This window comes from Arachis stenosperma, chromosome 1 (assembly GCF_014773155.1).
Source record: "Arachis stenosperma cultivar V10309 chromosome 1, arast.V10309.gnm1.PFL2, whole genome shotgun sequence".
Lineage (NCBI taxonomy): Eukaryota > Viridiplantae > Streptophyta > Magnoliopsida > Fabales > Fabaceae > Arachis > Arachis stenosperma.
In genome coordinates this window covers 128,310,956-128,438,676 of record NC_080377.1, presented here as the reverse complement: position 1 = coordinate 128,438,676, position 127,721 = coordinate 128,310,956, and the positions used below count along the sequence as shown (strand labels likewise).

At 33.0% G+C, this 127,721-nt stretch overlaps 13 protein-coding genes and 1 non-coding gene across 22 annotated transcripts; 6 read left to right on the top strand and 8 right to left on the bottom strand.

The window, feature by feature from the left end:
- Positions 1–15,524: 15,524 nt before the first annotated feature.
- LOC130972990 (DEAD-box ATP-dependent RNA helicase 46) lies at positions 15,525–21,943 on the bottom strand. Its single transcript, XM_057897355.1, has 8 exons — positions 21,706–21,943; positions 20,184–21,446; positions 19,229–19,444; positions 18,816–18,884; positions 18,036–18,305; positions 17,588–17,938; positions 17,188–17,465; positions 15,525–16,993 (listed from the first exon to the last, which is right to left on the bottom strand). Exons 2-8 carry the CDS (start codon positions 21,429–21,431, stop codon positions 15,856–15,858), a joined length of 3,570 nt encoding a protein of 1,189 aa, XP_057753338.1. The 5' UTR covers positions 21,432–21,446; positions 21,706–21,943; the 3' UTR covers positions 15,525–15,855.
- A 3,457-nt stretch (positions 21,944–25,400) lies between these two features.
- Positions 25,401–27,728, top strand: LOC130934587 (glutamyl-tRNA reductase-binding protein, chloroplastic-like). The gene is made up of 6 exons (XM_057864148.1): positions 25,401–25,522; positions 26,043–26,397; positions 26,749–26,827; positions 27,037–27,140; positions 27,241–27,390; positions 27,498–27,728. Exons 1-6 carry the CDS (start codon positions 25,401–25,403, stop codon positions 27,726–27,728), a joined length of 1,041 nt encoding a protein of 346 aa, XP_057720131.1.
- A 5,179-nt stretch (positions 27,729–32,907) lies between these two features.
- On the bottom strand, positions 32,908–34,896 carry LOC130934579 (exocyst complex component EXO70A1-like). Its single transcript, XM_057864139.1, has one exon. The coding sequence runs from the start codon at positions 34,894–34,896 to the stop codon at positions 32,908–32,910; it is 1,989 nt and encodes a 662-aa protein (XP_057720122.1).
- Positions 34,897–38,111: 3,215 nt separating this feature from the next.
- On the bottom strand, positions 38,112–55,214 carry LOC130972930 (dolichyl-diphosphooligosaccharide--protein glycosyltransferase subunit 4A-like). Of its 7 annotated transcripts, none has more exons than XM_057897293.1 (6): positions 55,055–55,208; positions 54,560–54,687; positions 53,825–53,929; positions 53,527–53,649; positions 44,086–44,135; positions 38,112–38,475 (listed from the first exon to the last, which is right to left on the bottom strand). In XM_057897293.1, the coding sequence occupies exon 6, from the start codon at positions 38,473–38,475 to the stop codon at positions 38,362–38,364; it is 114 nt and encodes a 37-aa protein (XP_057753276.1). In that variant the 5' UTR covers positions 44,086–44,135; positions 53,527–53,649; positions 53,825–53,929; positions 54,560–54,687; positions 55,055–55,208; the 3' UTR covers positions 38,112–38,361. The 7 variants fall into 7 exon arrangements, 4 of the variants coding, with proteins under 4 accessions (XP_057753276.1, XP_057753284.1, XP_057753268.1 ...); XM_057897301.1 differs by having other exon boundaries at positions 53,540–53,649; XM_057897285.1 differs by lacking the exon at positions 44,086–44,135.
- Positions 55,215–56,608: 1,394 nt separating this feature from the next.
- Positions 56,609–64,475, bottom strand: LOC130972921 (importin beta-like SAD2 homolog). The gene is made up of 21 exons (XM_057897265.1): positions 64,162–64,475; positions 63,877–64,055; positions 63,625–63,792; positions 62,998–63,108; positions 62,827–62,904; positions 62,198–62,394; positions 62,053–62,113; positions 61,757–61,831; positions 61,557–61,634; positions 61,369–61,431; positions 61,213–61,296; positions 60,965–61,143; positions 60,521–60,560; positions 60,284–60,427; positions 60,032–60,151; positions 59,718–59,933; positions 59,251–59,427; positions 58,240–58,912; positions 57,574–57,794; positions 57,311–57,446; positions 56,609–57,031 (listed from the first exon to the last, which is right to left on the bottom strand). Exons 1-21 carry the CDS (start codon positions 64,301–64,303, stop codon positions 56,874–56,876), a joined length of 3,300 nt encoding a protein of 1,099 aa, XP_057753248.1. The 5' UTR covers positions 64,304–64,475; the 3' UTR covers positions 56,609–56,873.
- Positions 64,476–64,540: 65 nt separating this feature from the next.
- Positions 64,541–64,613, bottom strand: TRNAA-UGC (transfer RNA alanine (anticodon UGC)). Its single transcript has one exon. It is a non-coding gene; the product is annotated as a tRNA-Ala (tRNA).
- A 251-nt stretch (positions 64,614–64,864) lies between these two features.
- On the top strand, positions 64,865–66,592 carry LOC130941712 (uncharacterized). Its single transcript, XM_057870291.1, has 3 exons — positions 64,865–65,183; positions 65,289–65,811; positions 65,957–66,592. Exons 1-3 carry the CDS (start codon positions 64,935–64,937, stop codon positions 66,061–66,063), a joined length of 879 nt encoding a protein of 292 aa, XP_057726274.1. The 5' UTR covers positions 64,865–64,934; the 3' UTR covers positions 66,064–66,592.
- Positions 66,593–83,315: 16,723 nt separating this feature from the next.
- Positions 83,316–83,937, bottom strand: LOC130934571 (protein FAR1-RELATED SEQUENCE 5-like). The gene is made up of 2 exons (XM_057864133.1): positions 83,510–83,937; positions 83,316–83,421 (listed from the first exon to the last, which is right to left on the bottom strand). The coding sequence occupies exons 1-2, from the start codon at positions 83,935–83,937 to the stop codon at positions 83,316–83,318; spliced, it is 534 nt and encodes a 177-aa protein (XP_057720116.1).
- A 2,667-nt stretch (positions 83,938–86,604) lies between these two features.
- LOC130972884 (kinesin-like protein KIN-12C) lies at positions 86,605–99,012 on the top strand. The gene is made up of 33 exons (XM_057897217.1): positions 86,605–87,249; positions 87,334–87,489; positions 87,733–87,816; positions 87,916–88,035; positions 88,156–88,269; positions 88,357–88,449; positions 88,552–88,712; positions 88,784–88,858; positions 89,090–89,177; positions 89,282–89,340; positions 89,434–89,497; positions 89,968–90,033; positions 90,114–90,275; positions 90,395–90,499; positions 90,686–90,921; positions 91,017–91,086; positions 91,193–91,246; positions 91,334–91,392; positions 91,734–91,800; positions 92,296–94,075; positions 94,194–94,267; positions 94,399–95,640; positions 95,735–95,842; positions 95,986–96,146; positions 96,489–96,576; positions 96,688–96,762; positions 96,907–97,146; positions 97,362–97,460; positions 97,547–97,621; positions 97,704–97,762; positions 98,216–98,327; positions 98,417–98,524; positions 98,604–99,012. The coding sequence occupies exons 1-33, from the start codon at positions 86,725–86,727 to the stop codon at positions 98,736–98,738; spliced, it is 6,714 nt and encodes a 2,237-aa protein (XP_057753200.1). The 5' UTR covers positions 86,605–86,724; the 3' UTR covers positions 98,739–99,012.
- Positions 99,013–99,437: 425 nt separating this feature from the next.
- Positions 99,438–102,138, bottom strand: LOC130972907 (signal recognition particle 19 kDa protein). Of its 2 annotated transcripts, XM_057897255.1 has the most exons (4): positions 101,916–102,138; positions 101,295–101,444; positions 101,109–101,208; positions 99,438–100,180 (listed from the first exon to the last, which is right to left on the bottom strand). In XM_057897255.1, exons 2-4 carry the CDS (start codon positions 101,397–101,399, stop codon positions 100,044–100,046), a joined length of 342 nt encoding a protein of 113 aa, XP_057753238.1. In that variant the 5' UTR covers positions 101,400–101,444; positions 101,916–102,138; the 3' UTR covers positions 99,438–100,043. The 2 variants fall into 2 exon arrangements, with proteins under 2 accessions (XP_057753238.1, XP_057753230.1); XM_057897247.1 differs by lacking the exon at positions 101,916–102,138 and having other exon boundaries at positions 99,442–100,180; positions 101,295–101,704.
- A 300-nt stretch (positions 102,139–102,438) lies between these two features.
- LOC130972893 (uncharacterized) lies at positions 102,439–105,040 on the top strand. 2 transcript variants are annotated; one of them, XM_057897237.1, is made up of 6 exons: positions 102,439–102,723; positions 103,542–103,776; positions 103,884–103,952; positions 104,054–104,129; positions 104,503–104,567; positions 104,681–105,040. In XM_057897237.1, the coding sequence occupies exons 2-6, from the start codon at positions 103,609–103,611 to the stop codon at positions 104,738–104,740; spliced, it is 438 nt and encodes a 145-aa protein (XP_057753220.1). In that variant the 5' UTR covers positions 102,439–102,723; positions 103,542–103,608; the 3' UTR covers positions 104,741–105,040. The 2 variants fall into 2 exon arrangements, with proteins under 2 accessions (XP_057753220.1, XP_057753212.1); XM_057897229.1 differs by having other exon boundaries at positions 102,449–102,723; positions 103,538–103,776.
- A 923-nt stretch (positions 105,041–105,963) lies between these two features.
- Positions 105,964–108,289, top strand: LOC130949224 (uncharacterized). Its single transcript, XM_057878027.1, has 6 exons — positions 105,964–105,992; positions 106,514–106,643; positions 106,756–106,925; positions 107,332–107,623; positions 107,727–107,893; positions 108,037–108,289. The coding sequence occupies exons 1-6, from the start codon at positions 105,974–105,976 to the stop codon at positions 108,192–108,194; spliced, it is 936 nt and encodes a 311-aa protein (XP_057734010.1). The 5' UTR covers positions 105,964–105,973; the 3' UTR covers positions 108,195–108,289.
- Positions 108,290–108,348: 59 nt separating this feature from the next.
- LOC130949314 (autophagy-related protein 8i-like) lies at positions 108,349–110,053 on the bottom strand. The gene is made up of 5 exons (XM_057878091.1): positions 109,849–110,053; positions 109,648–109,703; positions 109,357–109,409; positions 108,851–108,969; positions 108,349–108,744 (listed from the first exon to the last, which is right to left on the bottom strand). The coding sequence occupies exons 1-5, from the start codon at positions 109,901–109,903 to the stop codon at positions 108,656–108,658; spliced, it is 372 nt and encodes a 123-aa protein (XP_057734074.1). The 5' UTR covers positions 109,904–110,053; the 3' UTR covers positions 108,349–108,655.
- Positions 110,054–125,206: 15,153 nt separating this feature from the next.
- Positions 125,207–127,437, top strand: LOC130972877 (S-adenosylmethionine synthase). The gene is made up of 2 exons (XM_057897211.1): positions 125,207–125,447; positions 125,979–127,437. Exon 2 carries the CDS (start codon positions 125,989–125,991, stop codon positions 127,168–127,170), a length of 1,182 nt encoding a protein of 393 aa, XP_057753194.1. The 5' UTR covers positions 125,207–125,447; positions 125,979–125,988; the 3' UTR covers positions 127,171–127,437.
- The last annotated feature ends 284 nt before the right edge of the window (positions 127,438–127,721 follow it).

Genomic DNA, 127,721 nt, shown 5'->3' with positions numbered 1-127,721 from the left:
AACGCTACAACAATCGCAGTTACTCAATCAATTTGCGGCGGTTCAAGAAAACGCCGGCAATTTTCTGCTGCAATTTTCCGCTTCTCTTGTAGTGAGAAGGAAAGATAGAAGAACACGTGAAAATAGAGAAATTTTATTAATAAAAATTGGAAAAAAATAAATTACAAGTGTTTGAGTTTAGAGAAATTACTTAAGATTTCTAATTTTTACTCTGTGATGCCAAAGTGCTAAGAGCTTTTTGGATTTTTAAGTGTTTTTCAAAAGAAATTGAACTCCCTACAGGATTAGCCTAAGACCATATTTATAAATTTTTCTATGTCAATTGACGGTTACATTTCGATACACCACCTTCAACAATTTCAAATTGCATTTGTAACTGTTCTCGCACTCCTTACCCACTGTCAACTAGAGACTTCAAAAATAATAGGACTGCCAAATACTTAATTAAAAATAAATATCATTGTATAAATTTATAGGAACACAAATCTACAATTATTTCTTTATATAATTTTTTAAATAATAATATTTTTTCCTAACATAAAACCCCCAAAATTTCTCACTTGAATGCCATAATTAAAAGTGAAAAAATATTGTTGTTTATAGTACCAAAAATACTACATATGCATTATTATCACTACTTCTTTATTATTTTATTATTTATTTATTGACTAAACAAAGAAAAACCCAACATGGATTACAGCATAAAGGATATTGAAAAAAGTTATAGACAAAAACATTTAAGAAAAAGAAAATGACATTTTACTAATTGAAAGAGTTGACACTAAGGATTCCTTCTCCTTTAACCTAGCGTCCTTCCAACAGCCATTCACAATGGTGATTTTTTCGCACTCAAAGACCTGACTATTCCTAGTTCTTTAGAGACTTTAGGTAAACTTCAATTGTTAACTCCATTTTTTATTTTTTTTTTCTCTTTTTTTCCTTTTTCATTCCAGAAGAACACTACCTATACCAGGGTAGTACGAAAAATGTCTTTTGAGTCAGAGTACTAGAACATTATTTTGCAAACCGCAAGGTATTTCGAGGGACTAACAGTTTCAATTTTTAGGTTCAAACGAGAGTTTGATTTTTGAACCACTATCCTTGCTGTCTTCAGAGATTTCTTCAACTTGGTATGAACTCAATGGTTTGCTAATCATCTCAATGTTTGTTTAAAACCCCTTGATTAAAATCTTCTTCTCTATTATTCTCTTTATTTGTTATTAGTTTTGAAGAATTGGGGCTGATTTAAATTTAGCTGGTTCAATGTCTTTTCAATATTTTTTTTATATACTGATAAGTAAGAACATTTGGCATCATATTTCAATGATTGCAAATGAAGACATTGTTATCAAATTTTTACATTGGATCCTGTCTCTCTAATTGAATGCTCATTCAAATTGTTGTCCATATCCTTTTAAACTTTGAACTATTGAAACAACATATTAGTTGATTGGAGATAAGATGATGAGAATCTTTATAACACTCATAAATTATGTCCTTAGTAATCAAAATATATATCCACTTGTATTGGTTAAAATTACTAAAATTCTATTTGCACATTCACACTTGTTATTCTGCACTCTCATCATGTACTCTTCATTATACACTCTTATATTAGAAAGAATAAAAGAAAAAGTGAAACTAATAATTCTCTCGATGGTAGAACCAACATAAAGACTATATTTATCTTATCATTCAATGCTAAATAGTCAAGTTTTTTTTTTTGTTGATACCTTCTTTTGCATTCTTATTTTAGATTTAAAAATCTGAAATTCCTCTAAGTAAACTGCCAAAAAAACAAATGCCAGTCATTTCTATCCATGCTCATACCTCCAATATTGTGGTGAAGGATTTGTTGTCTGACTTAGAAAGTTTGAATGAAGCATATGTATGTAGTATGGATGCGAAGAAAGGCATAATTGAATCTTGATTTACTATCCAAAGTCACCTTTCAACAGAATAACTCTATGTTATACCTCCCACAATCAAGGCTGTTGACAAATCCATTCTACTTCCTTTGGACAAACAACTTGGTGCCATCCTATCCAAGCCGCTCTTGATGCTTGCCACTAATCCGAACCTTAAGGCTCAGCTTTCTAACATTCTTCAGACCTTTTCAATTATTCCGCATCCAGATACTATTGACCCTTTATCGGCCCGCTTGCAAAAAGTTTATGAGGACCTTTAGGTTAAATATTCAGACTCTCAAACAGCTATCTCATCACACCAACAATCAACTGTAACTTATTTTAAGTTGAAATAAGACACCTTGTCTTTTGAAATTTCTAAAACTATCCTAGCTAACCATATTGCAAAAGCTAAAGATCGAGCTCATGAATTATCTAAGGAGATTCAAGACTTGGAACAACAAATGGCTATCAAGAAAGAGATACAAAACAAGCTGGAGGCTGATTTGATGAAGAATGAAGGCGAATTTGTTAAAACATGCAACATGCTTGATAGTAGGAATGCATTACTATAATCCCTTAAAAAGAAAAATGCTTTCCTCACGTCAAATCACAAAGGAAACCACGAATTTCCAAACTGCTCTCCATACTGAAGTTCCCGTTTGAAAGAGATCTTTGAGGCTTAGTCTTACATTTCTCATATGAACCATTTCTTTTAATATGTCCATGCGATCCTCATTATCTTTTTATTAGGTTTTACATACTAAGCGAGTTAGAAGTTTGTTTGCTTTTTATTTGCTTTTGTATGCACCTTATCTTTACTTTGTAAACTATTTGACATTTGCTATATTTAGAAAGTTATTACATTACTTCATGTTAAGCCAATTATTGATATCACAATGACCTCTTTTATATTTCATTTGAGATGATCTCTATATTTTCCTATATCAGGTTGCACTGGTGCATGCCACCTCATGTGTATTTGTCTCGAGTACTGTCAAAGTAAATCAAGTGTGACTTTGTTGACATACTTCTAGCTTTACACAGGGTTATCCACTAACCCTTTCATTTTTATATATATTGCCATGTGCTGGATTGTACTTAGAAAGTGAAAAGTTATTTCTTTACATTGACTCTTATTTTAAATTAATACCTTGTACACATATACGCTTTATAGACTTAATGCTTTATACTGTCAATGAAACTTGTAGTTTATAGGAAGCACATAGATATGACAGCTCGTACTCATCCTAAATTTGACAAAACTAACTGAAAACATTAGTTAGCCTTTCATTTTAGGCTTTGACATTTCAATCAGACATTTTTTTATACCTAAGCATGTGGGATTTTTACCTTATGTATGCCTGAGCTATACACTTTTAAATACTTGCCATTTATCGAAGGAATTTTTTTACCTAATCTAACTTCAGTAATCTTATAGACATTTTTAGAATAAGCTTTGTTAATTACATAAGGTCTTTTCCAAGTTGGAGACCACTTACCATAAGTTTTTTACTTTTTTTTTCATAGGCAAAATTGTCTTCCACACTAAATCTCTAACTGCATATGTCTTTACTTTAACTCAGTGGTTGTATGATTTTGACATAACCTCTTTTTGTTAAATTACCCGGTCTAAAGCTCTCAACCTTTTATCATCTAGTTCATTGAGCTTGTCATATAAAGAATTATAATAATCTACGACTTGTATCTCATCTTGTCTAGTCATCCTTATACTTTACAAATTGATATCAATCGGCAACACTGCATCATGACCGTAGACTAGCTTATACGGAGTAGTTCTTGTAGAACCTCTTCGAGAATTTCTGTAAGTCCAAAGAATTTGATTGAGAGTTTGGTGTAATTTCTCGGTTGCTTTCTAATGTATTTTTTAATTAATGCAATCAAAAATTTTATTCGCTGCCTCCACCTGTCCATTAGCTTGGGTGTAATAAGGTGTAGAAGATAGTATTTTTATATCCTTAGACTTGCATATTCTATGACCTTTTTTCTTCAATAAACATGGTTCCTTGATCAATGGTAATAGATTAAGAAATCCCAAATTTATGCACAATATCCTCGTCAATTAAATCAATTATTTTATTATGAGTTACCTCTCTCATAAGAATAGACTCTATTTATTTAGAAAAATAATCAATTCCAACTAAAATAAACTTATGATCTTTAGAAGAGGGTGGGTGAATTTGGCCAATCAAATCTAAAGTCCAATCTCTAAACGGCCATGGTTTAATTATAACATGCAATTCTAACGTTGAAATATGTTAAAGATTTTCATGTTTTTGACACTCCTCACAAGATCTAGAATAATTTATAGAAAAAATAGAGAAAATACACACGAATTTTTATATGGTGGACAGATATACACTCCAATTTTTTAATGAGTCATTTGTACACACCAATATGAAATTCCCTTGTCATTTCTAACTTCCGTCGCTTAAGTAATTTTTTCGACGATGGAGGAGGCCAAGTGATACATTATTGTGTGATGTGATCATTTTGGATGACACAATAGAAAATAAAATTATTAAATTTATTAAAATAAAATTATTTTCACTACCACTCCTCCATTTTCAGTCTCATCCTCACCTTTTCGCCGCTGCTACCGCTGCCACAATCACAGCATCATTCTCGAACAAACACCCAACGCGATGGCATCAACACCACTTTTCACGGCTACCACCTCAAAACTCAACCCCAACTCTTTCACTGTCACCCCAGCCATGTCACCCTCCCAAACTTTCAACCTCTCACTGTTGTCACCTACCGTCTCGAATCCCCAATTTATCAACTCCATCCAGAGACAGGAAAAGGGAGAAAGGTGGTATGAAATCAAGGTCGTGGAGTTGGAGTTGGAGATGGAGGTGTGAGGGTGGTGGTTGCGGTGATGGAGGTAAGGAATGAAAATGGAGGTGTGGCAGTGAGAATAATTTTTGTTCTTGCTGAGTTTGGCCGGTGTATAGCTCGTCCGTCGATGAATGTCTTCAAGCTTCTCGTCGGGATGAGTTATACGTCGGCAAGGAGAGAACAAGAGGGTGGGTACCTGCAAAAAACACTCCGACGCTTAAGTCAGTAAGTGTTTAAGAGGTATATAATAATTTTATGAATATAGAATGTATTGTTTATAATAATTCTATGAATATAGAATGTATTACATGATATAGAACTTATCATGTTACTCTCTGAGATTAGATATAGAAGATTTCTTTTATAGGCATAGAATTGATGAATAGAATTGATGTTATGACCGTTTGGTCATTAAGATAGAAATGATGGTCATTAAGTCGGTAATGAAGGTGTCAGTTACAAGCAAAAGAATGAATGATAGTTAATGCCGAGTTATAACTCATAATGCATAATAAAGACTGAGTTATAAGGTGACGGATCACAGCCCCCAAGCTTTGTCCGCCGATCATATGATCCTGGCTAAGCTTAGAAAATAAAATGAGTTATAACTCGGTTAAAAGATGAGTGAATAATGACATGGTGAGCCCCCAAGCTTAGTCGGGTTATTATGTCGGCACTTATTCAAAAAATAATTGAGTGATAAGAGTCATTCAATCAAGATAGTTGTGTGGGGGATACTTTTCCGCTTAAGAACAATTTTAGCATTTGATTGTATATGAACTGAAAAGTTCAGAGATAGATATCCATTGACGGAATCGATTGTATGATCCGAGGATATAATGGTTAATTGTCTTGGGAATTTTTCCAGCCCACAACAACTTATTGATAAATTTCTCGCTCAAAGCAATTAGTTATTGAATATTTACAATTTACAGTGAATGTCTGACATGAATAACATAAATTGAGAAAATGAATAGGTATAAAGTCGTAACATATATTGAGTAATATATATTGTAAAAGTAAAATAGTTCAAAGTAAAAAAAAATATACCTTAAAGTTGATAATTATAGAAAAGAAGACGACATATATGAATGTCATACATGCCATATGTGAATATCTGAATTTTGTTTTGTAGGACATGCTTTAATTTGATAATAAAGCAGTAAGATAACATTTATTGATGAATTATACATTTAGTATAATGTTTCTAGCAGTTACAGTATGACGAGGGATATTCCTCGTGTAATAATAATAAATTGCCTATTTAATTTTCTACATTAAACAAATAGTAACATAAAATTTAATAGCATAAAGTGAATAGTGTAACAATTATATACAATTGATATATAATTAATTTTTGATAGAATCCAATTTTAATATTTAAACCCATAATTACTGTCATTTAATTGTATAAATGAAATCATTAAGCAGTAAGAATATAATACATAAGAAATAAAAATGGAATTGACATGGTTGTTATATGTCATTATTGTATAGAACATATATTGAGGTTTGAATATAACTAATAAATCAGTAAGTATTAGTTACTCAAAATATAAATGTAAAAGTATGTTGAATAAAATATATAATTTTACTTGTGTAAATAGAGAACTTTGAAAAAAAAAAGCAAATTTGATAAGTGAATTTGTGCTCAGATTGATTGAAAACCGAGTTCGTTTCGGGTTGATTGAAAGCCGAGTTTATTCTCGGATTGGTTCATTAATCGATTATGAGATGTGAAATATTATGATACGTAAAAATGAAGCAATTTGAATGTATAAAGTATATACTTTATAAAAAGTTACGATAGATTAAAATTTGATAAGAGGTATTAAAAATCTTAAACAAGATTGTTGAGATTGGTTCAAAAATTTGAATGTAAATCAAGTTTTATGAACCTAAGGGGAGTGGGAATTATTTTACTCGGCCCCACGGTGGGCGCCAATTGTTCTTGCTGAGTTTGGCCGGTGTATAGCTCGTCCGTCGATGAATGTCTTCAAGCTTCTCGTCGGGATGAGTTATACGTCGGCAAGGAGAGAACAAGGGGGTGGGTACCTGCAAAAAACACTCCGACGCTTAAGTCAGTAAGTGTTTAAGAGGTATATAATAATTTTATGAATATAGAATGTATTGTTTATAATAATTCTATGAATATAGAATGTATTACATGATATAGAACTTATCATGTTACTCTCTGAGATTAGATATAGAAGATTTCTTTTATAGGCATAGAATTGATGAATAGAATTGATGTTATGACCGTTTGGTCATTAAGATAGAAATGATGGTCATTAAGTCGGTAATGAAGGTGTCAGTTACAAGCAAAAGAATGAATGATAGTTAATGCCGAGTTATAACTCATAATGCATAATAAAGACTGAGTTATAAGGTGACGGATCAATTTTATTTTAACAATAACATGCCATCTGGCCTCTATCACCGTCGGAAAAATTACTCAGGCGACGGAAGGTTAGAAATGACAACGGAGTTTTATATTGGTATGTACAAATGACTCATTAAAAAATTGGAGTGTACATCTGTTCACTGTATAAAAATTCGTGTGTATTTTTGTCTATTTTTTCTAATTTATACAATCTCTCTGAAAAGTTGGCCAATACAATCTTTCCTGTTTATAACCCATTTTCTTTTTTTTCCTGATTGATGTGCACCACAAATTCCTTTGTGCACTTCGGCAAGTGCCAAATATGCCTCTTTTTCTCCCAAACATGTCAAGAGATTTCTATCAATAGATTTTTTAAACAACACATTATTTATTATAACATAACTTTGAGCTCTATATTTAAGCTTGTTATCGATGCTGGGGTTTGGACTTTTCAAATATTCTACAATTGAAACTCTCCAATCTTCTGGGTCTAACTTTTGTAACAAAAACACTTCTCTTTCTCTTAAAGGGATAAATATTCCCTTTATCTTTACCAATTTTTCTAGTGTTGTAGATTTTATCTTATATCTTGAAGCAATTTGAGCCAATTCATTTGCTTCTTGATTTAGTTCCCTTGGAACATGCCTCACAGGACATTTTCAAACTCACTCAACAAATTTGTAGCTAGGTTGAAATATTTTATCAAAATTTCACTAACACACCTATACTCAAGTGATACTTGACCAACTACAAGCTATGTATCTCCAAAAATTTCTACATTTTTTACTCCTCTTTCTAATAATAATTTCAATCCCATTATTAACGCTTCATATTCTATCTCATTATTGAAACATGAATAATTCAATTTAAAGAAGAATTTTCTCGGCTCACAATTTGAGAAAATAATTAAAATTCCTATACCGACACTATCATTATGGCATGAACTATCAATACAACCAAAAATGGGAAAAAAACAAATTACAAGTGTTTGAGTTCAGAGGAATTACTTAAGATTTTCAATTTTTATTCTGTGATATCAAGGGGCTAAGAGCGTTTTGAGTTTCTAAGTGTTTTTTAAAAGAAACTGAACTCCCTACCATGTTAGCTTAAGATCCTATTTATAAATTTTTTTTATGTCAACTAACAGTTATATTTCGATGCACCACCTTAGATAATTTCAAATTGTATTTGTAACCGTTTTCGCACTCTTTATCTATTATCAACTTGAAATTTCAAAAATAATAGAACTGCCAAATATCTAATTAAAAGTAAATATTATAGTATCTTTATAGTAATACAAATGGAGAGCTCTTATCTTGACCTGGCACTCATACGTTGAATCTAGGAATTTATTTGCTTAGGTGTCGTCATTAGAAAATTTTAAAATTTTATTTATAAATTATAACTTATTATTTGCTTAGGTTACTATTTTTTAAATTTTAAATACATTTTTTTAGATTGTTAGGTATTTAATTTTTAATATTACTAAACTAATTTAAAAAATCTCCTTTTATAAATTATAAGTTATTTGCTTAAGTTGTTATAATTTAAAATTTTTAAATACTTTTTAAATAAAATCATTCATAATCTAACAAATTTCTTGCGTTAGTTTTATATCTTTATCTTTATCTAATGAATAGAGAGCTCATATGCTGACGTAGCGCTCATACGTTGAGTTTAGGAGTTTATTTATTTAGGTGTCATCACTAGAAATTTTTAAAATTATATTTATAAATTATAAATTATTAATTTGCTTAGGTTATCATTTTTAAATTTTAAGTTAAAATTGTGTAAATTCTTTTACTTAGGTTGTTATTTTTTAAAATTTAAATTATTTTATTTAGGTTGTTATTTTTTAAATTTTAAGTTGTTTTACTTAAATTGTTATTTTTTAAATTTTAGCACATTTTTTAAAAATTTGTTGATTCTTTTTAGCACTATTTTTAAAAATTTGTTGATTCTTTTTAAAAGTTGCAGCTACATTATTATTGTAGCTACACTAATTTAGAATTTTACTCTTTATAGCTACATTAATTGATAATTAATAATATGTGTACTTGATTAGTTAATAATTAATAATCCGTGTACTTGTAACCTTTTAAATATATTTATATATTTATTTATTTTATTTGTAAATTTATTTTTAATTTAAATTAAAGTCTATCAAATTTAAAAAAAATAATTATGAGTCAACTATAGAAATATAAGTTATGAGACATGTATAGCATCACGATTCAAAGTACATTAATGCCTTCTTTTACATATATCCAAAATCTAAAATTTTTCTACTTATTCCAATGACTGTATTCACAAAGTTGCATAAATCAATCATACAATTGGCAATTTGTGTGTACGTATACGAGTGATACGGTTATGGACACTACTAAGTTATAAAAATTCTCCGTTGCTATACTCAATTGAGATGGTTTGCTTCGATGAAGACGTGAGTTTCCTACCAATCTTTTTATATTATTTCAAATTTATATTATTTATATTTTAAATTTATTTGTTTATCCCTATTTAATTGTTCTTTGATTTTTGTTTATCAATTCTAGGAAAAAAAAATACACGCCTCAGTTAAAAGGGCTCTTGTGTCTCGATTCATGAATTTGTTAAGAGAAGGAATATCTTACCAAATAAAATATTTTAGTGTTGGACTCAATGTGGATAACTTCAAGACTACACATCATGAATATGTGGTTAATTTAAACCAACGTACCAATGTGTACATACTTACAGAATCGTCAAATATCCTATGATATGGATTTAATTTTGTGAGTTTTGACACTCTCAATACTCCTGTGTACAATTACACCTATTTGGTTGGTAAATTTATTGTTTTAGAAAAGGTATAATTTATTTATAAATTTATTTATTTTATTGATAATTTTGGTTGTATTTTTTTTTAACAAACTTATTTACAACAAATTTTTTTATTTTAATTCATTCTACATGTTATTGGATATCTTACTGAAATTGAGAGTAAGATAAATTTTGAGAAAGATGGCAAATCTACCAAATATAATATTATTGAATAGAGATTGATAATGGGTAATCATATATTTGTTTTTATAAATCTAAAAATTTTGATATTGACTTTATTGTAAATTTATGTATTTAAATTTATTTCAAAAATTTATTCTCATCTTTTTAAATTGTTATTTCAACTTATTTTGTTATGAATATTTTTATACTATTAAACTTTTTTTCACTGGAAGGATTTTAATTTATTAAAAAAATTGTTATCGGTGAACAAATCTTTTTTCCTATTTTTTATGTAAAATGTTATCATTAGCATATTAATATTAAAATATAAATAATAAGATAATTTACAGAAAATAAAAAAAAAGTGTAGACTGGATAATTTTAGATAAAATAAATCAGTTTGGATTGATTTTGAAAAAAGTATTTAAATTTTTTATTTTTTAAAATTTTTTTTAATAAAAAGCATTCTTTACATTGTTTATTTTTTATGAATTTAAAATAATTAATTAACTAATTATTAATTTTTTAAATTGTGTTTAAAATTTTAACTTAATTGTTAATTTTTAAACTTTAAAAATATAAAAAATATATATAATTTGATATTATTTTATTGGTGGTTAGTTTGTTGTAATTAGTTTTTGTTTATTTTGTTATAAAATTAACATTAAACATTCTATTTGACATAGAAAATAATGGAGTGTGTACTTTTTGGCAACTATGCACACGAGTTAAATATCTTTTTGGGTTTTGACAATAAGAATGGAGCTGTTGTCGTCTTACAATTTGTTAGAGTGAAGTTATATAACGGTAATATTTATTCTTAACGAACTTGGCAACAACGTAATTGGAGTGACGATAGTGACTGGTAAAAAATATTGGAGACAAAGTGTACATTTCAAAAATGAACTTGATCCCTTCAGTTTTAGGATTGCTATTTAAGTTCCAACGGAAACAATTTTTATTAACAGTATACTTTGCAATGACCATTAACAAGAGTCCGGATCAATCAATTATCACATGCAGGATTTTACTTGCTAAAATCAGTGTTCACCCATGACAACTTTATGTTGCTTTGTCAAGAGTTAAGAGTCGCAGTGGTCTCAGGTTTCTAACTCTGGACGAAGACGGCAATGCAAAGTCATCAACAACAAATGTCGTGTTCAAAAAAGTTTTTAATAATATTTAGGTAAAAAAATATTATTTTCATTTTAATAGCATGTTATAATTTCCATTTTTGTACAAATATTTATTGTAAATATAATTAATTTATCTATAACTTTGCTTTTAGACTTGAGATGAAATATGTAATAGGGAGCACAACATCATATGTCAATTGCTTTTCTAATAAAGTTAGTAAGATATTAGATTGTCGATAAATTTTTATTAGCCTTTTAATATAAAATTTAGTGTAAAATTGACATGTTATTATTCCAGTTATATATGTTCTTATTTTTTTATGTCTTCTTTTTTACGGTTCAAAAATATTATAGACTCCAAACTATTCAATTTACACTGTACTTTAAATAAAAATAAAATAACATATTCAGTATATTTATTATATATTAACAATAATAATGTTATACTAAATTTAAAAATTTTATGATTATAAAATATTATTTTTAATTTAACATGTCAAATTTAAATTTAAATGTAAATTCTATTTGCCTAACACATACATAATGGTCGTTATTAAGTTATTGGAATAAAAGTGTCTTCAATTCAGTATAGGAGGTAATGTTTCAGTACCGGAATAATCAAATTGTTTAACCTCAACCTGACTAAGATTAACCAAAAGCAGCCAACTATAAACCAGGAATATTTTTTTAAATAACAATAAAAAAAAGATGGGATGACCAACACGCTTCTAATTTCCCGTGGGCAGTTTCAGTTACTTTTTTTTAACCTGGATTCCTTTTGTCACTAGATATATAAATTATAAAATTTCTAATTGCCCATATAGTAAAAGTAAGGTGGGTAAAATCGCATACAAAAAAAATAAAAAGGTGAGAAAAAATGTAAATTCAAAATCATCTTTTGGTTCCTGGTCTTATTGGATGAAGGGTCTTTTTTATCACATCACAAATATTCTAATGGAGAGAGCTAGCTAGTTAGACACAAGTTCTTTTTTCACTTTCACACAAACAAAAAATATCATAATAATGTTAATAGAGTTATCAATCCAACAGTTAAATTTTAATTATTTTCATTAAATTAATTATTATCAAATCAAAATTTATTAGAATAATTAGGTATCAATAAAAAATTAATTAAATAATTATTTTCATATTTAAAAAATATCAACTATATTACATATATATTAAAATTCAACTACTAAATTAGTCATGAGTATAAAAATACATCATGTTTATAAAAATGAAAAAGGTCACCGTGCTTATGCATGGCATTAGCCTAGAAGCAGGACCACCTTAAATGCATAGGTAATTGAGGTGTTCCAAAATCATAGGCAAGCATTAAGCATGCTGAATTTATTTTGCTCCCAAACATGGTCCACAGAAGGAAATGCAAAACCCCACCATCAACTTTATTGTACCAATAGTTTCGTCACACCTATTTGCATATTTTGTATTCTAATTCCAAAATTTTCAAAACTAAAAACAGACCGTAAAAGCAAAGCATACTTTTGCAACTGGTAGGTGAAGTTGCTTCTTCCAGCAAGTGAGTCATGACTCATGACTAATGAGTTTATGTGAAAAATAATTATCCTACATTCCTACTTATTATACTTATTGTCTCCCATTTCGTAATGGTTCTTTTGTCTTGGTTGCTGATTAATGAGGGAAAAAAAGACAACAATATTACAATAATAAGCGTTCATAATTATTTATCTTTTTATATAAAAAAAATCATATTGATATCATACATTATATTTGAAAAAAAAAAACATGGTGTGGGACATTTTTTGTCAATCAGCAAGGATTTTAGTACTCTGATCCTTTTTGCGTGGGTCAGTTGTGGCAGATAAAGGCCCAGTTCTAATAAAACCAAAATGGCCCAATATAGCCCAATAAAGGCCCAGTTTGCATTGTTCCTGAACACCTTGCTTCTTCTTCTCAATCTGCTTCTTCTAGCGCTTGTTAGTTGTTACCTCAAACGGCGACGCCGCTAGTTTGGTTTCAGTGAACCTCTAGAGCACACTATTCATCTCTCTGTCGAATTCAGGTATGTATCTTTCATTTCTTCTTCATTTATGATCCATTTTCTCAGTTTTTTTGGGCGCGATTTGAAGATTAGTGGTTAGTACTAGCTGAATCTATTTATGTCTCGATATATCTATTTTGATTTCCAATGTTGCATTCTGTTTGCTGCAATTTGGGGTTTTCGTTTGAATTACACATGGTTTCTGCTTGCTTCCACTCTGTTTTCCTCTTTACATAAAAATTGAATGTTTACAAAGATAATTCATCATTTTAGCTATTGATTTGTGTGTGGAACAACATAGCTAAGATTTATTCCTACCTGAATTGCTATGTAATTCAGTTGCTACGCGTTCTTTGCTGGAGTGCTATGTTTCTTTAACCTTGCAAGGTCTATTGTAGTGTGAAGCAAACTTGTGAGTTTCAAGTGATTGTTTGTTATTTTTGTTTATTGTTTATTCTCTTAGAGGAGGGATTATGTATGATGGTTTTTTGTTGGGTTTCTTCCTCAGAAATCATGAAGGTGAGATCATCTGTGAAGAAGATGTGTGAGTTTTGTCGGACGGTTAAACGCCGGGGACGGGTCTATGTGCTCTGCACAGCTAACCCTAAGCACAAGCAAAGACAAGGCATGTCAACATTCGCAAATGAAGCACCATCTCATCCAGTGTATGTGTTCTTTTCTTTTTTTATGTTTTACCCTTCCATGTTTTAAACTGTAGTATCTGCCTGTGGCATGGATAAATTGTATTTTGATGGTCATGCTTTTCAATTCAAAACAAGGGTAATGCTATATACTCGATGAGCATGATTTTTTTAATTTTTCTGCTTCGTCTATTTCCATTTCACGGTGTGCTACAACATTTACTTTCAAGTATCCAATTGATTTTGCTGCTGTCTTCATTTCTGATTCATGTACTTCCATAATTCCTATTGGATTTTGGGTAACTAGATTGCTAAAATAAATGCAGTTCATCAGAGATAAGCAGCCACAAGCAAGAGATTGTTAGGTCTACTCACAGTTTGCGAACAGGACTGGCCTCTCTGATTCCACAAAGGCACAGCTTGGCTATGTTGTATGGATGGAGGCTAGGCCTGGCCTCTATTATGTCTAAGAAGTAGGTAAAGATAACTAGTAATTTTGAATCCAAGTATTAGGAGGAATAAACATGAACTGATTGATGATCAACAATACTGGATTAAGGCCTCTGGCTTGCGCGCTCACTCCTTTGTATTTGATGAACTTGTCTCCTTAATTTCATTTTTGTTCCAAGTCATATCTGATGTACTACACTCAAACAAAAGGAAACCCTTTATAGTATGTTTTTCCTTTCACAGAATGTTTTGGTGTTCAAGTATGTAATGGTGCATGAAGCTCACCGTCAATCCTATGTTTTCGGTCATAATGGTCTAAATTGCAAATTTCCATTGCATTGATAAATATAGGTTGGAGCTGCAGAATGAAAACCAAACCCCTTTAGCTGCGTAAAATAGGAATTATCAAGCTACCATAGATTGATCAGGTGATCTTGAGCAGAAGGTTTAAACGAGATCTGTAGTTTGCAATTCTAGTCAATTTTTTCACCTCCTTAGTCATCTTTAGTATCGAGTTATTTAGAAGGAAAATATTAATAAGTGCTCTGAATCCTGTACGTACCGCTTTTCAAATCTGTTCTTCACCTGAGTACCATCTTTTACTACATAGTTAAGACTAAAGACTTAAAAATAATTACCATCTTCAAATAAGTACTATAATACGTGATATTTGTGGAACATCTACAATATTCTAAGTTTTTAGAAAAATAAGTCAACCAAAAAAATTCATAAACGCAAGGACACTTAAACTAGTTGGAGAATAGATGGAGAAGATTAATCACAAATTCCTTTTTCTTAAGACTAGCATTAGTTGACAATAATCTGTTGATGAGCAGATAACTCATCAAAAAGGCACAAAAATAGTTTTATTACTCAATTGAATATCTTGGCTGAGAACCATTTTTTTTTTTCTAAAGTACTCCAACTCAACCGGCCAAGGATTAATATATTGCAAATCAAAGCTCTAAGGATTAATATATTGCAAATCAAAGCTCTATTGAAAATTTGCTGTTAGCTAATAGATTACTACATGCATAAGACTAAACTTGAACCCCGTACTTGCTTAAACAAACTAGTGAACTAACCACTATATTATCCAAACTAGTGAAGATTATTTTCCAAAATGAACCGAAAAAATAAAGACCAAAGAGAACTATAATACCAACGAATTAATGAGTAGTTACAATAATTTTGACTACACCAAAATAAATTATGCATATCATATTTCACCAAACCGAATATTTGTGACTCAACAATGCAGCATTGCATGAAACTGCATTTAAAATTAGTTACAAAACTACCATCACATGATTCAACCTCAGCTTGCCATCAGGTGGTAATCACCATGCAAATCCAATCATAAACAAAAAAAAGTGGGAGGTTAAACATAGCCGCCAATCAATAAGATTACAAGTTTCGAGAGCCCTCTAAAAATAATAAGATCATAACAACAGCTTAAAATGAAAGGCTATGCCAGAGCATTGGGATCTTCTGGGTCACCGCTCCCAGCAACCAGTGGCGCCTGATCCACTTGATCAGTTCCCAAAATTGAATTCTGCTGCCCTTGGGAGCTTGGAGACACTCCCGGATTGGGAGCTTGGACCTCTGGTTCTCTATAATCCTTTTGATCAGAATGGTGTTGATCTGTCCTATCACGCCTATCATAGCTGGGACTTCTACGGGGACTTCGGCTGCGGCTGCGGCTGTAACTGCGACCGCTACGACTGCGGCTTCGACTCCGACGAGGGCTAGGGCTATAGCTGCGACTCCGACTGCGACCACGCGACCAACTGCGGCTTCTGCTTCGGCTTCGGCTCCGGCTCCGGCTCCGGCTCCGGCTCCGGCTCCGGCTCCGGCTCCGGCTCCAGCTCCTACTGCTGCGACTCCTACTACGACTTCTGCTACTATAGTCCCATGTTCGTACTCTCTCTGGGCTACGGCTACGGCTTCTGCCTCTACTCCTGTATCCAACATCTCTTCTGTTGTCTAATCGCCCACGTCCTCGCCCTCTTCCTCTTCCATCCATGTTGAATCGGTCATTTGGACCACGATCCCCTCTACCCCACCCAGCATGACCACCACGAGGGCCACCAAATCCTCGACCTCTATTTCCCCTACCACCAAACATATCACCTCTCCCACCTTGACCGCTAGCACCATGAGCACCAAAGCCACCATCTCTCATGCCACCATCATTGCTGAATCCACTCTCCCTCATGCCACCTCGGCCACCAAAGTTACCATCCCTCATGCCGCCCCGACCACTAAAGCCACCATCTCTCATGCCACCACGACCACCAAAGCCCCCATCCCTCATGCCACCACGACCACCATTATCCCAACGCCCACCACCACCAGAGTCGAAACGACTCATCCCACCCCGCTCTTTTCCAAAGTTTGGTGGTCCGCGCAAGGTCATCTGTCTTAGCTCTGGAGGCACATGCTGGTTTGCACCCTCCAAGACTTTGATTAAATCAGATGCATGTTTCCAGTCCTGCTCCGAGAAAAAGGTGTACGATACTCCAGTAGCACCTGCCCGTCCAGTTCTTCCAATTCGGTGTACATAATCCTCAACTCCAGTAGGGAAATCATAGTTTATAACCACCCTGTCACGTGGAATATTCACGAATATTCAATAAAGATCTATACAACCTATTAAAATTCAGATAAGTTCTTGAAAGCCACAACGTACTAACTGACAAGATCACCTTTTTTCTAGCACATCACATAATATGCGAAATAAGTTTACGACTCTATATCTCAGCTTGAAGAAAAGTAACACGGATACAAAGAGGCTAACCTTATATCCTTGATGTCAAGCCCACGAGCAGCAACATCAGTGGCAACTAAAACTGGTGACTTCCCACTCCGGAACTGATTTAAAACCCAATCCCTCTCACTTTGAGACTTGTCACCATGAATTGCAGCAGCCCCATAATTGCGACCAATACTACGGGCAAGCTGATCACATAACCTCTTTGTGGAACAAAATATAATAACCTTAGAGCCCCGCTCTTGGGATCTGAGGATCTGCTCTAATCGCCTCTGCTTCTCCATTTGAGGGACAAATTCAACATACTGCCAATTACAATATATAAGATATGCAATATTTTGCATGGTGTACATGAGAGACAACATCAAAAGTGCAACAAAAACATATATGCGATGTCATTAATTGAAGTACAATGCTAATTTATTACCTGTGTGATAGCTTTATTTGCGGCAAGCTCGTCAACACTTCCAATGTTAACCTGAACAGGATTAACGAGCAGGTCACTGGCAATTTTTCTTACTTCTTTTGGCCATGTTGCCGTATACATGAGAGTTTGCCTACGTGGTGGAATCTCATTAACAATTTTCCGGATTTGAGGTTCAAAACCCATGTCAAGCATACGGTCAGCCTCATCAAGCACAAGCAGTGAAACTTGCCCAAAGTCAATTTTCTTCATTTCAAGGATGTCATTGAGTCGGCCAGGTGTGGCAACAACAATGTCTGCTCCCCGATCTAACTCTTTTAGCTGTTGGGCTTTGGGTGCTCCACCATACAAACACTATAATGGAGGCAAAATCAGAATGTATCAACAGATTACAGCACATGAATAGGGGGAAAAACTGTAATTTGGATTAAATAGAAAACCCAAGACATACCGTGCAAGAGAAACGTGAAGATCTTCCAAATTTGACAGCCTCATCTTGGATCTGTGTAGCAAGTTCACGTGTTGGAGCTAAAACCAAGACAGTGGGGCCATTCAAAGGATTATTCCTTCTCTGCCTAAGAAGGATGAATGCAGGCATTAAGTAGCCCAATGTTTTGCCAGAGCCTGTTTTTGCAATTGCCACTATGTCCCTACCTTGCAGTGCTACTGGCCAAGTTTGAGCCTGAATTGGTGTTGGGTTTGAGAAGCCAGCAGAATATATCTGAAATGAAACAAATGCAGGAAAATCATCTCCATGAGCAGTGCAAAACAGATGTCTTTTGGTTTTTAGAATATGTTGTTGCATTTTAAAAATGTACATAATTAGCAAACAATGAAACAAAAGGACCCATAGGTTATGGTTGCTTACTGAAGCAACTTGAGGCAATTAAAAAGGAGCAATAAAGACATGAGTGACGGAGCCAATATGCAACAAATCCCATATCACATAAGGTGAAATTTGAATGAAGGGCCAACCACCCTTTTAGAAGATGCCCATGAAAGGCTCCAACCATCCATTTTGCAGGCTCCAAAAATCAGAATAGTAGTTGCAAGTATAAGTGTGCCAATAGCAGATTAGCAGTGCAGCGTACGACATATGCTCCTGCTCTGGAGCAGATATCGCACCTGCGACAAGCAAGAATGAGTTCAAAAGTAAAATTTATGTAAAACCATCCCTTTATTAAGAAGTACCAAAGCATGCAATTTAATAGAACATGAATAATACACTTACCTCTCTCAAAATCTCTGGAGGAAATCCAGTAGCATCAAATGTCATAAAAGGAGGTGGAATGTTGTCACCCTGTCCATTAAGATCCAATATATATGATGTAAGAAACAGTCCATCAAACTTAAAACATGGGTAGCAATTTGACTATGTAATAAAACCATCTATATAAACTGTAGCCAACACCACTTTTATGTGGAAAAAAAAAAAATTTTTTTTTCCAGTCCAAATGGCGCAGGCCATACCCTATATATGATGTAATATATATGAACAACAATGGGATTGTGTTCACAAGATCAAAATTATCAATCATGACATGGACTTTTAAAATCTAGGTCATTTCAACAACTCCATAAGCTATTGATCAGGATATTAAAACAAATACCATACATAACAGGCAGCCTAAAGAAAATACAGACCGTTGCTGTAACTTCATGTTGCTGACAATAAATTTCAGCAGGTGTCATATCAGTAACATCTGAAGATCCCATATAAGGAGGTCCTTTCAAGGAGTTACTTGAGAGAGGCGGATGCCCTCCTACTGGTGGAAACATGTGCATTGGATGACCTGGGATACCACTTCCATTTCCACTAGGCATTACATTTTGAAAAGGGCCGCTGCCCATTCTCATATCCTGCAAATATGTGGAACAAATATATCAAGGGCAACAACATTTAATCAGACATTGACATGAATTACAGGGAAAGAAAGACAATGAAGGAGCAACTTAAAATTCAATAATTGATTACATACAAATGATACGAATGATGAAGCATTTTCACGAAACAAAAGCATTTAATCAGATATATTAAAACAAAAGCAAACTTTTGCTCAGACATGCAAGATTATCAAGAGATTGTTGATGATTTAAAGGGGAGCATATAAACAGAAAAGAGCAATCATGACACAGATTCTAGAGCCATGACTGACAAAACTATATTAACTAAATCACCAACATATAATAATATATGACTAAAGGACAGAACAAAAACACCACAAAACACGGCTAAAGCCTTAGGGTTTTAGGGTGCTTGGATTCTTGGACCAATATGTGATCAATACAGATAGATGCAAGGCAGCACCTTGATGATGTCCCATGCAACTGCAACAGTTAGAGCAACACAATCTCAAACAAGGGAGAATAGGATGTGAAACAGCTGAAAAGTCGTTTGGGGTTTGGGATTTTCAATTTTCAGGGACGAGCTTGGTTCTATTCTTGAGAATTGGATTCCTATGTCATGTATATTCAATTGTTATAAATATTCAATGTCTTAGTGTGTAAAACTTAGATAACATGAATCCACCAGTGATTGGTCCAATCATATTGAGAAAAAGACATTTCTGATTTAAAATTCACACTAAAAAGAAAATACCTGCTGCTTTGTTGAAATGGGTATTGGTGCAATATTTGGCTGCTGAGGACCCATAGCTGGCATCTCTTTGCTAGAGTTATAGTAATATTCATTCCCAGCTCTACCATGAAAATTATCTGCATGTCCCATCTTTTGGCTTCCAGGATGGACATTGGGTGGATGACCATGCATCATACCAGGCCCCATCTGGTTTTGAAAGCTAGGACCATGTTGGTAAACTGGATAAGAACTACCCTGTTGTAATGGCACTGCAGAGGGAGACTGTTGTATGCTTCCTGGTGCGCCACCAAACTGTTTTGAGTGACCAGCATTTGCACCTCCATCTGGCACTTGCCCAGATGGTCCGGATCTAACTCCAGCAGGAATGTTCTGATTGGTTTGTTGATAGTTAGATGGCGAAACTCCAACCTGGTTTTCATTTTTAAACTCTGGTTCCTCTATCTTTGGGAATGCTGATTTGAAGTCTTGTTGGTTTTCATAAGAATGACCATGCATGTTATGCTGGGAACTTGGCTGCACAGGTTGAGGCATGTTTGGCTGATATGGCATATAATGCATGTTCTGGGGGGCGAATTGATGTGCTTGTGGTTGCACAGAATGTGAGCCCTGAGCCTGAGATGCTCCTTGACCAAAATGTTGGGCATTGATACCTTGGGGCTGCATCTGATAATGCATCTGATGTGGTTGTTGTGTCATCTGCTGCCCTTTAGGCTGGACCATTTGTTGCCCTTGGGGTTGCATGGGATACTGTCCCTGAGGCTGCATTGAATGCTGTCCCTGATGCTGCAATGAATGCTGTCCAGCCTGATTAAACCCTGGTTGTGGCATGGACTGTGCCAACTGCAAATTCTGCTGTTGCACCCCTTGTGCAACCGGAGATGGCTTCTGCTGAGATGCCACATGCGAACTCTGCTGTTGTGGCATCATTTGCCCATGTTGCTGAGCAAGGTTACTCCCTTGCTGTTGAGAGGACTGAAGCATTTGCTGCCCATGCTGCCCCATCATCCCACCAGATTGCATCGCATGAGCCACGGGTATGGGCGCCATGTTGGGTGTAGAAGCAGCCGGAGCAGGGCCCGACGGCAAAGGGGGAGGTTTCTCATACTGGGTGACATTAGTTTCAGGGTTCCAGTAGTACAAAAGACCAGTGCTTCCATCAATTAGCCCCTTCCATGGCGTAGGAAGGGTGGGATCATCAGGTGCATACCGTGGACCAGCGGCAGCTTGAGCTGCCTCTGCTGCAGCCATGTCTTATATGTATCTCTACAGCCCCCAAAAAAAAAGCTACTTTAAATACCATCATAGACCAAAAATCCATTCAGAATCTACCAATTATCCAGTACAACTCAAAGCAAAAGAAAAACAAAACAAAAAAAGAACATCCATAATTTTACCATAAGTAAGTGAACAAATAAAATAAATAAGAGAAATATCATAATTCTTGCTTATTAAGAAAATTATTAGGAAAGAAAGAACAATCATCTGAACAATCGAAGAAGAAAGAAAGCAAGAGAGAGCGAACCTGGGTGACAATGTAAGCTTTTGATTTGTGATTTTAATATTTATCCTCTTTGAAATCTAGAATAATTAATCAGGGTGCATGTCGGTGCAGATTTGCGGTGTGTCAGTGATTACAATATAGAGAAGAAATTGAAGGGAAGGGAAGGTTAGTTGGAGGGAGGAGGAATGGAAGTGAGAATGGTACGGTATTAGGGTTCAAACAACGAAACCTCCGAAAAGAGGAGGAAGGTAACTCTATAATATATGGTTCGGAGGCCATAGACGCCACTAGCAAGGTGACTAGGTACTTTCTATCATAGGAACGGGCCAAGTGGGCCTCATATTATGGCTACATGCTTATTGGGCCTTACGCATTCCTTTGACTGGCTGATCCAATCAAAATTATAAATATGTTTTTCTCTTCTGGTAACATTTTGATATGATTTATCAAAAAAAAAAATCTGCCAAAAAAAAAAAGAAAAATGAATTATTTTTTATCTACAAATTTTCTGACAATTTTAAAAACTTATACTAATAATGATTTAATACAAACTTTTAAGACATATATTAATTAAATTTTATTTTTATCAGAGCAAAAAATATTAAAATAACACAATTAACCTTTTAATTTTATATTATGTCATAATATTTTTTTCATAGTTTTCTATCTTTTATATTATGTCAATATTCTCCTTTTATTTTAAATTTTTCTTGATGTTATTTTTCTTTGATAGAAATGATAATGATTTATGAGATAGGGTAAAAGATAAAATAGATATTTTAATACTCATATTTTATCCCAAATATTAATTACTTGTCTCGTTATCTACAAGTATTTTATTTGTTGTCTGAAATCATATCGACAGTACAAGTTATAACCTATGACTTATCAAAATAAAATACAAAATACTAAAAAGATCATATAAGTTTAGTCATCAAATTATAAATTGATTAAATTCTAAGTGATGTCAAAGAAGTTTAAATTTCTCCAACTAAATTAATTAAATCTAATAATCTATCTCAAGCATTGATTTATGGGCTCATTTTTTTTATTATAAAAAAGATGTTGGTGTAGTATAATAAAATGGACATATCCAAAAATTTGTGTCAGCCCAAAACGCAACCTGCATTTTACTCTTTTCCTTTTTCTTGTATTTTTTTTTTGTTCATCAAATTAAACAAATGTAGACTGTGTTTTAGATTTTGAAAAATTTTTAACTTTTTTCTTTTATTTTGTTTGAGGCCAAATGCATTCTGCATTTAGTGAGGGCCAATTTTTTTTTTAAATAACAAAACGCAACTTGTATTTTTAATTTTGTGTCAGTCTTTTTTTTTAATACACAAAAAGCAAGTTACGTTTTTAGGGTGTTAGATTTTTTTTGGAAGTCTAAAATGTAGATTGCGTTTTGTTTAAAAAAATATTTTAATAAAGAGTCGTGCCTATAAATACGAAGCAGGATTCATTCAAAATGCTTCACTCCACTTCTACTCCTCCTATTTTTTTGGTAGTTAGTTATGTCAAAAAAGTCGAGTTAGGTGAGGTTGAAGTTATGGAAAGTACTGCAAATTTGCGAGTGTATTATAACGGTGAGATTATACCAAATACACATGAAGGAGTGACTTTTGTTTTTGAATCTCCATTGTCATTTGCTATTCCATGCACCATGAATTTTGTAGAGTTGCAAAATCTTTGTGATAACATATAAAATCACATTTCAAAAAGGGTGAGCAACATTTTATACAGGAATCCTGTACAAATATTTGGTGGGCTGATACAGTTTCAAATAATGCCCATCACTGACGACGCCAGTATGCAACAGATGTTCTGTATTTATCAACAAACCCGATTTTTCACGTACCGATGATAGAGATGTACATTGAGTTCGAACAACATTTGGGGCTGGATGCGGTTGACGAGGAGGCCAATGTTGATGAGTGTGGGGATATAGATTGGGAAGAAGATGACAACGACAGTGAAGAGGAGTTCGAAGCCAATTATGAAGTCGATGATGAAAACAATGACGGAGACTTGGCAAGCAATCCGGGGGTGTAAAATGAAGCATAGGCGATTGTAAGCCGACACCCCTTTGGTGTTTCGTCTTTTATGCGGACTCTGGATCTCGAAGTCATGCATGCCCCGGAATTTTCTAAGTATGCGAGTATGGGTATTTATGATTATTAATTCAAGTTACAACTAGTGTGTATTTTATTTGCCTTGTCTAAATGATGGTGGTGCGCATATCGTAGGTGAAAGCAACGTTGCATTGGAAGATAGTGAGTTTAGTGTCGGAATAGAATTTGGCTCTAGAGATTCGGTGATATCTGTAATCAAAAGCTGCACTATCTCTAGAAAAGTTGATTACACTGTGTATGAGTCTGAACCGCAGACATTCTATACGAAATGCAAGGGTTATGGTGCCGGGTGCGATTCGCTTATCCGAACTAGCTTGATTTGAAAGAAAGCTTATTGGGGGATTAGAAGATACAATGGCAAACACACGTGCACCATGGGCACAATTTCACAAGATCATACCAAGTTGGACTCAGACACAATTGCAGATGCCATTAGGCCGTTGGTCAAAGCAGACCCGTCGATAAAGGTGAAGTATCCAGGTTCAACTACACTGTTAGTTACCAAAAGGCTTAGTTGGCAAAGAAGAAATTTGTTGCAAAAGTTTTTGGTGATTGAAAAGTTTCTTACCAGACTCTGCCAGTATGGTTGAAAGCAATGACTGCGAAGATGTCAAGGTCTCGTGTTCAAATAAAGACGCTCCCCATTTACCGTGAGAGTGAGGAGGTTCAAGGTGTAAGAGTTCTCCATCGCGTTTTTGGAGCTTCTATCCGTGTATAGTAGCATTCAGAGTTTCAGACACTGCAAGCCACTGGTGCTGGTTGATGGCACACACCTGTATGAAAAATATAAAGGTGCACTTCTAGTTGTCGTTGCACAAGATAGGAACCAAAACATTGTGCCTATTGCATTTGCGGTAGTCGAGGGTGAGACGGCAGATGCGTGGAAGTTTTTCCTAACCAACTTGCGGAGATATGTTGTTACCATTGATGGCGTTGGCATTATTTCTGACCGCCATAACTCTATTGACGCAGCAATAGCTCGCAGTAACAGTGCATCGTCACCATCAATAGCGTGGCACATGTTCTGCATCAGGCACATCGAGTCCAACTTCTTAAGGAGGTTCAAGGCTCCGTATTTGCATAAACTCGTGGTTAACACATGTATTTGATTTCGCTCTTATGGTCCTATTCATAGTAATTTTGTGGCATTTGCTTATGATTAAATGGTTTGTCCAACAGGATATTCTAGGACGGAATAGGAGTACAACAAAAACTACCAACGGCTTAAAGAACAGGGTGAGACATATACTCAATGGTGCGATAAGATCGATGTTTAGAGATGGGTGTTGGCATTCAACGGGGGTCATTGTTGGGGACATATAACGACAAACTTAGTAGAGTGCATAAATTCTGTCCTGAAGGGTGCACGCAATCTTCCTGTGACTGCCATTGTTAGGTCTACTTTCTATGGGCTAAACGAATTGTTTACCCGGAATAGGCCGAGGCTCATGACGTGTCCGCAACAGATTCACGTATTCAGAATTTGCTACCAAAAGCGTTGAAGAAAGCTTTCGACGTGCAGGAAACATTGTCGTCAATCGGTTTGATAGGTGCAAGAGATGTTTGAGGTTCGCGAAATGTAAGATGGTTCTATTTACACTGTCAACCTTGCGCAACGACACTGCGATTGTGGCCATTTCCAGGTCAAGCGACTCCCATGTCTCCACTTTCTTGTTTGTTGCGCTAACCAACGTCTTGATTGGCAAGTATATATGCATGATGTGTACAAAATATCTGAAATTTGCAAGATGTATAGAGACGAGTTTGTTCCAATGGATGACCCATCTACGTGGGATAGATATGAAGGAGCTAAAGTGATCCTCAATTGAACATTGAGGCGCGCGACCAAAGGAAGAACAAAGTCAACCCGCTACTTGAATGAGATGGATTCGCAGGACATGCGTGGTCCTCGCTAGTGTACTATATGATAAAAAAAACTATTATTTTTAGGTGTTTGCTACGGTACAATGATAAATTCATATATACCGATACATTTAAAATATAGACAAGTAATAACAAGTCATATGAAATTTATTTTTCACATCAACATTTAATTTTTTCTTTTTTAAATATATATTATATCACCACTTTTACTAAAACACCTCAAATAAACGCATCAACTTTATCATCCTCCTCCTCCTCCTCCTCCTTCTCTCTCGTTCATCTTCTTCCTTTGCATCTGCACTGTGATCTCATTCAAACCTCAAATCCAATGCTTCTTCATAGCTCCGTTCCCTTCACACCAAATTCGAAGACCAACAGAACCCACTTCCATTTCAGCAACTTCTCTTCCTTTAAGCCTCCAAAATGCTCCCTTTTCGCGGTTTCAGAAGCACCCCATTTCGAATTAAGCACTCACAGCAACAAGAAGCCCTTCCCCGCAAAGGTTTCTAGAACCATCATGGAGCTTGCCTCTGTGGGAACCCTCTCTGCTTTGACCAATGAGGGTCATGAGGGTTCTTCTTCCCCTTTGGCCATTGGCGTCAGGTTCGCCGTTGACCCTCATGAAGGCACCCCTTTCTTCTTCTTGAATCCCACTTTTCCCTTCTCTCCTCAAACCCCTTATTCCCTCCATGTTCAGGTGCCATTGCTAATGCTAAAGCTTCTCTGCCTCCTTCTCATCTTCTTATAACCAATTAAGTTGTAATTACTATGAATGATTCCAAAAAATAAAAGACATATAGATAGATAGACAGTTAGTTAGTTAAGGTAGTTGTAAGTTAGTTATACTTTCAGTTACTAGTTCTATTCTGTTATAACATATTATACTCTAGATGAGATCAAAGTATATGTAGTATGTACTGAAAATTAAGTTGATGAATATAAATTTCTCATTTTTTTCATTTCATATGTTTTAGTTAGCATAGTTAGAGGACATGTTAGTTGGAGGAATTTGTATTGAAGAGATTGATTTGAACTCTGTATTCATCAGTTGAACCAATCTGGGTTGCACACTCCTCAATGTACACTTCAAGGCACCCTCACCAAACCACAAGATATGAGTGCAACCAAGGTCTGTTTCTTTCTTCTCACTTATTAACTCATATTTAGATTCAGTTCACCATCTATAACCAATTTCGCCTATGACTCTACTACAAGGAAGCTTTTGTATTTCGGTATGGTTATGGTGGCATGGTTACAGGAATATGTAGTGTTTCTACTGTGCTTGTGTTTTGAGAAGATCTTAGTCCTCATTGTTTGGCATCCCCTGCCATTGTACAACGCCTTGTTTCATTGTGGGGGAAGAGGTTCGGAGAAGTTGATCAAGATCTTATGTACATTGTTGCTGTAGATAGGGTTCTTCAGTTGGAAGACTTTCAAGAGGCGTGATGTTTTCTTGTTAATGCTGCTGGCTTAGTTTCCATTTTCCAACAGTTAACATTTGAAATCAATCTTGGAAGTAATATGTTCCCATGTGTTCTAGGATGGGGAATGGATCAGCTCTTTAGATTACAAAAACGCTCAACCTGATCCTCTACGAGAGTTTGCAGAAAAGTTAGTCAGTGAGATTAACACCAACAATATGGAAGACATTATTCGCTTTTGCACTGTGTATGTTGATTTGGATTTCCAGGTTTGCACCTAAATTACATTTGTTTTACTTTCGTGCTGCAATTTGCTCCTATAGAATTAACTAAATTAGTTCAAACCTTATGCAATGACTTGGATTTCTCATTGAAGGTCTTAGAAGCAAAGATGATATGGGTTGATCGCTTGGGGTTTGATATGCGCTTGTCATCGACTCAAAAAGGCATATTCGAGGTCCGCATTCCTTTCCCTCGAGAAGTCACAGATGAAAAGGGTGCCAAGTCAACATTTAATTGTATGTCACAACTAGCTTGGGAGGTTGAAAGAAATCTCCAGCCTCTAGACTTTGAGAAGGTTAAACAATTGAAGCACATAAAGTCTTGAGTTGTAGTTGGTGTAACCACTTACTGCTTTGTCAACAAATACGAATCATCGGTGAAGCTATGTAATTCTTTTTATTTAATTCATGATTGAGGATTCTTGTTGGGATCCTAATGGATTGATTCTAAGTTTGACCTAGTTTTGAGTTTAATGAAGCCTATTGGAGCTAGGGGTGGCAATGGGTAGGGTAGGGTAGGGTTTGAACCCAACCCTAACCCTACCCGCGAGTTGAGTTTTTGACTAACACTCAACCCTACCCTACCCGCGGGTTGAGAAATACCCAACCCTAACCCTACCCGCGCTTAACCCGCGGGTATCCAACCCTACCCGCGGGTTGACAAAAAAAATATTATAATGACACAAATATCTTATAAATAATACAAGTATCTTTAGTTCAGTGGTTAGGAACCTTTTGCACATGCTTAAGGTCTTTGGTTCAACTCCCATATATAACATTTTTAAACATATATAACACATATTATAGGGGGTGCGGGTAGGGTTGAGACTCAACCCGCACCCTACCCGCTCCGTGCCCCCGCTCCGTGCCCAACCCTACCCGCAGCGGATCGGGTTGGCAACCCTACCCGACCGGGTTGGATCGGGTTGGGTACCCGCGGATAGGGTCCATGCTGCCAGGCCTAATTGGAGCAGTATTTGAAGGTTTGGTTTGTGGAATGATCAGAAATAATCCAATGCGTGTAGCATATATTATGTATAAGGAGCATAAGAGAATAGTGTAACATAAGAGGATTAATAATACGATTTTTCTTAAAAGGAAAATTATATACATGATACTAATTTTTAATTTTTGTTTCCATATTTCACTTGGTTATAAGTAAAATAGTCGTTATAACACTACAATCAGTTAATGTACTAGAACACAAGTTATTAAGAGTGTACATTTATAAGACCTAACATGCAAAAAAGAACCAAAACTATATTTTAAACTTCATATATATATATATATATATATATATATATATATATATATATATTAAAACAATGAAATTATTATATTTTTAGTATAGATTTACTACTTGGCAATAAATTATAGACAAATTTAAATAAAACTTGACTATTGCAACCAGGGACGGACCCATGTATTGGGAAGAGGGGGCATTTGCCCCCACAAAGGTTTTTCAAAAAAACTAATACTTACACTTATATATATATATAATTTATTATATTATATTTGCTCTAAAATAAAATATAAATAATTTTTTTGTATTTTATATTTAAAAAATATTTTATTCAATTTAATTTAGTATAAAAAATAAATAATAAATAAATTCAAAAAATATTGATAATTAATTTTATTATATTAATTAATTAATTGATAATTAAATTAAAATTTATTTTTTTAATTAAATACAACTTAAATTATTAATAATTTTTTAAAAATTATTTAAGATAAAAAAATATATTATTTATATGTTAATATACTATAATTATTTTGGTTAAAAAATTTATTTATACTATGCATAAAGATTATAATAAGTAGATTTGACAATTAAATATGAGATAATAAAAAGTAAAATAATTGTTTAAAAAATATATAAAAAATAATATTTAGTCACGTTAAAAATAAAAATAAAAAGTCATTATAAATTATTTTTTTTGTTATTTTGAATATTCTACTGTGTGTATAAAATTATATTTTGATTATTTTAAATATTATAATAAGTGATTGTATATATATTTTTAGTTCCTATTAATATGTATAGATAATTTTTAGAGTAAAGGACATTTTCGTCCCTAACCTTTTTTTTCACAGACATTTTCGTCCTCAACGAATGAAAAATACATTCAAGTCCCTGACCCCTGAAAAATGTGGACATTTATGTCCTTTCGTAGAATTCAACCGTTTGCACTGAACGGAAAAGAATGAGCTGGCAGAGGTGGCGCTGAGGTGGCCGTAACAGAGGACAGGTGGCATGGAGCATTTCGTAACATGAAATATAAATCTCTGGAGACAAAAACGATGCCGTTTTTGTAACCTCCCCCAATTTCTTTGCCTTTTCTTCTTCCTTCGTCCTTTTTCCCTTCCATTCTTCTTCCTCGTCCCCTGCCTCCATCACCGCCGTACAGCGGCACCTCCGTCAGCCACCATCAACGCTGGCGAAGCTACTAGAAGCTTAAGCAACTAGAAGCTTCCACCACCATAGCCACTTTCACCTTCTCATGTCCCTATCGTCTTTTCGTTCCTTTGTACCCATTTGGCACCACCGTGCTCCCAACCACCGGAGCTTGGGCCTCTTTGACGTCACGCAGCGTATGAGGTTGCCGCCGCCTCTCAAATGCTCGGCCGCAGAACCCGACCAGGAAACCAAGATTCCCGCCACTTGCCTTCTCTTGAATGTGTTGCAACTATTCGATGGTGCTTGCAATTGAACTGTTCTATGATTTGATTCTGTTAGGGTTTTGGCTTGATGTGTGTGTTTGCCATATTGTTGTTTTATGTGTGATTCTTTTTGGTCTCTGGATTTTGTGGTGTGAAGGGTATTATTTGCAGGTAATGTGTTTGAAAGAATGTGTGAGTGACATTTTTATGTTTTGTGTTTGATAGGTGTTCCTCTTCCTTTGGTTGGGATGGTGGCGTATGGCTTGGTTGCGGCGCTTGGTCTGCAATTGGCCACAAATAAGATGTTGCCTTTTGGGATTGGCAGGTCCAGCTCCCAGCTCATGATGTTCCATTCTTTTTGAGTGCTTTCTCAGGTTTGCAGCAGCATTGATTAGTCAAAAATTTGACTGCTGGTGGCCTAACAAACATGTGAATTTCTATGAAACGATACTGAACTCTCTCTTGTTGAGTAGCTCATGTCCTTTATCTTTGTACAAGGGTTGAAGAAGTTCGTATAATTTTAGGCTTTTAGTTGTTGTGCGTTGGAATAACGCTATTCTTTTAACTGTTTTTACATTTTCAACTATTTTGTTCCTCTTAATCTAAACGTTGTCTAATCCATTTATGATGATGTACAGGAATACATACATTTATTCTAAACCATTATGGGCAATGGTCCAGCACCATTTTCTGATATTGGCAAAAGGGCAAAAGGTAAACCTGAACTTAACTTCATTCCACGATATATACACATTCTTCAAGATTATTGTCCGAAGTTATTCTTTATATATAGTTGAATATATTCATGATTATCTGCTAGTTCATGATATGTTATCCCATCTTATTTCTTGTGTTGTAATTATAGTGCTTGACCATAGCGCATGAAGATTTATAGTGATATGGGATTATATTAAAATCAAATGTTTCTTGTACTCTTTTTTGAGTACGAAAATGCTTTTGTACTCTTTCTGAGTACTTTAAATATTGAAACCCATCATGATATCTTAACTCAAATATCATAATAAGTCTAGTATACATAAAGCCTACAATGCTACATGTTTGGAGACTTTATAAGTATTTGTAGCTTGAAATCCTTTAGATGGTTGGCTTCTTATCAAGCGATGTCTAAATTTGTTATAATATACTTGGCATTAAGTTGTGAACGTTGCAATTCTTATGTAGATCTTTTGTACAAGGATTACAACTTTGATCAGAAGTTTAGCTTGTCAATTGCTAGCACCACTGGATTGGTAATGTTTATCCTTATTTCTGCTATTACTTTTTTTTTGTTTAATTAGGTTAATTTTTAGTTTTTCTTTTTAATTGATGCTTACTAGATACAAAATCTCGTAGCTTCAATATGACATAGTTTTAATATCACAACCACAATTGTGTGAACACTACATAATTTCAAATAATATATAAATTCATGACTGTTTATTTGATTTTTTATTTTAATTTTATTGGATTATGAAACATTTATTATTGTTATTAATTCGTTAAAGATACTCATGATATTCCATTCTTTTTGAGTGCTTTCTCAGGTTTGCAGCAGCATTAATTAGTCAGAAATTTGACTGCTGGGTTATGAATGTTGTTCCTGTTAGTAGCACAAATTCCATGTACTGAAAGAGCCTCTATATCAATTCCCCCAAATTACTTTTACGATCTTGTTAGTATTTTGTAATATTCTGCAATTTTTATAATTTAGGTGTGAAGCATTTGACACCTACCCAAGAACCTATGATAATGTCTATGTGTTGGATTTCAAGACATTGCCAAGGCAATGGGGTGGCAAGTCACATTGAAAGATACATCTGAGGGGCCTCATGCTAGTTATAGAGTATTGGTGTGTGACAAGCACCTGCTACATGCTTGAAACAAAATGGGAGGGTCAGCTTAGCAGATAGAGATGAGAGAAAGTGAGAAGAGAGAGAGACTAATGGGAGTAAGGGAGTGAGAAAGGAAAGAAGACGCGAAAAGAGAGGAAGGATGAGGTTGCCGGCATTGATGGTGGCTGACGGAGGCGCGGCTGTGCGGCGGTGATGGAGGCAGGGGGCTGAGGAAGAAGAATGGAAGGGAAAAGGGACGAAGGAAGAAGAAAAGGGCAGATGGGGGAGGAGACGAAACGGCGTCGTTTTCGTCTCCAGAGACTTATACGTCCTGTTACGAAATGCTCCGTCTCCAGGGACTTATACGTCCTGTTACGAAATGCTCCATGCCACCTGTCCTCCGTTATGACCACCTCAGCGCCACCTCTGCCAGCTCATCCTTTTCCGTACAGTGCAAACGGCTGAATTCAACGGAAGGACATAAATGTCCACGTTTTTCAGGGGTCAGGGACTTGAATGTATTTTCCATTCCTTGAGGACGAAAATGTCTGTGAAAAAAAATGTCAGGGACGAAAATATCCTTTACTCTAATTTTTATTTAAAATTTTAAATATATCTAAACCAATTTGGATTAGTTAAGTGATAGTTTAGTCGTTCGCTTAAGTAAATATTGGGGGTTTGAATTTCATTTCGTATGTGTAGTAATTCATTACCAGCCAATTGCAGACTGTTAAATGGAACTCAAATTCATGATGAATTAATCCTTAATTTATTGGGTATTGTAAAAAGTAAAAAAAATCTATACCAAAATTTTATTATATTTTTGCTCCCACTACTAAATTTTTCTCGTCCGTCACTGATTGCAACTATGATATACATACTATACAATTATACTTCATTCTGTTTTCAAATGCTTCTACCTGTTTATTTTCAAACATAATATGTAGATTTAGAGTACATTCATTTACCTTGATTTTTGCCAAAATAACAAGGAAATGACATACATGAACTACTTAGCAGCTAGAGTGAAGCGAAAATTTTTGCTAACTTGTTTTATTTTGCTAGTCCAATCTGCATGCTTGACACTCCCATTCTTCTTTAGTTTTGGCTGAAACAGAGACCAAATCTTATTCTCCAAACTCTCTGCTGTATATTTGATATGCTTCACAACCATACCTTCATTCTCGATTGACAAGTTGTAATTCTTCACATAGGCCTTATAGATTGGTACAATACATTCCACCAAATGCTTGCATATGTTTTTCCTCAAGGCCTCATCACAAATTGTCCAACTAGATTCCTTCTTGTACCTCTCATCAAAAGCTACATTGAAAGCATGCAATCTCTTTCCCAAATCTTGGCTACTCAATGAGGATGAAAGTAAGTCTTTTTGAACAATAATTGATAGAAGCTTCCCCCAGCTATTCCTCAAATAAAGTGCTGCATAATAGTCCTTGTATTGTTCATGTGCTCCTAACCAAGTATCTCCCATCATATCCCCAAGAATGGTACCCCTCAAATTGTAGAAATGGCAATGATTATCTATCATGAAAATGTAGGACAATGTGATATCCTCATAGGCCTTTGACCAAGAATCAAGATTAACTGCAACTTCCTTGATTGTGTCATATATTTGTGTGAAAACAATACTCTCTTCATATGTTTCATTTCTCCAACTAAGATGAGTTTCTAAGACCTTTTTCAAATGTGGTAGATATGTATCATTAAGCAGCTGATTGCAGTAATCAGTTAAAAAGCTTACCAGCCTAGGGACACCGCCATCTCGGGGAGGAGAACTTGGCCTTTGCAGCTTCACTTGTGCCGAAAGTTGCCAGAATATCTCATCACAGGCACCATTAACAACTTTGGTGACAAGATCCTTTGTCGTGATTCTAATTTCTTCACAGGCTTTCCCCCCAAAAAGTTGGTTGAATTTTAGTCTAAGATCATCTAACACACTGAATATGTCTAGCATGTTCAACAACTTGTAGGGATCGTTTCTACTCTCCAAAACATTTCTTCCAAATAGAATAAAAGAAAGAATTCCTGATCTGATGGCGATCCTGGCAAAACATTCGGTCGATGCTTCTCGGCCAATCTTCTCAAAGACACGGCAAGATAGCATGTACTCAGTATCAAGAACGTTCTTGACAACCAACTCCAAATCAATGCCCCATTGGTCTATGTAACTCGCTATTTCCCTGACATCCTCAAATTTAGCTGTTGGAATCTCAAGGTAGCTCAAGTCTAAAGTGTTCAAAGTTCTTTGAGCATTCGTCCCTCGAACTTCAACATATATAGACTTACACTTGGCTAGCCTGCTGTTTGCATTTAACCGCTCAATGATGGCCTGCAACTTCCCCATAACAGAGCCTGGCAAAGCTTGTGTTGCGACGTGTGATCCTACCGAAACCAAAGGAATGGGCATTGAGTTTGCCATCAGAAGTCTTTGGAACTCAGTCTCTAGATTGTCTAAGGCTGCACTGAGAAAACCTCCATTGATGCGAACTCCCTCTTCCACGGCTTGCAATTCTCGCAGTATCCTCAAAGATTTCTTCACCTGAAAGAGGTAAAACTCATTGGTGATCGCTTTGTCTTGTAAGAAGTCAAGAACACCCTGCAACCAGCCAATTGCTAACGTGCAATTATCAGTGAAAAGCTTCAAGGCTTCTTCAAGCTTCTTGGCATCTGAGACGTAAGAGCATAGATCGGAACCAGGGTCAGTCAATGGAGAATTCTCCAAATGCTGCACAAATTCAAACACCTTGAGGACAGCAGCAGCAGAACATAGAACACTATCTATACCATTGCCAACGTCCATGAACGAGCATTTCTGCATGGAGATTGGTCTGAATGAAGTTTGCAGGGATTGACATCGCTGGCGAAGAAGCTCCAATCTTGATTCAGATTCATCTAATGCAAAACCAATAGCACTTGATGTTTCCAAGCTAGCTAGCAAGCACTTTCTTGCAGCATCAAGGTTCTGCTTTCCTTCCATCCCAAAAAGATATTGGCAATCAAGTGTTTTAATTTCAAAATGATTACTAACTTTGGCTATTTAGATTGCATTAATGATTTAACATTTTGCAAATGAAATATGGTCTGTGGAAAAAGATGATCTTTATTGGTTTCTTCTAGAACCCTCATGACCCTCATTGGTCAAAGCAGAGAGGGTTCCCACAGTGGCAAGCTCCATGATGGTTCTAGAAACCTCTGCGGGAAAAGGCTTCTTGTTGCTGTGAGTGCTCAATTCGAAATGGGGTGCTTCTGAAACCGCGGAAAAGGAGCATTTTGGAGGCTTAAAGGAAGAGAAGTTGCTGAAATGGAAGTGGGTTTTGTTGGTCTTCGAATTTGGTGTGAAGGGAACGGAGCTATGAAGAAGCATTGGATTTTAGGTTTGAATGAGATCACAGTGCAGATGCAAAGGAAGAAGATGAACGAGAGAGAAGGAGGAGAAGGAGGAGGATAACGTTGATGCGTTTATTTGTGGTATTTTAGTAAAAGTAATGATATAATATATATTTAAAAAAGAAAAAATTAAATGTTGATGTGAAAAATAAATTTCACATACCTTGTTACTACTTGTTTATATTTTAAATATATCAATACGTTATTATCGTACCTTAACAAACACTTTATTTTTATCACAGACATTATTATAAACATGGAACAATATAATAATCATAACTAATTTAATACTTGTTTCCCTAAAACCAAAAACACTAATAATAATAATAATAATAATAATACAGTTACGGTTATTAATAATAATAATAATAATCTACTACTAATAATAATAATTAAAATTTTCATGAACCCTGTCATTTTTTTTAAATAATACTATGTTAATAAAATGTTAATAATAACAGTTACTTATATATTTATAATTATTAATAAAAACAAGATAACGGTCATGCATTTTTTAAACAGTATTATTATTATCATAAAAAATAATAATAAATCACTAAAAAATAATAATAAATTATTAAAAAATATTATTAATTATTAAAAAAATAATAATAAATTATTCACATTATCATAACCACTATCGTAAACAAATAATAATATACTCATTATAATAATAACTATTCAAATATAACAACAACAATAATAAACCGTAATAATAATATTAATAATAAGATAATAATAATAAAATTACCAATTATAACACAAATAAATAAAATTTAAATATATATATATATCATTAAATATTAAAAAAATTATTTATTCATTGAAAATGATCCAAATATTCAATAATATATTCTTCAAATTTAGTAAAATTATGCCCTAACCATTTTTTGTTTTATAATATCTATCTTAAACTTTCTACTCTTCTTCTTCCTCCCACAAACTCTCGGCACAACCTTACAAGAACCCCTCACTAAGCTCTCTCTCAGCAAGCCTTTTCACTCTTCTTTCCTTTCTTTCTGTGTTTTGCGTTCGGTTTGTATTTTAAAGACTCCATCACCGCTCTCCTCTAACACGTGGTGTTTATGCAGCCAGGGAACTTGCCAAATACAATCTACATTTTGGCCGCGACAATTGCCAAACACAATTTTCGTATACAATCTACATTTTGGCCCCGACAATTGCCAAACACAACTTTCGTTTTGGAAATTCTCAGGCGGTCAACACAGTAGTCCTTGTCTGTATGCAGAGAGCAGGAAAATATTTCCAGACTTAAAGCACCTTCCTTGCCTAACGCAAACTGTATTTTGTAGCGTGCATGCAGCTTTTTCTTTTTTCGTTGCAGTCAAAACATAACATGCATTTTACAAGTTACTGAATCTTACAAATCCACATTTGTGGATTACACGTCATGCAACAATATATTTGAATAACACCATTTTTACTTCTATTCTTTAATTAATTTCTGTCATTTATATATATTCAAAGTAGATACTCTTCAGCGCAACAACTCCTTATACCTATCTCATATCCACCATCCAAAATCTAGTCAATGATTAAAAAACTCATCCCTTTTAGAAGCATGGTAGGTTGATTTGACTCAAATTAATATATCTACTCTTTAAATTACTCGATATGTTATTTTTTTAATAGATATAATTAAATTATAAAACTTATTTTATTTTCTCATATAAAATATATTTCTATTTATTTTCAATATATAAAATCACATTTGTCATACAATATTATCTTCTTCGCCTAAAATTTCATGCCTCTTTCGTTTCGCTAACTCTCTTCTTTCCTTCTCATATCCTATCATTTTTTTTCATTCTTTTTTATTTTTCAATTTCGATCTAATCATTCTAATTAGTTTCACAAGTACACATGTATAAATATTATTATTTGTAAACTATATATCTCATTTTTTCTCTTTTTCTTTCAAGAGATAAAAATTATATTATTTTTTATATATACCAAATAATTTTACGTATTATATTGTGCAACGTACTTGTCTTATTCGAGTTTATATAACTAACCAAATAATATTTTTTTTATCTGGACAAAGCCTTCAGAGACAACCCATGGTTCTTTACTTCTTTAGAAACTCATAGGTCATAGTGAAAATTCGAGAGAGGAATGAAAATTCATTTGAGAAGGAATTGGACATTATAGAAGTCAAACTTCAGATTTGGAGACTTCCAAAATACTGCAAAATTGTCAAATTAGGGCAAATAAATTGCAACAAGCATGGAAAAAGTAAAGGAGCGAGTGCTCCATCTTTGAGACTGTTGAGAAGCAATGCAAGTTTATTAAGGCTACGATTAAGATGAATGTGGAAACACTTTTTAAAAAAGGGATACACGTAGGGACAGGATACAATTGACAGGAGGGACGGATCCAAGCGGTAGGGTCCATGGCTAAAAGCTGAACATTTTGGGGAAAAAAACTTGAGCATAAGAAAACAAAACCAAAACAAGATTTTGAAAACCGGATCGATCATCGAACCGTTTTAATTACTGGTTCATTAGTCTAACCAGTTTAATTGTAGTCTAACCGAAAAATCGTTTTATAATAATATAATAAATAAATTATAAATAAATACTCTAAAGCATAGTTATAGTTTAATATAAATTTTAAAATATCTTCTAAATTTAAAATATTTTATCAACCAAAATCTAATATAACATTTGATCTTCAATTATTAACAATTTATCATTCATTAGTCATTATATCATAATTGAACTCATTAAGATAGTCACAAAAAAATTTCATTGAATTAACTAATAACTTTTTTGAATAACATAAACAACCACCAATCAATTAAAAATACACTACACCTCCAAAGTATCCACCTAAATCTTAATATTAGAATAATCATCCGTATACCTAGTGAAATGAACGTTCGATACATTCATTGTTCACATTGTTTAATATTTTCATTATCTACCTATATTTTTCCTAAAAACAATGAGCACAAAAAGCACAACAATGTAGTAAAATTCAGAGTACTAGCAGTGAGCAGAATGAGCACAACAGCAGTGAAATTCAGAGTACCCTAGTTCCCTTTATACTTTGGATCATCCATAACAAATTGGTAAGCTATCACCAGTACAAAAATGAAGATGCCAAGGAAATTGGCAAAGAAACTCAAATCTTGATCATCAATCATCTGTAGCAGGAAGAAAAAATAAATTCATGTCATTACGATGATTTTGGGAATCAAAATAGATTTCTCGTTCTTTTCCAATTGAAAGCACGTACAATTTGAACTGTGAGGAAAGGGGGTACGGGAGGAAGGAGAACCACAGATTAAGAAGATAACAATCACTTTAATGATTGGAAAGGCAGAGACAGCTCTGCCGAGAGCCAGGAAAATCATAAATTGAAAATGTTATGGGTTTGAGAACCTATGGGCAATGAGAGTTTGCATAAACTTATTAAACAAAAAAGATCCCAACTTTGTTTTCCTTATAGAAACAAGGAAGAAATTAGAGGAGATAACAATACTAAATATAGTGTAGGACTCGAAAATATTGTTAGTGTAGATTGCCAAGGAGAAGAAAGACAAAGGGATGGAGGTTTGACATGTTTGTGGGATAGCTTGTTGGAGGTTCACATTACCTCAATGTCGATTAACCATATAGAGGTGGTTCAGAAAGATGATAACTAAAAGTGGAGAGCAACGGAGTTTTATAGCTATCTGAAAAATCAGAATAAACATGTGAGCTGGGATTTAATTAAAGCTCTTTGTAGTGTATCTAATATGCTATGGATGATGTTTGGAAATTTTAACCAGGTCCTAAGCCAACATGAGAAATTAGGAAGAAATAGAGTCATCCATTCACAGATAAAGGGATTTTAAGATGTTCTAGACATTGGTCTTTAGGACCGGACTATGTTGGTCATTCTTTCACTTGGATAAATGGTCAACCCGCAGAAAATAATACATAAGAATGTCTAGACAGAGACTTTGCAAATCTTGAATGGAGAAAGGCCAGCTCAAAGACAAATGTGCAACATCTTTACAGATATAAATCATACTATTGCCCCATCCTCAATAACTTATCAGGTGACCCGAACAAAGCTAAGCAAAAAATTAGAAGATTCTAACTTGAGGAGATTTGGAGGAAGGCTTGACAAGTAGGGTGAAGAAAACGATTGAGTTCGAAGAACTAATAACATTTTAGAGATGATGACTAAACATATTATTAGATTAAAAGTTAATTATATGTGTGATTAGTTCGTTTAGTGTGTAGAAAATTAATTTAGTCACACTGGCCCAAGAAGCAAGAAAACAGGCCCACACACACATACATTCAAGCTCAAAGAATTGTTGATTACAACAACAAATCCCTATCTAAAACAAAGAAATACTTCAGGCCTCAAATTGATTAAGTGAGCCCATATCTATAAATAAGTCTAAATCGGTGGTCCACATTCAAGTCCAATTATTCAGTTGGTTGCTAACTAAGTAATTTAATTTCATTCCCATTTGAACTAAATATCACACTACCGAAACCAATCTTTCTCTTCTCTTTGTTCAACTCCATGTGATTTCTCTTAAGCAAAGCAAGAAAAAGAAAAACTCTGAGTTAAGCAAAATCAAGAAAACAAAAGGTAGGTTACCAATTCAATCAAAGAAGAAGGAAGTCAAAGAGGTTAAGGCTAAAAGTAAAAATCACTTCCAAAGCATCATTAGAGACATATTTTTAGATTTGTGCTTCATTGTAAGTCGTTGAAGAAATCATCTCTTTGTATGCACAGAAGTAGAAAGTTGAAAATGTTGAAGATGATGAAGCTCGACTGTGAATCAACATTCAAAAATATGACTTAGAACCAAAGCAAGAATGAAAGGTTTAAATTCAATAAGCAAGATGAAAAGGGTTGAAAGAGGAGATAGAAGATATGGATGGATGTATGATTCAGTCACTGCCTCCACTCTATCTCTCCTTTGTGACACCGTTGCTACTTTTGATTTTTGGGAGAAGAAGTCAAACAAGTGTTGAAGCAAGTTTCAAATTTTGGAAGTTTCACTCCTCTATTAAAGAGGTGAACGGCCAAGGATTAAAGCAATGAATGAGAGTACAAGTTTGGGTTCCTATAGCTTGTAGAGCTATTAGCTTCTTCTCATTCATGGTTCTCATTGAATATCTTATTTTCTCAGTCTAATATTTCTTTGTTTTCAATGGTAAAAGGCAATACTACGCAGATTGTGTGAAAAAAGTCATTGAGTGAAAAAAGGCAAGAGAGTTAGACTCGGAAAAAAGCCTATATTTATTTCAGAAATCTTTTGTAAGTTTTTCTGTTTTGTTGTCATGATCTTGAGGGAATTCTCTTATAAGTTGGACGAGCACTTTGCTGTTAAAAGTTAGGGTGAATTCCTAGTCAAATCTGGTTTGGGTTAGAAACTGGATTTGTCCCAAATAGAATTGGGTAAAATCATAGAAAAAATTGGTGGTTGTAATCTTGTTCAAAGATAATGAATTGTTGTGATGGAGACTGGATGTAGTTTACATTGCACTAAGTAGCTGAACCATGATATATGGCTGTTCTGTCTTTCTCTTCTCTATTTTTGGTTCTGCACTTTAGGAGACAAAACAAAATTATCTCCTAAATATTCTATTCAGCTATACTTCACTGAAATACACCATGCTCGTTATTATGTTTTGACTCCTCCCTCGACGAAAGACAAAACCAAAGTGTCTCCCAAATTTCTACTCAAAGTGACTCAACAAATTCTCAGTTTGAAAGCAAAGTAAAAAGATGCCAAGATTCAACCCCTTCTCTTACCCACTGATATCCATCAATTGATATCAGAGCTTGGTCTCAAAAAGACCAAGCTTCACAACTTGGAGGAAAGATCCAAATGGCAAACAACATGGGATCCAACTTAGTGGCTTACACACTAATTGAAGGGCAATCAAATAATAGACCTCTATTTTTTAATGGAAAAACCACAACTACTAGAAAGAAAGAATGAAGATCTTTGTTCAATCAATAGACTACAACTTATGGAAGATAATCATTAATGGTCCTCAGATTACAACCAAAACAAGTGTTGAAGGTGTTGTTACTCCTAAAGCTGAAGCAGAGTAGAATGATTATGACAAAAAAAAGGTAAAAGTCAATGTCAAGGCTGTCAACATCTTGAACTGTGCCATCAAATTCGAAAAATACCGAAAAGTTTCAAGATGCAAAACAGCAAAAGAAATGTAGGATAAGCTCCAAGTTACACATGAGGGCACTACACAAGTTAAAGAAACAATGATTGACATGCTGAGCAAAGAGTATGAAATATTTTCTATGAAGGAAGGAGAATCAATAGATGAAATGTTTGAGAGGTACTCTATCATCATTAATAGCTTGGATACCATGAAGATTACTCATTCTAAACAAGTGCTGATGAGAAAAGTCTTGAAAAGCCTAACAAAAGAGTGAAAAACCAAGGCTACTATTATCTCTGAAAGCAATAACCTAAGCCAAATGACCTATGATAAACTCAGAGAAAAGTTATTAGCATATGGAATCACTCACATAAAAAATAACACAAAAAAGAAAGGAGTGGCTCTTAAATCTTTTGTTAAATCATTGGATGATGAATCCAGTGATTGTTTATCAGATGACGAGATTGCGCCTTTTTCTAGAAACTTTAGAAGACTTATGAGATAAAAAGAAAGCAACAGAGGAGGCAGCTCAAAAGAACCAAAACAGGACATAAGCAAGGTCATTTGTCACAACTGCAAAGAAGTTGGACATTATAAATATGATTATCCCAAGTTGAAAAGAGAAGACAAGTCTCGGAAGGATAAAAAGAAGAGACTTATGATTTCTTGAAAATATTTGAAAAATGACACTGAAGAGGATGATGAATCAGACCACAACTTTCAAGCATGCTTAATAGCCGATCATAGTCACCATAATAAGGTAATCTTTCTTGAACCCTCTAATGAAGAACTCCATCTTATGATTGATGATCTCACTGAGAAAATTAAAAATTTTTTGAACCAATGCCATGAACTTTAATCTGAAAATGACATTTTAAAGGCTGAAAATGCTTACCTCAAAGAAAAATTAAAAGAGGCCGAAAATAATATTGATCATGTCGAAGAAAACAAACGGCTTATATATGAAATTAAAAGTCTTGATGGAAAGCATTATATTGTTGCCTACTTGAATTGCATTGAAGAAAATGAAAGATTGTATAAAGTGATTAAGGGTTTAAATCAAGACATAGCTAAACTCACCCAAAAGTCTTAAAAATTTGAACAAATTTTTAACTAGTCAAAGACCTCTGATTGTGAAGGCTGGGTTGCGGTATTAAGAAAAATCTGAATCTATTTTTAAAAAACCATGCATTGAAAATGAAGCCTCAACGTCCAAAAACTTAAGCTTTCAAAATCTAATCACATTGAAAAATCAGCAATAAAAAACTTTTGTCATACATGCAATCGGGTTGGTTTATCTATTCAGTATTTCATTTTTAAAAGAAAAATTGGTGATAAAGTTTATAAAGTGATTGTCAAATACAATGTTCTTGAGCAACCAAGAAGATTTAATATTAAAGGATCCAAAATAATTTGGATACCTAAAGTCACTTAAAAGTATTGTGCAATTTTTCCTAACATCCAAGAAGAAGAATGACATGTGGAGCTTGGATAGTGAATGCTCTAAGCACATGACCAAAAAATTTACATTTTTCATCAAACTTGACAAATACAATAAAGGTTTTGTGACTTTCGATAATGATGGAAAAGAAAAAATTGTGACCATAGGTAAAGTTGGAGAACACATTAATTTATAGTAAAAAGAAAACTTAGCACAATAAAAAATTATAAATAAATATTAGTTTGATCGTATTTATATTGTAAAATAATAAAAAATAAACACACAAAAAATTATTAGTTTAATTGTTTTTTAATTTATTAATTTATCATTTTTATTTAAAAACAAATGTATTCTATATATTTTAGACTTTAGGGCTGCGTTTATTTTCGAGAACAGACAAGACACTGAGAACAGAACAGGACAAGACACTGCTGGACAGAGATATAAAATTTTGTGTTCTTGTATTCTGTTTGGCAATAAACTAGAACAAATTATAAAAATTCAATTTATTCTCATTTTTTTCATTAAAAAAATTTGAGATGAAAAATATAATAATAAAAAATATAATTATGAAAAATTAACAAGAATAATGAAAGAAAAAATAAAAAATAAGTTGTATTCCTTGTAAGTGTCTCTGTGTCCTTCCTGTCAGGATGGATACAAAATACACTAATTCAATGTCTCTGGACACATTGTCTCTGTCTATGTCTCCTCTGTCAAACACGATTTTATGTCTATGTGTCCATGTCTCAGTGTCCTGTCTTTGTAAAAACAAACTCAGCCTAGAGGACATGATAGTGTGTAGGATATTGTGTTTGAGTAGTTTAGTTTGTGTCTTTATTTATATTTGTGCTTGTTTCTTTTTATTTCTCTAATCTTTTATTGTGCCAAATTTTCTTTTAAAAAAAATATATTTTGTATATTTTAATTTTTAATATATATTTAATTAAAAATAAATATATTATATCATTATATTAGATATGGGTATAATTTATTATATAAACAAAAAATTAATACAACAACAATACTAAAGTCTTATCCCATTAGGTGGAGTCGGCTACATGGATCAAACGATATCATTGAGTTCTATCATGTATTATGACTACAGAAAAATCGTTTATATGTAGAACTCATTTGATCACTTTATGAATGGTTTTCCTAAATCTTCTTTTACCTTTCACCCCTTGTCCATCTTCCATCTCATCACCATGTTCTGTTAGTCTTCTTCTCACATGTTCAAAAATAAAAATGATTAGGGCCTAGAATCTAAATTTCATAATGTTATCCTTAGTATATAAATTGGTCTACAAATAATAGACTTTGACAAAAGTTGCAATAAATAATTAAGAGTCATAATCTTATTTTAACGAGTATTTAGTTACTCATTAGATAATATTAAGGTTCTGAAAATCAATCGGTCATTGAATCGCTCTAATTACTATTTTATCAGTTTAAAAGTTTAACTGGAATAATCGAATTATATTAAAATGATATATAAAATTATAAATAAATACACAAAAATTTTAAAAACACATAAATTAAAATAAAAAACCAAATAAAATTTTATAATCCTATGTAAATATAATATAATAGTAAAGCGAAAAAGAAAGAAAGAAGAATCGATACTGATTAACTGATTATTTTGACAGCAAAAATTTTTGCTCCTCAGTTTATTTTGTGGTCGGAGCAAACAATAGGAAAAGCATGTCAGAAGATACACTTAACAAATATCGTACAGAAAGTCAGAAACACAAGAATAAGATTTTATTGATCAAATGATTTATAAAACAATTTTACCTCCTTAAGAAGTTGAGGTGTCCAATGCAGTATGCAAATAGAATAGCAAATAAAACAGGGAATACAATGAGAAGTACACCAGTTACACCTAACAAATCATGGTGAAAACCATAGTAGTCTCCTAATAATTCAGCAGTTGTTTTCGTTTTTGCATCTTTAAATATTGTTAGTCTGTTACTGATATCACTTTGTTTATATCTCCATATTGAGAAGTAAGCAACCCATTCAATGCTAAGACACACGATTAACAGAATAATCCAAGTCAGGTCTGGTTATAGCTAAATATTATAAAATTCTTACCATGAACCTATATAGTTTTGGATTATCAAAGGCATCAGAATCATTGGCAAATGATTTGAGGTTGGAAAGCATTAGGGTTTGCATTGGATTGGCATTTATCATGCCAATTTTTATTACTAACTCTAGCATATTTTTTTTGAGATTACATGATGTTGCCGTCATTCTGATAAGTGACTTCAGGATAAAGGAAGAAGTTGAAACTTCTCAGGTCTTTCAATGGAAAAATAGTATTTAATTTGGCTATTAAAACTTCAATTTCTTGAGCATTATTACTTGTGACAACAATATCATCTACATAAATGAGCATATAAGTAATATAGGTTGAGGTTTGTCTAATAAAAAGAGAAGTATCAAAAACAATGCTATTGAATCCAAAGTGTTGCAAAGTAGATTTTGAAGTCGAGAACCATGCTCTTGGTTCATTTTAAAGGCCATAAAGAATATTTAGTTTGTATTCTAGATTTCTAGTTGAGAGTTCAAAGCCCTAAGGCTGTGTCATATAGAATTGTTTAGTGAGAATGCCATTTAAGAAGGCATTATTGAAGTCAAATTGCCTCACAACCCATCCTTGAGATAGAGCAATGCTTAGGGCGATAGATGATTTGGTTAATCCAAAAAATTAGACTTATTTTTGGGTTAGCCAAAAATATAATTTGGTTAATTAATCAAATTTGTTTTATATGATAAAATTGGTTATTAACCAGTTACAAAATTCAAAAACCGATTTTTAATTGGTTATAAAAATAAAAATCAATTTTAAAATATAACCGATTTTTACATAAAAAATTGGATTTTTCAAAAACCAAAATTAAAAACTGGTTTTTAATCAATTAAAAACCAATTTTAACCGGTTAAAAACCGATTTTTATAAAAAAAAATCGGTTAACCAATTTGATCACAAGAATTGTATAAAATTTGATTTTAATTTTGGTTAACCGGTTAAAAATCAGTTTTTAAAATTTGATTTTGGTTAACCACTTTTTAATAATATGGATATAATTTTTAAAATTGTTTTATTAAATTGGTTAACCGAAATGTGGTATAATTTTTTAATTGGTTAACACAATTTAATTATTTTATGTACACCCCTAGCAATGCTGAGGACAATTCGATGTGGATGGTCTGATCACAGGGGAAAATTTTGTTCATAATCGGTCCCTTCAACTTGGAGAAAGTCTTTGGCAACAAGCTTGGCTTTATATCTCATAGTATCACCTTGTTGTTTCTTTTAATAGAAAAGACCCATTTATTGCCAATGATAGGGGCACTAAGGGTGGTTCAACTAATGTCCATGTTCCACATTGTCTCAGTGCTTCGTACTTAGCATTCGTAGCAGCCTTTCAATGATCACACTACAAAATTTGAGTCACATTATTTGGCAAATTTTGTGTTAAATCATGAGGAGTAGTAACACTGTATAAAGTCATTTTCCTTACACCAGATTGACTTTGTTACCATTGGATGTTGGTTGCTAGTATTATCAATAATAGGTGGAAAACAAACCTCAATTCAATTGATTGGGATGATGTTGGTGTTGTGCAAAGATATTTTTGATGATAAATCAATTTGAGTGCGTGGTGTTGTGTTAACATTGTCCTCTGCAATGTGTAGTTGTTCTTTGCTATGAGCCAAGGATAGAGATTATGTGTAAATGTAAGAATAAGAGTGTACATCATTGCAGTATTAGGAATGGAACTAATAGACATCAGAGGAAAAGAAAGGTAAGTAGTCACAGAATTTTGATTGCCAATAGTAGATGTAAGAGAAGTAGTATTATGTGAGAATAATTCAGCATATAAAAAACTGTTCAAAAATATTATTTGTACACCAAAATCAACCACTAATATATTTATGTATAAATATATATGTGGTTTAATTTATTTTCAATGTATATTTATATTCTAACATGTATTTTATGCTAATGGCTGACTTTAGTAGCTAATTTTGGTATATATATAGCATAACCCAAAACTGTTTTTATCAAATTGCACATTTTTTTATAGGTATATTTTGCCTGATTTAGTCATGCATTTAAAACCATCATGATTATTGTCGTATCCTAGGAAAATGCAATTTTCATATCTAAATTGTAATTTATGTTTATTATATGGTCTTAGAAAAGGGAAGTAAGCAGAACCAAAAATTCTAGGCAATGTATATTTGGTTTTCTATTGTACAATTTTTAACAGGGTGATAAATGATTAAGAATGCAAGTAGATAACCTACTTAATAAGTAGACAACAGTTGAGAATGAATCCTCCCAAAATGTCATAGGTAAAGTAGCAGTAAATAATAGATGTTCCAAATAAAATTTTAGAAGGGTTAACTACCAAAAATACACTCGAATTTTGTTATCGACAAAATACTCTCAAATAATTTAAAAATGCCTAACATTAAATATGTATTCTAAAAAAAATGTTTTAGAGATTCAATTTTGATGTGATTTTTTATAAGCATAATTAGATAAATGAAATATTTTTATCCTTAAAATTTAGTAATTTTTTGCTTAGTATATATATTTTTTCAATAGGCAATAATACTTTTAAAAAATAAAATAAAAACATAGAGATTAAATTTTTATCCTCTTTTTTTGTGTATTTTTAAAATAATTATCTAAATATTCCTATAAAATTTTGGATTAAATACATAAACAATTTGTCAAATACAAAAGTCGTTTGCCACTTACAAAAAGATAATATTTTTTTGGACATTTTTGTCGTATTTAAATTATTTGAGAGCATTTTTTTCGATAATAAAATTTGGGTGTATTTTTGTTAGGGACAAAATTATTTAGATGTATTTTTATTAGTTTACTCTTTTTAGAAATAGGTGCATATATGATGTGAATTAGTTAAAGATGCATAGATGTGTGTAAAAAGTGAAATATGGATAAAACACTGGGTAATTAGATTTATACATTAGGATTTAAAAAGTTGTTGTAGGTTAGATAGAGATTTAGGTTAATCAAAGTTTAAATTCTTAGTCCACCTAACCAAATACATCCTCGCCTTTTGCTTAGATTCTCTTGTTATTTTTCTTTATCTTGTCATTTAGTTTATAACCTCTTGTTGGATTTATGTTTTTTTATTAATGAATTTGATATTTTATGTTATTCTTACTTATTTGAGATGTTATTGTCGTGTTCTTGAATTAGATAGTTGTAGTTTTTACCAATTGTTGTGATTTATAATGTTTTATCCTTATGCACTCTAAATATTTGACAAAATGCTTGAACTAGTTATAAAATATATTTTTTTATTCTTGGATTGAATTGAAAACTATGGTGATCTTGAGTTACTAATGTCTAAATTGATTAATAATTTAGAACTATTAATTAACCTTGTTTTTGTTAACACTAACTTTTTACTAAATTCAATAAGTTAGTTAACATTTATGAATTAGGTTAATTAAGCTTAATCGACATTCCTTAATTTGTAGAGATTAACGAATTAGGTTTACTCTTTATAATTATCATGTTGTAATTAGTGATAATAATAGTGAATTTTTAACCTGTAACCATTGTCAAGATCTTAGAACTTGAGAAAGCGAGTTGACTCAAAAGTAGAGCAAAACATAGAGAAAAAGAACCACACAAACATGTATCCTGGTTTGGTTTCTAAGTGCAATGAAACCTACGTCCAGTCTCCACCACAACCATGGTAAAATTTCAACTATAATCAAACTAATTACATGCACCAATACCAATGAATTACAACCTAATTCATCTAGTATCCCCCACTAAATTTCTAACCTAAACCTAATATCCACCAAGTGCTATACCAAGTGCTATCCCAACTTGACTAAGGAAGACTCTAATATGGTTCAACAACTACCAAGTGTTATCCCAACTTGGCTAAGAAGAACTAATCCTAATTCAACAAAAACTAAATACACAATTATTTTGACTTTTTCATTCTCTCACTTTAGCCTTTTTCTCAATTACAAAAAGATAGATATAAAAAATCATAACAAAGAAATCTCAAACGAAGCTCAAAGAATAAGGAAACAACACTGCACGGAAATTCTCATTCTCTCTTTCTAGTATGCATAGTTGCAGTCAACTCTAAGCAAGAGAAAACCTGAATTCAAGTTATGCTGCAGTTATTCAAGTTGTGCTGCAATCAACCCTAAGTAAGAGAAACCTGAATTCAAGGTGTGTTATAGTTGTTCAAGTAGTAGTAATAATAGTACATTAGTTTCAAATGAAGGAACCAACACTAAAAATTGAATTCAAGTTGTGTTGCAATCAACTCTAAACAAGAGGAAACCTAAATTCAAGTGGTGCTGGAGTTATTCAAGGAGTGGTAGTAATAGTACCTTGTTTCAAAAGAAGGAACCAACACTGAAACCTGAACTCAAGTTGTGTTGCAATCAACTCTAAGCAAGAGGAAACCTAAATTCAAGTATGCTATAGTTGTTCAAGTTGTGTTGTGCTGCATTTAACTCTAAGCAAGAGAATCTAGTAGTAGTAGCACCTTGTTTCAAAAGATGGAACCAATACAGAAACCAAAATTCAAGTTGCCCTGCAATCAACTCTATGCAAGAGAAAATCTAAATTCAAATTGTGCTACAGTTGTTCAGGTTGTGCTGCATTCAAATCTAAGAGAAAACCTGAATTCAAATTGTTCTGCTGCAATCAACTCTAAGCAAGAGAAAACCTAAATTCAAGTTGTGCTACAATTGTTCAGGTTGTGTTGTTGTCAACTCTAAACAAGAGGATCTAGTAGTAGTAGAGTAGCAGTTGTGCTATTGTCAACTCTAAGAAAGAGGAATAGTTGTGTAACTGTCAACTCTAAGCAAGAGAAAACTTAAATTCAAGCTGTGCTACAAGTAGTAGGTTCAAGTTTGCTACAAGTAGTAGACTCAAGTTGTGTACTAGTAATAGTTGTGTTGTTGTCAACTCTAAGCAAAAGAAAATTTAAATTCAAGTGCTACAAGTAGTAGTAGTAGTAGTAGTTGAATTGTCAGCGACAAGTAGTAGTAGTGGTTGTGTCGTTGTCAACTATAAGCAACTATAAGCAAGACGAAGTAGTAGTTGTAGTAGTAGTTGTGTTATTGTCAACTCTAAGCAAGAGGAAACCTAAATTCATGTTGTGCTACAAGTAGTAGTTTCAAGTTGGGCTACAAGTAGTAGTCTCAAGTTAAGTATTAGTAGTAGTTGTGTTGTTGTCAACTCTAAGCAAGAGAAAACAAGTTGTGCTACATGTAATAGTAGTTGTTGTATTGTTGTCAACTCTAAGCAAGACAAAGTAGTAATAGTAGTTGTTGTGTTGTTGTCAACTCTAAGCAAGAGGAAACCGAAATTCTATTGAGCTACAAGTAGTAGTAGTAGTTGAATTGTTGTCAACTCTAAGCAAGAGGAAACCTAAATTCAAGTTGTGCTACAAGTACTAGTTTCAAGTTGTGCATAGTAGTGTTGCAACTCTAAGCAAGAGAAAACCTAAATTCAAGTTGTGCTATAAGTAGTAGTAGTTGTTGTCAACTATAAGCAAGACGACGTAGTAGTTCTAATAATAGTTGTGTTATTGTCAACTCTAAGCAAAAGGAAACCTAAATTCAAGTTGTGCTACAAGTAGTAGTCTCAAGTTGAGTATTAGTAGTAGTTGTGTTGTTGTCAACTCTAAGCAAGAGAAAACCTAAATTCAAATTGTGCTACAAGTAGTAGTAGTTGTGTTGTTGTCAACTCTAAGCAAGACAAAGTAGCAATAGTAGTAGTAGTTATGTTGTTGTCAACTCTAAGTAAGAGGAAACATAAACTAGTTGTGCTACAAGTAGTAGTCTCAAGTTTTGTAGTAGTGAAAACCTAAATTCAAGTTGTGCTACAAGTAGAAGTAGTAATAGTTGTGTTGTCAACTCTAAACAAGAGTAAACCTAAATTCAAATTGTGCTACAAGTAGTAGTTTCAAGTTGTGCTACAAGTAGTAGTAGTATTAATAGTAGTGTTGTTGTCAACTCTAAACAAGAGGAAACCTAAATTCAAGTTGTGCTACAAGTAGTAGTAGTATTAATAGCAGTGTTGTTGTCAACTCTAAACAAGAGGAAACCTAAATTCAAGTTGAGTTGTGCTACAAGTAGTAGTAGCAGTAATAGTTTTGTTGATGTCAACTCTAAACAAGAAAAAACCTATATTCAAGTTGTGCTACAAGTAGTAGTAGTAGTTGTGTTGTTGTCAACTTTAAACAAGAGAAAACCTAAATTCAAGTTGTGCTACAAGTAGTAGTTTCAAGTTGTGCTACAAGTAGTAATAGTAGTATTAATAGCAGTGTTGTTGTCAACTCTAAACAAGAAGAAACCTAAATTCAAGTTGAGTTGTGCAAGTAGTAGTTTCAAGTTGTGCTACAAGTAGTAGTAGTATTAATCGTAGTGTTGACAACACTAAACAAGAGGAAACCTAAATTCAAGTTGAGTTGTGCTACAAGTAGTAGTAGTAGTAATAGTTTTGTTGTTGTCAACTCCACACAAGAGGAAACCTATATTCAAATTGTGCTACAAGTAGCAGTTTCAAGTTGTGCTACAAGTAATAGTAGTAGTAGTAGTTGTTGTTGTGTTGTTGTCAACTTTAAACAAGAGGAAACCTAAATTCAAATTGTGCTACAAGTAGTAATAGTAGTAGTAGTAGTAGCAGCAGCAGTAGTGTTAGTAGTAGTGTTGCAACTCTAAGCAAGAGAAAACCTAAATTCTAAGTTGTGCTACAAGTAGTAATAGTAGTAGTAGTAGTAGTAGTAGTAGTAGTTGTGTTGTTGTCAACTATAAGAAATACGAAGTAGTAGCTGTGTTATTGTCAACTCGAAGGAAGAGGAAACCTAAATTCCAGTTGTGCTCCAAGTTGTAGTTTCAAGTGGTACTACAAGTAGTAGTCTCAAGTTGTGTAGTACTAGTAGTAGTAGTAGTAGTGTTTTTGTCAACTCTAAGCAAGAAGAAACCTAAATTCAACTCTAAGGAAGAGAAAACCTAAATTCAAGTTGTAGTAGTGGTTGTGGTGTTGTCAACTCTAAGTAAGAGGAAATCTAAATTCAAGTAGTGTTACAAGTAGTAGTTTCATTGTCAACTTGTCAACTCTAAGCAAGAGGAAACCTAAATTCAAATTGTGCTACAAGTAGTAGTTTCAAGTTGTGCTACAAGTAGTACTAGTAGTAGTGTTGCAACTCTAAGTAATAGAAAACCTAAATTCAAGTTGTGCTACAAATAGTAGTAGTTGTTGTCAGCTATAAGCAAGACGAAGTAGTAGTTCTAATAATAGTTGTGTTATTGTCAACTCTAAGCAAGAGAAAACATAAATTCAAGTTGTGCTACAAGTAGTAGTTTCAAGTTGTGCTACAAGTAGTAGTCTCAAGTTGAGTATTAGTAGTAGTTGTGTTGTTGTCAACTCTAAGCATGAGAAAACCTCAAGTTGAGTATTAGTAGTAGTTGTGTTGTTGTCAACTCTAAGCATGAGAAAACCTAAATTCAAATTGTGCTACAAGTAGTAGTAGTAGTTGTGTACTTGTGTTGTTGTCAACTCTAAGCAAGACAAAGTAGTAATAGTAGTGGTAGTTATGTTGTTGTCAACTCTAAGCAAGAGGAAACCTAAATTCAAGTTGTGCTACAAGTAGTAGTTTCAAGTTGTGCTACAAGTAGTAGTCCCAAGTTGTGTGGTAGAGAAAACCTAAATTCAAGTTGTGCTACAAGTAGTAGTAGTTGTGTTGTTGTCAACTCTAAACAAAACAAGAGGAAACATAAACTAGTTGTGCTACAAGTAGTAGTCTCAAGTTTTGTAGTAGTGAAAACCTAAATTCAAGTTGTGCTACAAGTAGTAGTTGTGTTGTCAACTCTAAACAAGAGGAAACCTAAATTCAAGTTGTGCTACAAGTAGTAGTTTCAAGTTGTGCTACAAGTAGTAGTAGTAGTAGTAGTTGTGTTGCAACTCTAAGTAAGAGAAAACCTAAATTCAAGTTGTGCTACAAGTAGTAGTAGTAGTAGTTGTGTTGTTGTCAACTATAAGAAAGACGAAGTAGTAGTTGTGTTATTGTCAACTCTAAGAAAGAGGAAACCTAAATTCAAATTGTGCTCCAAGTTGTAGTTTCAAGTGGTACTACAAGTAGTAGTCTCAAGTTGTGTAGTAGTAGTAGTAGTAGTAGTAAACTCTAAGCAAGAAGAAACCTAAGAGGAAACCTAAATTCAAGTTGTAGTAGTGGTTGTGGTGTTGTCAACTCTAAGCAAGAGAAAATCTAAATTCAAGTAGTGTTACAAGTAGTAGTTTCATTGTCAACTTGTCAACTCTAAGTAAGAGAAAACCTAAATTCAAATTGTGCTACAAGTAGTAGTTTTAAGTTGTGCTACAAGTAATAGTAGTAGTAGTAGTGTTGCAACTCTCAGCAAGAGGAAACCTAAATTCATGTTGTGCTGCAGTCAATTCTAAACAAGAGTGATACGTGCTCAAGAGTATCATAGAGAAACTAGTAGTAGTAGTAGACAACATAAATGAAATCAGAACTGATCAAAGTGAAGGTATCGCAATGGAGATCGAATTCAAACTAACCTTGAATGCATACCTCAAGGACTTGATTGCTTCACTGGTAAGAAGCTTGGCCGATGATTGCTTCAACAAGAGACACTCAACTTGGTTACTACTTAGACAATTTTTACGTTGAGCCTTCTAGATCTTTTCACCACCACAATGATTTGATAACCAATGTGTCATTTATGGAGCAGCAAAAACACAGCATTCATGATAAGAAAATAAAGATTCAAATATTAAACAAATGCGAGTCCCTCTTCAATTTTGTAAAGAAAAGGATTCAGGATTAAGACAAGAACAATTAAAAAATGGTAACTACCTTCCGTAGTTCAGCCAATTTTTCTGTATTTAGGACCCAATCCTCCGTGCATATCCACTTGGTAACACACCATTTTGTTTTGTTTTGGATTTTCTCATGCCACAACTGCAAGAAATATGGCATCAAGGTCAACAATCTAAACAACTTTCCATTATTGTGTAGTAGATAGATCTAACAAAAAAGAGGAAGAATTTTTACCAAAACTTAAAGTACATCAAGTCAATAGATATGCATACAAATTGAATATATTGAATCAAACAAGTTTGGTGTTTAAACTGACATATGTTTTGGATAACAGGATTAATTGAAACTGTTCAAAGCCTTCCTAAGGCTAATCTATTGGATTTGTTCCAAAGAAAATATACGCTCTTTAGTTGTAAGTAACATACTACTCACCGCAGAAACTTAGCCACAAACATAATAAAATTGGTCAAATCAAAGGTTTATAATAGTTCGTTACAAAATTTCAGATTGGAGTTGGTTTAAAGTATGTGAACAAGCTAGTGGAATCAATGGAATAGGGTTCTATGCATCTGAGACTTTTGTAGCTTCTGGTAAGTGAGAACAAATAATTCAAGAATAATTGTGTTTCTTCCTATCATATTTATTCATTTATGACTTGACTTATTGCAGGGCTTTCTTTTATATTGAAAACAATAATGAATAAGCCAATCAATCGGAATATGTTATGGACAGATTGATGCAAAAATGTAGTGAAAAAGAGTGAACAGAAACCTTTGGCAATTTACCGAACATTTGGTGATTGCAAATGTTTTGAAGCGCTGCCCTAAAAACCAGCATCTTCAACAGATTTACTTCTGAATGCAAACTCAGTTTCTCAGCCACTTTCTTTCTGTACACATCTTGCAAAGGAGAAAAAAAAAACCACAGAAGTTAAAGCTCTTAAACCCGAAACAAATGTAACTTCCCTAGTTTGAACAATTTCATCAGATCCTCAGAAAAATGAGGGGGAAAAGAATACAAAATTAAACAAGAACCAGTGACTCTGAGGCATCCAATATTTTAGAAGGAGAAAAAGATTTCAGTTATTATGGAATTTGAAAGAAGACCACCAAAAACCTTCAAGAACATCGACAACAATGGCGTTTCTTGAATGTTAGATGACTTATCATTGAAAAGACTGACAACATGAAAATCAGCAGTGCATAATTCTTGGCCATGAAAATTGAAATAAAAGTAAAAAAGAAAAGAAAAGAAGAAGCCAAGTACATTGAAATCGCTGGTTGTGAATCTTTTTGGTGCTGTTTATGAACGAACGCTGATTAGATCAATTGCCAGTGATGCTCATAAATGTCTCAATTGCCTCCTGATTAGGCCTCGCCATTGACATCGTAATTCAAAGAAAACCCAATACAGCAGAAGAATGAATTCGCTTTCGTCTGCTTTATGGAGAAAAATTGGAGCTTCAAAAAGAGAAGTAAGAAATGTTTGTATTTATATTTTTTTCGACTGAAATATCAAAAAAGAATTATATAAAGCGGTGGGTAGGAAGGGCAACATGAGCGAGTGGGTAGGAAGGGCAACATGAGCGAGAGAACGAGGAGAGAAGGATGGGTTCTTAGGGGTGTTTTGGTCTTTAGGTCTTTATAATGTTATTTTCAGTATATAAATGGATCTATATTTTCTATTATAATATTATTTTAATTTAATTATTCATTGAATAATATCAAAATTTTGAAAGTTAAATAAGTCATTGAACTAATTTAATTATTGATTTATTAATTTAGAGGTTCAATTGAAATAATTGAATTATATTATAATAATATATAAAAATAATAAATAAATATACAAAAAATTTAAAAACACATAAATTAAAATAAAAAAAAACAAATAAAGTTTTATAAGGCTATGTAAATAAAATATAACAGTTACGAAAAAAAATTATTAGTTTAATTGTATTTAGATTGTAAAATAATAAAAAATAAACACACGAAAAATTATTAGTATAATTTTATTTTAATTTGTTAATTTATCGTTTTCATTTTAAATGTATTTTAGACTTTAGAATACATGATAGTATGTAGGATATTGTGTTTGAGTAATTTAGTTTGTGTCTTTATTCATGTTTTTGCTTGTTTCTTTTTATTTCTTTAATTTGTAATAAGTTCCATTCTTAATTTTTTATTGTGCTAAGTTCTTTTTAAATATATTTTATATATTTTAATTTTTAATATATATTTAATTCAAAATAAACATATTATATCATTATATTAAATATGGGTATAATTTGTTATATAAATAAAAATAGATAGTGGCTAGAATCTAAATTTTATAGTGTTATGCTTAGAATATAAATGGGTCTATAAATAACAGATTTTGAGAAAAATTACAATAAATAATAAAAATCATAATGTTATCTTAATTTAGTTACTCATTAGATACTGAAAATAAGTTTTTATAATAAAAAAGACTTTTAACTTGCAACTAAAATAAGGGTAAAAGAAACAAATAATTTGAAAATGAGAGTAGTATCTTCTGGCCTATCCTTTTTTCTGTTTGTTAACGCATATACAATTTATACATACGTTAGGTGATTTATCAGTTAGGTGATTTATCAGGCATCCTCACATCCAAAGAAAAAATGCAATTTCCTTATCTTTTCCTCCATAGTAGATTTTGGGTTACTGACTTGTCTAGTTAGAATTAAAGGGATAAACTTGTAACAAATGTAAAATTTTACGTGCAGAAGCTGGGGATAACCCTTAAGAGTTTAAGTCGCTAAAGCGATGATAAGCAATTAAGCATTAACAAAGAACAGATCAATTATAACACAATAGGGGCTACACAAAAGAGGAAATTTTCTTCAATAATATACGTTTTCCAATTGCTGGATGCTTCGACTCTCAAATCTGGACATGGTAAATAGCCCGCTGCCCTTTTCCCCAGTTAAAGGAATAATTATACGAATAATAATATAAATAAAATTGTAACGTATTTTATACAACACAGTTCAAAACCCTGACTTTTCTTAAGAAGAAATTCATTTACACACAACAGCAACACATGATACAAACCATACTTATCTCAGTTATCTATATTGCTGGAAATACAAACTAAATTCGGGGAAGGCATTCAGAAAATTCACGATCACATTCGAGGGCAAACTTTGTCCATCTATGAGTATATGCCGATATTTGTCTATCAAGGATAACACAATGTCGTGCTCATCAACATCACCTAATGGACCTGTATTCCCACCATGACAGCAGATGGATTAAAAGAGGTGCAAATTTTTCATCTATGATGAACTTGTGGATAAGCAACCATAAAATTAAAAAAGTAATAACTGGAACTAAGAAATCCAAATTTTCTTTCATTTTAATTTAATTTTGCTGGGGGTGTGACCACTTGCAGATTAACTGCAGTGCTGCATATACTGATATCTTTGCATAAATGATTCAAGTACAAAAGATCAAACAGTATATATGCAAATATTCATATCATGCATACACATAAATGGCTTACCTAATTCCATCTCCACTTCTTGATCTTCATCATCCCCCTCTTCAATAGTTGAACCATTTTCTAATGCCTCAGCAGCTTTAGCATACCTATCAAGAAATTCTTCTTCTGTTTCTTCGTATTCCTCAACATCAGAGTCCTAATGTGAACCAAGAAAGTAAAAGACAAATTGAGTAATGAAAACCAATCACTGCTACAACAAAGATGGAAGTTGATTTAGAACAATGCTGAAAAACAATATAAGTCAAGAAATTGCAAAAATATACCTCATCATAATCTTCAGAGTCATCATCATCACTGGCCTCATCCTCATTGTTTTCCTCATCATTTTCAGCCACTTCTTCCTCTGGGTCGTCTTCTTTCCCGTCACGCACCTCTTTCAGTCGTATAAATACTTCCAACAGAAAAGTAAAGCAGCTTTGAATTGAATCAACACCTGACTTCCCTTTTCTCAGTAGTTGCTCAATCAATTGGGCCAGCGTCATCACTAAAATGCATGTAAAAACAAACAAATAAATAAAATAAAAGAAATTGTTAGCAACTGTGGAAAAATAGATTCCAGTTTCAACTATTCCAATGTTCTATTTATAAAGACATAATGATGTTGTGAGAAACAGCAACCTTCAAACAATTTATACTTAAAATTATTAGCAAGATTCTGTACAGAATGAGTATTAATAAGTATGGCCTTCAATGTCTGCCTTCAGCACGAACAACAACCCCAAACCAAAAAACAAAAACAGAAAACAAAAGAAAAGACGGCTAAATTGATTCAAAGAGATAGTTTTAGAGGAGGGTAAAGTTGGTATGATCAAGGAGAAAACTTTGTAAGTGTATAACGAAGACAATCAATAGTTGTGAAGCCCATTCTTCAAGGAAAAGAAAAATACAATATTCTGAAGTTTCGTTATAGCTGAAGGCAAGCTACTTACCAATCAACTTCATCTCGGACTCGGCTGTCAGACCTGCCTCAAAGGAGCTATTGGATAGATGACACAAAGAAGATGCCCAAATTTTGAGGCCTCCCTCTTCACTCTTCTCCAGAACACCTTCAACAATATCGGGATAACACAAATAGCATGAAGATATAGCAAGCAATAGAGGCTTCCAAAGTGAACCAGGGTTGCCCTTAACTTCTCTAAAGCGAGAGAAGGCTGCTCGACTAAAAGAAATAGCCAATGACTGCTTTACACCTTCAGTTTCAAGTGAGTAGGTTGGACAATGTAGTAATATATGCACACATGAACAAGCTCTCAATGTTGCAGATGGATATTGCTTAATGGCCTCGCTGATGAAAGTGCCAATGCCTTCTATGATTGAACGTTCAGGCACAGGGGGTGCTGGAGGAGATGGCATATCTTTCACAATGAAGTTTTTCAGCCTATACTTACGAGCTAAATACACAGCTTCCTTAATCACATCAAAAATGGACAAATCCTCTGATTCTTCCCATGCATGCCACTCTGCAATCATTTCAGCCCAAACCAACAGCAGCTCTGACACTTTAAGCTCTTCAATCATGTCATTTCCATTAATAGACAGCATGACAGACTTTAGCATAGTTGAGGAATCTTCTATGCATGATGAAGGGGGAGAATGCTGATCCTGTTGATCCTCAGTTCAAGATAATTATTTTAAAATAATTCTCGCATAAAAAGTATAATGTGGGAATATTTTTAATTTTGCAAGATTGAATTATTGAAGACAATCGTTATCTGATAGCCAAACCACCGAAAGGACAATAAGAAGCACAATAGTTTATATGCACATAAAGATAATCAAAGAAGTATAATGGTATAAACAAAATTAGAAAAAATGGAGTAAACACAGATTATATCTGCATATCTATCAAATCATTGATGAATTAAAACAAAAAAAAAAAATAAAAGAAGGAAGCCTGCCTGTGGAACATAAGCACAATTAAAAAAGGCACTCAAACTAACCAGTGTGGACAGCGGAGTAAGCCAAGCCTGCTGCAACAGTGCAGCAAAACTTCTACCAATAGAGGCTTGTCCAGCATCCCACATCTCAAGAGAATCAATTGACTCAGATTCTTCACGTCTGCAGTCCTCCCAAGTCTGACCAATAACTGCTAGAGCAGCAATTGCACGCTCAACCACCTATTGCAGATACATAGTCAGATCAAAATTAGTATTGCGTTGGTGCAATACTATGGGCCAATGAAAAATCCAGCATGGTCCAAAATAACTAACTAGACATGCATGTTATTTGCTCCATCAAACAAAGCAACTGAATGCAAAGTTATATTTATTTATCACACATTACTGACGGCAAAGTTATATTTATTCATCAAACCAAATTCAATGGTATTATCTATTAGAGTTGTTAGCAAAACAACTGGTAGCAATCATTGCTAAACAGCAAATAAACAAGAGAGATCAGCGCATACTTGAGGCCAAGGCTCCGGATTAGGTGTTAACCACTTTGAGATGGGACCAACTAATGATGAGACAATATGTGGGATATGGATAGCTAATTCCTCATCTCCAGCTTCCATGACAGAACTGAGAAGTTGTAATAAGATGGAGCTCTCACTCTCATCATTTCCAATGTTGCCAATGATTACTTGAACTATGGGTAGAAAATCAGGGGGCATGTATTCATTCTGGAAAAAGGAAAAACAGAAGCTGAGTGGTAAATCAGAAAAAAAAAAAAAAAAAAAAGATTGGACATCCCTGGTAGATGTAGAAATTAAGAGCTCACATCAAGTAGTGTCGTAATTGCCCCAGCAGAAGAAATCCGGACAGGGTAGCAAGACATATCCTGCTTATCTGGCATGACCAATGCCATAAGCAATTGAAAATATACATCAGCGCTCATCTCCTAAGATGAAACAGAAAGTTAGAAACAAGATAGGCTAAATGTGTCCTCAACATTCACCAAAATGCATTTTGGAGCAGTATTTGAAAACGAATTTGCTCAGGTTTAGATAGCATAATTGATATGCTGTCTTACTTCAGGTAGACAGGAGCCTAGTTCTCCTAGTACCCAGTTTGCACTTGCAACCAGGTATGGCACCAAGGCAGCTATTGCATACAGTGGCAAAATCCTTGTGCGAAGCAGAGCTGTTACATATCCAGGTTCTTGCTCCCTCAGAAACTGCATAAGAAATAAAATGATTTGGGGGAAAAAAATGTAAATCAAACTTCAAATGCAGATGGCTGGTTGAAACAATAGGTGAAATGTGCTCACATCTTGTAGGCCACCATATGCCATCAGAACACCAAAGTAACTGCCAAAGTTGATGATGTAACAATAAGTACAATAGTAATAGGAGAGTATAGAAGTATAGAACTATTAATAGAACAAAATACTGATTAAAGTTAAATACGTACATGAACAAAGCATTTTAATAACATGACATCAAGTACGGAAAGGGGTGTTACGGGAGGAAAAATAAAGGATTTAAGCAAAAAAGAAAAAGAAAAAAAAGGCAGTATTTCAGCAATCAGCATATGTTTCAGTATTTCACTTATAACACTGCTCAGCCAATAGGCTTTCAAATAAATAGCAACAAATCAACAGAGTAACTGATGCAACAGATTGTGCAATTGATCTTTATAGAGAGAGAGAGAGAGAGAATGTTTCCATTGTCTGATCAAAGCATAAATATGTAAAGCATATGTAGAAACTCACTTGTTCAGAATTTGCTTTTGAGACACATCAGAATCAGAAGGAATTGGAAACTTTGACAAGAATGGAAGCACCAACAACTCCCCCATGGAGCGCCGTTGATTGCTTTTTTTGTTCTTTTGGCCTTTCTTACGCTTGGCTGAAGCTGATAAAGCATCAGCAGCACTCTCCGTAGGTGGCCCCTGTAGAAATTACAGCAAATGAACTATAGAAATAACTAACATAACTCAACAAACTTTTATGATGTTTACCTTTGACATCGAGATTACACCAAGCAAGTTTATTGCACTTTTTCTGGCAGTGAATAAATCATCTCTCCATCCAGAAATTTCGTCCTAATAAAAAAAATTTAGGTCGTAAGTAACTACAAAATATGTAAAACAATAATATCAACTTTCAATTCATACAATGTCTGAAGGAAGATTCTTCCGTATATACTCATCTGCGTCTTCTTCCCACTCTGATATATCCTACACATAAACATTTTCATAAATCAAAGAAGGAAAAAAGTGTATGTCAAGCTACTTAAAGTTGATTAAAATAATATTCTTAAACAAAAATTTGTCCATGTAACATTTTCAGAAAACATCCTAACCTTCTCATTCATTACTAATGCTGGAAAAATTGCAGATTCCAATAGAGTTGTAAAATGTGGAGAAACTAACCGCCATCCCTGTATTTATTGAACTTGAACCATATTAAAGATGAATATTTGGAAGAATATGTGAAATGCAAAAGTTGCAGCATCCAAACAATTGAAACTCGATTAAGAGCTCACAACTAAAAAAAACTAACCGGTCCAGTCTCCAGTACATTTGAAATTACATCAAAACCTAAAGAAAGAACCCTCTCAGACAGGAAAGGAAGTTTCTGCAAAAGAAATATCACTATTAAAATTCCAGTATGCCCAACAAAAGGAGTACAATTAAAATAAATATAAGGTAGCATGACTGCAGAATCAATTTCAAGATACAATTCATAAGTAAGATAGACTTTTAGAATCAAAGCTAGAAATAGAAAGAATAAGCATTGTCAAAATCAACTCCTAACCAACCAGTAATCAAGTACAAAGATTGAGGTCATTATCTTACACTGGTATTTTTGCTATATTTGACAATGTTAAGAACACAACTTATCATTTGTGGCATCAACCTGAAAATGGAGGGCATATACTTTAATATATATAATATAAAAATGCCTTCATTCAGTGAACAAAGAAGTTAAGCATGATATTACTTATCAGAATGTTTTCTGTGCCTAGTGACAAGTGCAGAAAAAATAAGCAGACTTCTTTTTCCAGTCTTCAATCTTGTGAAATATACATCTTCTTCAGCTACCGGATCATCAAATCTCAACGAACCCAGAATGGCAATCAAGTCACAACAGAATGAAGGAAGAAGAGGAATTAAAGTCGGTGGCATGTAAGACTTTACCTATAAATAGGAGTATCAAATAAAAATAAATTTAGCACCTACACTTTAGTCATAGAATCATCTGCTACATGAGCCACTCTACAATACTGCCAATGGTTTGTACAGAAAACAAATTGGAGGAAAATAGCATAAAACTCCACTTATGCCAGTTGAAGCTGGCAAGGCAAAAATATATTGGAGGGCGACATAAATATTTAAAGGGGAATAGGGGATCTAACTTATCAGAAAACAATTAAAAAGAAACTACTTGAAAAGAGTATAAGCACCACAAACAATGCAACAAGAAGACAATTGAATTATATCACTATAGAAAAATATTTGTTAATTTTAAGCTCCACAAGGATAAATAGACTCAAGTGAATGCAGAATTGCACATAATAACTAATTCATATATGTTTGTGTTAACTATATACATGTTCAAACATTACTTACTGCAAAATGTAGGCATTTGCATACAGTGAGAAGAACTTTCTCAGTTTCTATTTCTGCTCTGTCAAGGGTAGCTAAAGCCTGGTACATGCATAATAAAACCATTCAGAAGTGGAGTTCATAAGAAATGGTAAGTTAAGTAAAGCACAAAAGGGATAAAAAACTAGAAATTACCTTTCCAACAAACTGATGAAATATAGAAAGCAAAGGCACAAGAATTTCTTTCGCTATAAGCTCCAGCTGCAGTGGTACAGGCTCCTTTGGTACTTTAGGATTCAAAAAATACTGCAAAATGAAGCAGTTAATTTATATACAAGACAAAGGAATCAAAACATGTTTCATGGCATACAGAAGTTCTGATAGAGGCAAAGAGACAGTATGTTACATAAACAGGACCAAACTTAAGGGTTAAGCTAACTGCTACAGAAGTGAATAATTACTGAGAGAAAAAAAAATTGATCTAATATTTGTAGATATTATCTTGGAAATAAATGTTTCAAAGAAGAAATTGGAAGGATTCTTAATGCATTTAAGAAAACATGAAGATAAGAAACAAATACAAAAATACACATGTAAACGTTGCCAAACACATGACAATGTATCAATGATGAGTCATGGCAACCACTAAACTGCATTCTGTCTCTTCTACATCTAAAATTTTATTCAATAAATCTCAATCAGTAGACATGATTTGATGCAAACTGTCACTGCCAACATTGATTTCACATAAAGGCACATTGCATGAATAAACAAAATCCTAAATTTCACTCCAAGTCAAAAACCAATAGAGACTTTGAATACCTGAAAAGGTCTAAGAAGAGCATGAAGAACTACAAGTGCATTGATTGTGCTACATGCAGAGCTTGAACCATTGATGAGATTGCTATTCTGAATAGCAGACTGCAGATAAGGCACAAGCTCCGGCCACGAATTCTGCCTAACAAACTCAGCAACCGCAACCGACTGGAACTGCCACCACAGAATCGTTCAGATGCATAAGAAAACACAATTCAAGGGCGAATCAACAACAACGGCAACAAACAAGATACGTACCACTTCAACCAAAATCTTCAGAATGTGGAACTCGGCCTGAAGCAGAGCTTGCATCAGCTGCTCCTTGAACTCCTTGCCGACACTAGAAATCGTGGCCGCGCTACTGCTATCCATGTTCCGACGCGTGAAATTCTTCAGGTAAGTAGCAGCAGCAACCTTCTGACCTTGATCTTCTCCTCCTGCATGCAAACACCGAATCAAAATTGTCGTAAAGAAGAATGAGCTGAACATCCAAAACTGCGAAATCGACGATGAGGAAGAACAGAAGCTTGAAAGTGAAATTACGAGTTGAAATTGAAAGGAGGTAGAAAGGGAAGTTAGAAGTGAGGCAGAGTCGATCGAGAGCATCGGTGGCGGCACGAACGGCGTTGGCATCGGGGCTGAGTGTCTGGTTGAGAAGATCGGCGATCTGAGTAAGCTCCGCCATGGAAATGGTTCAGCTGTTAGTCTGACACCACTGCTACTGATAAGTTGTGGTTTCGGTTTGTGCTTGTGACTGTGAGTGAAAATTCACAAACCCTAGTTTTGGCTCGCTGATTTTGCATGTTGGCGGGAATAAATCAAGCTTATGTGTAGGTGAAACAGAAAAGATTCCTTTTCGATATTTGGAGCGCTTTGGTTTTATTCAGGGGAAGGAAAAAGCCAAAACAGAAAATGATATCCGTGGAGATGCGGGGGATCGAACCCCGTGCCTCTCGCATGCAAAGCGAGCGCTCTACCATTTGAGCTACATCCCCATGTTGATATAGGCCTTCCAAATTTAAATTATATTATGATGTAATTGAGAAAACCATGTTCACGAGATAGACTGGTAAACCAGTTAGCTTTTAACTTTTCAAATGTGGATCCCATACACCAGCCTGTGCTCCAACGTTCAAAAATCTAGTCGAGTAAATTACGGACTTTTATAATATACATCTTTGTTCTACCATTTTTTTTTTATTTGTAAAATTAAATTCTTCATCCCAAATTCACTCATCATCTTACTTTTCCTTTGGTCCAAAAACGCGTATAGCATAGCATATTCCACTGTTGCTAGCTAGTTCCAAATCTAGAACATGAAGATGCATCTTCTCGTATTCACATTCCTACTACAACTACAAGCCATTGTTATTCCAACTACTCTTGCACTCTCCATTTGCAAGAACTCATGTGGCAACATTCCCATAAACTACCCATTTGGCTTAGAAGATGGTTGCGGTGCACCCCAGTTCAGGAACATGCTTAACTGCAGCACTAACTTGTTCTTTCAAACCCCTTCTGGTTCTTACAAGGTTCAATCCATCGACTACAACAAACAAACCATGGTAATCTACTATGCTTAACTATTGTATGTGTATATACGTATTTATGTATAGTTTTATATCGTATTCAATGCTGGTTTCGTATTTGTATTTGTGGGATCGATGTAGGTAATCTACGACCCCGAAATGTCCACATGCTCCATCCTTCAACCACACCATGACTTGGTCATGACAGAAGTTCAAACCGCCATAATCCCACCATCACAAGACACCATTTTCGTGCTCCTAAACTGCTCCATAGACTCTCCAGTTCTCAACCATTACAAGTACCTCTGCTTCAACTTCGAAGGCCACACTTGCGACGAGCTTTACGGCTCCTGCAACGCTTTCAGGGTGTTCCACTTGTCAACAACTAACAGTTCCCCACCGTGCTGTTTCACAAGCTACAACACCGTGAAGTTCATGAGCATGAATATATTGGATTGCACGCACTATACGAGCGTGTTTGACACGGGAAAGTTGAGGGGTGTGGGACCTTTGGATTGGGTTTATGGGATTAAGCTTTCTTTTAGTGTGCCTGATGTGGGGTGTGGAACTTGTGAGAAATCTGGTGGGACTTGTGGCTTTGATGCTGATACACAAGGTTTCTTGTGTCTTTGCTCAAGTACTACAAATTCGACAAGAGATTGTGGTAAGTTAACAACTTCAAAACTTTTGGTTTCTACTTTTTATGTTTATTTTCTGTTTCTACTTAACTTCAATCTACCTTGAATTTTTTATCACTTTGTATTGTGTAACTAATTTGAGTGGTTTATGTTTTGTGACTCAATTCTCAGCTGGTGGAAGCGTAATATCAAGGGGACAGAAGATTGTTCCATGGACACACTACTCCCAACTGGTTTCATTTCTTGTAGTTGTAATTGGTCTAATTTACAAGGTTTAAGGTTCCCTTCATACTTCAAATTTAGTAGATTTTCACTTGGTTTGTTTATACTTAATAGGCAGAGAGCCCCTGTGTAGTTGCAAGTTGTTTCCATGGGGGAAAAGCATAGTGGGTTTGCTACCAAAATTGAAGGGAACCATTCTTTGATGCAATTTGCTGTTCAAATTAACCACCTTGTGTTACAAAAGAAAAACATATATCACCACTTCAGCAAAGTCCTACATTTTATTTTACATGTAATGAATAGATCAAGCATAGTCTTATGTAGTATGTACGAGGATTTGTGATAGAGTTTCTACTTTCGACCTTTTTCTCTCTTTTCCTTAAGAAGAAGCATAGGGACTCAATAGAATAGTTATACACTGTGTACAATAGAAATTTAGGAATGTCCGATTCAGTATTAGAGATATAATAATTAGTATTATTTTTTTCCATTAGTTTAAGTTTTTGGGATGAGTGGTTTGATGACATGGTATTAGAGTTTTAGATCCGAAAGATCAAGAATTCGATTCTTGGTGACCCCAAAATTAGAACTCTTTTCTTAATTATTATTTCACATTATTCAATTAATATGGAAAAGATATATTACTCATTTTTGTATATATATATTTTTTATTTCTAGAACTTGAATCTTAAACCCCTTAATTGAAGAAGTAAACACTTTCTATATTAATTGATCTTATATTTATTGCTATTATATATATATTAGTCTATACTATCTATTAGTCTATTAATATACCATTTTATCTATCTATTATATCTAGGGTAAAGTACTAAATTGGTCCCCTAGATTTGGGCGTAATTTTATTTTAGTCCTTAAAGTTTAAAGTGTTCTATTTGAATCAAAAAAAGTTTTATTTAGCATCAATTTAGTCCCACAGTGAGGTCAAAATTAAATAATTAACAAAATATCCTACATAACAACAATTCAAGAACAAAATCGATAATCTGGAGAACAAGTACAAGCTCCAGAAGCACAAAATCAACCATTGATGCATCAATACATTTATTTATCATTTTCTTTAGTTTTATAGAAAATATTTTATTTATATTATAAAAAAATAATAAATAAATGTATTGATGTATCAATGGTTGATTTTATGCCTCTAGTGCTTGTACTTGTTCTCCAAATTATCGATTTTGTTCTTGTACTGTTGTTATGTAGGACATTTTGTTAATTATTTAATTTTGATCTCATTGTGGGACTAAATTGATGCTAAATGAAACTTTTTTGGATTCAAATAGAACACTTTAATAAGGACCAAAACAGAATTACGTCCAAACCTAGGGGACCAATTTAGTACTTTACCCTTATATCTATTATACATTATCAAAATCAAATTTCTTTAATTAATAACATAGCTAATGTGGCATACTTTTAAAGCTATTTTCTGATTTATTATATTTGATTCATTTAATTACGTTAATTAATTAATTATTTATTCGATTTGATTAGAATAAATGAATTATTTTATTTTAATTTGTATTATTTTTTTGTTGTCTTATATATTTCTGTAATCGTCTAATCATCCCTGACCATTAGCTGAAAAAAGAAAGCAACCCTTAATTAAAAAAAAAAAAAAAAAGTTGAATCCGGTCCTTGTTCTTTAATGCAATGGGACAACGCAATTCTTCCGCTATTTTTGGGTGTTCACTCTATGTATTTTGATTAATAATTTTTAAAGTATTATTATTAATAATTTATTTGATACATAAGACGAAAAATAAATATAAATTAAAACACGATCAATTCATTTATTTCAAACAAATTAAATAATTGATATAATTAATTAGTTATAATTAATGTGGTTAAATAAAATATTAAATAATTTGATATTTATTTTAATTAAATTAAATACATTATTAATTATAATATTTTTAAAAATTATTAATCAAAATATATAGAGTAAAGTATTGTTTTTATCCCCAACGTTTAGGTTAAGTCTTAAAGTTGTGTCAAACGTTTCAATCGTCCTATTTAAGTCTTTAACGTTTTAAAATTGACTCAATGTTATCTTGTTATCAGGGATCGTTAACAGAATTGACGGCGGGACAAAATTGAGACGATTTTGAAACATTAGGTACTTAAATAGGACGAAAACGTTAGGGACAAAAACGATACATAAAAATAAAATTTTAATTTAATTTTATCTTTTAATAATATTAATTTTTTACTGTACATAGTATTCAATTATTTTTTAACTACATCTAAATAAATTACACTTAATCTCATACTTTCATTTTAAATAAATTTAATTTTTTATAATTTTAAAGAATTTTGATATATTAGAGACAAAAGGTATAATTTATATTTTATTGTATATATATTATTTTTTTCTTTTCTACAAGTTTATATACTAGTCATTCTACAAACATTCCAGGATAACTAAAAATCTTTAAGAGTAAAATTATAAAAAAATTTATTTATTTAAAATGAAAGTAATACGATGAAGTGTAATTTACTTAGATGTGGTTAAAAAATAATTGAATACTATATATAGTAAAAAAATGATATTATTGAATGATAAAATTAAAATTTATTTCTATGTATCATTTTTGTCTCCAATGTTTTCGTCCTATTTAAATCCCTAACGTTTCAAAATCGTCTCAATTTTGTCCCGCCGTCAATTCTGTTAATAGATCCCTAACGGCAGGATAACATTAAGTCAGTTTTGAAACGTTAGGGACTTAAATAGGACGATTGAAACGTTATGGATAATTTTGTGACTTACCCCAAACATTGAGGATAAAAACAATACTTTACTCAAATATATAAAACAAAAAAATTAATATAAATTAAAACAAAATCAATTTATATTTTTTAGTCAAACCAAATAATTAATGTAATTGATTATTTACCGTTAATATCGTCAACCAAAAGAATAACATTAATATAATGAATATCGTAACAATAATAAAATGAGAGTAAGTATTATTTTTTGTCCTTAATATTTGGGGTAAATTTTAAAGTTATCCATAATATTTAAATCGTTATATTTAGGTTTCTAATGTTTTAAAATTGTCTTTTAGAACATTAGGAGACAAAAATAATGCATTACTCTTAAAAAAAATTACCAAATCTAATAAAATGAAAGTGAATTTTAATGGAATGAATTTAATTACGAATTCAAAATTTTTACTTATACTTGTAAAATGATTAGTAGATAAATTTATAGAAAAGAGAAAAAAAAGGTACATATATAATAGATTATAAATTATACCTTTTGTCTTTAATATACGAATTTTTTAATTTTAATTTAATTTTTAACTTTAAAATAAATTTTTATTATCTTTTAATAATATCAATTTTTTTACGATAGATACTTATTCAATTTATTTTTTTAATTTTACTCTTAATAAAAATAAATTTACTTTGAATAAAAGTAATGTAATGGACAAATCACGTAAACAAACCAAATGAGATTTAATTTTATATAAATGTCCTAAATGTAAACATGGTTCATGGATGTCTCGTCTTCGCCATTACTATATAAATCGAAACAATATGATTCGAATTAGCATATATAGCAACCAAGTCAATGTAAATCGAATCAATTAGGATCAAATTTATTAAGGAAGAGCATTACATACACTAAATCGACTCATATTGATTCGATTAACTAGTATAGGCATGCATTTTGATTAAATTGAATTCATTTAATTCGATTTACTAAGGAGTATGTGCTATATAAGTAGGATCGTGTTTAATAGAGTGGAAACAATTTTTTAGTTCTAATGCACTATAGAGGGACGATTAAGAAAAAAACACAAGAAGGAATAAAATTTACTGATAAGAATTTGTTGAGTGTCTTTATCAGACCTTCTACGAGTTCTGTTGATTTTCATAATACCATACTCTAGAAATTGGTACTGTATGGAATGAAACGAGTAGAGAAATTATTTTATAGAATTTCGATTTCTGTTGTTCACGATGGGATAAAGTACGACTCATTTGTAATAGACAGTGACGACGATTTGCAAGTTTTATTTCACTGTCGTCACTAATTTCTCGAGGTGAGAACTCATGAACTATTGGCCAAGTTTTGGGATGTGGTCTCTAGTTCAGAGGCATCGAACTAGAATCATCAATTAGCACCAGTGGCAATAGCTTATAGTTCAACCCCTGTTGTTGCGTCTTCATATCTGCCTGTAATGGCATATGCGAAAGATTTGGTGGCATCTCCATCTTTTGCAATTGATCTAAACTGCGATGATATCGTAAAAATAGGTGATAACAGGAATACTCATGTTGTGATCCCAATTTCTGGAGAGTTTGGAAAACTAAATGCTGTGAAAAAATGTACTGTGGGATGATGATGATGTGGAGTCCGCCATGATTGATGATGATAGTAATGATGATATAAGGAGGAGTATTCCTGTTGGGGTTGGTGGAGCATCGAGCTTGGAAACTCAGCAGTATCCCTCGCACTTTTCAACTCTAGACTTAGATGCCATGAGACAACATGCATGGGTTCCCGGATGTAGACTTCGGCTTCGGGACCAAAGATTCACAGGACACTGCAGGTCTAGCTGAGTTCCAAGTACCTCATCGCCAACGGCCAATGAAAGGCGTCAAACCCATCGGGCCTAAAATCTGGGAACCGTCAGAAGATCGATGATTGGAGGAGCTGCAATGGACCGGCCAACTTAACCACGTTTCTGTTAGTCACACGACACAAGTACCGGTATAACTACAAGAGAGTTGCAGATCCCCAGCTGTATCTGTCCATGTTCTCTAATCTCGCTACGTACGATAGCCACCGAATATTCATACGTGTACCAGACTTGTCACCAAAGAGTTGGGTCGATAACAGCATTATGATGTACGCCCTTGCGTACCTCCTAACTGTCTCTTCGTCTGCGCCCTGAGGAAAGGAATGTCTCCTGTATCCAAGTGCACTTCACAGTGAACTTGTCAATGCAGTCCGCCAGAGGTAACACACCCAATAGCTGCTCGAAGTAGACCCATGCAAATCGGTCGCCCTCAATATACCTCTTGAAGTCCATCAAATATCCATTGATGTACTGTTCGTCGATCAGGAGGCCTAACTGGTACACAACATCATGTAGTGTAATCATGCACCCCCCCCCCCCAAATGACATATGGAACGTATGCGTCTTTAGACGCCATCACTCCACAAATGCACTAACTAGCGGCTTATCCAACATAAACCAGTAATCGTGGAGTTTCGCAATATGGGCTAAGCTGGCCATCTGCAAATACAGTATGATCCTATCATTTAGGAGCATACTGTGCTGCCTCCTCATGCTGGTGTTACATCGGTGGGGCTGCACAATAATAAAAAAATCTCTAAGAACCATAACAATTAATGTAAAAGATATTACAAACCTGAAATTAAATTCTAATAGAACCTACTTAATCTAACATGTAAGACTTAAATTAAATTAAATTAAATTCTAACTAAACTTCTAGCGCCTAGTTAATCTCACATTTTAGACTTAAATTAAACTAAATTAAATTAACTTCTAACTAAACTTCTAACATTTAAACCTTATAAATTCTAAGAGAATCTCTAATCACTACTCTAATTAACAGTTATTTATTACTCCTCTAACTTGCAGTTGTAGTTTCAAAATTTTAACAAATTACTAAATCACTACTCTAACTACCACTTGTAGTTTAAAAATTCTGATAACACTTATAATCAAATTCTAAGAGAATTAATATTACTAACAATTTTGATCTTTATCAAAGAAAATAAAATTCATTCACTAACCTCTTCATGGATGCTACCAATAATATGGACAACTCCGTCCAATCGATAGATACGATCCAAATTGTCTTCTATTTCCGCAGTTTTGAATCTTGTGGTATTGTTGCACAACTTTTCTCTCTTCGGTATGGTTTGGGGTGGAGGAAGTTGTAAAATGTAATTCAAAATAATTGAATTCGAATTTATATATAGGGATAATACTAGTAAATCAAATTTATTACATTCGGTTTACCTATGGGCTATGTTTGCTATAAATCGAATTCACTCAATTCGATTTACCATGGGCTAGAAATCAAAGCATCTTGATTCGTTTTACCATGGGACCTAAATCGAAACTCATTGATTTGATTTACCTATGGGCTACTTTGCTAAAATGTTTTTTCATAGTAACTCGACACTAATGAATTTGATTTACTAGTACATCTACTAATTCAAATCAATTGAATTAGATTCATATTGAAAAAATGTAAATCGAATCAATTGAGTCTCATTCAGTTTGTTTATGTGATTTTTCCTAATTTAATTAAGATTGAAATTTAAAAAATAAATTTATTTAAAATGAAAGTAGTGTGATTAAGAGTAATTTACTTAGATATGATTAAATAAATAACTGAATAATTATCTACTGTAAAAATTTGATATTATTAAAGGATAAAATTAAAATTTTATTAAATTAAACATTAAATGAGTTCAATACATTATAAAAAAGAATATATAATGTATACTTTATTATATATGTAGCTTGCTCTTATTTTCTCTCTCGAAAGCTTATCTACTAGTCATTTTATAAGCATTTCAGGATAAGTAAAAATATTAAAAAGTAAAATTAAAAAAATAAATTCACTTAAAAGAAAAATAATATAATTAAGAGTAATCTACTTAGATACTATTAAAAAAATAATTAGATAAATATGTACTGTAAAAAATTACTATTATTGAAGGATAAAATTATTTTTTTTTACAATTAAAACTAAAAATTTATTGAAATTAACCATTAAATAATTTTGGTACATTAGAAACAAAAATGCATAATTTACACTTTAATATACATCTATCATGCTATTTTTTTGTTTCAAAAGCTTATCTACTAGTTATTCTACAAGCATTTCATGATGAGTAAAAATCTTAAATTCATAATGCAATTTATTTCGTTAAAATTTAATTTCATTTTACTTTATTTGGTAATTCTTTTAAGAGTAATTTATCATTTTTATCCCCAATATTTTCATCTTATTTAAGTCCCTATCATCTCAATGTTGTCCTACCGTCAATTCTGTTAACAAATCACTAACAACAAGACATGATTTTGAAATGTTAGATACTTAAATAGAACGATTTAAATGTTAGGATAACTTTAAAATGTACTCCAAATATTAGGGATAAAAAGATTACTTTACTCAAAAAAATAATTTGAAAAAATGCTGTATCAAAAATCCGTTTAGGACAAATAAATCTATGACTAATTTGATGTCAAAATGACAATGTTTTGTTTGAGTAAATAGAGATAAATATGTCTCTAAGTAATTTGGATTTAGAGACAAATAGGTCCCAAACCAATTTGACAATAACAACATGTCACTTAATATGTCAGCTAAGCAATTTTTCGCTACAAGTTAACGGCAAAGATGACAGAAGAATCATATTGTCTCATTACGTTAAGAAAAGGTTCCAGATTGAGATTTTTTTTCGAATGATATTTTGTCCTTTAAAGTAATGATTAGAGACCGGGTTGAGTGTTCACTCTATGTAATTTAATTAATGATTTTTAAAAATGTTATAATTAATCACTCTTGCTACTTCTACGAATGCATGTTTTATTCTTGGATTGATACAAGAGGATAGAGAATTTAATGATACTATTAAAAAATGAAGCACATAGGATTTAATATCATATGTCAATAGATTATTTGTCACTTGAATATCTTTTAATTGTCATGATACTACTTCTCCTAAAAATTTAAGCTAATATGAGAAGACAATATAAATGCTTATATTTCTATCGTATCCCATCAAGCAAGAATCTCTTTTGGGTTTGTTGACATAGAATTTTGATATCATATCATGATATCACTTCTTCCAAAAGTTTAAGCTCATAGAAATGGGCAACATGAATGGTTATATTTCTAACACTAACAATATCTTAAGACCATAATTATTAGCATGAGCTCTCAATGATATTTCATATCAATAAAGAATAGTACTAAACATGTAAAATAAAGAAATTTTGCCTTTGTTTATGGTCATGGGATATGATGACAACAACATTTCTTTGGAGCTTGATTTCGGTTGAAATTCATTCAAAAAATGAAATGCACTAACTTTTAATTCAAGTAACATTGCATCTTTATTCTTTTATCATAGATGAATTAGAGTGTACTTACGGTTTAAAATACTATCAAATGTAATTGAGGATTTCATATTTAAGATCTAACTTGATCACCCTCAAACAATGTTGTTAGTTAAAATCAAATTCATAATTTGGAAAAAGACTCCTTAGTTAATATGTACTGTTATAAAACACTTGATAAATGTTTGAGTAATATCTTAAATTATTTTTTACACATAATCAAGATTTGCTTTTGGTGAAGAAATAATTGTATTGGATGAAGAAATCAACTTTAATTCTTGAATAATCAATATTACTTTTGTTTCTATTGCAACAAAATTTTTTTTATGGAAATAACCTATATCAATAATTGTTATTTTACGTATCAATAATTCAAGAATTTAGATACAAATCTTTTCTATCATTCTACAAGAGACAAGATATTATGCGTTTATCTTATCTTTAAAAGTTTTGATAGGTATTTAAACTAATAAAAATATGAAATTATTTTTAAGTATAAACATAACTACTTTAACTTAAAAATAGATAAAATATATTGGTAAGTTTCAACAATTAATAATATTGGTCATATTACTTTGATTCCAATAATAGATATGATACTATATTATAAAGCATTTATATGTAAATTTTAACAAAATTTATTCTTCATAATAGTTTTTATTATGATAATAAAAAAAGTAATTTAAAGACAAATTTTATTTCATGTTAGATTGTACTTGTTTAAATTGGTTTTAATATAAGAGTAAGAAGGTTTAAAAATTTTACTCATGAATTATGAAAAAATATCTATAAATTCAACCACTAATATTTAAAAAGAATTGAAAGCAAGTAAAATTATTACTCACTGGTTAAACTTTAAATTTAATTATTACATATTTAAGTATAAATATTTTCACAAATAGTTTTGTTAATGGCTAAATAGTGAATTAACAAGATATGTTTAGACACATTAATACTTGTGAATCCATTAATCAGACACAAAAAATACATATGATAAAATAAAAAAATCAATGTACAAACAAAAAATGGCTAATGATGGATAAAATTAATCTGTTATTAAAAGAGTTCTGTTTTGATTTAGTTTAGCGTACACGCGGGTATAAAATAGTGACTCCACATTTTTTATCATTATTTGGGTAACTATTGAAGTAGAAATTAACAATTTTTTTAAATAAAAAATATTATTATTAAAGGATATAGTGCCCTTATTCTATAGTATGAGTCCCAAAAAAGTGAATAAAAAATTCTAGCTGAGGCGTCATTGTCCATCATGGTCATTGTCCTCCATCCTTCCATCAAAGCAATCATTATTTGGAATCTGCGATAATCCACATATTACTGAATGCGGTCAATGAGACGCTGTTGTTGATATGTGATCTCAGTGACAGAATTTCGTATAGTTCTAATGAAAGTGCTTTGTTTATCATTCGACAATAACAAAAGTAAATACTCATTATCATCCTCTCTATTGATATTGTCCAAGATTGATTAACTATATTTATTGCATTGAATTTTTGTTTTCATTATAAATTATGCTACATTACCAACATTCTTTCTGCCAAGATCTGCCAACTTTAGTTGGGCTGGACACCAAGTCCATTCACTTACAAAAGCCACATCCAAGTTAACCCGGATTAAACCTAATTTACCTCGTTAAACCTAGTTTATCATAGACCCACATTGACTTATCGTGGACGATCTCTCCCAACCCCCCTATTAGCATCCAGTGCCGCATAACCTCTATTGTTGCCGTCTTCGCCGGTCTCTGCCGTCAAGAGAAGTCAACGCCATGCGGACCACCTGACCACGATGTCAAGAGTACGCACCCATAGACACCGTGAAGCCGCCGGCTCTGGTGCATGTCATCGTCGAAGGTGCCTTGAAGACGCATCTGTCTGTCCGCCTTCAACACCACGTAGCAACCTCGCACCGTCTCACCACACACCGCGGCTGCATTCATCGGGCCGTGTGGGTTCACTAGAAACCCCATGGCTTTCTGGCTTCGCCCTCCTATCGAGCACCGCTCCTTGACTCGCGGATAAGTCCGACTAGAAGAGTGTCTTTCCTTCGGCACCACCGCCACACTAAGAGGTAAGTGGGTCTTTGAGATTTAAACTAGGTGCTGATATAGATTTCTAATTCTGAGCATTACATTTGGATTGAGAAGGATGAAACATGGGTCTGTGTCTGTTGGCTGTGAAAAAACTTGGGAATTGGTGAATGAATTATTTTTTTTGTTGAACTTGTTCCCTGGACTAAGGTGGTTTCGCATGCTATTTTCTATCAGTTATCTGACAAAAATGGTGTTATCAGTTATTGAATAGTTTTTGTTGTTGGGACGATTTTCAGTTTATCCCTTGTGGCTGTGTTGTGTTATTTGGAGACTCTAAAACATTATTTGGTGTAGTGCCTCTGTGGTCACCCTTCGTAACAAAGTTGTTGTCTCATACTTTTTAGTACCTTTTTCCCATCTTTTAATTTTAATATTGTTACAGATACTTTAGTACTATAATTTATTTAGGATAGATGCATGTGATAATATAATTTGATAAATTTAATATAATTTATCAGATGTGTCTTGATCATTTTAGAAATTCGGGGAGCGAAAGTGTTTGATGGCTAAATTACTGTTTGTATTGTTATTGTTTAATATGGGTCTATGTTGAATTAGAAAGCACAGAAGATGAAATGTGGTCTTAATTTAATGTCTTAATGTTTATTTTTTTTAATTTGCATAGTTTATTGTGTCTTGTGCTGAACTTTCTTATGACATATAAAATAGAAAATTCAGATAAAAATTGGTATCTCTTTCGGGGGCATATTTGGCCTTTTTGAAGTGTGCGTAAAAGTGTTTTTCCGTACTCAAGCTGGACATATTATTATATAAAGAGGTTAAATAATTGTTGTCCTCATTTTTTGTTTTAAAAAATGCATTGAGATCTATGTGTTTTTTATTAAATAGTTGGTTACTTCATGATTCACCAAGCGACAAGTGCAGCGGTGCGCAAATTGATTTTATAATTGGTGTGGTCTGTGTTAACATTTATCTTTTATGGAAATGTTTATATGAGCTTTTTATTAACAAATTAAATTTATAATTGGTGTGTCTAATAATTTGCTGATGAGACTTGAGAGTACACCAACTTAACATCATATGTGTCTTGTTCATTTTAGCAATTTTTCTTTATATATATATATTGGGTTTAATTTGCTTAATGTGTCTTGTGGTGTATTTTCTTGTGATACATAGAGCAACAAATTCAGTTGAGAATGAGTATATATTTTGAGCATATTTAGTCTTTTTGTAATGTGCAAAAAAGTATTTTTCTGTACTCAAATTAGACATGTGATTATATAAATAGGTTAAATAATTGCTGTCATCTTTTTTTATTTTAAAAATCCGTTGAGATCAACATGTGTTTTTGTAAATATTTGGTTGCTTCATGATTCACCGAGCGACAAGAGCAATGGTGCAAGATGATTTTACAATTGGTGTGGCTTGTGTTAATATTTAGCTGTTTTAGAAATATTTCTAAAAGCTTTTTGTTAGCAAATTGAAATTATAATTGGTGTATCTAATAATTTGCCTTTGAGAGTGCACCTTCTTTACATCAGATGTATCTTGTTCATTTTAGTCTACGATGGTTTAATAACTGTTGGTATTATTATTGTTCAACATGTGTCTATGTTATATTAGAAAAGACAGAAGCTGAAGCGTGGTCTTGTGGTAATGTTTTTTAATTTGCATAGCTTGTTGTGTCTTGTGCTGAATTTTTTTATGACAGACAGAACAACAAATTCACTTTAAAATTGGTGTATCTTTTGAGCATATTTATCCTTTTTGAAATGTGTGTAAAAGTGTTTTTCCGTACTCAGATTGGACATGTTAGTTTATTAATAGGTTAAATAATTGCTTTCCTCTTTTTTAATTTTAAAAATGCATTGAGATTTATATGTGTTTCTTTAAATATTTGGTTGCCTCATGATTCACGAGTGGCAAGAGCAATGGCGTAAATTGATTTTATAATTGAGGTGTCCTTTGATCACATTTAGCTTTTATGGGCTGTTTCTTGCGCTTTTTGTTAGCAAATTTAATTTCTAATTGGTGTGTCTAAATTTGATGGTCAGGTTAGCAATTCTCTTAGTGATAGTGTACGTTGGTTAAACTTCTGGTTTGTATTGTTATTCTTAGTCATGTGTCTGTGTTGAATTAGAAAACACAGAAGCTGAAATGTGGTGGTGTTAATGTTCTATATGTTTTTTTTAATTTGCATAGTTTATTGTGTCTTGAGGTGAATTTTCTTATGACACACATAACAACAAATTCATTTTAAAATTGGTGTATATTTTGATCATATCTAGCATTTATGAAATGTGCATACAAGTATTTTTCCGTACATACATTGGATACATTATTATACATTTAGCTTTTATGAAATGTTTCTAGGAGTTTTTTTGCTGCCGCAATTTGATTATGTTACTATACATGTAGATGTTACATGTTTGGTAGGACACATTGGATTTTCGCAATCTGAATTTATGTGGGTGTTTTCAATTTTTTTCGCTATTCGTTCCACTATAATAGGTTCTTACATGTTGACTCTATTTCCCCCAATATTTTGTACTTTTAGCTTAGTTGACTTTCGGCAACACAAGAGAAGTTTATACTTGGAATCAATTTCTACTCTTTATGCAGAGACCACCTTATATACATGGGAAAGCCGGTAAAATCTCATCCACAAATTTGTGCTCTTGTTATAGTTCCTTACCAGTTGTTTGCTTCTGATAGTCACGTGGTATGTTTTACAGAAATTACTTGAGACAAGATGCTCACCATGTTATATTGCGGACTTGTTCAAAGAACTGGTAACCAACCAGGCTCAAGCAAAACTTGATGTGATAGAAGAAATTGGTTTTAGTTTCCTGAAGTTTGTCCCAAGGTGGCAAGTGAGGCAAGGCATAATGGTGATGTTGGCCAAATTCTATGACACTGAAACGAGCACCCTCAAGCTACAAAATGGGAACATCCGCATTGTGCTAGAGCTTTTTCAACGTGTTTTCGGTATTCCGCACGTGGGTGAGTATACCTTTACCTATTACACACCATTGAATTGGTCATATTTGTTTCGGTCTCATAATCATTACTATGTTCTACCTATGACACTGCTTATTTTGTCCTATTTTATACATATCCATGTTGCAGTTGACGATTTCCTACCCTTCAATGGCAGGAATGCTGCTCATGTGTCAACTAAAAAAAGATATCACTGATTGAAAACTATACAGCTCAATGTGCAATGGATATTGAAGATGACAAGATGAAGTTCTGGAGACACTTCATCCTACTGGTGCTGAAGATGTTTTTGTGCCCGACCGTGCAACATGTAATCTCGCCATGGCACATCGATACAGTACTTGATGTATCTGATCCGGCGAGATATCGTTGACCATTGCATATTTTTAATTCTCTAGAACAGGTAATTAGGAAGTACCAACATAAAAAGAACAAATACTGTGAGGGCTGCATGTTTGGGTTGCTGGTAATGTTGTTAATTTAAAATGTAATCTAATGTGACTAAAATGTGAATCCGTAAAAATAACTTGTTTATACAATATCTCCAGGTGTTGTACTTCCAGAAGCTAAAGCACGGTGAACTCGAGGGTTGTCAAGAACCTGAGCCGTGGCTTTCTACATGGACTGCCAAGGAGCTTAGCGCTATGGCAGAAACTATTCAACCGGAGGTATTCATTGATGCAGTGCTATCGGTGTCCTATGTCCCGCATAAGTTGTTTAATTTTTCAAGTTATTGGTTGTGTTAAAATCGTCAATTTTTAATTTGAAGCACGTTTTCTGATGTAATTAACTACAAATGGACTTTTTGAATTCATGAAATTCATGATTTTGCTTTTTATTATTAAGCACTGGAAGATGTCGCTAACGGGTGTATCGTTTATTATGTCCGTATTTTCATGTTATCGAACATGATGTTGCTTTAGCTGTATATGTCTTTGACCAGTTAATGACCAACAACAGGATTGCAACGAACCTAGCCAGAATGAAGATGGGAGCATGGAAGGTGCCACACTAGAGGACACAAGTGACCCAAACCCTGAACGAGAAGATGTGGACCACAGAAAAGTGAATTAAGATTAACATTCACTAAATCTTTCTTTTTCATGTTTAAACGTAGATCGAGTAAACTGTTTAATTTATATTTTACCTTTCATTTACGTTGAAGTTATGTTATTGATGTGATTTTAGGAATCTACTCGCAGGGAGGGAGTTAGAGAGGTTTTGATGCACCCGGATACACATGCAGTTGCATCAGACTGTGATGATGATGACGACGAGCCCCTTGCAAAGAGATTGCGCCAAAGATCTGATTCAACAAGGACACCTCAACCACGTATGAAGGATGGAGAGGCAGGCACGACTAATAGGACAAATGAAAAAGAGAACCCTAAGGTGAGCAAGATGTTCCTTCTTAGAATTTGTTAGTTGCATCTATGCAGTTTGGAACATGAGCATGGGTTTATGTTATGGTTAAACTAGTTACTGGATGTGCCATTATTTAATAAACCTAAATGATATGCTCTATCAGTTAATCTTGGGTTCTTTGTGTCCTGTGAAAGCACTTCGAGGTGTTTGTGAACAACTTGTTTGATATTGTGGTTTCAGGGATCCACCATGAAAAAAGGAGTTATTAGAGCATCATTGCGCACAACCCATCATTCAGTATCATCGGAAGCGGATGACGACGATGACCAACCCATTGGCATCAGACTTCGCATCAAAACTCTTCAAAGGAAAACACCTCAGCGTCACAGGGTAGAAGGAAAAATCATCACAACCATCCTGTCGAAATCAACTAATCAACCAACCGAGACAGTTGATCCTGAATCAAAAACACCATCAACTGCATTGGTTGAGTATGCAGGGGTTGAGGAATATTCTATTGAATTTTTTGACAGGTAGGTGATTACTACATAAATTTGTTTTTGGTAGTAGTATACAAGGTTTTTTTATAGCCTCCTAAACAATTCCTGAAGGTTGACCACCGCAATTTTTTATTTCAAACAGGCATCCTGACATCTTATCTCAGCGGGATCTGGAGAGCGAAATGATATGGGCAGATATAGAAAAGGGCGTTTACGCCTCGAGACCCATTAGCATAGATCCAATCCAAACAATCATTCCAAGAGGTTCTTCCTACCGCACACCGAGTTCACAGCGCCCCTCTTTCTCTCTTGGGATGACACAGCTCTTTAAATCATCCACACCTTTTCCTTCCCGACCTATTTATTCGTTACTTTGGGGACGAAAAATCACCGAGCGGAATGAACAACGAATCAGAGGATGGGCTGTTGACACTTCTCTTTATAGGTAGCAAACTTTGGTGTCATATGAGGGTAGACCACACCTAGTGCTATTGAGGGAGGACTTGTGCACACTAAGACCACGTGCGTGGTTCAATAACAGTGTATGTGACGGAAAATCATGTTACTCCACTTTGTTTGTTGCTTATGCGTTGTCGACATTTATGATTTTACAAGCTGGTTATGTAGGTTGTACACTGGATGTGTTGCGCATTCAATGACTCCTGTGATTCATTCGCTCTCCCAGCATAACCCCCCCATTATATCTGAATTCATTGCTTGATCAACTTCCTAAAAAGAACAAACATGTATAAACATAAAGTGAATAACAATTACAACTTTATCCATCTAGTCATATTAACAAGTGGTTTAAAACTAACGAAATGCTAAACACATACCGGCGGTGAATTCTTATTCTTTTTTCGCATAGATTTCTTGATTGAGGTGCCGAGTTTAGATCCAAGCCTCTTCAATCTCGGGCGACCCTTTGTTGAAACCTTTGAATGACCTTGAATGTCAGATTCACCAAGAGCGGGGTCGCGCTGTGTGACCGTGCTATTTTGTGTTGTTGGAACACGCCTAAACCCCAAGTTCGCATGATAATCAAGCAACTTTGACCTTAACTGATCAAGACTCGAATGTAACATGGCCGCTTCTTCTTCGCATGTCACAAAATCTTGGGCAACATTATAGAAGTGTAAACACAGTCGTCTAAATAAGTTGTGGTTTTTTTCTGATCGCTTCTCGTTGTGGTTGCTCTTGATGAAAGTGTGTTTTCGTTGTACATTCTTGCTCCAACGAGGGATAACATAGTAAGACAGTGGCAACAAAGAATACCTCTTGATCCAAACATGTTGCATTCGCACCGAACCTTGTGTGTCTCTGGGTCAAACTCGACAATGTACGTCCAGGACCTAGGCTTCCCATATAGTAGGTATTGCTCATTCACGGTCGCCCGAAACAAATCACCCTCTTGAGTGACACCACGGACTAAACAATCCCCTCTTTTCCTGAATTCATGTTGAACTTTCCTAAACTTAGAGGTTGTGTACTCATGCTGAAATTGTCTTTCAATTGTAGAGCTCGATGAACATGGGACAACTCCTTTAGAGTCTGCAGCATCGTCCTCCAGTTTCTTTTGCTCTTTGTTCCCAAGCACATTGTCATACTTATGAACGAACTGAACGAGTCCACTTTTGCAATGCACATAACCACCAAAAAAGGTGTGCATACCCCCCACTCCATTGGGTACTTCTCATACCAGCCCAAAATTCACCTTGAAAATATATTATAACCCACATTCGACGATTGTCATAAAGGTCTACTTAGTGAACCAACTATACATCGACGTTTCAAGTAGAGATATTCCATAAAAGTACCAAAATAGGTTACCAATTATTCGATGAAAACGGGAACTAAAATCGAGTAAAGTAAAAATAGAATATGTATGACAAACCTACCATCCAAAAAGAACATAAGAGCACAATACAGAACAAACCTGATAGCCATTTATTTTTCTCTAGGTTAAACTTAGTAATGAATGTACACCAATCCTTCTCGAAAATTTCTTTAGAACGGGCATTCCAAACAGTGCCATGCATTTTAGCATCTATTTCTCTGTACCGAGCATATCCTCTGAGTTTATGTGGTATCTTCTTCATTATGTGCCATATGCACCATCAGTGTCTAGTATCTAGGAAGACATTCCTAATAGCGCCAAACATGAATTTGCACTGGCCCGTGATGATGGCCTGTAGGGGAGTTTCCATGCACTTCAACCATTGTTTAAAGACCTACTCAAAATTACGAATTTTCTCATTTTCCAACAAAGCAGATCCGAGTAGAGTGAACTTTCGGTGATAGTTGACACCAACGAAAGATGCAAACGGAAGTCCATGCCTGCAATAAATACAGCCAAAAACTACTAAATCACAATAGTGTGCAAAAAATGTAAACCCTTACAATGGAGGCAGACACACAAACTTACTTGTTTCTACTGTACGTTGTATCAAACGATACCACATCTCTAAAATATTCATAGGACGCCCTGCATCTTGCATCTACCCATAGCGCACTCTTAAGCTTGTCCACATCAACTGCATAAAAGAAATTCGAGTTTATATCTCTCATTCGCATGAAATAGCTAATCATTTCCTTCACATCTGCATTTATGTTAGCACAGCGCAGATTCCTCATTATGTTGTTCCTCACATCCTTTTCTGAGTAACCCAACTTTGATGACCCACCAACCTTGTTCGCCAGTGCGAGATAAGTCTTGTTGGGCCGTATGCTAGCCTCATCGTTGTTCTGAATCACACACTTGGCATGCATGGTCAGTTCCTTGTACTCATTATAATGCACAACTTGCTTAGCAAAACACGTGTGAGTGTGCTTCAATTCTAATTTGGACACCATCTAATTATCCTTCTGCCTATCAAGCATCACGCACATCCTTGCTTTGCATCCGGTTGTTGTTATTCTCTTTACCCGCGTTGCTGCCTTCACTCGAGACTCCCGATAACTTTCACGACTACAGTGTATCGATTGGTTAATAGGTACCTTTAATTCCTTTCTGGTCTTGTCAAAGTTGGTATTCCTAATCCTAGTTACAAACCCAACTTTCTTTGCATAATTAGAATAGAACTCTTGTGCCCGCTGCAACGAATCAAATCTCAATCCTACGTATGAAATTTTTTCTATTGGAATTCCAGTGTGATTCGTCAATTGCAAATCCATTCAGAAAAGGTATCATTCAACATAAAACACAGCAAACTAATCAATTTCCAATATCTCGCTAATTTTGTGACAATAATAAAATATATTTTACACTTTATTATTAATTGTCGTAGCATCATCCTTTTTTTAAATAACGTCTTCAGATTCTTTCCCCTAGAATTGATAATCGAGGACATATCATGAAACAAGATAAACATCGACCATTCGACACATAAAAACACTTCCAACAACCACTTATCTTTTGATAATACCTACAAATAAACAACCCAAACTAAACTAATAGAAAACATTATTATCCATGATCATAATCATAAAAAAAATGAAAAAAAATTTAATCAAAGCTGCAAACATCATCTCAACATGGTGAACTAAAAAATAATAAAACACAATCCTTGTAACAGAGTGTATCCCTGCTAATAACTCAACAATTAAAACATTAAAAACAAGTTGTAGGTAGCCATAACCAAATACGCTACTAAAACACAAATTACCTGTTCCACAAGTGGTGTGTCATCTTCACTCAAAGACGGAATATTAACGTCGGTGAAATTAGAATGCTCACTCACGTCATATGCAATGTCGTACGATGCTTCTTCAAAAATTGATGTATCCATGGACGTAATGTGATACACTCACCTTCAATGGAGACACATACACCGAAAATCGGTTCTTGATGAAGGGTCTGTGTCGCAAATGGAATGGCTATTTCAGATTCTTATTGACATGAATAAAATCAGGACGGAGAGATTACCGGGTATGGTTGACGAGACAACGGTTGTGCGACACCTTCATGCACTCGCGTTGCATCTATCTTCTACGGGGCTGTTGGTGCGACCAATTGGGATCTGGGGGAAGAGGCGGTCACCGTCGGCTAGTCACGGCGGCGTCCCGGTAACTGGAAATGTTCCACGATGGAAGGAGATACGGTCGGCGATGAGAATTAGGATTAGGATTGCGTGATCGGGTTGGTGTCGCGAGCTTCTCTTTCAAGGTTCTACTCACCTCATGTATAGTTACAAGTTCCATATTCTTTCTCAGTGTCATTCATGGACCTCATATTAAATTTAATTAAGTCATATAAAATTATTTTAATTTTTTTTAATTTGTATTGGTAATAGTTGGCAGACTCTTCTTTTAGTAACGTATACTTTTCCTTTCATTATAGTAATAGTGAAAATTTTAAATTTATTTTTGTTGATTTTTAATTTGAAATGGATAAATATTTTATTGGAGGATTTTTATTGGTTTTATTTTTTATATGTGCAAAAAATGACAACTCATATTACTCTTATGTATTATTATATGAGACTTGTATTTTAAAATAAAAACATTCCACCTTTTAGTAATAATACATATTTTTTTAATTTGTTAACTTTCACCTTAATTGTCTAAAATAATAATAGTGTCAAATTATTATTTTCTTGGCCAAATATATATTAAACTAAATGAAAATAGAATTCCTTTAGCGATAAATTAGTTTTGTCCATCATTAACTTTTTTTAATGGTATATTAAAATTTTAATTCTTTCATGTATATTTTTATGATCCAAAAAATTTTTCATATATACTTTTGTCTATTTACTAAAAATCCCTACTAAACCACCAATCCACTCATATAAATAAAGCAGGTTTGTATATTGCTAGTCTTTTGAATTTTACCATCACAAAGGACCTCTTCCAAGTCATGTTACTATGGCTTGCGGGTTCAAAATGACGCCCATAACTTGATCAGTTATTATTGCTTTCATGTTATTTGCTACTCGGCCACTTTGTTATCCTGAACATAATGATCACATGTAATAAATAGAGTAGCACACTTTCTTATTTGAATCCTGCTACTATAATTTAACCACAATCTACAATTTCTTTCGTTTTATTTTAATAACAGTTAATTTTTAGATTGGTTAAGAATTTAGTGTATTTTAAACACAATTAAATCCAAATATATTAATTTATCACTGTGCATCATTGACAACAAGTTTTTTTTTTAAATATGAAAATAGGTGAATAATATTTTTTGAATGAGTGACCAATAAAATTTTATTATTGAAGAAGTGTAAGAATTAAATAACCTTAAATTAATAAAAAAGCTCTTGTTTACAGCGAGAGGTCAACTAACCTTGTCCCACATCATTAGTTAACGTTGCCCTCCATTTCCACCTCCAAAAGAGGTTTGAAATTTAAAACCAGTATAGGGGTCAACTCCAGCAAATAACGAATAGTCAAAGGGCATCTCCACAAATTCAACAAAGTTGAATTTGAATTTGAGCGGGCCAATATCCTATTCCATGTTTCCATTTCCTTCCCTACTCCAACGTGATTTCACTGACGCATCACCTTCTTCTTCTGACACGATCACACTCTCTTTTATGATCTAACCTTCAAAATCTCACATCTTCAAACCAAACCTTCTTCTTCTTCAATCTCCACGAACTAAAAGCCTATCTCACTGAACAAACCACCGGAATGTTTAAAGATACCTCGGCTTCTTCTAGGACCTTCCATCGAAGGAACCCCCAAGCGGAACCAAACGAGAACGAATTTGAATCATCCTCGCAGTTGCAGAACCCAATCAACTATCCACCTCCTCGTACCCCTTTGAATTCGATACCTGACCCTTCTCAGTACGAGAAGGAAGCTCAGGACCCCGAAGCTGATTCACTCTCCAAAGCCGAAGCTGTTCGGCTGGGTCGCCGTTACTCTGAGAGGTTCGGGAACGGGAGCAACGTCTGCCTCAGCTCCGGGACGACAAGGGCTTCGGCTCGGCTCGGGAAGTCGAATTCGGAGCCGAACTCTGCGCAGAGCACTCCAGCAAGGAATGCTTCAAGCTCGAGGGTTTCGCTTGGTGGAGGAAGCAAAGGAAGAGGAGGAGTGAGTTCGTGTGCGTTGATGAGAGGGATCTCATCTGCCAATGTTACCGAATTGTGTACTGAAGTTCCGCATTTTGAGCTCAAAGACGATCCTTCATTTTGGATGGATCATAATGTGCAGGTAATTGGATTTTGTTGTTGGAGTTGGTGAAATTGGTGTTTCAGTGTTTTGTGTGTCTGAATTTGGGGGTTGCGTTTTTTTCAGGTTCTGATAAGAATTCGACCGTTGAGTGCTGCGGAGAAGATTGTGCAAGGACATGGAAGGTGCTTGAAGCAGGAAAGTGCGCACACTTTGGTGTGGCTTGGTCACCCTGAGACCAGATTCACCTTCGATCATGTAGGGTGTGAGACTTTATCCCAGGTGCGGCTTAAATTTGGATGTTATTTTTGTTCTTTTTGTTTGGATATATACTAATGCAAATTACAATGTTGAAGTGTTTGTTTAGCATATCTTGAAAATTTATGTTACTTTGGTGTTTGGAGTTGGCTTCAGGTTTCAATGGTTGCGCTTGATGAGTTCTAGTTGAACATCGATTTATTGATTTTGAAATAAGAGTTTTCTGAAAGGGGGTATGTTGAAATGGTTTCATTTGAATTGGTGCAGGAAAACCTTTTTAGAGTTGCAGCAGTGTCAATGGTGGAGAATTGCTTGTCTGGTTACAACAGTTGTATCTTTGCCTATGGTCAGGTATGATTAGTGGGGACTTGTCTTGTATTTTACTATTTCGCAACAAGCTGTTATATATCTATGTGGTTGGTGCTGAAGTGTTAGTCTGAATTTCTGCAGACAGGTAGTGGCAAGACATATACCATGATGGGTGAGATTAAAGAAACAGATGGGAATCTTACCGATGATAGTGGGATAACACCAAGAGTTTTTGATTATTTATTTACAAGGATCAAAGTGGTGTGATATTTTGAATCCCTGTCATTCCTTATGATAAATTATTCAAGTCAGTTTAATGTGGTTTCTCTGTTTTGGTCCTTTATTTTGTTGAAGTTCTTAAGGGAAATATGTTAAGTGTAGGAAGAAGACAGCATGAGGGAATATAAGATGAAGTACAGTTGCAAGTGTTCCTTTTTGGAGATATACAATGAGCAAATAACAGATCTTTTGGAGCCTTCCTCAACTAATCTGCAGGTTATCCAAAATTTCATGCATACAATCTGTTTTAAATTGTATTCTACGCTTCGATTAACAGCGTTTGTAACTCTATTCTCTCTGTAGCTCAGAGAAGATTTGAAGAAGGGTGTATATGTAGAAAACCTTACTGAGCATAGTGTTGAAACTGTTAATGATGTTCTCCGTCTCTTGATACAGGTGAGGTTTTGCTGTCAAATACGTATGTAATTAGAGTTTGCCTTAAATATTATATACTGATGCTTGTTATCTTGTTTTACACGCTCTTGTTCCCCAACAAAGGGTGCTGCAAGCAGAAAAGTGGCCACAACTCGTATGAATTGTGAGAGCAGTAGGTCTCACAGTGTTTTCACTTGCATTATTGAAAGCAGATGGGAGAAAGATTCTATGATGCACTTTAGGTTTGCAAGGTTAAATTTAGTAGATCTGGCTGGTTCTGAAAGGTAACTACAAGTTTTACAATTGCAACAGATACCATTGCTCCAAACCTTGATTAATTTGCACATTGTTATAGGCAGAAAAGCTCGGGAGCAGATAGTGAACGTTTGAAAGAAGCTGCAAATATAAACAAATCCTTGTCAACTCTTGGGTAACTATAATTACACCTACATCCAGCTTATCACGTTTTTCTTGCAGATATTATTGCAGTTTAAGAGTACCAACAGAATGTAGTGTGATCAAATGACTGGAATTTCTTATAAAATTAAAAATTAAAACTATTACTTTTTATTCTTAAATAGGAAAGCAATACTTTTTATTAATTATTTGGAGAGCTTTATGTTCAACCTACCTGTATCATTTTGTTCTTCCATATGGTTAGGTTGGTCATAATGTCTTTGGTGGACTTAGCACATGGGAAGCCAAGACATGTCCCCTACAGAGATTCAAGGCTTACATTTCTTCTTCAGGTAAGATACATGAAGCTACAAAGTTAGTTTTGGTTATGGTACCTACAATGTAATACATTGTTCTCTTGACTGAGTATGATGACTCTCCAAGACCTTATATGCAGGATTCTTTAGGTGGAAACTCAAAAACAATGATCATTGCAAATGTCAGCCCATCCATTTGGTTTGTGTAAACTTGCACTTGAAATTAAATGATGGTCCTTTCCATATCTTTTGTTTCCGAGTATCCTTAATATTGCTTTTGGTTCCCATGCAGCTCTGCTCATGAAACGCTAAGCACTCTGAAGTTTGCCCAGCGAGCCAAGCTCATTCAAAACAATGTACTTATCTATTTAAATGCATTATGTTTTTAAACTATGATATCCTCGCACCATATTTTTACTCATCACTTAGAAACCTGGTTAATCAGGCTGGTTGATTATGCATATCTTATGTTTGATTTGATGATAATTGAGTATTATGATTTTATCACATCAACCACAGTCCAAAAACTAAAATCTGCTTTACTGAGATATCATGATACTTGACTGTTATTACAGTAATCACACTACATGCTTGATCTCTGATTAATTACGTTTTGTTTAATCATGTAAAGCTTATGACTATGGTTAATTGGAAGATTGTTCAGTGCTGTCTACTGTCGATTCAGCCACAAAATACCGCAACTAACTCCAAACTTATACTAAATTAACCACAATACTATTATGCTTGTCCGCAATTTTATGAAGCATTAACTACATTGAGAGATAGATTATGAATCGATTGATTTTCTCGCTCTTTCATAAATAAGGCAAAAGTGAACGAAGATGCTTCTGGTGACATAAATGCATTGCAGTGGCAAATTCAGCAGTTGAAGGTATCTTGTTAAGAGTTTCAAAATCTGAGGTCATTATACTCTATCATAGAGCTGACTTAGCTGAAACTTAACTGGAACAGAGTCAATTGTCCCTTCTGATGAAAAATAAAAACTTTCCAACTCCACTATCAAATTTGGTGCCAAATTCCAAAAGCTGCAGTCAGAGTGAAAGTTCAGAAGGATATGATTCTTTGGGAAAATGTGTGACAGCTGGCCAGAAGATGCTTCTTTCAAACAAAGAGGTACATTTCATGGCAACTATTTGTGCCAGTTTTGTATTTATGGGTTGTACTGTGTAAGAGTATCAGGTTTTATCGAATAATAATCAGTCGTGTAAAGTTAGAGATGTAATATCTGGCAGATTAAAAGCATGAAAGCTGCTTTGGTTGGAGCCTTGAGGAGAGAGAAAAACGCAGAAGCTGCAGTCCAGAATTTAAAGGCTGAAATTGAATGCTTGAACTCCTTGGTAAGTACAATTTTTACAGGAAATTAAGCCTTCAGGTTTACTCTTTTTTGTTTGTAAGTCTTGCAATAATTATTTTTATAAATATGTATACCTAAAAAGGTTTTAGGCTGGCTCTATGGATAAGCATAAGAATGACAATATCTTTTATATCTGGCTTGGAAATAATCATAAGCCTTTTTCGTGCAGGCTCGACAAAGGGAAGAGGATGCTCGGCAGAGTTTAGTAATGCTGAGGCATTGTGAAGAGAAGATTAAAAACCTTGAACTACTGGTAGATGATAAACTGTCAGCTGAGAAATATCTCATAGAGGAAAACAAGGCCTTAAAGGAGAGGAACCAGTTGCTTCAAGAGAGTGTTGATAGAAACACAGAAGCAAGTCGACTTTCTTTGGAAAATGACAGACTTCTCCAACAACTCCAACAGTAAGTCCAATGGATACTTCATATATTTACATGCCAAAATCTTCCTTCTTTTCAGTGGCTCATTATGCATCATTGCCTCTGTTCTTTATTGCCAGATTTGAAAGCTTCTATGAGCATGGAGAGAGAGAAAGATTGCTGGCTGAACTCTCTGAATTGCGTGATCAGGTCAGGCTGGACCCCATAGTTTGTTCTAGTTCCTGAAAATATCAAACTCAACTTCATGTTCTCCAGCTTATGAATGAATATTTGCTATTATGCTTTTCATTTGCAGCTCCTTATTGCAAATCAAGAACAAACTATGTTTTTCATCAATAATGAAAATCAGGTCAACACATTTAATGATTAATGCAATATTTGTTCTGCTACTTGAGACTTCCTGTTTTCATGTCTCATGATGTTCTTTGATTTTCAGGACACTGATATTGAACTAGAGGTAGATTATTGCTGGAACATGAATTCCAAGTTGCTTAGGTAGGCAGTTATATATATATATATTCTTTTCATTCATATGAAACTTGATATGAAACCCAGCAATTTGTACAAGCATGCTTAAGCTGCAGCTATATGATGCATTATTTGATGAGTTATTATTGCCAAATATCTTGTGGAGTATAACAATGCATTTATTGTGGAAAACTTGTCACATGATTGTTTGGATTATTAGATCATAAATTTGTTTGGATTATTGCCAAATCTCTTTCTATTTGAGATTACAGTTAGTAGTGATACTACTACACTGGGCTCAAACACTAAGTTACAGTAGAACGCTGAGAAGTTTCCTCATTTTCTCTTCTTTATTATTTATATTGCAGGGATGTAGATAAATTACAAACTGAACTTGGAAAGTATTGGAGCTGTAATCAATTAAAAACTGATTCTGTAAGTATTTCCTATAAAATGATGACAATTTTTGTGATGATATTGCTAAACATTGTTTGGTCATATTAAATCACATTCTATGGCTGCTGGTTCTGAATTTTTTTTATTTGAGCATCCTGATTAAATATTTAAGGATAAATAAATGTTCATTGTTGAGATCATTTTTAGTTTTAATTCTATGTAGCCTTTTTTGCCTTATAGCAGTATCTTTTAGATATAACTTCATCTCCATAAGTGAATGTCCTACTCATAAGATCTGTTGTAGAATGTATTGGATTTTCAATATGACCAAAAAGATATAACACATTTTACAGTTGAAACTGAATATTAGAAGCAAAGCAAACATTTCTTGATCAAAGTTAAACATGTGTTTCCAAATATAGACATTCCACATATAGACTTTTCTTGACAGATTATGGTGCTCTTCTTATGCTCTTCTTTTTAGCAAATTACACGTGTATGCTTCCTTGTTCCATAATCAACTTAATCATGCAGGTTGAAACAATGTCCATGAGAAGTGATTCTGGAGATGAGATGCCAGCCTCCGCATGGGGAGTCGATTGTGCGACATCAAATATATCAGAAAGAGATGCTTTGGGTGTCTCATTAATGTTTGCTAAAGGTAATAAAGTAAACAGCAGCAAAGAGTTGGAAACTAAATTGCAAAAAATGTGTAAGGATCTTGAGGATGTTAAGTTGCTTAATGAGCAATATAAAGAGACATGCGCAATACAGTTATCTCAGAAACAGGAGACTGAAATAGTCTGTCAAGAGGTTGAGATGGAGACAACCCAAACAATTCTTCATTTGCAGGAAGAGGTTTCTAATCTTCAGTTGGAGTTGGACAAAAGGTTATGCTCCGTGGCTCAAGAAAATACAGAGCTAAGAAATATGGTTGCGGCAAAAGAAGAAAAAATTAGAACACTGTCTTTGGATTGGGAGAAAGCAATCTTTGAACTGACAACGTTCCTTTTAGATGGCTCCAGGTCTCTTAAAGATGCCTGTGGACAAGTGAAAAGCATTTCTTGTTCATTTCCTCAGGTCAATGCTAGGATTAGTGAACATATTGATCTGGCTGTAAGAAATTATCTTGAGAAGGAAGAAACAATTCTGCAGCTACAAAGTAGTTTGGAAGAGGCACAAAAAGTGGTGTTGGACATGGAGTTGAAATTAAGTTCCTTAAAGGAAGCTACTGTAGCCTTAAGTGAATGTCAACAAGACAGCATAGAAGGCACCAAAGAGGTAATTCAGTTAAGAGAGATGTTGACTGAGAAGGCCAATATGGTATGGATGCTGGAAAATGAAATAAAGTGTAAAAACAATCAACTTTGTAAAGAAACTAAACGAGCTGATGCCGTACTCCTTGTAGCCAAATGGCTTACCGATAGTTGTAATGTAGGTCCTGTCAATGATGTTGGAAGAGATATTTCCATCCCTGAACTACATGTGCTTACAGGAGTAGGCAGTTGTACTATTTCTGAGAATAAGGATGTTGTAAATAATCTTATACTAAATTACCTAATAGCTCAAGTTGAGTCAGCAAAGTTTGAAGTACTGGAGATGGAGAATGCTCTAAGAGCATTTTTTACCAATTCAGAAACAGATACAGTAGCCTTCCAAACTGGTGTCTTAGGTCTTTCTTCTGCTTACAGGGAGGTAATTCAGGAGTTGGTTAAAGATACACAGGACATCAGGAAAGAAGTAAGGGATCTGAAGATGCATCGAAGAAGTTTCCAGTGTAATACAGTTGACTCACAAACTGCAAATGCAAACATTTTTCAGGCGTTTATTGATCATCATCACACTCTTCGTCAGATACAAGACCAATGTGTAGATATGAATAAAAGATTGCATATTATACAAAAATGTATTAGAACAGAAGATGTGTCTAGGTTTTTACTGGCAGATGAAGATCTTGTAGATGCTGATGAATTGAGTGCTGATAGCTCTTCAGTCTCTGAGTTGTCAGCTGAATGCGACAGCATTGCTTCCACAAGCAAGTCAGATGGGTCAACATATACCTACGATTTTCATTCTCCTGGAAAAGTAGCTGAACAGATGGTGCATCTGAAATCTGATGGAGGCATTGTAACTCAATCTGATGATAAATCATCAACTATAAGCAAACTTGTGAAAAGGCCAATCCATTGTGGTGCAGCAGTGTCCTCTCTAAGTAAAGAATTAGATGCAACACATGATAGTTTCCATAGACTCTATGTCTGTCTGTCTGCACTCCTTAGAGAATTGGATGATGGATCATGTGCTTACCCAAAAGGTATTTCATTATTACTCCCATTTTCCCATCCATATGCATTATAACTTCTACAATGCTGGATCAATTTTTTCATCTCAAGTGCAAAGGAAGAGTCTAATCATGTAATAACAAATGACAGATCTCAAGAAGGAGGCTTCATCTTTCCATTTGATGAGGCTGAATGATGGAGCAACTTGTGAGAACGAGACAGAGGTACGTAACTTTCCATTTGGTGGTGAAACTATACGAAACTACTGCTCTTTTTGAGTTTCAACAACCATTGAAGTTTTCTCTTGATAGAAACAAAAACATTTATCTCTGTTCTTTAATTCTCTATAACTCAGGTATTTAATTTTGGGAACATTGAGCCCACTGATTGCTTCTTAACCAAATTTATGGAAGTTCATGAAACGGTCAAGGAAGCAGATATTACACTGCATGCTTTGACAAAAGCACTTGAAGATTCAAAACAGTTGACTGCTACATGGAAGCAGGTTGGTGAAAGTTTGATGATTGAGAGATCAAGCTTGGCAGAAGAGATTCAAAAACTCAATTCTTCAATGCTTCATAAAGAAGAAGAGAATCAATTACTGCAGGATCACATCCATATCTCTTTGTTAGAGATGTCAAACTTGGTTTCAATGCTAAAACAGTGTTTCTTGCAAGTTCAAACTGATGTTGAGAAGAAACTCATGATAATGTACTCTGATATTCTTCTGATGGGACAGGAGATGTCAAACTTTATGAATTGCCTGAGGTTATCATTAGAAGATATTTGCCCTCAGGTTGTGGATGAAAGGTTTGAATCTTTTGTTCTGTACAACTGCTTGGTGAAAGAGTTTATAAGTAAAGTTTCCAGCTTTAGTGTAAACAACAATTTGCATTCACCCCGGCAAGGTAATGAGTTCACAGGGAAACGAGATCAAAGTCTGTTAATCAAGAATATACCCGACGAGCCAAGTTTGCCCAATGTTGAGATAATAAATGAGAACATGGCTCTTAAAAAAGAGTTACAGAGGAAACAAGAGTTATTAGAGGGTTTACTTTTTGACTTTAGGCTGTTGCAGGAATCTGCTTCAAACAGTAAGGATATAAAGGACCAGACTGAGAAGTTAATATTTTCTCTAAGCCAAGTTCGGTATGAACTAGGACAAAAAACAAGTCAGCTAGAAGATATATTGGTCCAAAACAGAAAACTGGAAGGTTCTCTTGCTGACACAGAAAATGCTTTAGCTAAGTCAAATTATGAGCTTAGTCTTGCTAAAGAATCAATTGACAAACTGTCTGATCAAAATGCTGAGCTGAGGGAGCTATTGGGAGAACTCTATGCAAAGAAATCTGAAGCAGAAGAGCAAGTGGACGAACATAAAGAGGTGATTAAGGGCTTGGAAAAAGAGATTGCTAATTTGACCACTTCACTAGAGAATCAGTCACTCTCTTTGTTTGCTAGCATTGAGAATGAATTAACAAAGGTGATAATGGAGAGAGACCAACTACATGAAGAAGTTTGTATCTTGAATGATAAGCTTGAGATGGCTTCTTCATTGGCTGATGAAAAGGAAGCTATTGCTATGGAAGCTCGTCAGGTATCTATATGCTGACCATGCTGGTTCTTTATACTTTCTAATGCTATTACTATTAGCGGAATTGCCTTATGTAATATTGAAATCTCATTTGTAGGAATCAGAGTCATGTAAGCTTTATGCTGAGCAAAAGGAAGAGGAAGTCAAGATTCTGGAACATTCTGTTGAGGAGCTTGAGAGTACAATAAATGTATTGGAGGAAAAGGTTAGTTGCGTATGCGGTTCACTCATACATGGAAATTTGTAAGGAAGTAATTCAAAGTTACCCCAAATGCATGCGTGGCCTAGTGAGATAATTGTTCTGGTCTTCTTATTGACTTTTTACTGGCTAAACCCTATTTCTCTCAGGTGCATGATATGGATGAGGAGGTGGGTAGACACCGTTTACTCAATGATTCTCTAGAAATGGAACTTCAAGCATTGAAAGAGAGATTATTGTTGGTTAAAAATGTACCTCAGCATGCACATTCAGATAACAAAAGTGTTCATCCTGATGAGCTGATATCTAGGTTAGAACTCCTAAGTCCTATCGTTTCTTTGATTTTTGTTGTTCTTTAATCTAGATCAATAAAATGTAAACTTGTTTTTGCTTTCAACTAATCATATATTGTCATATTACTAAGAGTCCCACAATGATTACATGATAAGTCAAACTCTTGGTGATTAAGGTCACATTAGATCATGCTTACAACAAAAATTCACCCTGGAAGTTGATCAATTAATTTCTATGTATTATTGGCTTTTGATTTATTCTTGTATTGTTTCCTACTTGGCTGGAATAGGCATTTTTGCTTCTTGGTTTTGGATTTCCCTTCTCCGTTTCGTTAATCATACAAAAAATGCAAATGCAGGCAACTACCCACTAAAATATTGGAACTTCATGAGGCACTAAATCGGATAAAGTTTCTTGAAAAGGAAAATACAGAGCAAGATAAGGAGGTATTCTCCTTAAATTCCAAGAAATTTCATTTCACCAAAAAGCTATGAAAACTATATGACACCCTTCTTTTGTCTTTGTTTGGTTGTCTCACTTTTTTCTTTATTTGGAAGATTAAAAAGTATCAAGAGTACATCTCCGAACTTGTATTGCATGCTGAAGCTCAAGCGTTGCAGTACCAACAGAAGGTGCATACCGAAGTTCATGTTCTTTTAACTACTTTTCTTGGTCGAATTTTGATTAATACTATTTTGTCTGGATAACTCAAAACATAGTATCTCTATAATTCTTAACTCACTTTCACTTTTGCTTCTCAATCCTTCTGGGTTCAGTACAAGTGCCTTGAGTCCATGTTTCGTGAAGTGAAAGCAGAAAATTCAAACTCAACATCAACAGTATCAACATCAGAGAAAATGGAGAAAAGCTCAATAAGGACAAGAGGCTCAAGCTCACCATTCAGATGTATTTCGAATCTTGTTCATCAGATGCATCAGGAGAAAGAACAAGAATTATCAGCAGCAAGGTCTCGTGTGGAAGAACTTGAAGCACTTGCAGCTAGCCGGCTAAAGGAGGTATTTAGCCTTTTTGGTCAGTGTCCTTTGGTTTTGTTTAATATATCCAAGAGAAGATAAAAAAAATATGTGAATCATGCCGTTATTCATCCAAACACAAATGAATATCTTCATTTTGTTTGGCTGGATATCTTTTAAAACGGATTCTTAAAGACTAAACTGTGGTGATGACAATTAGCAGTTAAAAAATGGATTAAAATTTCATATTGGATTAGGTCTGCATGTTGCAAACAAGGCTTGCTGCTGTTGAAAGCATGACTCATGATGTCATTCGAGACCTTCTAGGTGTCAAACTGGACATTACCAACTATGCTGTAAGTTTCAGCTTCTTTCTCATATTGTGGGATTTCCTAGATGCAATTCCTGATTGCATTGCAATTTTGCTTCTGATATGTTTTAGGATTTGATAGATCAAAATCAAATTGTAAAATTGTTAGAAGATGCTCATCATCAAAGAGAAGAATATTCTGCAAAGGTACCTAGTGCTGAGATTATGACCCAACTATTTTTCACCCTTCAGTCACGTGTTTATCTTAGTTTTCGCAATTTGTCATTAGGAAAAAGAGAACCTCAACCTGAGGCTGCAGATTAATGATCTCCTTGAAGAAAGAGAAAGGTTAGTACATTTGCAAAAGCATCTGTCAGCAGAGTTATTTTCCTGTATATCTGTAGAATCTATGAATTTTCTGTTTTTGTAGCATTACCGCTGTATCCTATCATATAACTTCTATCCTTAATGTTTACTGATCAACCATGCATAGGAACTTTCTTATTTTGTAAAATTCCACATAAATGGTGGCTTGCTACTCTCCCTTAATGTTTATTGAAATACACCACGTTTAGGGTGTGGGACTAACGTGCTGCAATTTTCAAATCTTGGTGACTAAAATAGTACAATTGGGATCTCAGGGGCTATTTCAGTGCAAGTCGTTAATTTCAGGGGCCACTTTGGGGCTTAAATCTAATTTATAAACTTAAAGTTGCACCAAATTTGTTTTTCAATTTTCTTACTACTTTTTTTTTATGGGGGAGAGTACATAATTTTCTTACTACTAAATTTGTCACCCAGCTGCATATCGGAACTCAAAACTAAAGAGGCAGATGTAATTGCTGCTCAAATTGCGGTGCAGCAACTTCAAGAGCGAGATCAGTTGCTTTCTGCACAGAATGAAATGTTGAAGGTATGACACAAGATACAATTGTGAGTAACACACGTCCACACTAGAATTAAAAATAATTTGTTAACTGTATTTACTGCCTCTTCTTGTAGACGGATAAGACCAACCTCATGCGGAAGATTGCAGAATTGGATGACATGCTGAAAAAACTTACTGGGAAACAAAACACCCAACATCTTTCTCAGTCGTCAAGAATTCAGGCATGCTGCCTAACCTTCATTGCTTGGTACTTTTTACCCCCTCTTCTTACTCATGTTCCTTTTATTTTGTGTTTTACAGGTACAGGGTAAGGGTGCTTTGGATTCCAGTAACAATGGACTCAATAGGAGATTTTCACAAGCCGAACGACTTTCTCGAGTTAATGAGGAACTTGCTCGGTATTGTAAATCAGCTGGTAGTAATTCACACCGCTAAAAACCAGATTTTTCTTGTTTGAAGCTGCAGGATTTAACTTCAACTGTACAGATGCCGGTCTGTTTTTTGAATTGATTCAAACCAAAATTGAATCCTTCAATTTTGTACATTTATATCCTTGTGTATTTGGTTGCATAAAAATGTGAGTGCATAGAACAAGTGTAATATTGGCATTTTGTAAACACTTCCCCAGCCAAATAGTGGGGGAAAAAATCTGTAATTACTTGAAATGGTGCATATTCACTGGGAAGTTGTGAGAAGGGAAGAGGCTTGTAATTCAATTTATTCATAGTATATTTGTTGAATTCATGCACGCCGATTTATCATGTTTAAATATTTTTAATTAAACAGAATGAACTTAACAATTATTCCCTTCTATGTAGTATGTACAATGCGTTTTGGTTTCTGTAGCAAGTAAAAAGAAGACAACACTCTTCATAAACATGCTCGTACTGCTTTATCTGATATAAACTTCTGAAACCAGAATAGAAATCTATTGTTCAAGATAACCCTTGTGACACTAGCAAAGCAACTTCTCAAAACTGCGTTCATAATATTTAATTAAAAGATAAGTTTTGGAATCATAAAAATCAAGAAATCAATTTTGTTCTTCAAAAAACAAAACTTAACAACTAGTAAACTTCACAAACTTAGAGGAAACATAATACAAACTACAAATAAAAATTAGTTTTGTATTCAACATTGATTTATGCTGGGTGCACAGTTACAGTTCCAATTCCAACTTCACAAACTTTGAGGAAACATAATACAAACTACAAATAAAAATTAGGTTTGTATTCAACATTGATTTATGGTGGGTGCACAGTTACAGTTCCAATTCCAACCTAACCAGTACTACTATCAAACAAGTACTACTATTTAGATAGAGTTCGGAGTTCATCAAAATGCAAATGAAAATTCAATTAGATATTTTTGGCCATGCTTATAAAACTTTTAAGACAGCAAATCATCTAGTCAAATACTTTTGCAGATATGCGAATATATGATTAAATGTCTTTTATAAGGGATATGGAAAAAATAAAATGCATGTTCTGTTAGTTGCTTCTTGGTTGTAAAGCACAAACTTAATGTGACTCTTCCATGGACAGAAGGGGAGAAAGAGTTTTACCAATGCTAGATTATATGAAGAAAATGTTGTCCTATAATCAAGTGCACGACTGTTGAAATTGTTTGGTGAATGTTCATAAACACATTGGTACTCATTCGGGTGGTAAAAACTTGAACTCAATTAGGACAAATTGCTCCTACAACAATACATCCAGTAATTAAGACTATTTTCGAAAATTATCTCCTCTTTTTTCCACCTTTCCCAGATTTGTTAGAAGCTCCTGCATTTGATGTTGATGCAGCCACCTCCTGCTTCTTTGTCCTTCCATGATGTTTGGGTACCATTTCTGCAACACGAAGCATTAGCTGCTTTCCTGCAAGAAAAATAACAACCAGTTTCAATAATTTGTTATATCTATGCAACAAATGAGAAGTAACTATAAGAATGTTTTTCTCAACATTCTAATATGGCATCTTACGAGAATACACTAAGCACCCTTTTTCTATATCGTTAAAAAAAATAAAAAATAAAATAAAGAAGTCACCATCATGCCATTGCCTCAAAATTTTAAAAATATCAACACAAACTTAGGAATCTTGTCCTACTCTAGAGTCTGCACTTCAGCCTCGGTGAAGCAGCCCTCCCTCATCCACGGAAAAGGGGAAGGAGGGAAAACTAATAGCAGTACCCTACCACTTGGTGAAACCATGGAGCAGCATAAGAAACATCTACCACGACCTCATGTCGTGATTAATGTTATTTGGAATAAATTGCTATCAATAACTAAGACCATCCAACATCAAGACTTGATTCACATCAACTCCAAAGCTAGCAACAAGTAAATACATCAAGATTCGAAAGTACTAGGATACTGCTAATGCTACAAAGGGAAATGACATTTTATGAATTAAGTCTTGTCAAACTTTCAGCTCCACAGTCACCAATAAACATGATCTAAAAATATGCCACCCTATAAGCAACACCTGCACTAGACTTAATCTAATTGATTTAAGGGAATGTCATATTGATGTTTGCAACCCAATCCATGACTATTTACAGATAACAAAAGTCAAGGAACACATGGATTGGACATTCAACAGGAAACAATTCAATTTTACAAGTGACATTATCATACACATCAAGAACCATCTAAGACACACATGATTCAGCCAACACCCAACAGCTATTGATGTTAGAGAAAAACAATATGAGAGTAATACAATGATTCACCTTTACATAAACATAAAAGTAAAATGGGTATCCACAAAAATTTGATTACAAAACTATATTAAAAAACTTACTAGATGAGATAGTGAGATTAAAAAGAGTGCCATCCTCCTTCTTCAGTAACACCCTCACTCTCCCTCTTTGCATGAAATCACGCGGGTAAGCCTTGTCAATCTGTGTTCATCAACAAAGTTACCATACACAAATAAAAATCTGATAGCAATAAATATTCATAAAACCCTTTAAATTTTTTAAAATACCTCAATTGCAAAAGGGAGTTTTAGATAGCTGCAGCAATCGCCAATTTCAGCACACGTGGGATTCTCGCACGCTTTACTGAGTCCAATTCGTCTTCCTTCTGCCATCGTCTTCTTCGAATTTATGTAAACAGGGTACAACACTATCCATCTCTTTATATTCGGCAATTCACCATCCACGTTCATTATTCACAAAATAAACAACGAATTAACACGTTAACGCCACCAGATCCGAAACCAAAATCAAATCTTCAAATTTTCTATGAGCAGCTGAAGACTAAAAAGAATGTAGAAGAAGATACTTGTATATGGAGAGAGAGAAAATATTGAAGGAGAGACTCAGGTAAATGTAGAGATGGCAACGGGTTACCATCGAGTGAAATTAATATACATATAACAAGGATATTTTGGTAATTTCAAATAATAGGATTATTCGAGTCTCGCAGGGTACAGAGGGATTTTTACTTCTAAATGCCTCCCCGCAGCAAGTAATTTTCCGCGGATGGCTGCTCCGTCGAACAAAATTGCCATGATATTATTTAAACGACAAATCTTATTGGGTTGGATTTTCATTGGGCCCAAACACAGTAATATTATAATTTAGGTCTAGAGAAAAAAAAAAACCTGTTGTTTAAGACAATAAAAATTAAAAAAGAATTGGAGGCGATCCTGCAGAGGGAGGCGCTGAGAAAGACAATCAGAAACTTCTGGAATACGGGAACAGGAGCGCAAGAGCACACAAGGGCAGTGCAGTGCGGGGGCAGCGCCGGCGGCAGCCTCGTCAAGTCAATAGCATCGTCTCTTGAACGTATTTTCCATCACCAAGCAGCAGGAGTCCCGGTCTGACCTATAATTTTATTATTATTATTATTGAATGGCTATATATATATATAAGAATTTAATAAATAAAGTTATTATTATTTTTATTTTAAAAATATAAAAAAATTATAATATAATATTATTGTATAATTAATAATAATAATAATATTTATTTTATATTTTTTTGGATAAAAAATTATTATATTTGATAGAAAAATACGTTAAGAATTGATTTATATGTTAATTTTTTATGAAACCTAACATGTCCGAATAATTATTTTGTTAAAAAATAAATTAAAAACTAATTTATTTTGTAAAATTAAAATATCCGCTTTTTAATATCCTTGGATTACTCTAAAAAAACACTGTAACGGTGTAACTGTAACCCTAAACCATTCACCCTCACGGCCTCACCCATACACACACATGGGAATTGGGAGATGACTAGCCAGCCACTATAAACTGCAGCCCCCAATTTCTCCGTCAGCCAGAGGGTGTCGCGCCGCTGGCGTCTCCCTCTCCGAGCTCACTCTCTTTCACCGTCACAAACGTCACTCTTCTCGCCCGCCTCCCTCTCCTTGGCTCCTTGCTTGCTTCTTCGGCGTCGTCGACGGTAAGTTCCTCGTCCTCGCCTCTGGTCTCTGTTTGTCCCTGACCCCTGTTCGTCCTTGTCCTCGTCCCTAAGCCCTCTGGCTTTTGTTCGTCCCCAACCCCAACCTCCCTGAGTCTCTGTTGTTTGGTTCAATGATTTCAATCCCATAAATAAATTATCTTTTGAAAAAAAGGTTAATTAGTATCTGTTAGAGTATTATCATTGTTTTGATCATTGTTATAAATGTTTGGGAAAACTGGAAAAGCATTGTTTCACAAATAACAATATACTTAAGAACTTAAGATCATTGTTAAACATTATTTGGGAAAACTGGAAAAGCCAAAAAGTTTTGTTTTGATTTGTATACATAGGATTGCTTACTGTTTGTATGTTAATTACAACTTAGCAGCTGATGAGAAAAAAAAAATCTGTTTAAGTTTGTCATTCTGGAAAATAACTACACTCTTGATTCTACTGTAGCAGGTTATGCTTGTAAATAATAACTTTTTATTCTTCATTCTTCAATAAAACTATGTACAACAATTATGATGGATATTGATAGTTCTGGATTGTTTCTATCACCAATTTGATATGATCTTTTGAGTATAGCATTTACCGAGCTCCCGCTAAAAATTGGTATAGACATGATAAATTGCTTTGATCATTGTTATAAATTGGTTTTGAAGATGAATGTAACTAATGATCACCAGTCACATGTCAGTGTTGGCCAACAATCACAATTTTTATGTTGAATTGAGAAATTTTGAATTTTATGGAAAATTTATATTGTATTTTTAATAATTTTTTATATTTAATTAAATCGGTTCACCCACAGTTAGACCTTTGAACATTGAACCCATCACTCGACTGGTTCACCAACCGTTCGGTTCTCGCAACTTCTACGCGATGATGGATTCTTGTGAAGGAGCAAGGAAGGGGATTGAAGAGGTAAAATTGAAGGACGGGGAAAATGTTTCTGCACAACATGAATCGTGTCAGTTGCCTATCACGTGCTTCACCGAAATTGTGAACGATGCCAGCCTCCATTTTCAGATTATACAGTTTCCAAAACAGGTTTTTTTTTTGCCCCAATTATGGTTCTCGTGCAAATTCACTTCTTTTTTGTGTTGATAAAATGGTAATGATTAATGGTCAATGATGTGTTTGTGGGATTATGGCAGATATATGTGTGGGTTGGTTACACCTCTGCCAAATTGGGGAACTTGTATGCAGCTGCTCACACTCGCCCTGTAACTTCTCACTCATTTCAAAATCACATTTACTAATTCTTTTGTTTTCTAAAGATTGTGTTTTTATGTGGATTTGTGATATGTGATTGTGATTAATTCAGAACAATAATGTATCAATAACTTCGTTAATGGGAGGGACTTCTGATAACACTGGCTCTGGTCTTGCTTGCCGCTTAGGTAACTATTGAATAAATTACCATTTGTACCCATGAAAGATATAAACGCTGACAAATATACCAATGTAAGAATAAAACGACAATTGTAACCACGGAAGATGGCCTCCGTGTGCCAAGAGTACCCGGACTTGGGTTACGCAATTGATCCGTTAGGGTACTCTTGGCACACAGAAGCCATCTTCCGTGGTTACAATTGTCGTTTTATTCTTATATGGGTACATTTGTCCGTGTCAGTATCTTTCATGGGTACAAATGGTAATTTATTCGGTAACTATTATTATTGTCTTTCATAATAATGGGAGCAAAAAAAAATTGTTTATTTGTTTTGTTTTAGTTGTTGAATTGATGGTATTTGTGTTGTTTGTTTGTTGCAGTTCTGAAGACTGGTCTCAATGTCATTTTGGCTTGCAATATTCCCAAAAATAGCCCTATGATTGAGGTTTAGCACAGTTTTGTTATGTTCCTTGTATCATTGTGATTAATATGACGGTTCAAAAAAGAAATCATGTTCATATTTTATATCTTAGTTTTGCAAGTTGAATGGATATGCAGGCTGAAGCTGAGAAAATATTGGTTCAGAAACTCAATAGTATGGGTTATGGCATGTCTTGATTGGAGGAACTTGTAGCATTAGCGTTGCTTGCAAAACATTGGTACATTAACTCTCAATGCCCTGTGGCGCTATACCCTTTCTAGATTGGAAGAAATTTCTGTATACATTGTACTTTTATATATGTAAGTTCTTGATAATTAGATCAGTTACTCTTTTAAGAATGTTGCTGCATTTGATATCAACTGGCTACAGATTTTGCAATTTGACTACTTATAGCTACTTGGAATGTTTCATATGTAATTTCTTGATTCAAGAAAGAAGTGACAGAAGAAATTCAGGGCCAAAACATTGTTACATCATTTGTATTGTATCTGAAAATTAGCAAAATTTCCTTGAGTGAAAGAGAGTAGATAAGTAAATTGGATATATGGTTTGCAAAACAATTTCCTTGGGACCAATGATAATGGTACCAATAAAAATAGTTTAATATGAATTAATAGTTACTTTCATTCCTAGTTATAGTTCATAACTTAACATCTAGTTTTTGCAGAGTTTTTCAATTTTAAATGATGAAGGTAAATTCTTGGTATACTCTAAATTGATATCATGTTCCAAGTCTTTTTAATTTTTATTTTTCAAGAACAATCAAATCGATGGTAAAGCTACAAATAAAACAATCTCGTGATAATTTTGAACCTCGGTTATTTTACTACTTTGAATTTTGGAGCCAGAGGCTATAGCCGAGATGTTCTTTGCTCACATAATCATGGCGTGAGATTTTTCAAGATAACAGAAAACATGGAAATGGAACACATTTCAATTGTGCAAGGAACACAGTTGGAAGGTTTCTTCCTAAACGAATTGAAGCAGAGAATATTCATAAACTTGAAGGCCAATTCTATGCTGCCTATGAATTGGTGCCTAAATTTTGCCTAACTTACCTTTTGTAGTAAGTTTTGATTTTTTAAAAATTATTTATTGTTATATCTTTTAAATTAAATATTATTTTTTAATCTTTTTTAGTAAATAGGCAACATCTTTTAGGTACCATAGCATTCACCAAACTTGAAACCAATCCAATATATATATCCTTGGTAGAAAGTTTATAGAACATTTTTATGCTTAAAGTCATACATAAGGAGAATATGTGCCAACTTCCATGAAGACTTGAACTCATAGCAATCTTCATTTTCTTGAAGTAAAGAATAAAAATGAACGCAACATTGATATAAATAATAAGCCTTTGGAGATAGTCCACATTCGTGTTACTGCGCGCCGTAAATTTTCTTGATATGGATATGCTCCAGGATGGTTTGTTCCTCTCCTTTTCTTGGCTTGGCCATCATCATCATCATTGCGCAATGTTACTTGCGATTGATTTCATGTCTGACTTTTTCTGTACATATAGCATGAATGATTATAAACTTGTTTGGAAACCATTTAACATGAAAAAAAAAAATTCTATTTTCTTTAAAAAAAGAATTTATTTCTATTTGAAACTCAATTCTATGATTTGGAATGATTATAATATATTAATAGAATAGAATTTAATTTTGAAGAGTGTGAGTATTGATTTGGAAATCATATCCTTTTTTGTCTGATTTACAAATGAAGAAAAAATGAGAATTAGAATTCTCAAAGGAATTCAAATCATTCATTTTTAGTTGTTTCAAAATAAGAAAAAGAATTCAACTTTTAAGTAAATTCTAATTCCTTGCATTCCAAACAAATTGATAGAAAACATGTCTTCACAACATGATACAAGAGTTTTCATATATATATATATATATATATATATATATTCACACATACACACACTTATGATGTTGCAGGCATTTCACAGTCTATATCTGATGCTCCACCAGCTCATTACGTAGTGAGAGTAGAGTTATTTTCGCTCCTCGCAAAGAATTCAATAGAAAAATACGTGTCAGAGAAATTTGAAGCTGGAGGATATAAATGGTAAAACACCATTGTTGAAAAATATATAAACTACCGTGTAATTGGATAACAATTTGGGTGTGTACTTCAAACAAAGTGAATGACAATTCATGTGCTTACTTACACCTAACAGGAAGTTGGTCCTACACCCAAGTGGAAACAAGGGCAAAAATATAAAAGACCATGTTTCACTATACTTGGCTTTGGATGAAGCAAGTTTACCTCATCCTGCTTGGGAGATCTATGCGAATTTTCGATTGTTTTTGCTTGACCAGAACACCGACAACTACTTAGTTGTCCAAGGTACTTGTTTGATTATTACCCTTTTTTCCAGTTCTTGCATGAGCATGATTTGTCCAACTTCCAAAATTTACCAAGAATGTAGATATTTATTGACATTCAACTCAATTTAGTGATGGGCAAATAAGAATTTGTATTACTAAGAAAGCACACCGAAATTTAATAACTGATAAATGTACAATTTACATCTTTTAACTACTAAAAAAAAGCAAAAAAAAAAAGCACATTTTTCATGCAATAAATGTTTCTGTTTAGCACATTAATGGCATAGTACTTTAGCACATCATCTTGTAGACTCTTTCAATGTTGATATATGGTTTTTAAGCTCGTCCTTGAGAAAGGATTTTTTTTTTCTTTTTTCCCTGCCTAGATATAGTTCAGTTTTGATGATCAACAAAGCATTTGATAGATGCAACGGGAAAGGAAAGGAGATTTTACAAAATGAAGGCTGAATGGGGATTTGATAAGTTCATTACTCTAAAAGAGTTCAACGATGCCTCTAAAGGTTATTTGGTGGATGATACATGTGCATTTGGAGCAGAAGTCTATGTATGCAAGGAAAGAAGCAGAAGTAAAGGGGAATCCATAGTAATGGTGAAGGATTCCTTTACCTACAAGCATGTCTGGGAGATTAACAACTTCTCAAAATTGGACTTAGAATGCTATGACTCTAAAACATTCAATGCTGGCAACTATGAGTGGTACAACAATCACCCTGCTTTGTTTCTAATATATGCTTCCAAAGTGTATCTGAAATTTTCCTTTGCATTTTACTTACATTGGTCATAATGCTGTTTCTTGCAGGAAGATAAAACTATATCCCAAAGGAAACGGTCCTGGATTTGGCAGTCATCTTTCTTTGTACTTAGCCTTATCTAACCCATCAACACTTTCTCCTGCTTCAAAAATATATGCACAGATAACATTACGCATACTTGACCAAAAGCAAGCCAAGCATCACTTTGGAAAAGGTAGAGTTTAGTTCACCTTTAAAACTGCATGAAATTTCCCTGATGCCAGGGACACAAATTGATAGTTTAATTAATAGTTGACACTACTAAACATTTATTCAATCCAATAACCTAACCTAAGTTCTCCTTTTCTCTACTTGCAGCTAATTACTGGTTTAGTTCCTCAAACCATGAACGCGGTGCATCAAGATTGATTCCACTCAGTTATTTCACCAGTCAATACCAGGGTTTTCTGGTGAAGGATAGTTGCTTGGTGGAAGCTGAGGTCCAAATTCTCGGGGTGGTTGAAGCATTGTCCTGAGTTTGTCTATAAAACAGTCACAATGAAGCACCGACACAATTTCTATTTCGCTTTCCATAGGCATAATTGGTTATATATGAAAGCTATACATGGAACATTGTTAACAAAAATAAATCAAAATAAAAACAGAAATCTGAAAAAGAAAACTTATGGATGGATGAAATTCACATGCTTGGACATACCTTTTCGGTATGTTCATAAAGCATTGTCGCTTGTATAAATATAATGTAATAATGTACATTACAAATGAGAACAGGTGTCTACAATGGTGAAGAAATGGTTTTCCTTATGATCTATCAATTGTACTTTCCATTTGAAGTACAATTAGTCATTATTTACATTTTACACAAGAGTTTCTACTACCAAATCAGACAAGTGAATTATTTACTGGAGTGGATTCCAAACAATGAGGAGAATTCACAATGTGCAGATACATACAAGCATTAGCAAGCACAGCAAAGTTAGCCAAATGTTTTTTCACTGCTGTAACACATGTACAGAAAGCCGTCATCATCCTTGTAAGTGTCATAGATGTTGCTCAAAAGACTCGCTGTGAATAAAAGAAACCAAAGACACAGCCATTACATTATTAGATTTGATATAAGAGAAGACAGAAGTTGAATTTACCCAAGAGTTTAGTGACATGGAGCACTTACTAGTCTGAGGTAATGTGTTCTTCACAAATATAAACAGAGCTTTCCCGGGCTTCATCCGTAGCCTGCCACTCAAAATATGAATGAACTGCCCAACAGACATGTCCCTTGGAACCAAATATCTAAAAGAGAAAAGAAAAGAAAAATGTATACATCAGACCTTGGACATATGAATCACCTACTCATGATTAAGGATTCAATGATGCACTATCACTCAATGGGATACTAATTCTAGTCAATGAAATGGATTAGAAGACAATTGTAAAAGATAAATGAAGAACAAGAAAATATCTGTTTATAAATAAATTTCACATAGCTGAATGGGAACCTTCGCTGAGTTACATTAAAAGCATTAATCATGAAAATAGTGACTTCAGTTTACAAAAAGACATATGTTATCAGTCAAGATGAATAGTAATAGGATTAAGACAGTTATAACATGGAATTAAAGGAACCTCAAAAAATAATAAATTATACTAAAAAAAATCAACCATACAGGTAGAGCCTACTTTTTCTTGTCCAATGTAGGGATATCTGCCCTTGCATATTTCTCAATGATGACCTGCAACATATAATGCAACAAAAGTGAGAAGGAAAAAGAAGAAAAAAAGAAACAGGAACGAAATAAAAGAAAAACCAATAGCCATTACTTAGAAAAAGTCACTGATTCATAAAAAAGTAACCATAAATAACAATTTTTCAACCAATAGTGGTAATTGATTTTGTGTGATTGAAAATAATGTGAAAATCGAAGCCAAATGTGAAAATGTGAAATGTCAAATTTTGAAGAAATATCATACAGGAACTCGATCTGGATATTTGACTATGATGCTTGTAGATTCCTTTTTCCGTTCATCTGCACCAATCAAAAGCCAAGAAAGAAATCAGCAATGCACTATAATAATAATTATTATATTATCTTATATAAAATTAATTATATTTTGAAGAATTAGGAAATGGAGAAAAAAAAAAGAAAAAAAGAAAAAAAGAGAGAAACAAACCGAACGTAAACTCTTCCTTGAAAAGCTTAACCTTCTTGGATTTGGATTTGCCCATCAGAATCAAAGTTTCAGAATGAGGAAATGAAATTGAAATGCAGATTGGAAAGATTAGAGAAGAAAAGAGAGAAATGAAGAAGGGAAATTGGATATCGTTATAAGAAATCGGTTATTCACTTATTCTACGCTGTTGCGTCCACCGTCAAATTTTCTGGCATTATCGTGCAAGTCATTATCCAACGACAGAATCGTGTCAACTACCAGGGAAGATTCCCATATACGTTTTTGGCGGGTTCTGTCTATTGGGCTTCATTGTTTCAGACTCAATGGGCCTTGTTTGGCCCAATATATCATACCCGGCCCCACGTTTTATTGGCCGTCTGGCGTCTATTATATCATTATCATTGTAGATTGTAATATTTTATCATTGTAAAGCATACCGAGGTGTGGCATATTTTGGTGACAATTTACATATAATTTTTTAAATTATTTTTTAAAAAAATATTATATAATAAATCATACACAAATTAATATTTATATAATTATTTATTTTTATATTTATTAATAATTTTAAATTTTAATATTTTATTTTATATCTTTTTAGTAATTATTATGATTTTTTTATATTTCAACGAGTGAATTATCAATAATTAATAATTTTAATTTAATAATAAGTTACATTCTGATATCAAATATATTGACATAACATATTTTAATGTCAATTTAGATACATATTTCTTTTCAATTAATTTTTAGCAAAGTATTATGTAATCAATTATATATAAATTAATATTTAATGATTAATTATGTGAAATTTATTAATAATTTTAATATTTTATTTTAACTCTTTTTTAGTAATTATCATGATTCTTTTTCATATTTTCATGCATCAATAATTATATTATTTTATTTTACATCACTTTAAAAATTATTATTTTATATCTTTTTAAAAATGATTACGATTTTTTTTTTATATTTCTGTAAATGTTATATATAGTGTTTTTTAGTTTACCATTCAAGAACATAAGCTTTAGAACCAAGTACGCCGACGTGACCGGTATGGTGCCCATCTACACGTTAATGCTATTTTTAAAAAAATTATGTATTAAATAATTAAATTTGTTAATATTTAATGATTAATTATAATAAAATTTGTCAAAAATTATAATATTGAATATTATATATTTTTAATAATTATATTGATTTTTTTATTTCTCTATGAATATTATACATATTTTTTAAATATTTTTTAATTCTTTCTTATACAATATTTTAAATATAGTATATTTTTTATTTCTGTTGATTAAGTTTATCTAAATAGTTAAAAAATTATTCGTTAATATTTTTAATAATATATTATTATTTTTTATTACTCAAATGAATATTATTATTATTATTATTATTATTATTATTATTATTATTATTATTATTATTATTTTGACAATATTTATTGAATACATATAAAATCAACTTTAAAATATTTTAGTTCATTTTTTCTTATAAACATTGAGTTTGTTTTTTATTACATACGACACTTTTTCTTTATTAAATATAAGTACTTTGTGAATTTCTTTATTTTAATGATTATTTGGCATTAGTATAAATAACAAAAAAATATACGAAGTTAATTTATATAAGGTAAATATATTTATGAATAATTTATATTAGAAGTATATTTCTATAAAAAAAATACACATTTTTATGCATTACAAAATTATATACACTAATTAATTTAAAATTAAGTTTTTGCACGAAATAATGAAGCTAATGTAAAGTTTTGAGCATGTTTTTTTTGTTTATTTTTTTAATTCATTAAATTCAATCAATTATAATAAATTAATTATATATATCAATTAATTAATTCAATTAATTATATTTTATTTATTTTTTAATTCAATAAATCAAATTAATTATACTAATTATTTATATCAACTCATTGATTTGATTAATTCTTAGAAACATCTTTATTTAATTTATTTTAATTAATTAAATACATTAATTATAATTAATAAATTATTTAATTTGATTAAAATAAATATTAAATTATTTAATATTAGTGATGAAACTGACATACAATGTCTTTAGAGGTGTTTTTTAATTTATTAAAATAATTTAGTTATACTAATTATTTGTATCAACTAATTAATTTAATTAATTCTTGGAGAAATCTTCTGATTAAATTTATTTGATTTATTTGAATTTATTAATTATAACTAATATATATTATTTGATTTAATTCAAATATATGTATTTGATTTAGTTTATTACTCACTCTATGTCTTATATATGCATCTTCTATTTTATTTTAATTTTATTGTTAACATTTAATTTTATTTTTATTTTTAATATTTCAATATATTTCAATTATATATATTACCAGGGTAAACTATATTAATTATAACTAATTAATTAAATTATTTGATTTGACCAAAATAAATATTAAATTATCTAATAAATAATGAATAAAAAATGAAATAAATAAATTTAATTTAAATTATTCTATTATTATTTTCTATAAATGAAATCATAATTTACTTTATACTTTTTTTTCTCTCTCTTATGTTTTAGTTATAATTTTGTAGTTTCTTTATTTTTTGATTTTGTTCCAAAAAAAATTTATAATTTTTTTTCTTTTATGTATTTTGATTAATAGTTCTCAAAGATATTATTATTTTATTTACTAATATTTTAAATTTTCTGTAATATTTTTGTAGAACTTGATTAATAAATTCTTTTTTACAATGTTATTTTAAAATTTTTTAATAAGTATATATCTTAATTTTTATCTTTTATTCTTTATATTCATTAATTATACTCATTTTTTTACAATATATTTTTTATTGACTATATACATTATCTTTTTTAACTTCTTCTATTTTTTTAATTATTTTTTATTTTTATCTCTTCTATGTTTATTATATTCACTTCGTCTTAGTTTCAATTTTATAGTTATTTTTTAATTATGTAAAACTAAATACTTTCTTTCAATATATATATATATCCTGTTATAATTCATATACAATAATTAAGATAAATATAAATAGGTAATTTACTTCTATAAATGATTTGAAAAACAATACTATCTGATTGTCTTAAAATCAATTTTAATACAATTTTATTCTTTCATTTTTCATTTTTCATGTAAATCGTGCGTTTTGTAGATGATTTATGTTTATTCATAAAAAGTACACGCAAAACCAATTATTTATCATGATGCGTATATATACACATAAATAATTGTGGATTTTATAAGTGTATCAGAAAATGATAACACTATGGAAAAAAAAATAGCTAGAATTTTTTATTTAGCATTTATTAATAGTTATAATAATTAATAAATATTAAATAAAAAATTTTGACTAATTTTGATTAATTATTTTCTGTTATCAAATATTTTTTATTAAAAAAATCAACAAAAAATATAAAACAGGAAAAAATGCTACAGTTTACGTTGTCAAAAGGCTAAGAAATCAATAAGGAAAAGAGCCAACATTTAGGGTGTGTTTGATAAATACGTTGGGGAAGAGAGAAGCATATTTGAGACTATTGAAAGTTTCATCTTTATGTTTGGCAATTTTTATCTTTTTAAACGTAGAATTGATTCTGCCTCTAAATACACGTTCAGGAGAAGCTAAAATTTGTAGTTTTTACGTTTTACCAATCCTACCCTTCATCTTCTTCTATAAAAAGGATACCAGTAACTATTACTTTTACAGAAATTCTTTATAGTTCTTCTTACCTCTTCACACAGTTCTTTATTCCAATTTTTTTTCATTAAAATCGTTAGTATTTGTTTCAATTACCAGCAAATTAAATATTTTAATTTTTTTATTATTTTTCGTACTCATTTTCATATTTTATTTTTTTTTGTGTTTTTTATTGTATTTTTTATTTATATAATAAATATTTTTATATTATTTGTATAGTGTTCTGATTTCTTATGTTATGTCTTTATATGAGTTTTTTTTATTGTTTACTATATTATTTTTTATATGTATATTTTGTATAAAATATTTTTTTTTTTTATTTGGCTTTGTTCATATAATTTTTTATTTATTTTATTGTATTTTTTTATTCACATGACAAATATGGTTGATTTTTTTTATTTTGTATAATGCTATGATTTTTTAGATATTTTATTAATTTTTATGATATTTTTATTATTTTTTATTCATATTAATTTTTTTCTATCCTTTACTGCATTGTATTTATGTTGTGTATGAAATTTTTTTATTTTTTTATTTGATTTTATTCATATAAATTTTATTTATTTTTTATTGTATTTTTTTGTTCATATAATATATGTTGCTGATTTTATAGAATTTTTATTATTTTTAAACGGTATGATTTTTTTCTATTCTCTCATGTACTCTATTTTTTGTTTTGTATTAATTTTTTATTTTTATTTTGACTTTTGTAAAATTTGTAATTGTAATTATTATATACTATGTTTATTATCAAAATTTCATATAATATAAATTATAATCCTATAAAAAAAAGGACAAAATAAATAAAAATAATTATAAATAACATTAGAGTCATAAATAATAAAAATTTATAGTCCAAAATAACATTAAATTAAAGAGTACTGACAATACTAAAAAAAATTATAAAATATTTTTTTTATTTGACATTATAAAATTTACAGTACTCTCTTTTATATTTTTATTTTTTATTGTATTTATTTTATTTATATGATAAATATTTTTTATATTATTTTTGTTAGTGTTTTGATTTTGCATATATATAAAAAATTATTTAAATTGATGTCTTTTTTAGTAATTTTTTATCTAAAAGTGATTTTAAATTGTATAATCCAAACAATATTTATTTTACTATAATCAATTTTGATATAAAAATTGCCAAATATAAATCACGTTAATCTAAACTTACTTTTCATCAAAATCAATTTTGCAAAATCAATTTTATGCAAACCCCGTTTACAAACTATAATCCAAACACACATTTTCTATGTGGTGTTAATAAAAAAATAAAACAAAAACAAATTAAAAAAAAAGAAACGACATGAATTGACCATTTTTTTTAATATGAAAAACTAATGAACCTGATTCCTAATTGATCTGGTCCAGTTTTTGAACTGTTTAAAAATAAGAACTGATTAAAGCTGGTAAAATTATTCAAAATCGATGAAGACCGATTCAGCCAAATTGTTCAAAAGAAAATTTTAAAATTGATAAAAATGTGATTTAAACTTTGGTCTTTTTTGTGACTATATATTTTTTTTGTCATTAAATTACATTATTTTTTATTATTTTAAATATTAATTATAATTATATAGTAAAAATATACAATAATTTTTTAAATATTATTTTAATTTTATACTAACTTATATTTAAATTAATTATAATTTTTATTATTCATAATTATTAATATAAATGTTATTAAATATGTATAAATATAAAATATAAAATATATTTATTAATTACAATATAATTATTTTTTTATGATATTATACGATATTTATTAATATTATTTTTTAATAAATATACACAGTATATAACAATATACTAAATATAAATTAATTACTTAGTTATTAAAATAAAAAATATTTACTTTAATATAAAAATAAAATTAAAACATCTTTATTAAGACGCTTTAGAACTCACATAGTCGCACTTGTTCATATATATAGTTCAGTTTGCTGTATCCCATATTCCCATCGCATTGACCTACTAATTTCTTCCCCAAAAAAAAAAAAAAAAATTCAATGCTTCATATGAGTTGGACTCGTGTAGTGTTATTTTCTCATGCACACAAAATGCTATTATTATTGTGATTATATCAAATGATAAAGGCTTATAAAGCTACATAAGTCCTTAAAAATATCGTCTAATATATATAATAATAAAAAAGGTTGGTCCCTTTCGAAGGGTGTTGGGTTAGGAAGGCCTATTGCACCCACACCTCACCTACTCCTTTTTGCTAATGGTCAGAGTTGGTGGAGGAATTTACTTATTAAACGTGATAGATAAAGGCTTATAAAGCTACATAAGTCCTTAAAAATATCGTCTAATATATATAATAATAAAAAAGGTTGGTCCCTTTCGAAGGGTGTTGGGTTAGGAAGGCCTATTGCACCCACACCTCACCTACTCCTTTTTGCTAATGGTCAGAGTTGGTGGAGGAATTTACTTATTAAACGTGATATCTTTCTTCATGCTTACATCGAATTTACGAGTTACTATCACTGAATTTTCAATGCATGCCTTAGTGGCGTTGAAGTAGTACAAGGAATTTGATTGTTGTCCACCAAAATTCTCTATTACACCTCGCAGGAACTTCATTTTATATTCAATTTATGACGAAAACGTTGTTTAGAATTGTGAGGTATATGATGTGGAATAGCAATTGAACCAAAAATTGAAATGTGTGCAGTGATATAATTAGTAAAATGAGGTTAAAAAGAATAGATGAATAATTGGTATTGCTCAACGGATTTTTTTAATAAATAAAATAAATATTGTTTTTTAAATAAACAATTTGTAATATTTTTACTAAAATACACTGTATCTATTATCTAGTTTACAGTATAAATGAAATAAAAGTGCATATATCTCAATTACACGATAAATAGGGATGAAAATATGCCAGGTCAGATTTTACTCTTAACAGACCTGCTGTAATTATTTAGCTTGAGTCTGGCTTGTAGCCTATTATAAACTTTTTATAAAGTACTAGACCTGGTCTATTATTCAACCTGGATTGACCTGAAGTCTGTTAAAAAGTATGATAATTTTTTTTAAAATAAAAATATTATTTAAAAAATATTTTTTAATAAAAATATTTATATATAATATGTCATATTTAATATTTACAAAAAATTTTAATCTTTTAAAGTATTTAAAATATACAAAAATATTTATAATAAAATATAATAAATTTAAAATATTTCATAATTTTGTTAATAATAAAAAAATATTTATATATTTAATTATGTTTTAACAGACTCAGGCAGACCTGACAAGCCAATAAGACTAATTAGTAAGCCTGGATCTGACCTATTGACATATTAAGACTTTTAAAAGAGTTTGAGTATGTGCCTCTTTTATAACAGGCCAGGCTGTAGGCCCCTGGCAAGCCCCTGACAGACGGTAAAGAAGATAAGACACGAAACAACGTAACTGTATCACGTTTGTACACGTAGTGTGTAACGGTATTATCTCATTTACAGTGTAAATGTAATACGTACACTCTTATTTCATTTATACTATAAACGAGATAAGAGTGGATGAGACCTATATGTATGTATTTTGTCCACAACGCCTGATGAGTCCTTATTATATTTGATCCATTTTTTCAACTTTTCTTCCACTTCTCTCCTTTTTAAATCAAGTGTTCTATTTACTATGAGATTATAGCACGCGTTGATACATATAATTTGGACATCAACTGAATGAATGCGACATGGCATATTACTGGGGGAACCGACTTTGAGGTTGGTGTTGTTTTTTGTTTTATGTTTATGTTAAAACTAACATACGTGTATAACCATATTTAGGGTACTTTTATAGAAGTAGTATGCAGTATATGCTAGGTAAATGAATATATTATTAGCAATGGTTTATGATAAGGTATGATTTTAAGCATATTTTAAAATAAATTTGTTATTTAAATGTTTATTTAGGTTTGTTTTTCTTTAAACTAAGTTATTAAGCTTATATTTATTAATTTAGTTATTAATTATTTAACTAAATATTTCTTAATTAACTTAATTAAGTAACAAGATGTTTATGCTTTTAGTTATTAAATAGTTAAGTAAAGAGTTTTATTTAAATTTATTATTATTTAAATTAAATTATTAAGTTGATGGTTTACTTGTTGTTAATTATTTAAGTAAATAATTTTACTTAATGTAAGTTATGAAGAAGATGGTTTGTTAATGTTATTATTAATTATTTAATTAAATATTTTTAGTTAAATTAAATTATACAGATATTTATTAATTTAGTTATTAATTATTTCAGTAAATATTTTTTATTTAAATTAATTTATAAGATAAATGTTTGTAGTTATTTACAAAACTAGTTGACTTATAATTTAAATTAATTTGTTATGAACACTTTTTTTGGAAGAATTTTTTACTATGAAATTTGTATAGCTTTATAGGATTACACATTTTTTATTTGGATTTTGTCGTTGTTTACCAGAGGCCTCACCTACTTCTTTTCAAGAGAGTGAGTCACACACTCCTACCACCAGACGCCATTGTCCTTTACCTGAGGGAGGCTAGCTTCGACGACATGGTGTCACTCAGGAATTTTGTGTTTGACAACTCTCTGATTACGATATTTGTGGAGCGTTAGCGGCCTAAAACCCACACTTTTCACCTGCAGTGAGGTGAGTGCACCATCACCCTATAGGACGTCATGTACCACCTCGAGCTACGCGCGCATGGAGAGCCAGTTGGTGGATGCTTCCGTAATTTTCGCATATGGTACGAGACCGAGACTTGGGAGTTGGTGGAGCGGTTACTCGGTGCCAGGCTTCCTGCAGTCTAGCAGCAAGGTGCACAGAGGAAGGAGTCTTTCTCCCTCAAGCTGACATCGCTTCGGGAGCGACTTCGACAAATGCCCGATACTAATAATCCAACCACTCTCCAACAGTATGTGAGGTACTACATATTGTTGATGATTGAGGTTACCTGATGACCGATAAGTCAAATAATCAGGTCTATCTCCAGTGGCTCCCACTACTATATAATTTTTAGTGGTGTCGTTCTCTGTCATGGAGATCTGCGGTGCTACCATGAACGTACCATTCTCTAAGTTCTGCAGCACACCGCTCCACCACAGACATTGTAGGACGCACTCCTTTGCTAGTATCTTGGATATACTAGAGATTTTTCCAGTGGTGTCTACCTGAGCGACAGGCTTACATGTACTCCATGGCTGCGAGGTAACTGCTCACTACGATTTTATTATTTTTTGTTTATGTAATTCAATATAATGTGAAATTAATTGAATCGTGGTTATTCTTGCAAATGTCCACGGGTTGATAGGTATGACCCCTTAATGCTTTTAAATTTGGTTAAACCTTATTTGAATTATATTGGTCGTTGATATTCAAAACTTGTGAAATTTTTAAAATAATATGAAATCTTTATATAAAATAATTTATATATGTAAAAATATTGAATAACTAGTTTTATTAGAATAGTTACTAGTTAAAAAATATAAGTGGATCTAGAGGTACTAACATAAAAAATAGACATACTAAATTATGAAGACACAAACAATGACAAGCTTTATTCATACCAATTAATTATAAAAAAAAGAAACATCATAGTCACAATTGCAATCACTTAATAAAGATAAAACAAGACACATAGAAAATTCTAATTCTCTTAATTTGTGTAACTATGAGTAAAACCATGCCTATTTTCCTCCTTAATAGGAATTCGGGTAAGCGCTTAATGTTTGGTATCTACGTCCTTGATATCTTGCTCCTAATAGTACACTTATCTTTTCATCTCAATCGAGCAGTGTATTGCTTTGTACTGCATCGTTTCTGAAGATGGTACGAAGAGAGGTATGAGAAACAAAAGTTTCTCATTATTTTATCTATATGGTGTCATCGTATCCATCCCCAACCATTCCAAGTTTTACAATAAAAACAGTGATGATGCAATGTTGTTCAATTATTATTTTCAAAAGTATTTGTTAGTCAGAGTGGGGTGGCTTTTAGATGCTTCTCATTTACTTATGTTATGATATGTGTGACAAATACAAAATGTCTATCTATAGCGTGAAAATATATAAAATGCAAACTCATGAACCTTGATTTGATGTTCTCATAGGCCATAAAGTAAAGCAAAATAAATAATAAATAAGAAAAAAATAGTAATATTGGCATAGATAAGTCAAACAGAATAGATCTGCATAAAATAAGGATCTTAAACAATATCATACATCAAACAAAAAGGATCTTTGGTTGAAAGAAGGATCTTTGAATGAGATAATAAACATAATCATAATAAAAAAAAGGATAAAAGAAGGACGATCATGATCACATTTTTCATTGTACTTTTCATTATTTTTTCTCGTAGCTTTTATAGAAGGTATTGAGGTCAAACCGGTATAAAAAGTGGGAATCCCCTTCCCTTATCAAAGGTTCTTATCCCAAACGTTTAGGCGATCACCTTCCCTTATCGAAGGATCATATCGATATCTTGTCTTTAGGGGTCACATTCCCTTACCGAAGGATCATTCCCTCAGTTCAATTTACAATCAAGGTTATTTAGACATACACAAGAAGGAAGTTATGGCAACAAAGATATATTATTATAAAATTAATGGGAGTCCTCTTCCCTTACCGAAGGTTCCCAAAAGTTTGTCGATCATATTTTCTTACCGAAGGATCATCTCGGTTTGATCACCTTTCTTTACCGAAGGATCATCTCGATTATCTTGTCTTTAGGGGTCACCTTCCTTACCGAAGGATCATTTCCTCGGTTCTTTAGTGCACATAAGATTGTTATTATAATGCATAATGCGTATGAAGAAAAGAGACATTATATCATGACATGCAATTCAAAAATATTTAAGATATGACATATAAAAATTAGCATAAAATTTTCTACCTCGAGCGAAGTTTCTATATGTATTCTAATACAAATAGACGTGATTTGTTAGCGAATAGAAACTTATTCAATGACTAGACTTTGTGTATGTTTTGATGTAGGTATGAATCCTTGACTGAATAAAAAGAATTTCTATATTCTGTAGTTCACGTAATTCGAAAAGGATATCTTCTTGAACAATATATGAGAAGACTTTGTGAATACTAGAATTTTTTATATAGAAAAAAGGAAATAGAATGAGAAAGAAAGGACTCAAATAGCTCTTAGGTATATAGGTTTAATTCGCGTTTAAGGGAAATCTCCAATCTTAATCGTTACTTTGCAAGCCCTATTACATTCTCTACGTTTGAAAATTGAAAATAAATACCAGATACAAATTTATAGAGAATGAGTTAGCTTTAAAATGAATCTTAAACGAAGTCAATCGGATAACTACAACTTGAGATATTCTTGAAATACTGTTAGTATATCAGGCTGGCTGATAAGAGCGTGATTTTCTACTATAAACTTGTAACATATTTATTTACCTAATTTAATTTTAATTTGATTTTGTACTGAACTTAAGGAATAAAGCTAGTTTTCTTATCTTTTGATGTAATTAAATATCATTTAAATCCAATAAATATATAATTAATTATGACTAGATCTTAAAAGGTTGTTTATTGTTGGTTAGAGATTTACTACCACTAGTGCTTTCATATATTTAAATTTTAAATTAGATATGTTAGTTTTTTAAATATATTATTTTTTAATTTTTAATTTTAAATTTAAATCTTAAATCACTACTATTTTAATTAATTAGTTAGTTATTGGATAATGAACCTGATTCAAAAAGTTGTAATGTTACATTTGATGTTGGATCAGTTACATTTGGACGAGGCAAGCGAGTTGCCCTTTTATTTGGTTACGCTTGCATAAATTATTTATACTTTTTTAATACATGTCACTGATGATTATTTCACAACGTACATTGTAGTTCCTGTGACGCCTTACGATGATCCTGCACTACAGGATACTGTAATTCTTCACATCCGACATCACTGCATCTCTACTCTTGAATCTGTGGTCAATCCTAAACTCCACACCACCTCTAAGTTGTAATCATCTTCACTCGTGTTGAAAAATAAAAATTTTCGCATCCAGATCCAACATTTGATAGTAATTGGGTACAATTGAGAAGGCCGAAAATCGTTGCAGGCAGGAAGAAGATACCAAACTGCACCAACATCTCAGGTACAAACTCCTCATCGTCATCATCTTCAGAAGAATCACTATCATTGCTATCCGCAACATACTCCTAGTCGGATTCCTCACCATCCACGTCCATGTCTTCTATTAGAATCACAACGTGTATCGGTAGTGGTGCTAGTGGTGGGTCGTTCTGCACGAAATTCGAGTGGCCAGATCCACCAACACCAACATTATTGACCTCCACCTAAAGCTCCATAACTTGTTCCGCCATGATTCTTCCATGGATGTCAAATATGAGCCGCACATACTCGTTGCCATGGAGCCAAAACAGACGAAAATGGAAAACCATCGGTGCTTGCAACCTATACCCCACCCCTTCCTATCTCTTTTCTCCCGCTACCATCTGCGCTACTCAATATCAGACTTTTCAACTCGGACAAAGAACTAACTCACTAGGTGCGCAACATAATGGAATTATCACACTCAAATATAACCTCGGTGTCATTGTTTTTCATATGGCAATTGGGATATACACTTACAACCACATATTCACCACCACTAGACATTTTGACTATTTTTCGGAAAAAAAATGGAAGAGAGGAAGAAGTGAGATGTTTGTAAAGAATACAAAGGGTTATATATCCTTTTATAGCTGCTAAAAATTTGTCGTAATGTATCTCGTTTACACCATAAATTTCATAATTTTTTACGTATCTCGTTTATACTGTAAAAGAAATAAACATATCTAATGTTTTGTACATTATCTCGTTTATGGTGTAAATGAAATAAGAGATACGGTACATTTTGGTAAAAATGCTACAAATTATTTATTTTAAAAAATAAAAAATTTATTTTATTTATTTTAAAAAAAATTGTTGCTCAACTGAAATATTCTCTTCAGACTTTAATTCAAAATATCATATTCGTTGTATAACACAATTTAGAAATCCAGTCAACTAAAGTAATTTTATGTTATTGTCAAGTGTATAATTTAATTGGTTCAATAACCTTTTTTTTTTTGGTTATATATGGTTGCATGCATGAATAATAAGGTCCGCAGATGAAGTAGCTCGCATGATTTAATTTGTTATTATGAATTTAATATGATGTTGGTTCATCATTTCGATTGAAAGTGAATTAAACTCCTTAAGTACATATGATTTAGGGTCGATTTAAAGCACTTTTTGGGGAAACCGGGAGGGATTTTTATGAGATTACGTTTTTTTTTTTTACCCGTTCAAGTGAAAAAATCTTTAACAAAATAAAGCTTAAAACAATATTACAATACACATACGTTATTGTATGAAAACCAAATTTTATCGTCAATTGCAGAAGTAGCTAAGCACGCATATGATTTGGTCATGTCACCACTCACCAATATTTTAATTCACAAAGGAACAATGCCTTCATAGTTAGGCAATATCCTATAATTATCCACTCAAGCAACCATGCACTAAATAAATAAATCTTCTTTCTAATTTATTTTAATAATTTTGTTAGCCAATATTATCAAAGTAAAGTTTAAAGTTTAATTTCAAAAGTAATTAGCCTTTTATGAAATATTCTTAAAGTTTTAACTGATTTAAATATATTTTAAAATAAAATATTATATATATTAAAATCAGTCAGCAAGTATTTATATATAAATAGGTAAATGCTATCTAACCCCCTCTAAAATAACATGTAAGTTACCCTTCATTACGTGTCACATTGTAATTGGTCCTTATCTTAACCATAGTTGAGTTATTTTATAATTTATTATTCTTAAAATATCAAAGCTCCACTCCCGTTAATTGAAGCACATTCTACTCTTTCATTTTTTGTTCATCACTTCATCACCTAGATTCAGTCCTTCCAAGCACTGTTGCGTTCGTGACAAGAAGCACCAACGTCATCGCCATCTACTATCTTCCCACACAACCTCTAATTAATGGTTAATTTTAGTTATTAACTTTTTTTATTAAAAAATATATCTTTATTTAATTACGTGACGGAACATATATTTATATGTAAATATATCTATTACTAATAACAAATTTTAATGACTGATTTTGATATACACTTAATACCGTTGATTTTATCAGGGACGGAGCTACATACATAAAAAGGGGGCCATATTGCTCTCCTAATTTTAATTTTTTACGTGTAAATTATATATAAATTTCAATTTAACTCCCTTAAAATTTTGTTTTATTCTTATTTTATTGTGTAAATATTTTTGATCCCTTCTAATATTTTCTCTAGCTCCACTCCTGAATTTTATATATATTTTTTCAATTTTAAAATCTTAACAAATTCTTTTTTGGCTTTAACATTTTAGTCACACTTTAATCATTTTTATTTTTTTTAATGAGCATATAGAGAGGCAATAATGGAGAATGGACCAATGTGTGAGAGTCAAAAACAAGAACACCATTGAGATTTGGGAGAAGGAGGCCAGGTATTTGCACGCAACAAGTCAAAATCAAACTTCGCAAAACCGCATTAGTCATCCCTTAGTAGTTGTTAGTACACAACACAACAACAGTACTTACCAACCATGAACCATCTTGTGGTAGGTGTGATGGCACTACATTATTATTTTTTTAACTTTTTTTTTTCTAAAAAAGATTGGTGCTTATAAAATTGAACTTATAATTTTGATCATTAAAGTCTTAACTTAAATAGAAAAGACTTGTAGTCCCTTAGTCAAATATTGGATATTCTATCTACAATTATACTAGGTATAAAAAAATTTATCACAAAATTAATTATTTATATAAAATATACGTTAATATATAAAATATATATTGAAAATAAATTAATTATAACATATATTTTTATATAAATATGTAGTAAATAATTTTGTGATTGATTTTATATATATAATTTTTTTTATTTGATATATGAAAAGTTTTAGGTTAATATTATTCTATTTATTAAGATGTGTACTAATTAGCCAAAGATTAATTATTATTTTGACGGTGAATATCTGATGTTTTAATTAGTTCTAAATCGGGGGGTGAGGGGTGGGGGTATTTACGCGTTATTGTTAGCTTTTCTTTTTAAAGTAAAAAAGCGGATAATATATAACAAAGATATATATAGTTAAAGTACGACTTTGTTTTAGACATTATTTCTTGAGCCTTTGACTTGTGAGTCATTATTAGAATATAAAAAGCATAAATTAAGTTAATATTGATAAAAGTTCATGATTTTTTTAATTTGTGAATTTAATATATATATATATATATATATATATATATATATATTTCAAATTTGTTGGGGGCCAGTGCCTACTTATTTTTGTCCCAAATAATATAATCATTCAATAAAATATTTATTAACATTAATTATGCAATTGAGTGTAAAAAAAAGTATTTTTACTGATGCAACAAAAAATTAAATAATTTATTTAAATACACATGAGATATTTAATTATTTACACGCGCACTATGAAAATTAAATCCTGAATAATTTTACAAGAGAATTCCTTTTTAATATATTGAACTCAGTTCAGCACAGCTGAATTCAATTCAATTTTCCCGAGTGAAGGGGACGGTTCGCTCATTGGAAAATGGTTGAAATGAATCTAACCCAAAATATAATCCTCCTACCGAGGGGTATTTTCGTCATTGAAGCCACTCGAGCAACCCCCACCCCTATAAATGGCGTCTCAGGGGTCACGTTTGAACTCGCACAGCTTTGAGCAGAGGCCCCAAGCTAAGCAAGGCATCCACCTCTCTCAAGGCACCATTCACTTCTCTCTCTTGCTCGTTACTCGGAGTTCGAGCTTCTTAACCGTTTCTCTGCTCTTCTTCTACCTTCAGAGGTATTACTCTCTTCTTTTTCTTCTCTCTCTTGCAATTTGCAAGTAGTAGTAACTGTTATGTTGGCAAGAAGAAAATGTCATGAAAATTTGTGTCATGTTGTAGATCTAGTGGTTTTCTTCACTCGATAGGCTCTTAGCTAGCGTGTTTATGCTGAATTCAAGTTCGGTCGTATGAGATCTTAATATGAAGTGCACTAACACTTGTTAATTTCGCGTTTAGATTTCAGATCTAGTTGAATTCATGTGTTAATGACTAGGTTTTTGTTCGGTTGACTTAAAGATTTAGACATATAAGTTTCATTTCTTGGACGAATTTGTTTATTTTCTGAAATTTGCTGGATTTGGAAAATAAACGTTAGACTTTGAATTTGTAACGATTAGGTTATTTTTTTATAAAATAATTGTTGTAATTACTGGTTGCTATAGGCATAGTTGGAATAAGGAGCTTCTTTTGGATCTTTTGTCTTTGCCTTCTATGTGTTTGTTTTTATGCAAGGTGTTAATTCTTTTATTTGATCTATTGTTGTGCAGTTAGTAAAAAATGGCAGCAGAGACTTTCCTTTTCACCTCCGAGTCTGTGAACGAGGGACACCCAGACAAGCTCTGTGATCAAATCTCCGATGCTGTCCTTGACGCCTGCCTCGAGCAGGACCCAGACAGCAAGGTTGCCTGTGAAACCTGCACCAAGACCAACATGGTCATGGTCTTTGGAGAGATCACAACCAAGGCCAATGTAGACTACGAGAAGATTGTCCGCGACACCTGCAGGAACATTGGATTCGTTTCCAACGATGTTGGTCTTGATGCTGACAACTGCAAGGTTCTTGTCAACATTGAGCAACAGAGCCCTGATATTGCACAGGGTGTCCATGGCCATCTCACAAAAAGGCCCGAGGAGATTGGTGCTGGTGACCAAGGTCACATGTTTGGCTATGCCACTGATGAGACCCCTGAGTTGATGCCCTTGAGCCATGTTCTTGCAACCAAGCTTGGCGCAAAACTCACCGAGGTTCGCAAGAACGGCACATGCCCCTGGTTGAGGCCAGACGGCAAGACCCAGGTCACAGTTGAGTATGTCAATGACAAGGGTGCCATGGTTCCCATCCGTGTCCACACCGTGCTTATCTCAACTCAGCACGATGAGACGGTCACCAATGATGAAATTGCCGCAGATCTCAAGGAGCATGTTATCAAGCCTGTGATCCCGGAGAAGTACCTCGACGAGAAGACCATCTTCCACTTGAACCCCTCAGGCCGATTCGTCATTGGTGGGCCTCATGGTGACGCAGGTCTCACTGGCCGCAAGATTATCATCGATACCTACGGTGGATGGGGAGCACACGGTGGTGGTGCCTTCTCGGGAAAGGACCCAACCAAGGTAGACAGGAGTGGAGCCTACATTGTGAGGCAGGCTGCCAAGAGCATTGTTGCCAGCGGACTTGCCAGGAGGTGCATTGTGCAAGTGTCCTATGCCATCGGTGTGCCAGAGCCATTATCTGTGTTTGTTGATACCTATGGAACTGGGAAGATCCCTGACAAGGAGATCCTCCAGATTGTGAAGGAGAACTTTGACTTCAGGCCAGGAATGATCTCAATCAACCTTGATCTAAAGAGAGGTGGCAACAACAGGTTCTTGAAGACTGCTGCTTATGGACACTTTGGAAGGGATGACTCTGACTTCACATGGGAGGTTGTGAAGCCCCTCAAGTGGGAGAAGGCCTAATTCAGTGATTTCACCGCTTGTGTGTGCTGGGAATTTTGCACCTTATCTCTATCATCATATATCTAATTAATCCCTACACCTGTGTGTGTTGTCTCTTCATTATGTTTTTTTATCGTTTTTTTCTGTTTTTTTTTTGTAATTTTTTTTACATGGTCAACAAGAAAATGTACTCTCAGTTTGTATGCCTAATATTGTGTAATAGTAGCAAATCAAAAAGAGAGTATACGATTTACTAAATGAATCTCATATTACTTTTTCCCACTCAAATCTTGTGCTTTTAATCCTAATCCCTATGCCAAAAAAGAGAAGTAGCTGCAATACGTGTGTTCTGATTCCAGAAGAACTCTTATACCTTATTAACCTCGTCAGTGTTCCCCCCTTCAAATCTTGAATTTGAAGGACAATGTTACTTTATGAGTATAGTTTACAATCCAATGTTAAACAAATAAAATGCTACTGCTACAAGAAGTTGCAATATCTAATAGAGATTCAATGCAATATGTAACCGACGTTTCACAGTATTTTCGCATGTTGGTAATGTCATATGAAAA

What these genes read in the sequence shown, in the direction of transcription:
- LOC130972990 (XM_057897355.1), bottom strand. Translation starts at nt 21,431, where the DNA reads ATGGCTGCAGCAGAGGCAGCTCAAGCTGCCGCTGGTCCACGGTATGCA. An exon ending in CCATTTCAACAAAGCAGCAG is followed by an intron (nt 19,445 to 20,183) that starts GTATTTTCTTTT and finishes ACATATTTGCAG; the next exon opens with GATATGAGAATGGGCAGCGG. An exon ending in CTTCACGTTTCTCTTGCACG is followed by an intron (nt 17,939 to 18,035) that starts GTATGTCTTGGG and finishes CCTCCATTATAG; the next exon opens with TGTTTGTATGGTGGAGCACC.
- LOC130934571 (XM_057864133.1), bottom strand. Translation starts at nt 83,937, where the DNA reads ATGGTGTCCAAATTAGAATTGAAGCACACTCACACGTGTTTTGCTAAG. An exon ending in ACAACGTACAGTAGAAACAA is followed by an intron (nt 83,422 to 83,509) that starts GTAAGTTTGTGT and finishes TATTTATTGCAG; the next exon opens with GCATGGACTTCCGTTTGCAT.
- LOC130949314 (XM_057878091.1), bottom strand. Translation starts at nt 109,903, where the DNA reads ATGGGCAAATCCAAATCCAAGAAGGTTAAGCTTTTCAAGGAAGAGTTT. An exon ending in AATATCCAGATCGAGTTCCT is followed by an intron (nt 109,410 to 109,647) that starts GTATGATATTTC and finishes TATATGTTGCAG; the next exon opens with GTCATCATTGAGAAATATGC. An exon ending in GAACACATTACCTCAGACTA is followed by an intron (nt 108,745 to 108,850) that starts GTAAGTGCTCCA and finishes TTTTATTCACAG; the next exon opens with CGAGTCTTTTGAGCAACATC.
- LOC130934587 (XM_057864148.1), top strand. Translation starts at nt 25,401, where the DNA reads ATGGTTCTATTTACACTGTCAACCTTGCGCAACGACACTGCGATTGTG. An exon ending in CTTATTCCCTCCATGTTCAG is followed by an intron (nt 26,398 to 26,748) that starts GTGCCATTGCTA and finishes TGTATTCATCAG; the next exon opens with TTGAACCAATCTGGGTTGCA. An exon ending in AGTTGGAAGACTTTCAAGAG is followed by an intron (nt 27,141 to 27,240) that starts GCGTGATGTTTT and finishes CATGTGTTCTAG; the next exon opens with GATGGGGAATGGATCAGCTC.
- LOC130972877 (XM_057897211.1), top strand. Translation starts at nt 125,989, where the DNA reads ATGGCAGCAGAGACTTTCCTTTTCACCTCCGAGTCTGTGAACGAGGGA.
- LOC130972921 (XM_057897265.1), bottom strand. Translation starts at nt 64,303, where the DNA reads ATGGCGGAGCTTACTCAGATCGCCGATCTTCTCAACCAGACACTCAGC. An exon ending in CACAGAAAACATTCTGATAA is followed by an intron (nt 62,114 to 62,197) that starts GTAATATCATGC and finishes CTCCATTTTCAG; the next exon opens with GTTGATGCCACAAATGATAA. An exon ending in AGAATCTTCCTTCAGACATT is followed by an intron (nt 61,297 to 61,368) that starts GTATGAATTGAA and finishes TTTTTTTATTAG; the next exon opens with GACGAAATTTCTGGATGGAG.
- LOC130972884 (XM_057897217.1), top strand. Translation starts at nt 86,725, where the DNA reads ATGTTTAAAGATACCTCGGCTTCTTCTAGGACCTTCCATCGAAGGAAC. An exon ending in ATCAATTAAAAACTGATTCT is followed by an intron (nt 91,801 to 92,295) that starts GTAAGTATTTCC and finishes TTAATCATGCAG; the next exon opens with GTTGAAACAATGTCCATGAG. An exon ending in TTGCTATGGAAGCTCGTCAG is followed by an intron (nt 95,641 to 95,734) that starts GTATCTATATGC and finishes TCTCATTTGTAG; the next exon opens with GAATCAGAGTCATGTAAGCT.
- LOC130972907 (XM_057897247.1), bottom strand. Translation starts at nt 101,477, where the DNA reads ATGAACGTGGATGGTGAATTGCCGAATATAAAGAGATGGATAGTGTTG. An exon ending in AACTCCCTTTTGCAATTGAG is followed by an intron (nt 101,209 to 101,294) that starts GTATTTTAAAAA and finishes TGATGAACACAG; the next exon opens with ATTGACAAGGCTTACCCGCG. An exon ending in TAATCTCACTATCTCATCTA is followed by an intron (nt 100,181 to 101,108) that starts GTAAGTTTTTTA and finishes TTTTTCTTGCAG; the next exon opens with GAAAGCAGCTAATGCTTCGT.
- LOC130972930 (XM_057897293.1), bottom strand. Translation starts at nt 38,475, where the DNA reads ATGATTGATGATCAAGATTTGAGTTTCTTTGCCAATTTCCTTGGCATC.
- LOC130934579 (XM_057864139.1), bottom strand. Translation starts at nt 34,896, where the DNA reads ATGGAAGGAAAGCAGAACCTTGATGCTGCAAGAAAGTGCTTGCTAGCT.
- LOC130941712 (XM_057870291.1), top strand. Translation starts at nt 64,935, where the DNA reads ATGAAGATGCATCTTCTCGTATTCACATTCCTACTACAACTACAAGCC. An exon ending in ACTACAACAAACAAACCATG is followed by an intron (nt 65,184 to 65,288) that starts GTAATCTACTAT and finishes GGATCGATGTAG; the next exon opens with GTAATCTACGACCCCGAAAT. An exon ending in AAATTCGACAAGAGATTGTG is followed by an intron (nt 65,812 to 65,956) that starts GTAAGTTAACAA and finishes CTCAATTCTCAG; the next exon opens with CTGGTGGAAGCGTAATATCA.
- LOC130972893 (XM_057897237.1), top strand. Translation starts at nt 103,609, where the DNA reads ATGATGGATTCTTGTGAAGGAGCAAGGAAGGGGATTGAAGAGGTAAAA. An exon ending in TTATACAGTTTCCAAAACAG is followed by an intron (nt 103,777 to 103,883) that starts GTTTTTTTTTTG and finishes GGATTATGGCAG; the next exon opens with ATATATGTGTGGGTTGGTTA. An exon ending in TGGTCTTGCTTGCCGCTTAG is followed by an intron (nt 104,130 to 104,502) that starts GTAACTATTGAA and finishes TGTTTGTTGCAG; the next exon opens with TTCTGAAGACTGGTCTCAAT.
- LOC130949224 (XM_057878027.1), top strand. An exon ending in GAAGCTGGAGGATATAAATG is followed by an intron (nt 106,644 to 106,755) that starts GTAAAACACCAT and finishes TACACCTAACAG; the next exon opens with GAAGTTGGTCCTACACCCAA. An exon ending in CAACTACTTAGTTGTCCAAG is followed by an intron (nt 106,926 to 107,331) that starts GTACTTGTTTGA and finishes AGCATTTGATAG; the next exon opens with ATGCAACGGGAAAGGAAAGG.